Source organism: Vitis vinifera, chromosome 5, assembly GCF_030704535.1.
Source record: "Vitis vinifera cultivar Pinot Noir 40024 chromosome 5, ASM3070453v1".
Classification (NCBI taxonomy): domain Eukaryota; kingdom Viridiplantae; phylum Streptophyta; class Magnoliopsida; order Vitales; family Vitaceae; genus Vitis; species Vitis vinifera.
In genome coordinates, this window is record NC_081809.1 from 11447917 (window position 1) to 11587755 (window position 139839).

General features: G+C 35.3%; 9 protein-coding genes and 1 long non-coding RNA gene across 14 annotated transcripts in view; 7 read left to right on the forward strand and 3 right to left on the reverse strand.

Annotated features, from left to right (window-relative positions):
• The window catches only part of LOC100251139 (uncharacterized), a 12418-nt gene extending 6448 nt beyond the window's left edge, over positions 1 to 5970 (forward strand). Inside the window, exons 2-4 of one of the 3 annotated variants that reach the window (XM_002285571.5) lie at positions 4734 to 4838; positions 4946 to 5002; positions 5472 to 5970. In XM_002285571.5, the coding sequence (XP_002285607.1) occupies positions 4734 to 4838; positions 4946 to 5002; positions 5472 to 5813 (504 nt within the window). In that variant the 3' untranslated portion in view covers positions 5814 to 5970. The remainder of the gene's footprint in view (positions 1 to 4733; positions 4839 to 4945; positions 5003 to 5471) is intronic. The other 2 variants (XM_059736954.1, XM_010651909.3) reach the window with 2 other exon arrangements.
• Positions 5971 to 14507: 8537 nt separating this feature from the next.
• On the forward strand, positions 14508 to 20400 carry LOC100244356 (chaperonin CPN60). The gene is made up of 18 exons (XM_002285572.5): positions 14508 to 14750; positions 14855 to 14879; positions 14967 to 15098; positions 15903 to 16062; positions 16307 to 16482; positions 16613 to 16708; positions 17392 to 17496; positions 17660 to 17746; positions 17832 to 17921; positions 18038 to 18118; positions 18205 to 18273; positions 18483 to 18560; positions 18744 to 18839; positions 18985 to 19084; positions 19165 to 19268; positions 19633 to 19738; positions 19862 to 19940; positions 20036 to 20400. The coding sequence occupies exons 1-18, from the start codon at positions 14713 to 14715 to the stop codon at positions 20139 to 20141; spliced, it is 1728 nt and encodes a 575-aa protein (XP_002285608.1). The 5' UTR covers positions 14508 to 14712; the 3' UTR covers positions 20142 to 20400.
• A 1479-nt stretch (positions 20401 to 21879) lies between these two features.
• On the reverse strand, positions 21880 to 29451 carry LOC100266689 (PHD finger protein ING1). 2 transcript variants are annotated; one of them, XM_002285574.4, is made up of 6 exons: positions 29191 to 29451; positions 28039 to 28226; positions 26553 to 26616; positions 26298 to 26397; positions 22355 to 22511; positions 21880 to 22236 (listed from the first exon to the last, which is right to left on the reverse strand). In XM_002285574.4, exons 1-6 carry the CDS (start codon positions 29276 to 29278, stop codon positions 22126 to 22128), a joined length of 708 nt encoding a protein of 235 aa, XP_002285610.1. In that variant the 5' UTR covers positions 29279 to 29451; the 3' UTR covers positions 21880 to 22125. The 2 variants fall into 2 exon arrangements, with proteins under 2 accessions (XP_002285610.1, XP_059592938.1); XM_059736955.1 differs by having other exon boundaries at positions 21880 to 22511; positions 29191 to 29409.
• Positions 29452 to 30864: 1413 nt separating this feature from the next.
• Positions 30865 to 46045, reverse strand: LOC104879324 (pentatricopeptide repeat-containing protein At2g13600). 2 transcript variants are annotated; one of them, XM_010651910.3, is made up of 3 exons: positions 43059 to 46045; positions 42832 to 42965; positions 30865 to 31203 (listed from the first exon to the last, which is right to left on the reverse strand). In XM_010651910.3, the coding sequence occupies exon 1, from the start codon at positions 45720 to 45722 to the stop codon at positions 43320 to 43322; it is 2403 nt and encodes an 800-aa protein (XP_010650212.1). In that variant the 5' UTR covers positions 45723 to 46045; the 3' UTR covers positions 30865 to 31203; positions 42832 to 42965; positions 43059 to 43319. The 2 variants fall into 2 exon arrangements, with proteins under 2 accessions (XP_010650212.1, XP_010650213.1); XM_010651911.3 differs by lacking the exon at positions 42832 to 42965.
• A 5739-nt stretch (positions 46046 to 51784) lies between these two features.
• Positions 51785 to 56671, forward strand: LOC100263163 (uncharacterized). The gene is made up of 13 exons (XM_010651912.3): positions 51785 to 51897; positions 52763 to 52995; positions 53675 to 53751; positions 53890 to 54049; positions 54288 to 54312; positions 54570 to 54659; positions 54840 to 55011; positions 55259 to 55332; positions 55432 to 55501; positions 55907 to 55978; positions 56047 to 56180; positions 56277 to 56350; positions 56444 to 56671. The coding sequence occupies exons 2-13, from the start codon at positions 52764 to 52766 to the stop codon at positions 56533 to 56535; spliced, it is 1272 nt and encodes a 423-aa protein (XP_010650214.1). The 5' UTR covers positions 51785 to 51897; position 52763; the 3' UTR covers positions 56536 to 56671.
• Positions 56672 to 57727: 1056 nt separating this feature from the next.
• Positions 57728 to 58477, forward strand: LOC100258026 (dirigent protein 16). The gene has a single exon (XM_002282925.4). It carries the CDS (start codon positions 57728 to 57730, stop codon positions 58475 to 58477), a length of 750 nt encoding a protein of 249 aa, XP_002282961.1.
• A 1344-nt stretch (positions 58478 to 59821) lies between these two features.
• On the forward strand, positions 59822 to 61131 carry LOC100261265 (dirigent protein 16-like). The gene has a single exon (XM_002285577.5). The coding sequence runs from the start codon at positions 60244 to 60246 to the stop codon at positions 61003 to 61005; it is 762 nt and encodes a 253-aa protein (XP_002285613.1). The 5' UTR covers positions 59822 to 60243; the 3' UTR covers positions 61006 to 61131.
• Positions 61132 to 63544: 2413 nt separating this feature from the next.
• Positions 63545 to 65968, reverse strand: LOC100252894 (hydroxyethylthiazole kinase). The gene is made up of 2 exons (XM_002282930.4): positions 65488 to 65968; positions 63545 to 64147 (listed from the first exon to the last, which is right to left on the reverse strand). The coding sequence occupies exons 1-2, from the start codon at positions 65953 to 65955 to the stop codon at positions 63755 to 63757; spliced, it is 861 nt and encodes a 286-aa protein (XP_002282966.2). The 5' UTR covers positions 65956 to 65968; the 3' UTR covers positions 63545 to 63754.
• A 41990-nt stretch (positions 65969 to 107958) lies between these two features.
• LOC100249525 (beta-glucuronosyltransferase GlcAT14A) lies at positions 107959 to 113784 on the forward strand. The gene is made up of 4 exons (XM_002282962.4): positions 107959 to 108867; positions 108949 to 109024; positions 109113 to 109228; positions 113019 to 113784. Exons 1-4 carry the CDS (start codon positions 108276 to 108278, stop codon positions 113531 to 113533), a joined length of 1299 nt encoding a protein of 432 aa, XP_002282998.1. The 5' UTR covers positions 107959 to 108275; the 3' UTR covers positions 113534 to 113784.
• Positions 113785 to 130542: 16758 nt separating this feature from the next.
• On the forward strand, positions 130543 to 131348 carry LOC109122630 (uncharacterized). The gene is made up of 2 exons (XR_002030066.2): positions 130543 to 130645; positions 130742 to 131348. It is a non-coding gene; the product is annotated as an uncharacterized LOC109122630 (long non-coding RNA).
• Positions 131349 to 139839: the final 8491 nt, after the last annotated feature.

Here is a 139839-nt window from a genome sequence, read left to right on the forward strand (position 1 = left end):
AAGTGCCACTGATTTCAGGCAACATAGAATTCCATGACCATTACATGATCACGGAATTCTCTTCATCCCACTGATTGAGCTTCAGATATTTGAGTCCTAGATCTGTATCGATTAGATGACTTAATTTGCCTTTTTCTTTTCAAAACAGTTCGCACTAGTTGAGACCATTAAAGATAGTTTCAGCCATTCAGCCAATATGCTGAGTTGATATTCTGTAACTCTTTGGTGGTTTGATAAGGCAAAGTTTCACCGAGGATGGCTACATGTGTGGCGGAAGTCTTAGACTTGATAGACATGGTGAAATCCCAAAAATTGTAGATGAAAATTGAAGAGGAGAACGAATGAAAGATCAAAAAATAAACAGAACACACAACAATGAAGGGTGGAAGAATCACATTGATAAAGGCTGAAAAACTTGAACAAAAATCAGCAATGAAAGTTGATGAAGAACGTCAAATGGGCTCTGCTACCATGTGAGAAAAAATGTTATCAAATTTTTATTTAATAAGCTGATACCATCCTGCTTTATATCCTATATTTAAAGAGAAATTAAAAGAAATAGATAAACTAAAAATCCCTATAAATCAGAACAATCCCTATAGATCAGGGATTATTCTTATCAGATTTAACAACCTAATCTAATTTATAACTATACACACAATTACAAATATATACAAAAAACCTCAAATAGGAAAATTCAGATTTCTAACAGGTAGCATGGGGCTCAACTGCTGGTAAAGTGTCAGGGTATGGATGAGGACATGAGGTTTATTGAAGCTCTGTCTTTGGGGGATTAAGGTATAATCACTTGTTTTAAGTGGCTCTTAGGTTTGGTCTGGGTTGCTGGTCTTTTCTTCTTTAACTACCAGAAGGAGAGGTTACTGATATTGATTGGGTTTTTTATGATATTCAAAATAATGGAGGGAGCCAAAAAAATAATTAGAAAGTTGTTTCATTCATGTGTGGTTTGAAACTACCAACAGTTCAATAGACTTACAAATAATTAAGTCAGGATGAGAAGGCCATGATTAATGTGCGAATGATGAACAAAATACTCTCAATTGTTAATGTTTTTTTGAGTTAGATATTTTTCATGAAGGAAGAAGTTGCCATACTAAAAGTCAAGAATTTCTTATCAATTTCATTTAAATGAACGGAGTATGCACTGGTTTTGCCTATAAGAAAATTGGACATTCATTTGTTGATTTGCTCAGGAATGAAAGCCTAACACTGACGTGCACACATTATCAAATCAATGATTTTAATGATTTTTATTTTTTCTATGTGCTATGGCATGTTTGAGCTTTATATGTTAACTGCGTTAGATTATTAGGAATGGAGATTGTTTCTTGTTTTAAAAGACAAATCCATATGGTGCAACAACAGGTTGTGTAGGCTCCACAATGGTGCTTGTACTTTTTTGTTTTCTCTGGATTTTCTAATACAACTTAAAGTTGTCTAGTAGCATATTAAGATTTATGGCAAAGAGAGTTTGGAGCCATGAAATAACGAAGGATATAATTTTATGCATTCAACAGTAATAGTCACTACATAAAGGTAGAGTGGATCAATAATAGAAGAAGAATAGGGAGAAGGGCCAGGGAGCACTACATATTAGTATGTTTGAGGTTTGGGCATGTTGGAAATGGTCCAAACAAAATAATTGTTATTAAGTAACATTTATAGTTATGAAAATTTCAGAGCCAGCTTCAAATATCAATAAGAATTTTGTCAAAATTTGCTTGATTCTAGAGGATTGAGGGAATTGTGTTTTGAAGAATTAGGTGATTGCATTTCTGCTAGGTTTGAGAACTTTTTCGAGAAATCACTATTATATTACTTTTATGGAAATTTCTACTGTTATTTGATTGCCAAATGCTTTTTGTTTCTTTTATTGAGTTATTCCTTTTTAAAATTTTAATTTTTCTTGAAGCTATTTTTGAACTAAGTTCCATACTCTACAGCACAAATTCTAATGGATAACTTTTGGCTATATTGGATCTTGGCATAGAAGTGACTGGAAGAGTACTGCATTAGCAAGGCAAGTATGTAATATTTTGCATCCTAAGAAAAGAGTATTGGGTAGTTTTTTGGCAATCAAGGTGGGGTGATAGGTAAGTTTTAGACTTCTTCAAAGAAGTTCTAAACTTTCTATTTTCTAAAATAATATTTTTATTCTAAAGTTTTTTATTTTGAACCCTTAGAATGAAGTCTTCTTTATTAAAAACTTTATTTATAAGAAGTTTCTATAAAGTTTTTAATCCTACAAAATAAGTTTTCTGATTTCTTTTATTTATTTATCTTTTTGTAAGATTTAGTAGTTTTAGAAAAGAAAAAAGAATCATAATTAGTTACTACATAGGTTTGGTTTATTTTTTCATAGTTCTATTTAAAATCTAGAGTTTTTTGAAGCCTATGAGGATTACTAATATTATTTCTTTCTTTCTTTATTTATATTTTCATTTTGTGTATCTTGCAATGCTTAGTAGTGACTTCATTGATTCTCAATGGTGAGATTCTATTGATCTTCTAGGTGAGACTCCTATAAGGTTTTAGTGAGACTATATGGTTTCTATCGTTTCTTTACTTTTTTTACTTTTTTTTAATCTTTCTTTCCGTATGTTTTATTTTACTTTTATCCTTGGCCATAATTTTATTCCTCATTCTTCTCCTTAGAACTTAAGAACTTGAAACCCTAATCCACCTATTTGATTGTAGACAACCATCCTAGGATTGTCCTACATCATGGTGTCATGGAGATTGTCAAGTTTATATATATTAAAAGTCCTAGATCTCCGCTTCTTTTCTTCTCTAGGAATAAGAATGCTAACATCTCACTTAGTTCACCATTATTATTCTTTCCCAAGTAGCTATTTACATATGTCAAGACAAATCATTTAAAGAGCATCTAAAGTGTATTCTAATATTTATAATGATAGCAGGCATACAAAAACCTCTAGTTTTGCAGCTTCAGGTGATTTTCTGTTTCAGGAAGTTTTGGATTAGGTACTGGGAGATCCTTCTTTCCTTGGGGGAAAATTTTCAAGAGTGTTCCATGTTTGAAGTAATGTATGTCCTTCATTATGTCTTGAGTTATGTTCTTGAATACTAAAAACGTAGGGTACATTATATTGTTGTTGCCTGTGTTTGTCATCTTTTATCAAAACAATGATTTTTGGGTTGGGAAGGAATCTCATATCATTTTGAATATCCTTTAGTTCCACAATGGTACTAGATCCTACTAGTGGAAGATTTAGGTGGAACAAATCCATTTGCATTGTATTAAGTTCATTAATTGTTCTTAGGCTCCCCTCGTCAAGATAGTCTTGTTGGTCAGGACTAACACTAGGAAGTGGGGTCCTAGTAAGTGGCACATAGTCCTGGGTTCGAATCTTGTTACTGATGATACCCTGAATTTACTCGATGCTGATTGTTGCAAGGCGGTCAGCACCCCAAGGCTTGGGTCCCCATGGAGAGTCTTAAGGGCTTGGCCATGGAAGGTTCCTCGGTTATTAAAAATAATAATAATAAATAAAATAAAAAAATCATTAAGTATATTGTACTCGAGTTAGAAAGTTCATCAAAATAAACTTCTCTTTAGAGATTCCAGTATTCAAGCCCAATTATATTCCATCCTCTAGGGGCAGTGCGGGAGGATAAGGAACAAGAATATATTCCTGAAAGCTTGAAAAGGATGTGAATTAAGCTAAATAAAGATGAGATGTGCTTCAAATTATGATGCAAACCAAAACAGAAAATAGGCATTGCAAATCTAGAATGGAAGAACCAGGAGCATTGGAGTTGGGTTGAAGTGTCTTAAGGATGATTTACAGAAGAGAGGTCATGGAAAAGACCTTGAAGAAACTGAACAAAATTTGCAGATGTAAGGATTGTTTCTGTTTTTTGTCTTATCCTTCTCATGGTGTTCCCCAGTTTCCTTTTATGGTTCTCGATCCTGCATTGTAGGTTTAATGAATTATCTTTGTTTTAACTTTTAAATGGATGTAATAACAAAAGGAACCGTCTCCTATGATTTGAATGTCTGATAGAAGTTTAGTAAATATGGAGCTCAGGGATTTCCTTGCTTTTTATATTTTTATTCACTTGTCCCTTGCTCATTTTCTCCTCGACAGGAACGTTATCTTTTACTGTCTGTGAAGGGGATATAATCAAGCTTTAAAGCACAAGACTGCTGTTATTATAAATTAAGATAAATCATTTCTTAATTCTTAATCAACCTTTTCCCCCCTGTATTGCAATTGTTATTTTGGAAAGTTGTCCTTTCTTGGAAAAGAAATCATTTCTTTACAAAATGAATTGATCTCAATGTCATCATCTACTATTATAAGGTCCAATGGAATTAAGCTTTTGGTTTATAGAATCACTTAAAGTTTTGCAAATTGACCGAAGATTGTCAATGTGAAAACTTGGTCCTCCCAGTTTATGCATTTGAGCATAATGAATTGTCTCTTCAACTGAGGGGAGCTTTTGTTGGATTTTATGGTCTTATGATTCAATTTGATTTTCATGTTCTCTCTTCAACTATTTAAGTTTTTTTCCTTTTTTTTTTCTTCTTTTTTTAACTATGAATTTTGTTGAAGATTTACGTGCTCCCCTACTAAGAAGATTGTCCGCGTATAATGTACTAGTTCTCTTGGTTTATGAAGATGTTAAGTTGTAACACTGGAATTTTGTTGAGGAGACTAAAGTAATTTGGTTTGCTTTCCCTTTAGTGTGAGGAACTGTGGTGTGGAAAAGCACATATACCTCGTGTGTCACAAGAACGGGGATTATCAAAGCTAGCTGCATATTCATTTTCTGTCATGGATGGAAAACGGGTTTGCTAACTAATCCATTCATCTCTCTCTCTCTCTCTCTCTCACACACACACACACACACACACTTCGTGCATTTTTCTAACACACCTGAACCTTTTGACGTCCAGAGCCGCATCACCAAGGACGATCTGTGTGATCACGTTTGGAACTTCCACTTTAACAGGGTATATACCTTTTATGTACATGTACTTTTTTAAAGTTGACCTGGCTGATCTTGTGGCTTAAGCTAGTCTGACCATGAACACAATGGCTTACCATCATACGTGTAGTGCAGTGGGATTCAACAGACTGATGCTCCTATGAGCTGGATGAGAAGTACTTTTTCTCTTTCAGTTGAACTTTTCTTTATAAGTAATAAAGAACATATATCAACATGCCAAAAGGGGGTTCTCTCTTTCAATAATTTGACTCTTATTACCACCTTAACATGTAGCCATTTAGCAGTCTTGATTTTTTTTGTATTTTCTTTTGCACCTGATATTTTGCTGATTAATATCTAACATTCCAACACTGAATAGCTCCAGAATCTCAAGTTTATGACTATGCTTGTGTAAGTCTTGTGGTTTGTTTAATACTAACCATCCCTTTTGTTGTGAAGTCAAATCAACCGAACTGACGTAATCTTGCCTTCAGGGGGCTCCAGACTATTGGCGAAATCTTGATCCTTACTGGAAGGGAACCGGCCCTCCCATGCGTCGATACTTCCATCCAGATGGGAGCCAAACTGCAGATCCTGGTGACCAGGTATGGGGTGGTCATGAATGCTGTTACTCTATCGTTACCAGTTTTGTTGGTGGAGGAAAGATCAGGGAACACTATGTGAGGATAAACCGATGGCCCCAAATGTCCGTGTTCAGGAAGCCAGACTGGAGCTGGGAAATGTCCAACCACCTGTATTGTTACTCTAGCATCCCTGATGCAGATAAGGAAGGTGGGACTGGACCACGGTTCCCAGTTTTGAGTATGTTTTTTTGAGATATGCATATAGCAACCAGCAAAGTTTGTTATATGGATGTGTAAATATGCTGTGGCTTTGAATAAGACGATGTACCTACTATGGACATAGTCGTTTGCCTAATATGTTTTGTACAGACCAAATAAACTAGGGTGATGTAAATTTCTCTTCTGCTGATCCTGTGCCTTGCTTGCAGAGTGCTCCACATTTTTCCACATATGGTCCCTTGTATGTTAATGGAACTTGAAGTACCTATCTTTCTCTCCGTTTTCCTGATCAGAAAAATAAACATTTTTTCTCAGTTTTACTCAAACTAGCTGTGGTTGTAGAATATTGGATTGGTCGACTTTTATTTCATCACCCTAATAACTGAAACTGTTTTGTGGGCATTTTAAATTCTTTAGTGTTGGGATATCATAGAGAAATGTTTTCTATGTTGGTAAATCCAAGAGTAATGTGAGGAAATTGTGATACCCCATGTTGGATAGGGAGGGAAGTTTTTTACGTTGTGTGATGAGCTTTTTTTCAATCACATAGAATCGTTGGTTTTAGAGCAGATATATTTATATTGGGGTATTTGTTTTAGGACATTGTGTTTGCTTAGAGAACAATACATATGTGGGACATTGTGTTTACTTAGAGAACAATACATATGTGGTGGGTTTATTCTAATTATATAAATACGTTTTAAAATTATGAAGATCTATTAAGTTTAAAGTGGATGATATCTAAGTGGAAAGGAGCCGCTCTTTTTAAGAAACTGCTTCTTAGAGAAACGATGTGTTAATCCCCTATTCCAGTTAGGTCGTTGATACGGTTATTAGTTAATGGTTACAGTTTCTATGTGGCCAAAATATACAGTAGATGGAAGTTTACTATATTTCATGGCCCTAAGCATCCTGCTCTGGGAGCCAACATGGTCAATATTGTAATTTGATTACTACAGTGAGGAAAAGGTACCATTAGAAGATGAAGTACTTGGGGAGGTTTGGATAGAAGAACGTGGAGTTGGTTAATGATTTTGTGAGGGAAAGAAAAATAATAAGCTTATGGAATGTAACAACAAAAATGGTGTTCTATTTAAGATTATAGACTTGAAAGAGAATATTTTGTGTTTGTTGAGAAATGAATTCATCAACCTTATCATTTCAATTCAACTCAATGTTTAACATTATCATTAAAAGTATGTTAAATTCAATTAAAAGTATAGTATATCCTTTGAAATTGAAAGGTCTTGAGTTTGAATCACAATAATTGCAAGTTAATATTATAATTATTAAAAGACTAAAATGTCTTCCTTATAAACCTCAAATAGGTATGAGGGGTATCACCTTGACTTGAACTTTATAAAACATTTTAAAACAATGAATAATATAATTAAAAATCTTTTGCCACAAAATTAGATTTATCATTAAAAATCACTTTCGTGATGAAAATTTTTATTTTTTAAATATGTAGTTTGCAACAAAATTATATTTTTTTTTCACAAAAAATATATCTTTTAGTGATAAGATGGTAAGATCCTGTACCAAATTTTTGTTTATTTCTATGACAATTTTTTTTTTTTGCATCATAAAATGTGATTGTTCAAAAACAATTCCAATTTTGTTATCAACACTTAATTTTTCATGACAAAACAGAAGATTTATAGATCATGACTTTTAGTGACGGGTTTATGTTTATGAACTTCAAAGTTCAAAATCTAAGACAAGGTGATATGGATGTAATATAATACTTCAATATTTTCAACAAATTGTGGCAAGAAATAGATATGTTTAATGATTATGTGTGGAGTTCTACTGAGGATGGTGAAAGATACAAGATAATGGTGGATAAATAACGAATATTTGATTTCCTTGTTGGACTTAACAAGGAGTTGGATGAGCTTGGAACAAAACCACTACCCTCAATTGGTGAGATTTTTGTAGAAGTGAGGAGAGAAGAGTGTCGTAAGCATGTCATGCTTGGAGAACAAAAACCACTGCCCACATCAAACAACTCAGCCCTAGTTGTTCATGGTTCAAACTCGGCAAACAAAGGAGATTCTCACAGCAATTAGAGAGGAAATCAGCTATGGTGCGATCATTGTCAACGTCCCCATCATACCCGCAACACTTGCTAGAAAATACATGGAAAACCAGCAAATTGGAAGGAAAAAGTCAACGAATCTTATTTGAAAGGTTATTATACTGCAACAGAATTGAGCCCTAAGCTAAACGATAGCAAGGTTAGTGTTTCTCTTACAAAGGAACAAATGGAACAACTCTACAAATTGTTGACACCGACATCATTGCCAAATAATTCGAGTACATCACTATTAGCTCAAAAATATACATTTTCATTTGCTTTGAATGGTGTTACACAAAGACAAGAATCGTGGATTATCGATTCGGGTGCAACAGATCACATGACAAGGTGTGCAAATTTGTTTTCAACTTATACACCAATCTAGGAAATTTTAAGGTTAAAATTGAAGATGGTTCCTTATCAATGATTGTAGGCATGGGTACAATCAAGATTGGCCCAAATTTGATTCTCCTTTTTGTATTACATGTTCCAAATTTGACTTGCAACCTATTGTCTATCAGTAAACTTACACAAGATCTTAAGTAAATTTACACAAGATCTTAATTGTGTTACAAAAATTCTCTCACTCTACATGTATCTTTCAAGACTTGACTACGAAGAGAATGATTGACAATACTTGGGAACATGGTGGACTATACTATCTTAAGAAAGAAGACTTCGTGAATAAACAAACTCAAATAGTTAATTGTAAAGCTTCTATTTGTCTAGAAAATAAGAAATAATGTTGTGGCATTATAGGCTAGGCCACCCGAGTTTTCCTTATTGAAAAATTTGTTTCCTTCCATGTTCAAGAAAAATGAGTCATTTCAATGTGAAGTTTTTCAATTAGCAAAACAACAACGTTCTTTTTTTCCTTCTCATCCATACAAACCTTTGAAATCTTTTGCCTTGATTCATAGCGATCTTTGAGGTCCTTCTAGAGTTCATAATGTCACCGAAAAAAAATGGCTTGTGATTTTATTGATGACCACACCAGGGTTTGTTGGGTTTACTTGCTAAAAGACAAATAAAAAATTGAACAAACAGTCAAAAAATTTCATCTAATGGTCTAAAACCAATTTAACTAAAAAATACAAGTTTTTCGTACCGATAATGGAGATGAATACTTTAATACAATTTTAGGAAAATATTTGTTACAAAATGGGATCATACACCAAAGTTCTTGTAGTCATAGTCTTTAACAAAATGGGATTGTTGAACGGAAAAATTCTCATATTCTTGAAGTAGCCCGCTCCATAATATTCACCACCAATGTACTTAAATCCATTTGGGGGGATGCAGTTCTTACGGTCTATTATTTGATCAACCGTATGCCTTCTCGAGTTTTGGAATTCCAAACACATTTAAAAAAAATCAATCTTGTTTCCCACATACACGAACCTTCACCTCTCTTCAACTGAAAATATTCGATTGTACCTCATTTATCCACATTCATGACCCTACCTGTAGCAAATTGGAACCTAGAGCACTTAAGTGTGTATTTCTCAGTTATTCTGCCACTCAAAAGGGATATTGATGTTATTGTCTAGAAAAATGAAAATATTGTCTCTATGGATGTTACATTTTTTTGAAAATCAGTCTTTTTACACCAAAAATTCCCTTCAAGGAAAGAAATTAGGTTAAGAAAATTTTTGGAATGTTATGCTGCCTTTTGTTCCACCTTCTGCATATTAGAGAATTCATTACAATAGATTTTCTTTCTATTTTTAAATTATTCTAATTAGTTGTAATTTCCCATTTTTGTGTTTTGGGCTAATTTAGGATTGTTTCCTATTTTTGTGTTTTAGGTTTGTATATATATATATATATATATATATATTCATTCTTAATCAATGAAAAAGTGAAGCCATTGTTTCTCAATAATCCTCTCTCCACTTCAACATAGTATCAAGAGCCTAATCTTCTTGGGCGTATTTTCTTCCTTTTTTTTTCTTCTCCTCAAGGGCTTCCGATGTATCCTTCTCTTCCACCAACGATCCTATCACTATCCAAAACTCCCAAGATTCTCAACATCCCCTCCTTACAATCAATCTCTCCAATATCACCAAATTGTCATCCACCAATTATCTCACATAGAGCCTTCAAATCCAATCTCTTCTTGAAGGTTATGATCTTCATCACTTCATTGATGGCGCTCATACTCCACCACCACCCACTGTCACCGTCACTAGTGTTGCATCCCCAAATTCGGCATACACAACCTGAAAGCGTCAGGATCGTCTCATCTTTAGCACTCTCCTTGGTGCTATCTCCATTTCACTACAACCGTTTATTGCTCGCACCACCACTTCCCTTGATGCATGGCAAACTTTAGCCAATACCTATGTCAAACCATCTCGTGGTCATATTAAACAATTGAAGGAACAATTACAGCGGTGTACCAAGGGCTCTCTAACTTATTGGACTTACGCTTTTGCCACTATTGTATATCTCATCAACTGTATGCCCACACCTACACTACATCTCTCATCTCCTTTTGACAAACTCTTTGAGTCTCCACCCAACTACACCAAACTTCGGGTGTTCGGTTGCTTATGTTATCCGTGGTTTCAACATAAACTTGACTCTTGTTCCACTCCTTGTGTTTTTCTTGGTTACTCTTCAACACAAAGTGTCTATATTGTCTATCTTGGTCGTCATCCAATTTCCTCAGTAGATCAACTTGTTGACACTCTTACTAAACCGCTTCCACGAAGCCACTTCCAAGAATTACAGGTCAAGATTGGCGTCTCCTCCGGAGCTCCATCTTGAGAGGGCATATTAGAGAATTCATTACAATAGATTTTCTTTCTATTTTTAAATTATTTTAATTAGTTGTAATTTTCTATTTTTGCGTTTTAGGCTAATTCTAGGATTGTTTCCTATTTTTGTGTTTTAGTTTGTATATATATATATTCATTCTTAATCAATGAAAAAGTGAAGTCCTTGTTTCTCAATAATACTCTCTCTACTTTAACACTGCAAGCATACTAGCATTCCTGCCTTTTGTTTCACCTTTCGCAGGTACACCAACATCACCAAATTGATAAAAAAACGCAGCCTTTTGTTCCATCTTCTACAGGTATACCTGCATCCCTGCCTTCTATTCCACCTTCTGCAGGTATACCAGCATCACCATAATCCTTAAATCAACTAGAAACTCCAAAAATTCCAAAGTTGTCGATACCACAACTTGAACCACCACTGAATTCACTATCTAGTCCATAAATTAGCTTACCTAAGTCTTCCAGTCCATCCATTAGTTTACTTGAGTCTTCCAATCCATCTTGGCCAATGATGACTATGTACAACAAACCCTTAATATCAACAACAAGGGGAGATTTGTAGCTACAACTTGAGTTACGTGTTTATTCAAGAATGAATATTTCAAAAGGAGTAGAGAATTCGATGAACCTTCAACATGGTCACTTGTCTAAATTGAATTTAGGTATACATTTATCCCCTATAAACCTTAATATTGATGAGCTTGATGTACCCATAGCATTGAGGAAAGGTGTGAGAACCTACACTCAACACCCAATGTCATATTTTGTCTCATATGATCATTTATCACCTTCTCTTTGAGCTCAAACAACTAATCTAGCAGGTGTTGATATTCCGAGAACAATACAAGAAGCTTGAAGGAACTAAAATGGAAAAAGGCAGTTGAGGACGAAATACATGCTCTTGAAAAAAATGAAACATGGGATTTGGTGAAAAAACCTAAAAAGAAAAATTCTAGTAGGTTGCAAGTGGGTGTTCACAATAAAATACAATTTAGATGGATCAATTGAACGGTACAAGGCAAGGCTAGTTGCAAAAGGATTCACTCAAACGTATGGGGTGGACTATCAAGAGACATTCGCCCTGCATTTTTATACTCAAATTTTTAAAAACAAATTATTAAAATGTTCCTATTTTTCTAAAAAATATTCCTTAGTGTGAGATGACTAGAAACTTAGGTTGTGTTTAGTTCCCAAAAAGTATTAAGGAAAAAAAAATACAAAGAAATTATGTTCACATGTTTAATTTTACTATGAAAAATATGAAAAAAAAAAAAGTCAAATATAATTGAAAATTAGTAAAAAAAAAAAAAAAACTTATATATTTTTAACTTATTTAATTTTTAAATAGAAGAGTAAAATAAATATAATGAGTTTAAAGTAGTATATAAAAATAATTTATTAACTTCAAATTTATTTTTTATTTTTATTTTTACTTTTCTTTCCCTCACATTCTCCCTCAAACTTTGATATACAAAACATAGTATTAGGGTTTTGGAATTGATATACAAAAAAATAAAACATTGAAAATTCATATATAATGTTACTATTATTATTCTAACTTTGTTCCTAAACTTTCAAAATCAAGATTGAACCAAGAAATCTTGAAAGTCTTTTCAAGAAGCAAAAACATAGGTCGAGGATTTGAGCCATCAAGTTTCAATACAGTTTGAAGGTGGTCCACTAAGGAGCAGGGTGTGTTCCATCGTGGTTATGAAGATGTATAAATGTTGATAGGTATAAATCTCATAAGATAATAACTTCCAAACGAGATAAAATTATATATTTTTCTTTCATATTTAATGGATTGGTCTAAAGATCTATAGACTTGTAATTTTTCATATCGATAAAGGTTGAAGGTAACTTCATAAGTGATTTTCTATCTTATATCTAGTGTGTTCGTGTGATTGATTGTTTATAAATTTGAATTGATATTGAATATTTATAAACATCAAAGGGGATAAATTACTTAAATTGAATTTATCCAAATTATGGTTTAAGGAAATCAAGCATAGAATTTAAAGTCAAGGGATAAAATTGTAGACTACATATTTATCTTCCTCTAGGTAGTTCCTTAGATCAAGAATGTGCTTGGGTATCCTTTTGATTCAATACAATTCCATTGCAATGTACAAATTAATATTATTACTTTATCCCAAACCATAGTAATATTATTTGGTCTAATAATTGAATTATTTATATTTTCTTGAAATCTCTCGCCTCTAATTTTAAATAGTTTGTTATTACTAAATATGTCTTTTCTAACCATGAGGTGGCATAGGAGAGTTACATCACATATGAAACTCAATAGAATTCCACTTCTACGATGGGTTTATAGGACTAGTAACTAAAAACCAAGAAATAACCAGGGATGAAATATGGTAAATGTAGACATATAAGTTTTTGAATTTTATGGATACATAAGAAATATGGGTAAAATATCGATGAATATGAAAATTTTGGTGGGTTGGAAATTATTTAAAATTTATGAAAATACTTGGAAAAATATAAAAAAAATGATAAAATAATCAAGAATATAAATGTTAAAGTTATTTTGTATTCTTAATTGACATAAGTATGGTTAAGGATAATATTTATAAATTTTTTTAGAAAAATTATCTTAAATTCATTTAATATATTTATATTCATTTATTTTAAAATTTTAAAACTACTTTTATTAAAACATGTTTTATTACATTTTAAATAAAAATTTAAAATGATTTATTTGAAATTTAATCTCTAAAATTTTATTACAAATTTGTGGTGACAACTTTTTGTTATTTATATTAATTTATTTAAATAATTAAAATAATATATTAATAATTTATCTTATCAAATTAATTTTAATTTATAAAATATTAGAACTTCATTAATTTTATTATTTTAAAATAAAAAAAATTAAATTAAATAAAATTAAAAGGATAAATATAAAAATTTTAAAATGAAGTGATGATAATTTTTTAATTTTTGAATAAATTTATATTTATAATATTTTAAAATAAAAACATTTAAAATTAAATAAAATTAAAAGAATAAATATAAAAAATATTTAAAAGTGAAGTGATAATAAATTTTTAATTTTTGAATGAATTTATATTTTCAATATTTTAAAATAAAAACATTTAAAATTAAAATGATAAATATAAAAAATTAAAAGCAAAGTGATAATAAATTTTTATAATAGGGTTAATGAGATAAATATGAAAAATAATTAAAAATAAAATAATAATATAAAATAAAAAGACAAAATAAATTTAAAAAGATAAATTAGAAAAAAATAATTATAAAAACGCCAATTTTTTCAAAAATGAAAAACTCAAAACTCAAAAAAAGTTACACCCCAATTTCCTCCACTCTATCAATCTAAATTAGCCTTAAATTTAAGAGTTATTTGATTAAAATGATCATTAAAAACCTAATTTAAAAAATCTAATCCTTCATCCATTTTTTTTTTTTTTTTTGTGTTTTGATAAAAATGTCCTTACTTTTTTCTTATAAAAATACTATTTTAAAAAAAATTATATGTAAATACGTGAAATAATTATAAATATTTATGTAAAAATAAGTTATTTTTGAAATAAAAACATGATAGAGGTTAAATTTATGAATATGTGGATTATTTTATTATTTTTAACCGATTAATTCTAAATTTAATTAATTAATCATTATAATAAAAAATTGTACAAAAATAAGGAAAAATAAAATTTTATCGTATTGTACCTCTAATAAATCAAATAAGTATTTTTTTTAAAAAGAAAATAATACAATAAAATAAAATCCCAAATAAAAATGGAAATAAGATTTTTCTCAAATTGATTTTTGACCTTTCACACAAAAATTTATGTGACCAAACAAGCCAAACTTTAAACCCGTAGAGCCTGAATTGTGTAAAACCCTAAACCCTAAAGACTCCTGCTCCTTCTAGACTCTTCCGTTCTCTCTAAAAGGTGTTGCTTCCCTCTCCTCACGTCGCAACCGAGTTCTCCTCTCTCTCTCTCTCTGAAACCCTCATTTTCTCTCTCTAAAACCCTTCATTTCGTGAAGTTACAGCTTCTGCAACTCCCCAGCCATGTACCGTTTCGCCACCAGTCTCGCTTCCAAGGCTCGGTATGCTCCATTCCCGTACATTTTGTGGCATTCTAACAATTGGGTTCTGCCCCTTTCACTAGATTCTGTTATCGTTGATCTCATCTTCCATGTTGTTCTTGCAGGATCGCTAGGAACAGCACCCATCAGGTGAGATCCGCAATACCAATTTGCGTAAGCATCTCTGTCTCTGATTCTCTCTTTATTAATACTTGTGTTTTGTTTGGTGTGGTTTAGATTGGTAGTAGGCTGAACTGGAGCAGAAACTATGCTGCTAAAGACATCAGATTCGGGGTTGAGGCTCGAGCCTTGATGCTTAAGGGCGTGGAAGAGCTCGCAGATGCTGTTAGAGTCACCATGGGCCCCAAGGTAAACTTCTTTTCTAACTATGCGATGCAGTTCCTTCAACCCATTGCGGATGCTATCGCTGATGTAGTAAAAAAAGGGGACTTTTGAACAAAAAATGTGTATTGTGAGTTTGATATCAAGTGACTTTTATGTTGTGCTTTGAACTGTATATAGTTTTATTTTGAGGGTTTGAGTTCTGTTTATTTTTATTTTTTATTTGATGGGGATTCTTCATAATGCTCCCTTGTAGATTATTTATGTTGAATATCGGCCTGATATGGATGATTTAAGCAGATATGGAAATGAAATGGTGGGGTTTAGCTAGTTTTGTTGCTTGGTCAAAAAATGGAATGAAACTCAGAGGAAGATACTCTGGATTGTAGGAACTTTTTAGGCTGTTGTGTGAATAGTTCAAATTGGAAGGTTATACCTCGGCAAATAAAAAATTGCTTTAGTACATGAGATTCATCAAATTTGGGATTCAGATCTTTGTCCTCATATTGATGAGGCACATAAATGTGAAAAATTGTTTAAATTGTAGCATATGCATGAAATGTGCTGCATTTCCTAATTGAATGCTGAAGGTATTTGTGTTCCCTGTCTTTTTTTGTGTTTGATTGAGTTATATATGCTGTCGATAGTTGTGTTTCTAGTTCTTCCAATTAGTTATTTTTGTGTCATCCCTTGAATGTTAACTAGTGGCAGTTGAGTGAATGGAATTCTGATTGATTCTTGGTGCATCTTATTTCAATTCTCTATTGAGGGTTGGGTTAATTGATGTGGTTTATACTTAAAAAAGGTTAATCAGCGTTTTGTTGTTTCCAGGGGCGTAACGTGGTACTAGAGCAAAGTTTTGGTGCCCCAAAAGTGACAAAAGATGGTGTAACTGTTGCAAAAAGCATTGAGTTCAAGGATCGAATCAAGAATGTTGGTGCAAGCCTTGTGAAACAGGTTGCAAATGCCACTAATGATGTAGCAGGAGATGGTAAGTTTTCATCTGTTGCAACTTTAGTGGTTCTATTAAAATGGTTTGAAGATTCTATTTTGATAATTGATGCATCTTCTGCAAATGATTTAATGGTTAAAACAGCTATTCCATCATTTGCACGCTAGAGCGTGGGTCAAAGAGAGAATGGTTTTATGACAATGCATACTTGTCTACGTTGTCTCTGTGGTTTATTTTGTTTCTGTTACACATAGATCTGATCCCTTATTTTTGATGATTTCAGGTACCACCTGTGCCACAGTCCTTACCCGAGCAATATTTACTGAAGGGTGCAAGTCGGTTGCTGCTGGAATGAATGCAATGGACCTAAGAAGGGGTATCTCGATGGCAGTAGATGCTGTAGTGACAAACTTGAAAAGCAGAGCTAAGATGATCAGCACATCTGAAGAAATAGCACAGGTTTGTTTACTAGGCTTAAGTTATTTTGGTAGATGCTTGCAGTTGATAGCCCTCTAGTGCCCAGGACTATTAATGGAAAAGGTATTAGTTTTTAAATTATCATGTAATTGATAGAAATTAACTTCTATAGGTTGGGACAATATCAGCAAATGGTGAGAGAGAAATTGGTGAATTGATCGCAAAGGCTATGGAGAAAGTTGGCAAAGAGGGAGTAATCACAATTTCAGTAAGTCACTCGTCGTTCTTGTGATGTTGCATACTCTTTTAGATTTGAAGTACATGAGTTCTTCATGGTGTGTGGCCCTGCTATGAGTCCTGATTCAGTCTTCTCATATCCTGATATTCTTGCAAATGATATGAAGGTGAATAGAACAGTTGAGTTGCAGATTGGAACACACAATATTCCTCAGCATGAAAAGGAATGTGAAGTCTATCAAAAAATAAGAGGAACTTGATGCTAAAGTTACTCAAAAGAACTTAATGCTCTCCTCCTTAATCATCTTTAGGGACCATGAAAGTTCTTCTGTCTTTAATACAAATTTCTTATGAATTACCTATAAAAGAACTATATTATGAAAAGATTGCTTAATGGGATGGAATTTTGATGCATGACAATATCTTAAACAAAGAAGCTGCAATCCTCAACCAGGCAGCCTGCTGCCTTTGCCTAGTTTTCTTATTTATATTGGATCCTCATTTGGTTTTTTTTAGCAACGCTCTAGGATTAGGCTTTTTCATTTTATAATGCTAAATTGTATATATCTGTTTCTCTTTCCCTATTGGGCATTTTGCTTCTTTTGTTAGCTGAATTTTCTTTTATTTTTTTTATTTTAATATTTATTCTTATATTTTGCTGAATTTTTTAAATTGCACTATATGTCTAACTCTTTCCATGGGGAATTGTTGCAGGATGGGAAGACATTGTATAATGAATTGGAAGTTGTTGAGGGGATGAAGCTGGATAGAGGTTACATATCCCCTTATTTTATAACAAACCAGAAAACCCAAAAATGTGTAAGTTTTTTTTTCCTTGTGACTCGTTTGATTGACATATGTCTGGATGCTGTTACTTCATAATTGAAGTAATATGAAAGAAGCTTATGTTTCAGTCACTAGCTGGTTTAAGTAACATCAACTTGTTCACTTAAAACTGAGTGTCCATATCTATATACTACAGGAACTAGAAAATCCTCTTGTTCTAATCCATGAGAAGAAAATCTCGAATATACATGCTGTTGTGAAAGTGCTAGAGATGGCATTAAAGGTAAGTGGGTCTTTGGTCAATCGGATTCAATTAGATCTTTACATGCATCAAGTTTAGTTGACTACATTGTTCTTGCCTTATTCAGACTCAGAGGCCTTTACTGATTGTTGCTGAAGATGTGGAAAGCGAAGCACTGGCCACTCTTATTCTAAATAAGCTTCGTGCTGGAATCAAGGTAGGTGTTGTTTCTTTAGATACAGATAATGTATTTTTATGTTAAATTATTTCTCTTTTAATTAAAGGATTTATATATAATTTGGATCTTATATGGATTGTGCATTATCTCTAAAGGTCTGTGCCATCAAAGCACCTGGGTTTGGAGAGAACAGGAAGGCCGCCCTGCAGGATCTGGCAACTCTCACAGGAGGGGAGGTAGGTTCACCATCCTATTTATGTTGTTTGTCCATGATAATTTGTCAGCTGATCTCTGAATTTTGTATCTGACTTCTGTGTTGTAGCTTATAACGGAAGAGCTTGGTTTGAACCTTGAGAAGGCAGAACTGGATATGCTTGGCACTTGCAAAAAGGTAAACTTTGCTACCATTTAAGATATGTATTTTGGTTTTGGACTATGATTTTTTCCACTGGAGTAATATTCATATTGATGTGTCTTAATTTCTATTTAATTGTTGATTTTCCGAATGAATATATGTTTTAACTCTAGGTTATAGAATGAACTGCACCCTTTGTATTATACAGGTCTTTTGCAGCATAACTAACTAGGTTCATGTTTTAGGTTACAATATCTAAGGACGATACTGTTATCCTTGATGGGGCTGGTGACAAGAAGGCCATTGAGGAACGGTGTGAGCAGGTCCATATTACTTTCTTCTCACATGTTATTTAGAATCTCCTGATTCTTTATTCTTTTTCTTTCTTTTCTTCTCTGGATGATTGATCTGTCGATTGGTTTTTCCTTCATTGCGAAGCAAATGCCAAATTTTATATATTTTTTTCATGTTGTAATTGGATTCATTTGGTTACATTGGGATGGCAGATTAGGTCAGCCATTGAATTGAGCACTTCTGATTATGACAAGGAAAAGTTGCAAGAAAGGTTGGCCAAGCTTTCTGGTGGTGTTGCTGTCTTGAAGGTCTGTATCAATTTACAAATCCCCAACATTACTGTCTAGGCTTGTTGAGGCTCTAAACTCAGGAGCTACTGTACTGGTACTCAGATTCATGGGGAATGTTATCTAGATATATATAAAAATGGTGGAAAATTGCTTCCCTTTGCAGATAGGAGGAGCTAGTGAAGCTGAAGTTAGTGAGAAGAAAGATAGGGTTACAGATGCTCTAAATGCTACTAAGGCAGCTGTAGAAGAAGGAATTGTACCAGGTAAGCTTTTTGGTTTGCATTTTCCCTTGGTTACTACTCAACCGGAGTTGGACAAATCTTCATAAAATTTATATTTGCAGGTGGTGGCGTGGCACTTCTTTATGCTTCCAAAGAGTTGGACAAACTGCCAACATCAAACTTTGATCAGAAGATTGGTGTTCAGATTATCCAGAATGCTCTGAAAGTTAGTATTCATTCATTTTCTAATATTTAAAAGACATTCCTCAGCTTGGATTAGTCTGTAAATAATTCTTGTGGAATCACACAAGAGTCATTCAGGATAGCATGATAAAGCACTCCATTTGGGGGGAGATTAGTCTGTTGGGTCTTGTTGATCTCTCATCAAACTTAAGTCTTGCCAGAATTTTTGATGTAACATTGTGGACTAACAATCTATCTCCCAGCGTGTGCATGCACATTCAGTGGTTCTTAGGGCTTGTCTGGAGCTTGAAAAGTTCTGGAACATTATGTTCAGTTTAATCAATGGATTTGGTTTTACTGCTCTCTTCTTATGTCCTGACAGCCTCCCATATTAATTTTATATGCAGACACCTGTGTTCACAATTGCTTCTAATGCTGGAGTTGAGGGGGCTGTTGTGGTTGGGAAGCTGTTGGAGCAGGATAACCCTGATCTTGGATATGATGCGGCCAAAGGTTTGTGCTACATTTGAATTATTTTCGTTTTTATATGCCCTTAGTTTCTTTCACCAAGTGGGTGTGGTATTATTATTATTTTTTTGCACTCAAAATGGTTTTGTTTATCCATTGCTCACTTAGGTGAATATGTTGATATGGTCAAAGCTGGAATTATTGATCCACTGAAAGTAATTAGAACAGCTTTGGTTGATGCTGCAAGGTAAGCCAAGGACCCCCTTTAGTTTTTGCCTCTTACAATTCAGTTATATCATTCATTCCTTAAATAAGAAGCCATATTTGCTGCCTTTGATGCAGTGTGTCATCGTTGATGACAACAACTGAAGCTGTTGTGGTTGAACTGCCAAAGGATGAGAAGGAAGTTCCTGCAATGGGAGGTGGCATGGGTGGCATGGACTACTAACGGGCCTCGCAGCTGGTAGACTGATCTACCTGACATAACATTATTTCCACCCAAAAAATTCACATCTGAAATGAGCATTATTAGGGTTTTGTCTTGAATGAATGAGCCTTTGTTTTTCCTGTCATAGGTAAGGCAACCATGTAATCATAGTGAGAGGTCAGTACTTAGGTTCTGATAATGGGGGTGAAACTGTCACTGATAGTGCTTGGAAGGATTTGAGACTTCAATTTTTCTCAAATAAAAAATTCTCTTCCGTGCATGATGGATGCTATGTTATTGTTTTCTACGCCATTTTATTAGACATTGAAACTTCGAGTATGCTCTGTTTCTGACGAAATTGTTACATTTGGTTAGCTGCTTTGAAAATGATGACAAATTTGATTAAACCAGGCTCTTTTAGCAGAACCCAAATCACATGAGGCTTCAAATGATTGAATACTTGAGCGCGATGCCCCACTACGCCACTACATTGTGAAACTTGGACTCAAGGATCAGCTACACAAAAGATGGCACAGGAGAGAACAGTTTGATGTACAAAATTTTCATCTTGTGGCACATATACTGTGTCTCTCACTTTTGTCAGTCAAAAGTTCGAGACCCTGCCCAAGAATAAATCAATCTAGAAACACCGGATCGCAAGCAAACGCTTATAGACAACCGGTCCGACTTTTAAGTTTTTTTCACAATGTTTTCATGATGGTCGAACTATGGTTACCATGATGGGATTAATATATAATTTAAATATTATTCAAATAAAAATATAAATAATTATAAAATTTTAAAATTATTTTTCATCTTTGATATTATTAAATTAAATCCTAGATAAGTATTTTAAATTATGTTAAATAAAATGTCTAATATTTAAATTTGAAATACCAAAAAATTATATACTTATAGCATATACCCTATTATTTTCTAGTTTAAAAAAATATTATATTATTTTACTTATATCTTTTACATATTTATTATTATAAATTTTTTGAAATCAATCACGTTATTTTGTAAGCATGATTCACATTGGTCACAGCCCATCCCTTGTACTCAAGAGGTTCACGGTTCAATTCCTTCACATGAATTTTTCAAAACAAAACTCAACTTCCGTCTCACATCGAAAGGAGATGAGGGCAACAAGAGCCCAGGGGTATTATTGTTTGGGCGGCCAATTCACAGCGGTCCAACCGTTGGTCTATCTGGTTCCAAAGCCTGGATCGAACTGGACCAGGCGCTGATCGATGGTCCCATCGGTCAAACTGGCCACGCCGGTTTGGTTTTCAAAGCATTAGTTTTTCTCACAATAACATCCGACCATAGTCTAAAATCTACTTCGAGACTAACAAGTGCACCCAGCCCGAAGCCGAAGGAAGAAAAATAAAAAATGCCAGCCCAAAATTGGCAGGCCAGTTCAACCACTCAACCGTCCAACTGCCGGTCCATCCGGTTCCAAAGCCTGGATCAAACAGGACCAAGCTCTGATCAATGGTCTGACTGGTCAAACTGACCAGGCCAATTTGGTTTTCAAAACAAAAGTTTTTCTTACCATTGGCTTTTCTCACAAGAACATCCAGCCTTTTGCTTGCTTCCAACTCAAAACAAGGCCACTACCAAAAATCTACTCTGAGACTTGACCGCATACTGTGCCTTACTCTATATAAAACCGCAAGCATGCAGTATTGAAGTATCACAGGAGGCTAAAAAGCAACTAACAAGTGTACCCAAGAAAGCCAAGAGTACAAACAAGTTCCTCCACAAAACAGATACGATACTTTCATGTCATTTCATTCTAGTGATAAAAGCCAGTTTCAAACAAGCGCCGGATATGGATATGGATATGGGTGTGATGTGAAGATAAATCTCCAGCATCCCATAGTTCATTCCCTCCCCACCAATCCAAAAGAAAGGTTCAAGAGAAAAGGAAGCTAGTATTACATCAAAGTCCACATCAAGGCTGTACAAGTACAACACATTGACAAACAAATGTCACTAGTCATTTGCCTTTCCGCCGCTTTTGCATTCCAATACAGTCTGAACAATACCATGCTCCTTTTGGCCGTTCTTTCACACCAACACAGCCAAAATGGAACCACTCTATCTTGCACTGGCAGAAAATGGAGCAGAGGTTTGATCAGATTGTAGGCCCAGAATGTAAGATTAAAATGAGAAAAGCACATGAATACAGATTGAGAATATAAAAACAAAAAAGCACTGGTGCATACATCAGGGTTATCACATGCAACCATCTCCCCATAGCTAACTTGGTCACAGATGCAATATGTTGGTTCATTTGGATCCACAGGTAAATCTAAATCCATACTGGTTGGGTTTGCTGCTGCTGTTACTGGTGCAGCAGCCGCTGCTGCGGCCAAGCGTGTTCTGCAAAAATTGGTCATTTTAAACAATCATATTTTCCCACAAAAGTAGCACAGTAAAATTTGGACTTTCAACAGCATGAGATCAGAGAACAATGTATGCATATCACAGATAGGGTCAAGTGGAGCAATCAGATTCTTCATTTCAACTAGTTCCCATCATTAAAGTGTCAGCAAATTTTCATCAGGACATAGTTTGGGAAGCCAAAAAACTTACACAGCCATATCTTTTTCTTATAAACCCATGCAGAAAAAGAGAATTGAGAATTACTTGCCATTGGATGATACAAAAATCAAGAATTATTTGGGAGAATATCGACATCTGAAGACCACAACAACATGAGATTGAGAAAAGCCATGCATGTAAAGAAACTATAAATGATGTCTTCTTACTTGGCAGTCCTTTCAAATAACTCCAGGATTTTGTAACTGACTCGTGAATTATTGTAATAATAGCCATACTAGTGGAAATTTGGGAATTGATTATCATACCGCAGACATTTTGATTTAGTTTGCTTTATTAAAAATAAAAATAAAAATACACACTAACACTAACACCGACAGAGGGTTGGCAGTTTTAGGAATGAATCAAGATTTTGTCTTTTTTTGTTTTTTTCCTTTTTGGCAAAACAAAAAAGTTTTATTGGGAATACAAACCCCAAATAAAGAATGCCAAGATATCCCTCATACAAAAAAGGGAAAAATCCAAGCCCTTAATAAAGCCCAAGAATAAGAAATTCAGAAAGGCATTCCTGGGGGAGTACAGGAGATCTCGATTAACATGGGGCATCAAAAAGAATTGACCTGTCTAATCCGATCAGGGACAGCAGGCCATTTGACAAAGAGATCCCGAAATATCGGAAGCTTGGTTGGATCAAGAAACCAGGTATTGGAAACAGGCTATAGAACTTACTCCTAGTAATTATTTCAAAGCACGTAATTGGTTGAAGATCACTAGGAGTTTCAAATAGGAAAACTTTGTTTGTTATTTAAAATTTTTGTTACTTATATCAGTTAGATAAAAAGGATCACTCCATTCCTATGGGCTTTCCAATCCAAATAAAATCAAGGTAAGACAGATGCCAATAAATCCCTAGATTCCATGGTGTCAAGTTGACATCATCGAATATAATGGAAACCCAGTAAGAGGCCAATAAATGAAGTTGCAGCCTCGACTCCAGAGAAGATCTGTCTCCCCAAAAAAACTGTGCATCCCTCTCTGCCCAAATCAACTACAGAGTCTCAAAAAACTAAAAATGCCAGAGTTCTGCTTCTAACTTTCTTGCTAAATCTCTAGAAGCTGATCATCATCATATCTCAATTTCATTGGCAGCAATCCACTGAATCAGCATGAAGAATAGGACAGCCAAAGCCATGAGCAAAGGGGCAAAAGGGCAATGGAAAAACACATGATCCACGAATTCTCCCTTCTAAGCAACGCATCTATGAGGACAGATAGGTGCACCATAGGATACTCTAATTTGAAGGAAATAGTTGGTACTTACCTCTATTGAAAGCCATTAGCCACACAAATGATTTGAATTTGGAAGGAGCCTTGGATCTTCAGATTTTTTGACTGGCAAACCCAGGTTGAATTATTTGTCTTGGAGAGAAAAGGAAAGGGTTAAAGAAATAAAAACTCGGGCTATACGAAAGGACAACTTATTTACATAGCAAGAAGATGGTGCTTTTCTTAAGCCTTGTTGTTAAGGGTGCTAAAACATGAGGCTTATTTTTAGCATCAAGGTTTAGTACTAAAAAGTACTAAAAAGTACTAAAAAGATGTTGCCACTTTTTTCAAGCATCATGGTAGTTCACAACTATATGATGACGCTTTATTTGAGTGTCACTAAATTGAATGATTTGTTCACATATAATGACACTCAAAAAGCACCGGTATTTATAAATAATGGCACTTATTTCGAGCATCGACACGCTAGCTAATGTCAACATTACCAAATTAGAAGATGACAATCAATCAGATGGCGCTTTGGAAAAGCATCATATACATCTATATATATATATATATATTTATCCTCGTGTTTAATAGGATATCCAAACATAATAATTAATGGGAAAATAAAGAAATATATTAATAGGGCTTTTCAAAAAGGCAGACCGGAGTACACTGGACATATATAAGGGCACAATATAGCAAAGAACAACAAGAGAGACAAAAAACCACTCCATCCCTTTGCTTGCAGTCTAACCAATCAACAAAGTCTACCATAGACACTGAGGCCTCTTTTAAACTCCAGAGAAATTACATATGAAAGAGGTTTTATGCTCTTGATATGAATGTTCCACACTGTCAAAAGACCCTTCAATTTCTCTCCTTCCAAATGATCCAAAACAAACACAAAGAAGTAACTTTCCATTCTTTCTTCCACTTCTTTCCAATGAAAGATCCATGCACTCCTATTAAAGAATTCAGCACCCATGCTATTCCAAACATGGAGAAGATCAGCTTCTCTCCTTCAGCACCCATGATATGAATGTTCCACATTGTCAAACGAATTTCAATTTCTCTCTTTTCAAATGGTCCAAAACAAACACAAAGGAGTAACTTTCCATTCTTTTTCCTTATTCTTTCCAATGAAATAACCTAATGAATTCCTCAAAAAATTAGAAATAAAAAATATTATCCAACACTAATTCATTTGGAAGCTACTAACAGCTAATCACATATAAGACAAATAATTTCATGGATGCATCAGTTTCCACCTTATATTTTTCTTTATGCACTCAAGTGTTTGTGGAGATGCAACAATATGATTGCTCCAAGGAGATGTGGCAAAAATGGAACAGACATTGACCAACCTTGCTTCAATTATTGCCATCCAAAACCAAATTATCAGTATGACTGCTCTCAATTAACCCAAAGCCATAACCCAACCCTGAGAAAATGTTATAAAATCATTTTTGACCCAAATAACAAACAAAAACTCTAGCCTTTGTTCAACTTAAATCCTCTACTACAAGTAGCAGTTTCCTTATCAAACTCACAAATAGAATTCAAAAAATATATAATATATATATATTTCTTCCTTAAAAATAAATAAACCAATCCATCAATGACTAGGTTGGTATATATTTGATCCAATTAAGAAATGAAACCAACCTGGCAATCACAAATAATTAGGAAAACGGTAAATTTTTTCCCTAAAAACAATCAGCTTTGGATTCTAATTATCAAATTCTCTTATTTTGGATAAAAAAACATTGAGACAAACAGCACAGATAGACTGTAAGGTATCTAATGCTGTGGCTTAAATACTGGGCCATTTACAAAAAATGGATCTCATTCTTCTTGTCTTCACCTTTAATTGCTAAAAAATAATCTTTTAGTCAAGGTTAATGAACTAGACCTATTTGGCAAATGAGATTGTGAATCTCTACTACAATACTTAGCCCCCTAAAACCATTTCTTGCCCTAGCAATTTATGCCAGTAATTATGATATGGATGTTGCCTCATCCTAAACAGCCTGCATGTGTGCTGACTGTGTAATGTGTATGTGTACATATGTGTCTAGGCATGTGTGTGGGAGAACCATCCTTGCCCAACTGAATCTTCATATTCAATACAATTTTTAGTAAAAAAGAACATTGAGTACTGGACTTTATATCTTTAGATGTCAAATTCGATCTCATAAATTTCAATATGAAGTAACTTGGCATTCAACAGTTTAACTTGCAAAACAAGAAAGCACCAATTCACATCAAATTGTCAACAAATGGACATAAGTTTGCAGTGAACTTCAAAAAGGAAAATTTAGAAAAGATTGATACTTCTTACGCCCTCCTCTACTACTTTCACTACCCCTTCCAGATTTCGTTCCACTATCAGGAATTGGAGCAGGCAACCCTGTTCCAGCAATGCCATCTCTTTCTGTCATGAGTCAAATTACATCTGAAATTAGGGCAATTGACATGACCAAAGGGGAAATATTTTTGTGGCTACTGAAACATCAACGCTGCCAAACTGTATTCTGATACTCTGTGTCACTTACAATCAAGATGATGGAAAATAAATAGATTGAGTACCTCTCCGAATATCTTCATCAAATTTTCTCAGATATTGATCAAGTTGCTGAATGTGTGTATCTACCTGTTCCATGGTTATAAACAAACAACGTCACTAAAAGAACTTAACAATGATAAGGTCCAATAAATTCCTCATAATCCAGAAAATAGTCACTGCTCCTTTATTACATGCCTCAACAAACTTTGGGGATACTGTGGATGGAAATTGGAGTAGTCCATTTAGCTCCACCCAAATGTAAGTCAATAATTAGGTCTGGAGAACAGGAGATGTCCTCAAATCACTAACTATATTTTTGTAAAAAAAATAACATTTTAATCATTTGTTGAAATCATAAAATGCCTTTCAATAATAAGTAATTTTTACAATAAATTAAAAGGCCAGAAAGTGGCAAACCCTAGAACATGGAGGGTTTAAATGCTATGTAGAACACAAAGAACCGATTTGATTTCTATGACATGCCTGATTCCTTAGTTATAAGATGATAAAAATATCAAATTATTGAATAGTTAAAAAAATTGATTTCTTCAATCATTTTCTAGGTATCACATTATCGGACGTACAAAAATGGAGGCTTGAAAAGCATTATCTTATAATGAGCAGAACAACTTTTCTTCAAACACAAAATAAGGTTCAAATAATAAAATTCAGAGTGATGGATGATCAATAGTGAAACATAAATTTTAATTTCCTAGACATGGCAAGAAAGAGAAAACTTAATTCACACTTTCCCTTCCCCCAAAAAAACCACAGACCCAGAAAGGGAAAAAGGATGGTTACAGACTAAATGAAACGGTTGGACTGGCAGAACATCCAGAACATCCACAGAATTATAAAAAGTAAAGTTAAGGAACTTGGTGCAGTATCATCACTTAGGAAAGTCCCATCCACTAACATTTTTTTTGAATAAATTTTTCATGATAACTTGTTAGAGATAGCAAGAGAGAGAGAGAGAGGGTTTGGAGAAGAATGCAACCAGAAATAGAAAATTAGAAACTACAATACACTCCCCCTTCCCCATCAACACAGACACTCTCCCATTCATCTTGAAAAAGAAAAACCTTCCCCCATCAATACAGACACCCTCACATTCATGTAGAAAAAGAAAAATAATAAAAGAGTTACAGGCTAAATGAAAGAACTGGAATGGCAGAACATCACAGAACCACCATGGAATCATGGAAAATTTTGAGGAATTTGGTGGCACTATCATCACTTAAAGCTCTATGGAAGTCCTATCTATGAGCATTCTTGGATTATCAATATGATAACTTGTTCCAGAGAGAGAGAGAGAGAGATGGTATAATTTGTGCAAACATGTAATTCAGAAGTAGAAACAGCATCTGTCCATCAACAATGAATGTGGAAAGAGAAAGATCATAAAGCAGCTCCTGATCCAAATAACTGAATTATAATGTTTGAACCCAAACAATGCAACAAGGGCAGTCATATAATGAAAAGGGAAATATGGAGGGCCATGTTTCCTACCAAATCATATGCTTGAACAGCCAAAGCAACCTTCTCATCAGCAATCCTGATTGAATGTTTTTGCTCATCCAGTGCCTCATCTGAGAATCTGATGAGTGAAGGATCTGGCGTAATATTACCAGACTTGACTCCCTGCTTAATATCCTCTATCTCTTGCTCACAACGCTGCTCATTTTGCCGTTGGATTTCTGTTTGTATACAAAAGCAAAAACAATGTACTTCAAAAGCCCCATAACTGGAAAAGCAAAACCCTAGCTCAAAAAATATACATATTCATTAATCAACAGTTAAAGCTGAACATTTGAATAACCAAACAGCTTCAAAAGACAGAAATATCATTTCATGCATGACAAAAAATTCACCACCATTATCTCCTCTTTGAGTCTTTCATATTCACTTATCACAAGTTGAGACTAACATCATATCAGAGTTTCACATGCTACAGAAAAAAAGGCCTACTCAACTAATATTCAAGATAATAAACTCCCTTTATACTTCTGTTAGTTTTAAAGTTTTAGATGAGAACAGTTCTTCCCTATGATAAATTATGAAAATTCAGATACTTGAAAAATTATAAGATTGCTAATCCTGCACAGAACACCCACATGAAACAAAATTGTATTGGATCCATTTTTGAGTTATAACATCCACATTCAACCTGACTTCCAACCCTACTCCCCACTGCCAATGCTTTCACGCTTCTCTGTCATGCACTTATAATTTCATCCTCGGCTCAAATTTTAACCTAATCTCCAGCTTTGACTCTGCCCCATCAATTCAGGCCAGAAACACTACAATTGAACTATGAGATTAGTCTTGTATTAGTTCCAAAACGAACTCGGTAGCACTTCCCTAATAAAATAACAATCAACATAGAGATTCCATGCTCAAGAATTCAACACTATATGGGTTATGACTGATTTTAACTTTTCGCCCCCCAAAACAGAAACCCTAGTCACAATTGTCCACACCCAAGTCCAGAACCAAGCCTAACCCAGAAAAGCAAACCAATTACTCCTCCTCGAAATTAAAAAAACTATATTTTCTGCTTCTGGAATCAGGGAAGTCAGGAGAAGATAACTGAAGAACGAGAAAGCAAAAAAAAATAAAACAAAGACAAAACATGGGCATCGCTGCAATAAAATCTCATACCCTGTAAGCTTTTATCTAAATCACGCAACAAAGCATACTTTCTTTGTAAAACATTGGGCAGTGATTCCAGATCTGAGTAATTGAACATGATTTCCAGATATTGAAACCCTAAAAGAACAAAGGCCAAGGGATTGAGTCTCTGATCAGGGATAGTCCCTGTAAAAGCTACTAATTTTGTTTCACACCCTTCTTTATTTACCAGTTGGTCCCTTCAGGTTTAATATATTGCTTCGAAGGAGGAAGGACCTTATTGGCTTGTGTTGACTGTTGAGTCTATCGCCAGAAAAGAAATATATTTTTATTTGAAATACAGAGTAATTTATTTTCCTTATTTGGTATTTACAAAATTCACCCATAAATATTGCTTTAATTATAAGAAGAAACATAAACTTAAATATCAATACACTCTGTTAACGAATCCAATGCACAAAACCTTCGATTGACAATTCTGGATAAAATTAATTTAAAATTTATTTTAAATCATCAATAAATAAGATCGAGTAATAATACAAGTTATGAAATAGTAAAAAAGATCTTGAAGGTAATTATAATAAATAAAGATAAAAGGATAAAATAAAAATATGGATTGAAAAATAAGTAAATTATTTTTATTTATTATTTAAAGTTGTTTTTTTATTTAAGTTATATTATTAAATTATTTTATTAAATATATACTTTAATAATTAAAGAAAATTATAGATTCATTAGTTAATAAGAAATGCTAGATTTTTTCTTATTATTTTTATGTTTTTTATATTTTAACAAAACAATATATAATATAATTATAAACAAATAATATACGATTCAACTTTACACATATTACTCGGACATTAAATTATGTCAACTCTAATATTTTCGGATTGATATTTTTCTAAACAAAACACAACTCTAACTTACTCAAATCTTACCTATGTTGAACACTAAATTGAGGGGTTAGAACTATTGAAAATTATGGTCCTAAATGCAACACATTATCCTCCTTAATACGTCTCTTTAACATTTTGTTAAAGTTAATGGATGTTAGAGACTGATTATTAAAAAGTTCCGAGAGAGTTTTAGATATTAGGATAAAATAAGGATAATGTTTTTCTATATCAGACTTTCATATAAAGGATAAAGTTTAATTTAGAAAATGTTTTTGGTTTTTATACCACTTAAAATTTTTATATTTTAAGTATTAGAAAGACTAAAAACACTTTTTAAAATTATTGTTAAATGTATTCTAAGAGTCCGTTTGATAATGATTTTAAAAAATATTTCCAACATTTTTAATACTTAAATTTTTTTTTATTATTCAAGTATTAAAAAAATGATAAAAACGCTTTTTAAAATCACTATAAAACGCACTCTAAATATGTTTATATACCAACCTAAAATCCAAAGCCTAAAATCTAGATCAACTTATGTGTAGCCTTCGTCAAAGTCTTGTACTTATTCTTGGGACGGATAGCTCTGATTAGAGTCGGAAAATTCCAAACCAGTGTATCTTTCAAACAAAATTGTAAATCAAAAGCACCAAAAATAATATTTAGGTAGGAAGCTCTCCGGCATATCATATTGTGATCTTGTCAAATAGACCATAATGCAACTCCCTTGAAAATGAAGTATAGTTCCTCCTGAACCACTACACATAAAACTAATGGACACTCCAAAACTTGCCATTGACAACATCGCTACAAAATTTGTTGGTTCAAACAGGGAGACCAACACCAATTGATTAAGATAGGGATATTATCCACAAAATTCTTAACATAAAACCCCAGGATTATGATCTCTGTTGACCCTTTTCAACATATATAAGCTTGAATTCTTGTGTTTCATATTAAATTTTCTGTTTTCAGAAGCAGAAAATAAGGGGTATATCCGAATGCATACTTAGTTATGATCTTGAAATTAACTCTCTTGCATCGAGGCGCAGTGCCAGATCCAATCGCTGTTAATTGTAGTAGCAGTAGGAGTAACTGGTCTGATTCAGAGTCTCAAACCAACTTTGAGCATGCATGAGCTGGTGTACTGCATGATAAATAACGATGTTAGATGATGGGAAATACGAAATTGTATGCATGCACGCTTGATAGAAATTAATTCCACCACATACCAAATTATATGCCTGAATAACCCTGACTACCTTCTTATCAGCAATTTTGGAAGCAAGCCTAGTGCCATAAATCACTATTTTCACTAACAAAAAACCTCATTCTTGATTCGCATATGAGATATTCCATCATTAATTACATTCTTAAGATTTAAAAAAATTAAAAAAAAAATGATAATCATAACTGCAGTAGTTAAATTGTTCTAAAAGCACAAGGAAATTTTCCAAACAATGTAGAAATTAGCAGCAAAGGAAAGCCTCGTGGTCAAGAATGTCTTAAATCTTAATACATAAAACCTTTAGGCTTATTTCCAGATTTAATCATGTAAAGACTTAACAACTAACACTTTATGCAGCATACAGATACAAATCTTAAGACTGCAACTAGCAATAGCATAGCGATACCATAATTACATTATCTTCCACCAAATTCAGATGCCTCGTTTTATCTTTATATATCTGACCAAAGTGTGGCACTGTTATGGTTACTATGCTCTTCTATCATAGCCCTAGACTAAGGCCATCCAGGTGAGTCCACCATTTGCAAGCACCATGAATTTTGAGGCTCAAAGATGCAACGATCAAAATAAAGCATCAGATAAAGCAGCAAGGAATCAAGTATGTGCAAGGCCATGAAGTGTTAAATGCCTGTTCGTGTGTGTGTGTGTGTAAGCACCTAGGGGCAAAGTTATCCTGGGGCTTTAGGGCAAGGAGCAACCAAGGTGTGCACCTAGTGAAGTGGGGTGAAATCTAGTTTGCATGTTCAATTTTATAAATCATTCTCATCTATAATACATTTAATGTTATCAAATATGACTCAAACTTTAAAGCAAGCAACAAAAAGAATCAAAATTCCAGGCATTGAAAAGAAGCATCCAATAAAAAATGATGCAATTGTTAAAAAAGAAAAAAAGCTTCAATCCATAGTTTGAAATTTCAAGAATAATTATATATCTATATCTATATATATATATATATATATATATATGAGTCGCACCTATAAAAAAAGGCATGTGACTTGGCAGGCAACACGCTGTAGTTAGGGAGTCGCTGTATCTTGGGCCTAGGTGTGCCCTTAACAACATCCATGATTCAGCCTCATTACAATTCTTCATTTTCAATGAGACTTCAAGTCCAGGTGTTGTGATTACATACAATCAAGTAGATGATCTTTCATAAATCTGGAGTTAAACGTCAGACAAGAGAAGATTGGGGTGGGAAACGGAAATTTGCATCATGAATGTCTGTGCAGATCTGAACTGTTCTAGGGTTCCAAGGGTTCAAAATTTATATACAAACATAAAGCACACAAGTTATGCATTGAAAATATCAAGAGAGAGAGAGGCAAGAAAACAAGTATAAATTGGAAATTCTAAAAATAAAAGGCAGATGATTTGTTGGATTTCGGCTAAGAGGTAAAAAAGATCATTGTCCTTAAAGTAGTTCTACGCTTATCTAAGAATATATTTTAATGCAGACAGCAGTGGGCGTTCTATCTTTAAGATTGTATTGCTAGCAGAGGTGCATGCCTTCGCAAAGCAGAGATGACAGGTTTATATGTTCTGTTGCTTCGAGGAGTTGAGAAGAGTGGTAAAAGAGATGAGCAGAACCACTCTCAAGTGGAAATAGAAGAGAGCTCACAAGGCCTCAAAGAAGGAGAAAAGAGGAGAGAAGCTCTGAGATGGGATTCTGACGGGCCTAGACTGTAGCTATATTTATAGGCTCTCCAAGTTGGGATCAAATAGGCAAAAGGAGTGATGGAAGGTACAATTGCTACAATCAATTAGTTGATTGATTGACTCTCTGGAAAGGGAAAAAATAAAATAAAGTTGTAAAATGTGGCTCCAATCATGCACGTATACATGGTGTAACCTCCCTTAGGGTAATGATCCCGGACATGCGCTTGGTTAAATGGTTTCTGGATTAAGGGCCTTGGAATTGTAAACAATGCTCACATTGTAGTAGGACAAATCATACCTCTGATAAATGTTGGGATAAGTTTGGTCACCTACATGGGTTAATTAGATTGTCTCCTTTTTGACGATGGAGTTGATGTTCCTACTCTTGTTCAACTTGCATGTGGCAGTAGGGAGTCTATGCCTTATCTTTAGATGATTATAACAAACTTGTGCAACAATCCTCATAAAGTTCTTTGCAATCTAATATCAGTGCCCCTACTACTACCTTAGCACATTTGGATACACTTGCTATTCTTCTTCCCCTTGGATTATAGATTCTGGAGCTTCTTGTCATGTGACTGAAGAGTCCTAATAATATCACTTAACTAAGACTTCTAATATATCCTCGGTCCTTCTAGCTGATAGATCTTCTTCTTCTATCCTTGATCAAGGGATGGTATATCACATTCCCTCATCTCCTTTTAAACTTAATTCTATTCTATATGTACCTAAATTTCCTATTAATTTATTATCTGTTAGTTAGCTTACTAAACAACTTAATTGTGATGCTATCTTTTTTCCTACTCATTATTTTTTTTAGGATCTCCACACGAAGACAATGATTGGTGGAGAACTTAGGTGAGATAGGCTTTATTATCTCAGTAGTGAGTCTAAATTCTAGTCTCATGATGTCAAATGCTATTGCTTTCTCTTCGTCTATTATTCCTCTCCAATAGCCTTATAGATTGGGTTAGGCCTTTTTTGAGCAATCACATTCCTTAGGATTGTCTCCAAAGTTGTCCAATAAGCTTGAGTGTGAGTTGTGTGAACTTGGCAAACATCATAGGTTATCTTTTCCATCTAGGGTTTGAAAATGACTTATTTCAGTCTAAGTTTGTTCATTTTCCTGTTGTTATTGATATTTCTTTATCTAAGACATACAAATTATCACAAGTGTATGAATGGAAAAGACTGGCTACAGACATTGAGGTAGATCAAATTCTATCTCTACCTCCTTTGAATTCTTCAATGGATGATCCTATACTATCACCTATTTTTGTTCTCTCAATTCTCGATGAGTCAAACCTTCCTAATGCACTCAGGAAATGTAAACACAATTGTACTCACTATCCTCTTACTCATTATGTAGCTTTTGATAACCTTTCCTCCACTTTTCAGTGTTCTACTCATGCCTTCTCTTCGATTTCCATCCCAAGTCTTATCTCAAGCCCTAAATCATACTATGTGGAAAAAGGTCATGGAAGAGAGATGCATGTTCTCCTAAATAGAGGCACTTGGGAACTCCTTGATTTGCCTCAAGGAAAGGATGTTGTAGGCCATTGCTGGGTTTTTACTATTAAGTATCATCCAAATGGGACTATAAAAGCAATTGAAAGATCAATTCATTATTAAGGGGTATACTCAAACTTATGGTGTGGACTATTTTAAAACTTTCTCTCTTGTTGCTCGTCTTAATTTAGTACGTATTTTAATTTCCTTAACTGTTAATTTTAGTTGGCATTTACATCAGTTAGATATGAAGAATGCATTCTTGTATGGTGATTTTAGTGAGGAAGTCTATCAACCACCTAGGTTTGTTACTCAGGGGGAGTCAACAGTTAGAGTTTGCAAACTAAATAAGGCTTAAAGACTAAAGCATTCTACTCAAGCTTGGTTTGATAAATTGAGTTTTATTCTTCTATCATTTAGTTTTAGAAGATGTAATTATGAACACTCAGTATTTGTTCTCAATAGGGAAACTCTCATAGTAGTGTTCATTATATATATGGATGATACTATTGTTTCTAAGAGCGATGTTACAGATATTGAAAAAGTGAAAAATTACTTGAAAAATACCTTTAAGATAAAGGATCTTGAGTTATTGTGTTACTTCTTAGGCATTGAAGTTGCACATAGTAGATGTGAGACTGTTTTGTCCTAAGAGGAAGCATGTATTGGATTTGCTTAATGAAACTAGCATGTTAGGAGTAAAGCCAATTAACACTCCCATGGAGCAAAATGTAAATCTTAATGGAGATGATAGCCTTGTGTTTTTATATGAAAGAAGATATTGGAATCTAGTGGGCAAGCTATTTATTTGACAATTACCAGACCCAGCATTACTTTTCTAGTTAGTACAGTGAGTCAGTTCATAGAAGCACCCAAGCAAATTCATTGAGAAGCAATGTGTAGAATCTTAAGGTAACACTCCTATGGAGCAAAATGTAAAGCTTAATGCAGATGATAACCCTGTGTTTTCAGATAAAAGATATCAGAGTCTAGTGGGCAAGCTCATTTATTTGACAATCACCCTACCTAACATTACTTTTCCAGTTAGTACAGTGAGTCAGTTCATGGAAGCACCCAAGCAAATTCATTGAGAAGCAATAAAATCCTAAGACATCTTAAAAGTACTATAGGTATGGGAGTACTCTATAGAAGAAGGTCCAACTCTAACCTTAATGATGTAAGCCTTTCAGATGTGGACTGGACAGGATCCTCAATTCATAAGAGGTCCACTAGTGGGTATCATACCTTTGTTTGTGGTAATCTAGTTACTTGGAGTGGTAAAAAGCAGAATGTAGTAGCTAAATCCGTTGTTGAAGTAGAATACAAGGCCATGACACATACAATGTGTGAGTGAATGAGGATTCAAAACTTGTTACAAGAACTTGGATATTCTCTTGAAAAGTCTATGACTATGTACTATGATAATCAAGTTGCTATTCACATTGTTAGTAAATGATGTTTTCATGAAAGACCAAACATATTGAGTGGACTGTCATTTTATTAGAAAAATTGTGATGAGCAAGAAAATGATAACTCCTTACATCAAGTTTGAAGATCAGTTAGGTGACATGTTTAGTAAAGCTTTATGGAGAAATCTTTTTTTTTTTTCTGTGTTCCAAGTCGGGTCTTGGTAATGCGTCTAGTATAGACACACACACACACATCTTAAGGATGGACTCTTAGATATAAGTATTAGATACAACATTTCATAGTAAATAATTAACTTGTTATTACCTATATGAGCATACTTCATGAGATCTCTATTCATGTATTTTAGGTTATCATCATTCTTTGCTTTTGCATTAGGCATAAGCCTCATCCCTCTTGATTTTTCTTCTACTAATTTTCTACTTAGTGGTTTAGTAAGAGGATTGACCAAATTTAATTAAGACAGAACAAAACCCTAGATATGATCCATGTCTCAAGCAATTGCCTCACAATGTTGTGCCTTCAGCATATATGCCTATTCTTTTTATTAAATATCTTACTCTTAGCCTTAGCTATTGCAACCAAGCTATCATAGTGCATAAACACCAATAGTGTTGATATCTTCTATAACATGATATATGCCAAAAGGTTTCTAAGTCATTTAGCCTCAGAACTTGTCTTCTCTAAAGTAATAAATTTGGTCTTTAGTGGACCAAGCAATGCAAATTTGCTTGGAAAACTTCAAAGAAATTGCTCCTCCTTCAAGGGTAAAGACTTGCCCATTTGTTGATTTCATCTCATTTGCATCACAAATATAGTTAGCATCATTGTAACCTTTAAGCACATTTGAAATCCACTATAGCATAAACCACAGTCAATGGTACCTCTCAAGTACTTAAGTACTCTATAAATAGTATTTTAATGTTCATGGTCAAGAGTTTAGGTGTACTAATTCAATCTACCCACTACATAGACAATGTCAGATCTGGTACAGTTAGTTAAGTACATCAGGCTACTAGTTATTTGACCATACTCTAGTTGGACAATACTATGTTCTCTACTTTTCTTCAGCTATGAGCTGGAATCATAAGAAGTTAACATAAACTTATGGTTAAAGTGTTCAAACTTCCTTGGGATTTTCTCAACATATTGTTCTTAAGAAAGTTTAAGCTCATCAAGTGTTCCAGTTATCTTAATTCCTAGAATCACCTCTGCCTCTCCTATGTCCTTCATGCCAAAGTTAGACCCTAGGAATCTCTTGGTCTTGCAAATGACCTCTAAGCTATTTCCAAGAATCAACATATCATTGACATACAACTAGACAATAACACATGCATTATCCCCTAGTTTACAATAAAGACATTTATTAGCATCATGAATGAAAAATCCATTGGATACAAACATGATCAAACTTGTTTTGCCACTATTTAGGCACTTGTTTTAATCCAAATAAGGATTTAACTATCATATACACCTTTTGCTTCTCTTTAGGAACCACATGACTCTTTGCTTGATCCATATGGATTTCCTCTTTCAATTCCCATTCAAGAACCCAATCTTGACATCCATCTATTATATCACCACATTATGAAAGGAAGCTAGAGTCAATAATACTATAATGGAGAAAACCCTACTCAAAGGAGCAAAAGTGTCAAAATAGTCTACATCTATCCTTTGTATATATTCTTTGGCAACCAACTATGCCCATTTCCATGGACCCATTTTTTTTTAATTTCCATTTAAAGATCCATTTACAACCTATTATCTTTGTTTCAGGAGGTAGATCCACTACTTCCCAAGTATGGTTAAACATGATTAATTTGATTTCACTTTTTATACCCTCTTTCCAGAAGGGTGCATTAAGAGAAGACATCTCTTCTTTATAAGCCTTTAGGTCATTATCTATTAGGAAAATTTAGAAATCATCTCCAAGGTTTGTTACTTTTTATCTCATTTATTTCTTAATTCAATCTCAGAATGTTCATTAGATTCATAGAGAATTAATTTATGAATTTGATCTTCTCCATTAGTTTTCATAGGAAAAAGAGCCCTAAAGAAATTAGCATTCTTTATTTCTATTATAGTATTTACTTCTGATAGGTTGTTGTCAGATTTAATGACTAAGAATCTATATGCTACATTATTTTCAGCATAACCTATAAACATCACTATATACTTAAAAAAATTTAGTGGATTAAATTACCACTAATTTGGTCTTCAAAATAAATAAATGGATATCCTATTATGGATAAGTTCCCTAAAAAAAATGAAATTAATCTCCAATTATAAAAAGGATAATAATAATAATAAGAAGAAAAGTATTATTATTATTATTATTATTATTATTATTATCTTGTTGGTGAAATCTAATCTCCAATTATAAAAAGGATAATGATAATAATAAGAAAATTATTATTATTATTATTATTATTATTATTATTATCATCTTGGTGAAACCTTCAAAAGAAGAAAAGTTGCTACAATCAATGAACTAAATCCCTTGAATTAAGCAACTAAAATTCGGGAATCCAAAATTTGAATTCCCTACCTTCACCTATAAGTAGAGGTGATTTCTTTCAAGAAAAAAGAAAAAAATGGGAGAAAATAAGAAATCAGAAAAATCCAGAAAGGAAAATCCTAAAGAAAAAATCCAAAGGCAACTTTATATGGGAAAAGAGGCTTCACAACAAAATAAAAAGTTTCATCAAATCTCCATGCAAGTTCGGTAAACGACAAAAGGACTACACACGTGTTCTTCGCTATTCAACAAGTTCATTCAGGAAAAAGCCACTTATGGCCCTTGATTGATCTTCAAAATCAAGAAAACGTCATTATCGTTCTTCAAGTTGTGATCAAAGCGAAATAATCAGAGGGAAAATATTCTTTTGGAAAGAATATTATTTTTGAGATTGTACCCACAATATTTTTGTTTTAATAAATATTTTATTCACATTATTTTTTGCTATTGTTTTGCTAATTTCGCAACACTTTTACGAAATTTGTGCGTACAATCACATCAACGGTTTTAGGACCTAATTTTCATCTCTTAGGTTGAGCTAAGAGAACCTTTGCAAAGCACCCCCACATGTTGAGGTATGCTGGGTGCATGGCCTTTCCATAGCTTATATGGCGTTTTACCAATTTTCTTATAGGGCATCCTACTTTGAATGTGAGACATAGAGAAAATAGTTTTCCCCCATAAGTTTAAGGTTTTTCTTGAACTTACAAACATGATATTCATTGTCCTTTAAGGTCCTACTCTTCCTTTCTACCACTCTATTAGATTCTGCGGATTATAATGGAGTAATCTCATGAATGATCCTATGTTTTTCAACAAAAGGTCTTAAAAGGGTTAGACTCATATTCTCCTCTCCCTATTGGTTTTGAGTTTGTCAATCTTCTTACTTAGTAGGTTTTCTACTTCCATTTTATATTTTATGAAAGCCCCTCCGGTTTCACCTTTGTTTCTCAAGAGGTATACTCTTCTATACCTTGAGTAGTCATCTATAAAAGTTATGAAAAGAATCTTTCACCACCTATAGTCATTGTATTTTTAAGATTTCTTAAGTCGCTATGAATTAGACTTCAATATTTCTAATTCTCTTTCAATAATTTTATATGTTTTTTTCAGTGATTTTATACCCCACATTTCCCAAGGTTTTTGAGAGATATTTTAGGAATTAATCTAGTGTCAATCATTTTCTTCATTTATGAAAAAAAAGTTAATATATCCTAGTCTAATGTGTCACACTCCAGAGGAATCAACTTAGCAACCAGTAGTAGAAGCATTATCATCAATAACAAGTTCCGAAAAATTCAACATAAAGAGGCCATGATTATAGTATCCCTTCCTAACAAATACATCACTCTTGGTGAATGATCTTATCTAACTTGAACATGATCTTTACCCTTACTTTCCCAAGTAGAGAAACCAATTCCAAATTTCAATGAATGTTAGACATGTGAAGGACATCATTAAAGGCAAGTACTTTGCCTAAGGTTGGCTTGAGAAGAACCTTCCCTTTACCAATCACAAGTGAAGGTTATAAGCCACCCATGCATACCTGTTCCTCGCCTTCCCCTATTGTAGTATAAGAGGAAAATACACATCTATTTCCACAAATGTGCCTAGTAGCACTAGAGTCTACCACTTAGTCCTTCACATTGGTGACTATGTGCACCTCAGTGGAGACTATAACAACTATCACCTTTGTCTATACCAGATTAGCCTTAAGGATGAACTCCTCGCTCATCTTTCTATGGCGGCATTGTGTAGTGTGGTGCATAAGCTTCCCACAAATGCAACAGCTTCATTCTTCGTTATTGTGGGGTTTTGGACCTTGTTTACTGAGTTAGGCTTGGACTTCTATTTTTTTTTTTTTTGATAAGCGAGAGCAGAAAATATATTAAAGAAGGCCGAAAGGCCGCACCGCATACAGGAGGTATACAAAGCAGCCACACGGCCAAAAAAAAACAGAAACAAGAACACCTCACCAGCCCTTAGGGGACCGCTACCCACTCCAAGAAGCCTAGAAGTGAAGAGGACTCCTCTCCCCTATACAACTTAGCCCAACTCCACAGACTACAAACAAAAGAATTCTTAAGAGTCTGAATAGTCAAGAGACCCCCTCTAAAAGCTAACCTATTTCTTTCCTTCCACACCGTCCAAAAAATACATAACGGAATGGTCTTCCATATCTTCTTCCTTTTTTTACCCACAAAAGGGCCCCGCCAACAGAACAACGCCTCTTTGACCTTCTCTGGAAACACCCACTGAACCCCAAATAAGGCAAAGGCGATTTCCCAAAGGGTTCTAACCACTGTACAGTGTAAAAGAATGTGATTTACATTTTCCTCTTCACAACCACATAAAAAACAACAATTTGGAAGCTGCCACCCACGCATTTGCAGCCTATCCAACGTGAGGATTTTTTCCCAAGTAGCCTCCCACGCAAAAAAGGCCACTTTGGTTGGGACCTTATCCACCCAAATATTTTTTCCCTGAAAAACAAGAGGATTAGGGGCTGCCAGCAGATTGTAAGCCACCCGAATCCGAAACCTGGCAGAATCCCCTCCTTTCCAAAGCACTGAGTCCTCCTCTGGGGTTACCCTGATGTCCCTTAGCAAAAAGAGCAAGTCTTCTATTAACACCAGCTCCCAATTAGTAGAATCTCTAGCCAATCTGAGATTCCAACTTCCTTGGCCAAGCCTTAAGTCCCATACATCATTCACCAAATCATTACTGCACACTGCCAAGGCAAAAATTTGGGGAAACGCTTGGGACAGCGCTTCGTTGCCGCACCAATGATCAGTCCAGAACATGATCTTAGTCCCCCTCCCCACCTTGAACTTCATGTTATTCCAGCACCAGCTCATCTCCTTCAAAATCTCCTTCCAAACTCCTACTCCAAAGGGCCCCTGAGGTTCCTTAGATTTCCAACCACAGCCCTCCATCCCATGCTTCACCCCGATCACCTTCTTCCACAAGACATCTTTCTCAACGGCAAATCTCCAAATCCACTTGCCCAATAAAGCCTTGTTCAGTAACCCCATCCTCCTAATACCAAGACCCCCCTTCTCCTTTTGAGTACACACCACCTTCCAATTAATTAAATGGATTTTGCTTGGACTTCTATTTTTGAACCTATTGTTTTTGTTCAGCTTATCCAATATTTCTTTAGCATGCTTGAGAGGGGTTAAATAATTCATTTGACAAGTACTCAAAATTGCATGGCGAACTTTCTTGCTACCATTTTCCTATGCAAGCAAATTTTCAGAATTATCTTCTAGTTTGGCATAAGTCAAAATATGTCCTAGGTTCACAACATTTATGGTTAAAAGAACTCTTTCTTGTCATCTTTTGAAAAAAGTCCCATTAAAGGGGAGGGGCGCAAGAACACAAGTATAGACTATAAATTTCTAAAAATAAAAGGCATATAACTTATCGGATTTCAGCTAAGGTGTGATAGGTTACTGTCCTTAAAGTAGTTCTACCCTCCTCGGAGAATGTATCCCAATGCAATAGAGCAGTAGTTGGTGTTCTACCTGTAGGATTCAACAACCAAAATTGCTTGAGGTGCACTCCTTATTCCTCTAAGGAATCAAGAAGAGTGGTAAAAGAGATAAGTAGAACCACTCTTGATTGTAAGTAGAAGAGAGCTCACAAGGTCTCATAGAAGCAGAGAAGAAGAGAGAAGAGAAGTTCTAAGATGAGGATACTGAGAAACCTAGACTACAACTGTATTTATAGACTCTTGATGCTAAGTCAAATAGGTAGAAAGACTGATGAAAGGCGTGATTGCTACAACCAATTAGTTTATTGATTTCAATTGAATGGATAATTGATTGATTCAATCAAGGAGGAAATCACTATCTGGTTGATTGAATCAAAATGACAATCAAGGCTCAAATATGGTTAGCAAATATGGTACAGTTTGACTGTTTGGAAAGGAAAAAATAAAGTTATAATCACAAGGCATCATAAAAGGAGAGAAGAGGAGAGGAGAGAAGCTCTAAGATGGGGATATTGAGACGGTTAGACTGCAACTGTATTTATAGATCTCTGGGCTAGCTCAAATAGGCAGGAGTGATGGATGGCACAATTGCTACAATCAATTAGCAAATTGATTTCAATCAAATGGTTGAAATCAAATGGCTAATTGATTAATCCAATCAAGGAGGAAATCACTATATGATTCATTTCAATCAAAATGACATTCACTTAAATCTAGTGAGCAAATATTGTAAAATTTGAGGAGAGTTGCAGGTGTAAAGGTGTTGATACAAGGGTAAATAACATGATTTTCCCCATTTATATTTGTAATAATTCTGAATTCATCACAGAAATAACATAACACACATTGGTAAAATGCATGCATAACCATGCCTATTGTATTACTGTCCGAGATTCTAAGTACGATCTTTCAGTACCTCAATATAGTTTGGCAGCAACCAACTACTGTGGAAGGATGAAATCAAAATCATAGCATGGTTGAGAGTTAAATCAGCTTTGTTGTACACATGCATGATGTCGTGTCCTATAATTCAATTCAATAGGTTCCATCCTGAACATCAGCAATATTAGAACCCTAATCAATTAGAAGAATCAAAAACTGTAAACAGGGCAAGGGAATGGGATAAATGAATGGAAAGAATACCTGACAACATCACTAGTGGAGACAATCTCATACCAGACCCACTTAACAGCCATCTCCAATTCTCCAGAGGTGCACCGTGCTTCATGAATTTCCAATGATAAGGATTATATTCAGTTAACTGTTCGCAGAGATCACTGCACCCATTACTTTAGACTGAGAAAGCATGGTGAAACCATGTAGTTCTCTGCATATTTTTTTCCATATTTTGTCTACCTGAAACAGCATGATTTCATCTGTCCACTTGTATGTGCTATCAATCCATCACATTTCTACCACACTGAGACCTGGTTTCTTCATCAGCCTCCGGTCTTCAAACTCTCTCCTCAACTTTGCTTTTTCATCCCATCTCTTGCCTGAGGCATATAAATTTGATAGCAACGTCCGATACCCACAATTATCAGGTGCTAATTTTAGTAGTTTTTCTCCAGCAAGCAAACCAAGCTCCATGTTCATGTTCATCCTACATGCACTCAGAAGAGCTCCCCAAACAGCATCACAATCCCACAAAGCATCACCATCAGAATTCTGATGGAGCCCATTTTCTATTAATTGATATGCTTCTTCCAACCTCCCTGCTCTTGCATGCATGTCAATAATACAAGTCCAATGCTCCAAACCTGGCTGGATTTTGTACTTTCTCATCATCATATCAAAGTACCAGCAACCCTCTTCAATCAAGCCAGAATGACTACAAGATGAGAGTAAAGAAGTAAATGTGATGGAATTAGGCCTGTAGCCATCTTCTTCCATATGAGACACAAGCTCGCATGCTTCTCTCCCTTGACCATTCATTCCACATCCAGCAATCATTATATTCCAGGAGCTTTGGTCCCTCAAATTACCCATCTGCATAAACAAGCTTCTTGCCTTTTCTATAAAACCAGTTTTTGCATATGCATCAATTAGAGAATTCATGACCAGTGTTTCAGAGTCAAGTCCTAGCTTAGCTATGAAACCATGGGCAATTTCAGCACCACAACTGGTCAAAATAGCTGCAGAGGCCTGAATGGATGAGATCATTGTGACTGAATCTGGTTTGTACTGATTTTCTGACTGCATCTGGCGGAAAACTCTCATGGCCATGGCAGAGTCACCAATTTTGACATACCCAAAAAGCATTGTGTTCCATGTGACAACATTCTTGAGAGACATTTCATTGAAAAGGAGTTGTGAACTTTTCACACAACCAAATCTCATATACATGTCTATTATTGCGTTTCCCACAGTAAGGTGCGGAGAAAAACCTTTAGAAAGGCAATAGCAATGGACCATAGTCCCTTCCTTTAGTGATCCGATTTCACCACAGGATTGAAATAACATGACCATTGTGATTGCATCTGGAAACACCTTGCTTTGAAGCATTTCAAGGAACAGGAGCATGCTTTTGTCAGCATGGTGATTCAGATTATTCCCTGCAATCATTGCATTCCATGTAGCAGTGTTTGGTTTTTTAATGCCAGAGAACAAGGATTTGGCTGCCTTTATATCTAGACACTTCCCATATGCATCCACCATTGCTGTTCCTAGAACAACATCTCCATCCATGTCAAGGCCTTTCTTTACAATGAATGTGTGGATTGATCGGATTCTTCTTATATCTGCTAAGCTTGCATAAGCAGGAACCACATTGGCAAATGTGACTGCATCAGGTTTCAGATTTGACTCTGAAATCATTCTTTCATAGAGTAATGTTGCCTTCTGATCATAACCATTGTGTGAATAACCTGCAATCAATGAGTTCCATGAAACCAAACTCCTGTCAAATAATTCCTCTTCAAATATGGTCTGAGCACACTCAACTCTATCACACTTCGCATACATATTGACCATAGCTGTTCCAAGACGGAGGTCAGAAATTAATCCTGTGCAAATCAAGTGCCCATGAATACTTTTTCCTAGATCAAGGTTCCCAATTTGTCCACAAGCCAACAATAAACCTAAAAATGTAATTCGGTTTGGAAACAAATCTTCAGCACTTTTCATGGATAAGAAAAGGTTGAATGCTTCAGCCCAATTACCATTCCGTGCATATGCTGTAATCAACGAATTCCAAGACACTATATCTCTTTTTGGCATGTCACAGAAAACACGTCTCCCAGAATCTATCTTTCCAATCTTAATATACATTGAAATCAAGGAATTCAAAATTGATACATTCCTATCAAACCCATTTTCAATTAGAAACTCATGAACCAACGTTCCCTTTTTCAGGTTTCCCAATTCACCACAAGCCATAATTACATAAAATGCAGAATCCAAAGAAGGTAACAAACCCACATCTAGCATCTGCTCAAAGAGAACCAACACCTCATCATAAAACCCATTTGACCCAAAACCGGAAACTAAAGAATTAAACAAATCTTCATCTTTAATGGGCATTTCTTCAAACACACCGTAAGCATCCCAAATATACCCAAACTTCATATACATGCGGATTAAACTATTTCCGACACCCACCCAATTCCCGAATCCGCACTTCATTAAATACCCATGAATTAGAAACCCAAAATTTGGATGAGGGAGATAAGCACATGACTTGATGAGCGGAGGGAAGACGAGTATGTCTGGTTTCAGCCACGAGGGTGAAAGGAGAAGCTTCTTGAAGAGGAAAACGGATTGCAAGAATCGACGATTTCCTGCAAAAGTCTTGATAAGGGAATACATGGATTTGTGGTATTGACGGTAAGCAATTCAAAGGAGAAACGCTTGCAACTCTTGAAGCATGTGACAGTGGATATGGCGGAGGAGAGGAATCGATAGAGGGACCAATTGAAGCGAGTGTGAGAAGCAATTTTGGGCAGGGAAAATAAAGGAAATTGTGTTTTTTGTAGTTGATTTTGCAGATTTGGCATTGGCGGGAAATGGAAGTTATATTTCAACTTTCAGTTGTTTACGGTTGGATGATTTTAGCATCAGCTGTTGGCTTCAAGAAGAGAACTACATTTGGCTCCTTCTTTTCAATAATAACTTGGAGAGAAATCCTTGTTCCAAAGAGATAAAAATGTATTTATTAGCAAATTGTGATGCAAAATTGCTAATAAGATTTAGAGTGAATTTGATAATGATTTTAAAAGGTATTTTTATAACATTTGAATATTTTTATTATTTAAATATTAAAAATGTTAAAAACATGTCTTATAATCACCGTCTTATTAGGAAAAAAATCTACTCTCTAATTTTTAATTTTCATTTATAGTAGATTTATGCTATGGAACCATTTATATATAGTTGAGGGCTTTTTTCTTTTTCCTTTTTTTAAAAATAACATAATTAAAAAATATATATTTTTTAAAATACCACAATTTCAAAAATATTTTCAAATTTATGACACTTTGTAATGATAAAGACACATATAAATTTTAATGTATTTTGTTAAAGTCATGATTTGAAGATATGATTTTAGTGCATTCTACTAAAGTGGTAATTTGAAGATAGAGTTTTTAATTAAAATTATATCTTCAAAATAAGATTCAATATAAAATATTGAAGTCCTCATTAAAATAAAATAATAATAATAACCTATGAAATATATTTATTTTTAATTTTCAATATTTCTTTTCTAATCTTTATTTAATTAATCAAATTTGTATAAAATTAGAAAATGAGTCAAGACAATGACTTTATGTAAATAACTAAGGTGGTGTTTGTTTTTTGGCTGAATAAAAAAAACCAAAATAATTGGTTTTTTCTATTCAGCTAAAAGTAACCTATTGATACCATCCAACATAACTAAACTGAACCTATTGATAATAAGTTTACTTTAGTTATATTGGATGATGTTAACAGGTTACTTTTAGCTGAATAGAAAAAGCCAAAATATTTAGTTTTTTCTATTCAATCAAAAAACAAACACCACCTAAGTTTATTTATTTTCAAAATTTTTATTTATTTTTAATTTTTTTTTTATATTTACTTATTTTCAATTGCTTTTTTCATATTCTTCCAAAATAAACCTCTACAAAGGAACCAATTGGAACCTTCATGCTATTTTTTACACTTTGTATATAAAATAATAATTAAAAAACATTTAAAAAAAAACCAAAAAAAAAAAAGATAGAAAAACAATAAAATTTTTAAAAAAATGAAAAAATGAATTAATTTACATAAAAAAAAATCACAAGAAAAAATAGAAAAAATGAAAAGAAATAAAATAAAGTCATGTCTTGAACACACAATTTCATGATAATACGCTAAAATTACGCCTTCAGAACACAAGTTGTGATGTGACACTTTTGGTGAAGCTTATTGGCAGAGAGTGTTGTAATTTTATTAATATTTTTTTAAACTACCATTTTTTTTACAAATAATTATTTTTTAAAAATTTACCATAAATTTATCAAACATCCTATTGTCATCCTATTGTTGAGGGACAGAACAATCAACTGCTAGGGGTTTGAGGATCATATCTAAGCTGTCAAAAGTCATTTTTATTTTTCTTTTCAAAAGTCATTTCTTATTTGTAAGAGAAGTTGGCCAAACAAAAAACAAGAGAATCTATAAATGCCCCACCCAAAATCTCTTCATCCATTCCTCATCACATTTTGGGAATTTGCTCCCACCAAAACCTATAAAACAAGAGGTGTCACGAATGGTGTTTAGTGTTATAGGGTCCAACTTTCAAACATACTCGGATGGTTCAAAACTGTACATCCAGATGCTTTTATTTTTTGTATCTGACCTTCCATTCCGAACATTTCCTCATTATCCAGACCTTTCCACTGTGTCTAACCTTCCATGTCCAGAAACTCTCTTTGCATCTACCAAAACTCTCTTTATAAATATGCTTGCAACACAACACACTCGCCTTCCTCTCCTTCTTCCTCCATTTTGTCTCTTCATATCTATCCATAACCTTAAGAAAGGCCTCAAAGAAAGTTGTATTTTTAAAGTAGTGGATAAACAAATAATTATCTCTAATAGTGTTAGAAGTAAAGAGCCATGGTTTTTACAATTTTTTTTTTTCCATTTTTGAAGCCTAATTAAGAAGGAGCTAATGATGGTTGTCTAATTTTTCAGGGCTAGACTCTCTTTGAAGCATCCAACACTAAAGTTTCAAATGCCTTTAAAGGTATCTAGCATTAAAGATGTAGACACCTTAAGAGCTATTTGGCACTAAAGTTCCAAATACCTAGAGAGTTTTCCGATATTGTTAATTTTAATTTATTCTTTTTAAGTTAATGATAATTTAATATAACTTAATTTTTATATAAGATGATGAATCAATACTAGAAGTTCTAGTGGTAATTATATCAATTGGTTTTGTTAATAGTAAAGAAATAATTTCATGAATACTAATTTTATTATTTACAATATTTTGCAGTACATTAGTAAACTAATTTTTCCCCATTCACAATTTTTTTTTGTAGGTGTTGATGAAACCTTGAGCCCCAATGTCTTTGAGTAATTGATACAGGAGTCCATATATACCTTACATATACAGGTTTCCTAGTTAAATTTTTGACAATAATGTCACACAAGATGTTGTAAAATTAGATGATGTATGATATACTTGATTATTAATGTTATATGATTGTTTACTATATATTTAATGTCTATGTTAGTCATTGAAAATTAAATTTTCATACTTTGATATTAACACATAACATATATATATATATATATATATATATATATAAAGGTTTTCAAATAGTACATATGATATTAGTACAAATAAATATAGTGATAAGCACATCTCCTCCTATAAATCTATTATTATTTCAATAGAAAGTTTTATTTGAGATTCAATTTTTTTGTGCTCATTTTATGCTTTAAATTATATTTACAAAATTTATCTTTTGTTTTATGAACTGTTTGATGTCTTGAGTTGAAATGGTATCAAAGTTAAGTTCTGCTTAAGAACTGAGTGATGTTACAATTTTGAACAGTTTGTAATTACTAATTTAGTTATAAATTAGTTCAAATTGAATTTTATGTGAACGATTTAATCAATCTAGATAGCGGTGTTCAAAGGATAGAAGGAGCGTAAGTCCGATATTGATTTTGCTTGTAGTGGTCTTCGTTCAGAAATATATTTGAATTAATCAATGATAAGATTGTGATTATTTTATGTGACAATGAGTAATATTACAAAGGAACTAAGTAAAGTTAGTTCATCTAGATCTCTTAAGATAAAAATTTCTGCATCTCATAATTCTGCATATAATTTAGATAGTGCATATAATTTAACCAGTTACTCATGAGTTAGACATATTTGCAAAATTAGACAGTAACTCATCTATATTAGACAGTTCTGCAAATACCATAGATTCATTAGCTGCATCATATAGACAACATGATCAAAACTTAGAGTCATCATCTCATCACTTAAAGTTTAATAATTCAAAATTAAACATAAAAATGATTCAAATTGAAAATCAATTGAAAAGAAGAAAAATGAGGAAACTTCCTGAAAGCTTCATGAATGAGGAGCATATAAATAAAAAGGGGGTCCTCCCCTTCATAAAAATCCTTCATTGTATTCTACAACTAAAGAAATCAAAACTTGTTTATTCATGAAGATTTGGAGCATCTTCAATATGCATACAATTTTATTGTGTATTGGATTTAAAGGGTATACAATCCTTTCATATTACATATGTATTTCTTAAATTTGAAACATATCACAATATATTTTTATAATTAAATTATATTGTATTTAACTTCTTATAAAGAATTTTTTTAAATACTTTAAAAAGTAAATCATTATAGATTTTCTTTGACTTGATTTTTTATTTTTATTTTATTCTTAATAAAACTGATTATTAATTTTGAGTGTATTGAATTGTTTCTAAATAAACTTTAAAATGAAAAAAAAAATGTTTTTGTTTGAATTTTAAAATTTATTTTATTAAATAAATTTTAGAATTAAAATTATTTATCAATTTTTAATTTTAAGCCTTTTTATTTTTTTTCATAACAATATGGAACTAAATGTGGGTGGGCAAGCCCTTAAAATGCCAAAAGTTGGGCTTAGTGAACATCTTTTCTTGAAGGAAATGGTGTTAAGACCTTTTTACCAGGACCCATGCCCTTGAAAATGGGAATGCAAGTTGGCTTGATAGCTCAGAGGTCTCAAGTTTTGCCATTCCCTCCTCCACATTTGATGATCCCATGGATGTGTTATCATTTCAAAAACCAAGTAAGAGAGACTAGCAGAAGTAAAAGAGAAGGAAGAGATATTTTTATCAACCAAACTTGTGGAAGGAGGTGAGAGACTTCCATACCCTCCCCCTGCATTCTTTCCAACTTTCACCAAATCCATTTCCCCACCATTTCAAGTTACATTCCCCTACTGACTCACTCTAGAAGACAACCTAAACCCAATGATACAATACCTAACCACACATGAGAATATATTATATTGTGAAAGTGAGCTGGGAAGGACAAAGTTATGTGAAAACAAATTAATTAAACTTCTATCTTCTATCACCCTATGAATTATTTTCTTTTTGGGTGCATACATCTTTGAAATATTCAGCACTTCATAATCCTAATGGATAGTTCTTTCGTGGCTTTAGGCTTCAAGGGTTACTTGTGGGCAAAAGCTATTCAAATAGTCTTTGAGCACAGCCTCACTTCCAACCGCCACTACAGCACCTACAAACGCCTAGTAGATTGGATGCCCACACAGAGTCTGAAAACCAGGAGGGCTCTAGGCCTTGGTCTAGGCCTTGGTCAAGGCCTTGGGCCCTACCTGCATTGTCTTCCTCTGTTTGTCATACATTATTCAGAATCAAAGCATCTCTAATCTCCTAGACCTTTCTCAATATTGTAGCTTCATTCCTCCTCTTCAGACAAATCAATGATCATTACCATCTCTATCATATCTCTGTTTTTGTGATTTAAATAATCCAGGAACTTATTTGTTGACCCAATATCAAGTTCTGCTTTCCCAATATTGTCTTGAACTTCAAAAAAAAAAAAAAAAAAAAAGAAATGAATCTGTTGATCTCTTACTTAGATTTACTAAATGAAAACTTCTGCATTCAGAATTTGAACATTTGGTATGAGTTTCTCTGGATTGGAAACCATTAACTCAAGCCAAACTTCACTTAAAAAATCATTTAGCCTTGTCCTGTTGCAAAAAATGTCAAAAACAAAGATAAATTCTCAGATATGGAAAATGGTATTTATTATAATATTTGTTAGACACCTAAAAAATATATTGTAATAAATGTGGAGTATTGTATCCTGTTTGTAATTGTTCAGAGATTTTGGGTGTCAAGCACTGATATTATATGTAAAAGACTAGCCCAGGGCTCCATGGTGTGGGATGGAGCGTCATGACATCATAGAAAAGGACATGAGAGAAATGGTTTGGATATTAAGGCTATGTTTGGTTGCCGGAAAATTGGAGGGAAAATGCGAGGGAAAGAAAATACAAAGGAAAAGTAGAAGGAAAGAAAAAATGAAGGAAAATAAAAAAATAGATTAAAAGTTGATAAATTATTTTTTTTGTTACTTTAAACTCATTTTATTTATTTTAACTCATCAATATAAAGATTAAATAATTTAAAAATACATAAGCTTTTAATTAGTTTTAATTATATTTAATTTTCTTTGATATTTTTCATAGGACAACCAAACATGAGAAAATCATTTTCCTTAGCATTTTTTTTCTTTCCTTTGTACTTTCCGGGAACCAAACATAGCCTAAGGCTTTGGGGCTAGGTGGTAATATAATTATGAAACACTGCCAGTTGTTAAATGCCCTTTTAAAACTGGCTGCTTCAATAGTAATTATCTTGTTGTAAGGAGTGAAAACAGAGCTTCATTCATTTCTTTAGGCCGGGGAGTCTGGAGACTAAATACCATCTCTATTCTAAACCAGTAATCAAAGGTTAGCATTCCCATTCCTGCCTTTTACTGGTTGTTTTCCCTTCTATTTATGTTTTCTTTAGGGTTCGTGGTGGTGGTTGTGGCAGTGATACTTAGTGTTTTTTCCTCTCCATTTTCATATATTGGAAACATGCCTACTTTGAGCATGATTATCTGTTGAAGGGTGCTTATTTGTTTTTTTTTTTTTTTTTTTAAATTAATTTTAGTTCAAGCATTTTCCTTATGGTCTTTACAAATTCACATTCATAGGTGGACAAAATTGATGGATGAGTTATGCAGGAACTTCTTAGATTTAAGGGGAAGATTACATTTTGTTCTACCTTTTCGAAGTACATGGAAGGGCTTTTTCTTATCTGAATTGCCTTTGAGAATGTAGTTTAATAGAAGAAAAACAATTATGTTTTTCTTGCAACTTGAGCTTAATGTGACTTTGAAATCTCAATCTTATGTGGATAAAATTCCATTTTAGTTGGGGGGCAGGTGTAGAAAATTTAGGTTTATCAGGAGATCTAGATTTGACTACACATTGTTCTAGCACAATGAAGCTTTTTAAAGAAAATGATTTTTTGAGCTGCAGTTCCCATGGTGTAAAAGTAACTAGTTAATCACTTTTAATTGCATGAAGTTGATGTACTTCAACCATTTTCAATATCATCTTCAAAAATTTCTTCCATGGAGAAAATTACATTTTACTTGATGCATGATTGAGGCTGTACTGTCAGTTTTACTGAGAAATGCTCATACTTTTCCAGCCCATTGAAGTTGCTCTATGTAAAGATTACAACTACTTGGGCATGCAGCCTCTATTGTGAAGAAAAATCTGAAAATTTTAGTTAATCTTTTAACTTTATTGTGATTGAATGCAGAATGAGCGCCTCTGCTGAAGTTGTCGAGGCCAAGGTTGGGGAAAACAATGTAATCAGTTTAGAGATGGTTGAAGAACTACCTACGGCATTAGAACAGAAGAGTGTTGAATGCTCAGTAGAAAGGAAAAAGTCTTTGCAGGCTCGATATTCATATGGCATTATCTTCTTGTTGACAAATCTTAGTGCTTGGTTCATCCGCGACTATGGACAAAAGGTCTTCCCTCAGCTTCAGTGTAAGTCAATGTTCTTCCTCCAAATTTTGAGTAAAATTTCATTGTAGGACTGGATCATCTTGCCATCTGATGAAGTTTTCAATTCTCAGAAAGCTTGAAGAATCCTCTGTAAGAAATTTTTTTTAATAAGAAGTTTATTTTCAGATATGAATAGTGAGTCATAAGTACAGCCTCTCACTACTTATCTATACTACCCTGAATTATCAATCTCTCATGGCAAATCAAACTACAAGACCCTGAATTTGTGAGAGTCTGAACCATGGTCTTTGATTATGAAGCTATCTCATTTCTGATAAGGCCAGGATGTTCTGCCAATAGCTTTGGTGCAATTCTCAGAAGGTTGAAACTATGCCTGAGGTTCAATGAAAATGCCCCAAAATGCAGCATTTGAAGCTTGTTATCGGTATTTTGTGTCAGCATTTTTATTTAATAGGCTCTATTTAACAATAACTAACAATTACATAATGGCATAACTGCTTCTTATCCAATTTCTGTACCAGATACATTTGTTTGGCACTTTTGGTCCTATGCTTTTTGTGCATTGTCTAATGTTTCTTCCAACTTGTAGCAGCTGAGCAGATACCTCTTATGACACTTGAACTCTACAAAGCTGAGACTTGAAAGGAATATCCCATGATGCTGTTTGGTGTTTCCTTATGATTAATAATTTCTCTTGCAGATCTAGAATCTTGTGGAATCGAGGGACGTGATTGTTTTCATACTATGGGAGTTCTTCGTGTGAGTTTAGGTTGCTTTGTATCCTTTGTTTAACATGACGACAATAATTCAGATATGATGCTTATGAACTGTATCATCACTGCTCTGATATGGTATACACTTGGTTTCCATTACTACTTTTTCCTTTGAGATTTAACATCCTTAACAATAATTCAGATATTTTTCCTTTTAATGTTCCTCACAACATTTAAAACAAGCAAATTAGATGAAGCTAGCAGTGAGTGGCATTCCAGATGGTGGAAATTGAAGTTTATCCTACTGATTGTATCATTGACAGTTCCATTCTTTTTCCCCTCGGATTTTATTCATTTCTATGGTATGTTCAACTTGAGTCCCAATTAAGAAGCCTGAAAATGCAAGCCTGGTTCATGCTTATATATTCCTTTACATAACAATCAAGAAAAGAGGAAGCACTCAAGTCAAAAATTTGAAGAACAGGCGTGTCCCCATTGAAGTTCTATGAGAAATGCTTTCTTTTACTGTTGAGTTTCACTTTTCCCTTCCAAATTTCCATCTTGGGACTGATAATTAACAAGTTTATACTCTTCTTGCAGGTGAACTTGCTCGTGTCGGTGCAGGGTAATATTCCAACCCTTGGCTTAAAGTTTCTATATAAAGCAATATAAGACGTGAACCTTTATTCCTCTTTACGAAGAACAAATTGTTTCAATTTGTCTATCAAAGGCTTGAATCTCCATTCTAGTATGTTGTGAACATGCAGACCCTATAGCTATAAGTTATAATTTCTAGTGAAGAAAAGAGGGGAGATTGCTATAATTATGTTTTCACCAATGTCTGCCATGACTAATACTCATCCTGTGCCTTATATGGTGTAGGATATTTCTTGTTCTCCAGCTCATTAGTGTGATCCAGTTTATCACATGGTGGAATAATTACTGGATGCCTGATGAGAAAAGGAAACCAAGGTACAAATTCATGGACTAACTACAAATATGCTAGGAAGGGCATGTGCTAGCAGAAGCATAAAACTTTATTCCAATGAGTTTAATTGATTTTTTGAAGTATAGTCACAATTGCATTGGCTTGTTTCCTTGAAACTGATTGTTGTGAATTTGCTGATATATCGGCTCTTTCATATTCTGCAGCTGCTTCCTGGGGTTATTCATGTCAACACTTTTTTATATTGCTTCTATGTGTGGAATCGTGTTGATGTACTCCCTGTATGCCCCAAGAACCTCCTGCAGTCTCAACATATTTTTCATCACTTGGACTGCAATTTTGCTTGTGGTAATGATGGCTATGTCTTTGCATTCTAAGGTAAGCTTTTTTAAGAACTTCTTTCCAGTTGGTATGTTTTTTTTTCCTCACATTCATATGGATGCTCTTGTTAATTATGGCCCATCAAGCGATGTTTGTATTCTGAATTCCCAGGAAGACATGATTTTAGTTTATTTGGAAATGATTTTTTTTTTTTCCTTCTCTTTTTATCATGTTTCACCAGGTTCCTATCAACATAATAGTCATTGTAGTCTCTGATATGTGATTATTTGGATGCTTAGAACAGGTCAATAGAGGTCTCTTATCTTCAGGGATCATGGCTTCTTATATTGTTTTCCTCTGTTGGTCTGCTATCAGAAGGTTAGAAATCTCTCCCAAACATTCTAAGTCACTGGCTTGGACTCATTTCGAGTATTATGCCATTTCACTTAGCTGCCAAAGACTTTAAAAATTTTCCAGTGAGCCTGCCACTGAAAACTGCAACGCACAAAAGCAAGAGAAGAGTAATGCTGATTGGATAACTGTACTGGTAAGCTTAATAATCTGCTTATTTTCCCGTCTACTTCCATTGATGCAATCCTTCAAAGTAAGTAATAGAAAAGCATGACTGTGAGAATCCATAGTCATGCTGATTCACTTACCATCTGTCCTGTTGAAGTGACTGGTATTTGTCATCCTCCAAATGTGGACTTAGATACCTTCATTTCCAGTTGCTGACTGATGCTATTGTAACTTGTTCAACTATAGTCAAAACAGGTTACAAAAGCATCAGTCCTTGGCATTCAGAATAGTTCTTGGTGTTTAAAGCTAGACAATGATTCATAGAAATTATCAAGATACAGTAACATTAAGCATAAATCTTTTTGTTTCCTTGTATGGGTGTTTTTCTTGATCACTTCACTAAAAGTTTGCTCTCCCATCCTCCTGCTTCCAGAGCTTCCTCATTGCAATATGTGCAATTGTGATGGCAACCTTTTCCACAGGCATTGATTCACAATCATTCCAGGTGACTACATTTTTCTGTTAATCCCTGTTCATTTGGCAAGAAGTAATGAGTCCTTCTATGCTGTCCAGTTCCGCAAAGATGAAGTTCAAGAGGAGGATGATATCCCTTATAAGTATGGATTTTTCCACATGATATTCTCCCTGGGGGCTATGTACTTTGCTATGTTGTTCATCAGCTGGAACCTAGATAGCTCAGCCAGGAAGTAAGCAGCTGTAGATTACTCATGTTCTTATTCCATCCAAATCCCTTCTTTCAGCATTTTTCGTATATATTTGACTCTTGCATTTAAAACAAGCAGATGGAGCATTGACATCGGTTGGGCAAGTACGTGGGTGAAAATTGTGAATGAGTGGTTAGCAGCCACGATTTACCGTATGTTTAACATCTTCTAAGCTAATCACATTCATTTATAAGCTAATTGTGAGATGATTACTGACTGAAACACACCCCACTCCCACCATGCAGTTTGGAAATTGATTTTCCCAGTGGTAAGGCAGACCAAAGTCATGGATCATGAAGACACTACACAGCAGATACACAACTCAGCTTTGCCATGATTCCATTTAATCCATTGCCTGTATTGTTAGTATTCTTTCTTCATTTGATATTGAGAGGTTGGAAGTTCTTGTTTAGGCTTCATACCACTGTAAAGGACAAACAAGAATTTCAATTCAATGACCAGCGGATCAAGAATAAAATGCCTACTTTGAGAATCATTATTCAGAGTTTAGATACCATATTTTGCTCTCTCTCTCTCTCTCTCCCAAGAGCACAAAAGGTGACTGTTAAGAAATGGAATGTTGATTTTCAGCATGATTTATGAATTGGCCTATTAAATGGACCAAAACTTAGGTGCTTTGGCTCTGCATGAAGTATGATGGTAGGAGTTGGGTAAGTATAGAAGCCCCTCCTAATGTTAAAAAGAAAAAGAAAAAATGACCTTCACAACTAAGCTCCTTGATTAATTTACAATTGACTAACATCATCAGTATTCAACCGCTGATATGACCCATTTAAATGTTACATCAGACTGCAACATTTCAAAAGTTTATCCTAAAAAAGATTTGGAATTTAACTATCATTAAGCCAGGCCTATGTCAAAATAAAGCCCTGTGAAAAGAAAAAATTTACTGATAGTCAATGAAACAAGAATTTAAACTATGTTAGCCATATAGAAGATGCAGGACAGGAAAATATAGAAGGGAGTAGCTATAAGCTTGGGGCTTGCAGGAATGGTATAACATACACGCAATTTTCCTAGTTAAATTGTAATCAGATGGTGTTCCTTAGCCATCCATCCGGTAAGCAAAATTTTTCGTTTGTTTTCTGAAGTGTGGTTTGGTTGTACTTGTAGCTGCCACACTTGTGAGTAAATCTCACCATCTCCCGCTCCCTTCACCAAATCAACATAAACTTCCAAATATTGAATGATTGTGATCATATCATCAGGTAATTGGAGTTAATATTATATAATCTCTGGTAGCACCCATTGTACATTGGATTGCACCCACCCACCCAATCCACTGCAAATGTCCTTCAATAAAGAGATTGCCACTGGATACTTATTATAATAATGATACCTAAAAGGCTAAAGTCAAATAATGTTGCTCAGCACCTTGTCTAGCAACAACTCCATCAAAGTCTGATAATCTCCCATTTATTTAAAGAGAAAGGTCTGTTGCTCATTTGCATAGTCAGCTCAAGCACCTTCACTTAACCAACAAGCCCTTTCGCTACTCACATTTCAAGATGTTGAAGCCACTGTCGACATCCATTTTCTTCACACTGCTTGTTGCTATTGGGCACATTGCAACTACCGTGGCTGCAGTTGAGGTTGCAGCAGAGGGTGGAGAGCATGTGATTGAGTTATACATGCACGACATTCTTGGTGGAAGTAGCCCAACAGCTAGGCCGGTCACTGGCTTGCTAGGGAACATCTATAGTGGTCAAGTGCCCTTCGCTAGGCCAGTTGGGTTCCTTCCCCCAAAAGGTGGGGTTGCTATCCCCAATGCCAATGGCGCTCTTCCAACCGTGAACACCAATGGCATCCCTCTAGGAACTGGCTTAGCAGGCACAAACTTTGTTGGAAATCCTAATCGTAATAATGGTAGACCTGCAACCCAACTAGGACCCGATGGGCTGGGACTAGGCTTTGGAACGATCACTGTCATTGATGATGTGTTGACCTCCGGGCCTGATTTGGGGTCCCAGCAAATGGGGAAAGCTCAAGGAGTCTATGTGGCAAGCTCCGTAGACGGGACAACTCAGATGATGACATTTACTGCAATGATCGAAGGAGGGGAATACGGGGATAGCATCAACTTTTTTGGTGTGTACAAGATTGGGAGCACCATGTCACGTTTGTCTGTGACGGGTGGGACAGGCAAGTTTAAGAATGCTTGTGGGTTTGCAGAGATAAGGCCACTCATACCATCCGGACAACATGTCACAGATGGTGTGGAAACACTGCTGAGGATTACCGCCCATCTAAGCTACTGAGAATGGTATCAGTATAGTGGTTTAAGAGGAAATGTGCATTTGTTTTTATGTGAAAATGAGTGTGGGCATGGATTGAAGTTTCTGTGTCTGTGTTAGCAGTGAGTCCAGCAATGTTTTCAAAAATTTATTGATACTTGAGTTGTAATCCCCTGATAGAAATGTTCTTTATGCGATCTGTTTGAATTTGGTAATGGCATATAGACAACTATCTCTTGTTGGATGAATCCTTTAACCATAGAGCTATGTGTTACACCTTGTACACTATTGAGCAATCAATACCAGACATGGACAATTGAGATCTTCAGTGATGACCTTTTATTCATTCTCCCATTCTGAACTATAAAAGTGATTCTACAGTTGCTAATATGCAACAAGGAGATTAACTTGGACTTTTTACACAAACAAAGATTCAGAATGTCATATATACAGACCCTGAAATGAAAAAAAAAAAAAAAAAAACTGTGAATGGATGCCATTGCCTAGAACCTTTCCAAAATGTACAGACAATAGCAGAAAAGCCTAATTTATAGATAATGGCATAAAATAAATAAAAAATAAAAAACTAAGATAAGAAACCTTCTTACCTCGATCCAAGCAGAGCTGCGATAAGTTATCACTCTGGTAATGAGCTTAACAAACGCTTACCGCTTCATCTGAAGTTTACAACCCGCTTTCAAAACTGTATGTTTCCATTCATACCTTGATAACTGGGTTTTCCAAAACCTGCCAGTCCTACATAAATCCACCTTTTTCCTTGTTTTTTTTTTTCCTTGCTGGTGTACCCATGTTCTGAAAGTTTTGCTGTGTTAAGTATGCATTTAACTTCTAGAAAGAATCATCTGAAACCGATTCCTTGGAGCTAGACAAGCAAAGATTTTCACTGGTCTAATGTTTTTGAACTTTAACTTTCTTCTTGATTCACACTTCTAGACAACACAAGTTCGACCTGATTTGAAGCTTAAGCAGGATGTGGTAAAAATTGGAAAGGAAGGTAACTAAAATATCTAAGCTTATATCAAGATGGGTGAGGGGAGAGACTAGACAGGGAAAGAAAGTAGGAACTGGGAAAAACTAGAAGTTGTAGTAGCCCTAATAGTTAAGTGCTAGTTGGATGCTAAGTCATATCTAAAGCGCTATTTGGATTGATATTTTAGAAATCAAAATCTCTTTTAAACCTAAATAAGAGCTCTTGACTGTATTTTTGTAACTAATGAAAAGAATTTCTATCTTTAAAAAGAATTTAATATGAAAAAACAATGTTGTTTTATCAGGAATGTCCCATTTTACCCTGAAGTTGTTACAAAGTTAATGAAAATTTGATAATGCTAAAATTGTCCCTTTGATATATAGTTAAAAAAGATCAAACCTAACCAAAACAGGGAGCCAGAAATGTGTATAGACCTATTCAAGAAAATCTTTATAAGTTTGAATTAACAGCTAAGGTTCTTGAGTTTTCAGTATCACAAACCAAAACAAATGATAGATAAAATTGGTTCAGGAACCCATCATGCATTAGATTTCATCCATTCAACACATGACATGTGTGGCTAATAAAAAGACCCAAAACATATTGGTTTAGCTTCCCACAACTAATATACACACTCCAACAACTGCACCAGCGTTTGTGTTTCACAACTACTCCATCTTAACCAAATGACCTCCTGTCTATTTAAAGAGCAAGGTCTACAGCACAACCACATATTCTGGTTAACCTTCAACTAGAAGTTCTTAGAGACCCAAAGCCCCTCACACACACAAATTGCAAGATGTTCAAGCAATCATCACTGGACGTCTCCATCACCATGCTAATTGCTAGCATATGGATGGCAACAATTGTGTCAGCAGTGGATCTTGCAACCACAGGTGGGGAAGCGCCAGTCCTTGAGTTATACATGCATGACATTCTTGGAGGCAATAACCCTACAGCTAGGCCGATTACCGGCTTGCTAGGGAACATCTACAGTGGTCAAGTACCCTTTGCTAGGCCAGTGGGGTTCAATCCTCCAAAAGATGGGGTCGCCATCCCCAATGCCAATGGTGCCATTCCACTTGTTAATGGCAACAACGGTATCCCATTAGGAACAGGATTAGCAGGTAGTGCTTTTGGAGGAAAACCAAATGACCCAAACCAGAATGGTAAAACGGCAACCCAATTAGGACCTGATGGGTTGGGTCTAGGTTTTGGAACGATCACTGTCATTGATGATGTGTTGACCTCTGGTCCAGAGCTAGGGTCACAGTCTATAGGGAAAGCCCAGGGAGTTTATGTGGCAAGCTCTGCAGATGGTACCACACAAATGATGGCATTCACAGCTATGATGGAAGGAGGAGAATATGGTGATAACCTCAACTTCTTTGGAGTGTACAAGATTGGAAGCGCTATGTCACGTTTGTCTGTGACCGGTGGAACAGGAAAGTTTAAGAATGCTCGTGGTTTTGGTGAGGTGCGGCCACTCATACCATCTGGACAACATGTCACAGATGGTGCAGAGACATTGTTGAGGATCACTGTCCATCTAAGCTACTAAGGATGGTACTGTGAATGAAAATTTGATGTGGGTGTGGTTGTGGGAAAATGAATGTGTGTATGGTTTGTTATTTTCCTGTTAATGTGGCATCTATGAGTAAGGAATATGTTTTAAGTTTTATCAGTCCACTAGGTTCTAACTTCCACAAGTGCCCAACCCCCCTCTCTTCCCACACAAAAACATGGTAAAATCGAACATGGACTCCTGCTTCATCAATACCAGTTTCACATTTCACAGTTCCCATATTTCACAATTGCAACCAATTACAAGCAGCCACATCAGTACAAAAAAAAAAAAAAAAAGGATCATTCAAGATCAAAAGAAAGTAGCCAACTTGTAAGCAATTTTATTCAGCACATCCCTTGTATCAAGAACTTTAAATTTGAAACTTGTACAGTACTACAATGTACTTAAATTTTCTACATTTTAATTCTAGGTTGAATTGTGATGTTTGATAAATGAAGGCTTCAATGGACTTTTGAATTTGATAAAGCACATATTTATTTATCCATTAGGTAAGACAATTATGCAGAATATAATACTTAACGACGGCCGTAACTCTGTTGTAACTTGTAAACTGAATATAGGAAAGATATTCTCACAGGCATCAGACACCAATGATGAAGACTGTCTCAAAAAAAGGTCCCCAACACAGAAAGAACCGCACAAATTAGTGTGGTACCTAAAAACCAATCCAAGTCTAGTTACCCCATGTTGCACTCAAATAAGGGCTCCTCCTTCCTCATATTCAAGCATGTGTGGAAACAGTAAGCCACTCCATAGAGTCTTTGGAGGATTCCAGTAATTTTACTTGTTTAGCAATAGCTACCAGCCCATCTAAGACTTGGAGAGAGACGTTATCACCAACATCAAGAGGTGAACATTCGTGCCTGCTTTAAGAAGTCTACTCTGCAATTGATTTATGATTCATAAGTTGGTTTTTACCAGAACTTTGTCACCCATGTTCCAACTAAAAGTTTTGGCTATCTAATTTAGAGAATTCCATAAAGCAAGGCATCACCAAACTGGCTTAGAACCAATAGTTCATTATCTAATAGATCTTTATGTACTAATACCCCATCCGAGGGTTATCACTATTTATCAAATCCGTTCCTATCTAACACAAGGCTATTGCTCCAATGACAAAGACATTGTTGAGAAAAAGATGGCTTTTCCCTGATGAAATGAAAATAGGATACATGTAACAGGAGAGAGCTTTCCCCCTTAATCGGAAAGATATCTGGCCATGAAATAGGGATTAAGTGGAAGAGAATTGACTGTGTGATAAAGTCATCGAAACATGCATGCAAAGAAGAGAATTGTACAAGTAATGTGATTTAGAACTTAACCATCCACTTAATTCATGGCAGAGTGACCAAAGTTAAACAAAATTTGAAGTTCAGCCTTAAACTGCTTTTCAGTATCTCAGCTTGAACATCAGCAGATCAGAAAATGAATGAGAAGGATATCACCTATATTATTGAAGATGGGGACTAAAAGTAAAGAATCACTTCCAGAGAGCTCTTGAATCCTCCCCCCACCACCAAAAAAAAAAAAAAAAAAAATTAAAGAAAGAAAGAAAGAAGGAATCTTACAAGGTAAGCATAAGGCAACAAATTTACCTATTGTTTTGACAGACGCAGGTTGGGAGCCTGTGTTCATGAGATGTGGCTAGGAAGAATATTATCACAAGGAGCGTTTGTGGAAAGGCTAGGCAAAATATGATTAGACATATAACATTTAGGGAAAACCTAGAAGTAGAAAATGAATTTCAACTAATATTCCAGTAGAGCCAGAATAGCTCACCCAGATTGGTTTAAGCAGTTTCTATTTGCAACAGTATTTACAATTTCATGTCAATATAATCCATGACTGTCAAGTCCAACATGGACTAGACAACCTTGGTCACCAGGGGATGCAAACCACAAAAAAGATTGCAGACAAGTCCACATGCTTCAGGGGTGGGATCTTTATTGCTTTCTCACAATTCTAAGATTAAATTTCGGGGCAACAAAATATCACACCCAGAAAACAATTGCAAAAATATCCATCCATCCATCATTAACAAATTTTATCTTTCTTGACAGAAAAGATAGCACCTGAACTGTGAAGTTTACCAAAATTACCACCATAATCATAAGTACTGTAAAACATCATTAAGAACATTTTTTTCTTAAATTTTTCTTTCCCCTCAAAATCTGTTTGTCTACAGCATAATGGACCAGACCTGGCTGCTAGAGAGTCAATTGTGTTGCAAAACTTGAAAAAGTTCAGATTTCAAGCTCAAGTATAATATAGTCCAAGAATAGTATAAAGAATCACTCTACCAAAACTCATGGCCTGAAAACCAATAAGCATATCTTACTTTCTGAATTTTCATACTGCAGTTATTTCCCTGTGATCATTGAATAATGTTGGCTAATAAAATAACTCAAGTCAGGTCTCTGAACAAGCTGTTGAGAGTCCTGAGGACCAAGTTTCTATTTTACAAAAAGGAAAAAGAAAAAATCCAACAACAAAATAAAAATCAGATGCAACATAAGGAAAAACACCCTAATGGTTTAAATTGTTTATTTGTAAATAGGAGAGACCATGGGATCATTATGATTTGTAAAAAGAACAATAAAGTACACATAGTGTATAACATGCTGATCAATTTGTCAGTTATCACATTGCTCAACGTATGAGCACTATACATGGCTAAAACAAGTCCATGGTAATCGACGTACCACACAGAGCTCCCCACGTTTTATGACAAGCTGGTGATGTTGATACGAGAAAGTACAGCTGGTTGATCAAGCCCGTACAGTGAATCTATCAAGTGCATCCTCAATGAAGCTGGACCTTTAGCCATTTCCATACCCATCTCACCGGCAACACCAAAGACAGATAATGCCAAAACTGTAGCTTCCAAAGCATGTAATGGGTCAACTGCAACAAAAGCAGCAATGAGAGCAGTGACAGAACATCCCGTCGCTGTGATCCGTTGCATCATGGCCACCCCATTACGAGCACCAACAACTTGCTGTCCATCTGTAACAATGTCAACTGCTCCAGATACTGCAACTATGGCACCACTTGCTTTAGCCAAGGACTTTGCATATTCCATTGCATCTACTGATTCATGAATGCTATCTACACCCTTGAAAATAAAACTAATTCACTTACTCTTGCCCATGAAAAGAATAAAGACCAATTTAAAAAGTTTGAAATAAATACAAGATGCCACATCTAAGACTCATAAGTTGAACATTGTGATTGGTTCATGCTTGAAGAAAGAGAAAGGATCTAACCCAATTTTAAATACTTAAAAGATGGAACTAAGGGATTTCTTTTTAAAAAAAAAGACATAGTTTTAAAAAAATTATTAAAAAAGAGTTGTTTGAAAAGTAAATACAAAAACATGACACTTTTGGCCACATTGGATACTACTTGTTCAGTTTTTATACCAAACTCGTCTTTGAAAAAATCGAGTTCACTTTTTACACTGAAAGTTTTATACCAAACTCGTCTTTTACTTTTTTTTACATTAAACTCCTTTTTTCAAAAGACAAGTCTCATGTGGAATCCAATTTGGTACATACTACAGTAGTTTTAGAATATTTTTATAGAAAGTTTTTTTTAATTACTCTAATTGAGCAAAAAAAAAAACTGGGAACCATATGGACACTGCATAATCAAGATTTTACGAATAAATAATTAATTAAATAATAGAAAGGTAATTTAGGAAGAGAATTATTATTATTAGACAAAACGATAGAGCACAGCCATAAAAGTTAAGCATATACTACAGAAGCAAAGATATAGTCCTCAATATCAAGGCTCTTTTGGTAGTAGAAACAACATGATTTTTCAGAAAAATGTTTCAAAAATTAAAATAGGAACATGTCCCTTTGGGACAGTTTTCAATTTTAACAGTGCTTATATTTTTATGAGAAAATCAATATTTCAGTGTATTATGAACCTGGCCCATTTCATGGAAAATTTTTCAACACCACTTCCAGGAAAGTGTTATAACAAACACGGTACGGCATTTTCATTTTTCAGTTTCTGAAAACAAAAATCAGTTCTTATTTGTGTTATCAAACATGTGTGTTTCTATGATCTAATTTTGTTCAGACCAATCTTAAAATGGTCCAAATTTCCCACTAAAACTATCACAATCTGAATCTGAATCCTTCGATGTCTTTCTAGTTTATATCATGTTAGAGTGTATCCAAATGCAACAAATAGATGAAGAAAACACAAGGCCTCATCATACTGAGAAAACAGATGATAATCTCACTGAAACTGCTATGATTTAAGCACCCAACTCATTTCAGAATTCTTAAACAAAAAATAATTTTAAATACTTCAATTCACACATCACAAAATATCTGAAAATTCTTAAAATAATAAAATAATAATAAAAATAATTTGATGAAGAAAAAAATCATCAAATGAAAACAACAACCAGCAAGCACAGGTGTTTGAAACCATTACTTGAGTGGCCCCTAAGGAGGCCTTGGAAAGGGCAATAATCTCGGAACCATTTCCTCTGATAACAGTTGGCCTAAGTCCAACCAGCTCCAGACAAGCCTTCAACCGGAAACCGGTCGCGCCGGCGGCTACCGGGTCCAGCACCCAGGGCCTTCCAGACTGAGTTGCGAACTCGGCGGCAGACTTCATAGCCGGAAGCCAGGCGTCGGAGAGTGTGCCGACGTTGATGAGGAGGGCGTGGGCCTGAGGAGTGAAGTCGGGGATTTCTTGGAGGGAGTGGAGCATCGCGGGAGAAGCGCCGGCGGCCAAGAGAGTGTTGGCCATCAGATCCATGGAGACGAAGTTGGTGATGCATTGGATGAGAGGTGACTGCCGCCGTACGGCGGAGAGGGCCCTCCAGGCCTTCTGCGCCCATTCGTTTTGGGCTTCTTCTTTGGGTCTGTCCTCTTCTGCCATGTTCTCTCTGCTCATTTCCTGGTTACTCGGATTATTTTATATTTTACACCATTTTATATATATATATATATATATACACGTTTAAGCGAGCAGTAAAAATTAAGTTGAAAGATGCTATTTTTTATTAATTTCTAAAATATCATTAACCCATAGGCACATAATGAGTATAAATTTCAAAATTTTTTTTTTCTATCCTTAATGAAGAATTACTCATTTATAACCTTTTGTTTTTTTTTTTTTAAAGATATTGAATCTTTTTACTCTTATTATAAGGATAAAATTTTTTCATATAAAATTTAATAGATAATCAATGAATGAAATTTAATTCTTTTTATTATTTTCATATAAAAAATAGTATTAAATAAGGTTTTCAATTTTTATTTTTAAAAATAGTTCTCATTTTTTAATTAAATATTTTTTCAAAAAGAAAATATAAAAAATATAAATCATATTATCCTTTTTTTAGAAAGTATTTTTTCAAATAGTTTTTGAATGAATTTTTCTTTATTTATAATTTAAAATAGAAAATAATGCTGATTTTCAATTATTTATATAAAAAAAAAGTTTTAAAAAACAATGAAAAACCATATGGTTGAAATAAAATTATTATTGTTGCATGAATAGTGGTGCAATAAAGATAAAAAAAACTTATGTGAAAGGTCATTGGGTATTTTGGTCTTTTGGTATTTTATATCATTTCCATCAATTATGTAAGTTATATAAATCAAACCTTAATTTTCGGGCACCCAAAACACAATTGTCTCTTTTTTTTTTTAGGTTTATTGGATTAAAAGGGGTGGAATCATGCACATTTTGTAAATTTAACCCTAAAACTAAAAAGATTACTTTTCAAGATTAAAATTAGGGGGTTAGAATTTCAAATATGGGATATTTACATCCCTTTTGGTCAATTAATAATTTTTTTAATAAATACTTATAAAAAAAGAATTATTTGATTAAAAGGGCTATGGAAAACCCAATTTTAGGAATTTAATCCTTCTTCGCTTTTTGGCATTCTTTCAACAAAATACCTTCACTACTTTTCTTTGTAAAAATAATTTAAAAAAAAACTATATATAAATACTTAAAATGGTAAAAAGTATTTATGTTAAAAATGAGTCATTTTTTAAGTAAAAATATAGAAAGGGTTAAATTCACAAATTTGATTATTATTTTATTTCTTTTAACCAATTAAATCTCAAAAACACTAGTTATAAAAATAAGGGTTGTTTGGTTACAAAGGTTAAAATAATATCCATGTTCGCAAAATTAAACCATGACCTTTGTAGGACAAAAATACCACTTTATTTTTCTCCAAACATAATTTTTCTTTTGCTTCATTCTCTCTTGAACAAGAATGGAAACTAAGAAAACTTCTCACCTCTTATTCTGAAACCTAAAAACTTCTCATATCTCATTCTCTTTCTAGGAAACCATCCACTATTTAAATTTCCATTTTTTTTTTTGTGTGAAGTTATCTCATGCCCTATCTCCAAGTATGAAGCAAAAAATGAGTTCATTGAATAATGATAAGCGAAAAAGGCTTAAAATGATGGTTAGAATGCAACAATCTCAATTGCCAATGGAAAAGAATGAAGAGGACAGTGAATCAACTAAGCATGTTAATGTAGTATAGTCTTCATTTTATAAATTTTTGGACTTTTTAAAGATATTATACTATGGCGTTTGATTAGAATTAGATTTATTACTTGATGTTTTTAAAATTTTGGAAATTATTGAAGTGTTTTCAAAATAATAAAATGTATATTTATAATTTTTTTTTTTTTAGTTTTCTCTATTATCAATCATGTATTTGAAATAAATTAGATACATAACATTTCAATGTAGTGACATTTGATTAGGGATAGGTTTCAAAGAATTTATGAAAATTTAGGGATTTTTAGAATTTTTAAGGATTTTCTACAATGGTGTTTGAGTGGGATTAGGTTTATTACTTAATATTTTTAAAATTTTGGGAACTATTGAAGATACATTATAATTTTTTTTAGTTGTCTCTATTATTGTTGGTCATGTATTTGGAATGAATTAGATATATAACATTCAATGTAATGCATTTGATCACAGATAAGTTTAAAAAAATTTATGAAAATTTAGGGCATGTTTGGTTGTTGTTTTTGAAAACTGTTATGGAAAACAGTTTTTGAGAATAGTTTTTGGTGTTTAAAAAAAAAAAAAATTGTGTTTGGGAACTAAATTCTAAAAAACAGTTTTTGTTCTAAAAAAAAACATTTTTGGTTGAGTTAATAAAAAAGTTTTTTTTAGAATAAGTAAAACAAAAAAACATGTTTGAAAGTTGTTTTTTTAATTAATAAAGTATTTTCTTCCATTGACTTGATATTATAAATATATATATATATATATATATAATTTTTATATGCACAATTCATTTAAATTAAAAAAAAATATTCTATTTTGAAATTTTTACACTAGTTATAATTTTCTTAAACAAAGGATGCCTTTATAATCATGTGTAAGTATATTAATTTCAATAATTTAAGGAAGAAGAAAGGGCTTGCAAGTGGAAGTGTGGTGCTCACCTTCATCGAAACACAAAAAGCAGCTAAGAAAACATAAAAAGAAGGAAAAGAAAACACGAAGAACAATCTATTTTTTAAACAGTGAAAAAAATAATGAAAACATCTTTTTATTGTTCTAAAAAAAGTGGTTTTTGAGAACACAAAAAACATAGAAAATAAAAACACACCCCCTTCCCCAAACATGTTTTTAGTGTTTTTTGTTTTCAAGAACATAAAATAGTTTTTGAAAACAACAACCAAACAGGCCCTTAGGGATTTTTAGAATTTTTAGGGATGTTATGCAATAGTGTTTGAATAGGATTAGGTTTATGTGAAACCAAGGTTTGGTTAATCTTGATTTTGATGATAACAAAACAAGGTTTAGAACTAATAATCATATTTCAAGTGTGATTAGACAAGACGACTTCCAAAGTGGCAATCCAAAGACAAATCAAGCCAAGGAGAATTCATGAAGAAGAAGACCACCTCAAAGAGAAGAGTTTTTCAAGACTAAAGCTTCTTAAAATCTCTTTGAAAGGTTGTTGGTGCATTAGGACTTTCATGCATTTCATTTTTTATTTATGCACCAAAATCATCCAAGAGTAATATTGTTTTAAATATCTTAAGAATTGGATGATTTCATGTTTTTAACTAAAACCTTGTGTTAAATTATTTTCAAACTTGTGTTAAAAGGTTTTAAGTTGAAAAAGGTTGAGTGTTGAGCCAAAAAAAGGTTCAATCGGTCGACCGGTTGTACTCGTCCGGTCGAGGACCGGTTGAGGGAGGGTAAAAAGTTTCTCTCTCCTAGTGACCTTCTCTTCCCGGTCAAGGTTGAACCTCAACCAGTTGAGGTCCGGTTAAGGCCCAACGGTCACTTTTCCTAACGACTAGTCAACCAGTCGACTCCTAGCTCGACCGGTCGAACCCCCAATGGCTAGTTTGACATTTTTCTTCTATAAAAAGGCTTCAATCTTCATTGTTTCATGAGCTTAACCTTCCTAAATCATTCTTGAATATATTTGAGCCTTGGAAGAGTGTTTTTGAGTGCACCATTGTTTCATAACTTGCATATCTTTAGTGCACCATTCAATCATAGTTTTTCTTGTATCTTTGAGCCTAAAGTTCTATTACTAGGATTTTGTGAGATCAATCTTTGTATATCTTTGAGAGGAATTTTCTCAAGTGAGGGGTATCACTTGAGAGGTTATTCAAGAATAGGATAACTTTTGAGAATTGTAAAGGGTGCTTGGAGCCAAAAGTCCAAGAGGGTGAATTGGAACCATAATCCAATTGTAAAGATATTGGAAGCTTGGTTGAAGCTTCAAGATAGTGGAACCCTCACTCGGTTAGGAGGTTGAGGAGAGTGGACGTAGGCAAGGAAGTGCCGAACTATTATAAACTCTCGTGTTTGCACTCTCTCTTCCCTAACTCTTTTAAATTATATGCAATTGTGTTTATTTTGTTTATTATATATTTGCATATAATTGTCTCTTATTTTTACATAGTTTAAATTTGTGAAAAAGAGACCATCACCCTATTTACCCCCCCTTCCCCCTCCCCCTCCCCCTCCTCCTCCTAGGGTGATTACCATAAGTTGGATTAGCCTCAAATTCCTAACAGTTTATTACTTGATGTTTTCTAAAATTTGGGAATTATGAAAATGTGTTTAGAATAATAAATTGATGCTAGGTTAATCCATTATTGAATAATTTTTACAATTTTGTATTAAATCTTTATAATTTCATTTTGTTTAATTTATAAATTGTTACTCCATTAGCATGTTTTATAATTAAAATTCCTTAAGAAAAACACTATTGAGCAAAGGCTACATGTCTATTACATCTTGCTATAATAGAGAATATTAAAAAAAAGCTCAAAATGATTGTGACACCTCGAACATGGAGGTCAAGGGCACCACAATAATTTCACATATCAAAATGAAACAAAAACTATTTAAAAAAAATGTATATTTGAACAATAAATTTCATGATTCTCTCAAACACTTAAACAAGAATTCTAAAAAAAAAAAAAAAATTTAAGTTGTTTCTAATTGAAACACTCCTATCTTAATCCTTCCTCACTGATATCACTCTATCCTAATAAGTGGAATAATAAAGAAGGATGAATCCTACAATTCAGTAAAGAAAAATAATTTAATTAGGAGGATCAAGTAAAATACAAAATTTAAATAATGGGAGATATCACATCTTTTATTTAATTCAATAATTTAATTCACTTTTTTGAAAATTCAACAATTTCAATTAAATATAAAACCAAATAATACACTTTACATAATTAATTCATATTCAAAAGAATTTCACAAACAAACATTTTTAGTCTGATCCACTGACATTGTGCCCAAATACTAGGACCTATGCTAGGTGGCTAACCTCAAAATGTTCCTCTTACTGGTGGACAGAACAATTTTCAACAATGGTATACCAAAGGCCAATAACACCCTTATTGGCTAAGATTAGACCTTCATTACCCCCACTAAGGGTAATGAAAACAACTTATCCCCTATTGACCAACATAACTGATAATCAGAGTTTCTAAATCATTTTAATTAATTGGAAAGGTAAAATTCACTTGCATAAAAATCAAATGAATCATATGATAATTCCAATTTATTTTATAAATTAAGGAACAAATCAAAAAATATTTCAGAAAAATATTACTTGATCCACTTTATGGAATTTAAACATTTTGATACCTTAAAAAAAATGATAACAGATATAGAATTAATATGTTGAACCTTAAGGAAGGCACTCAAATTCCTAAAAAAGTTAATCCACACCTTGAAATCGTAGAACCAAACAAATACTAAAACTTTTTTCTTTCTAACTATTTGAATCAAAATTCTCCTAAGACATCTCTCTCTCTCTCTCTCTCTCTTTATCTTTCTCTCTCTCTCTCTCTTTTCTCTATTTTAACTTTTCAATTTTTGATAATACAGAAGCAAAAATAGCATTTTTAACATTCAAGAATCTAGATTAAAAGGCTATTGAAAACTTTACTTAGATTTGGATGTTCTCATATCAAATACGTGATGTTTAAAAAATTTTGAAGGTCTTATACACCCATTATCTTATACCCGATGACTTTAACCATGATCTTGACACTCTAAAAGGTGAGCAATGGAAAAAATGATTTTTTTTTTACTTTTTTTCGCTCTCTAAAAGTAAAAGACGACTCTCTAAAAAGTGATTATAAAACCTTAACCCCTAAGGTTATAGGGTTCCCCTACTAGGCTTAAGTGACTTAAGTCTACATGGGCTTGAGTTACTTAATCTTGTCCAAATTGAGTTCTAATTGATTAATTAACCATATAGGGTCATCTAATTAATCAATTAGCCTAATTTAGAGACCTTGTTGACTATTTTCTATGCAACCTTACGTAATTATCAAAATACCTTTATGCACAAGAGTGAATTTAGAACCAATCCTACCTTTATAAATCATGTCATTATGGTATGTAAGCTTAGAGCGATGACGATTAGGACCCATACGAGTATTGACTTCCTTATAATCTAATTATGAAGTTTATTCAACTTCTCACTACAAAGAATCAACTACACTCTAACACCTTATGTAAATAATAACGAGACGAAGTTTAGGTCTATAACTTACTATCCATTGTATGCAAACTCCTAATGAACTGGGATTCGTAAGTTAACAAAGTAGTACTATCACCTATCAAAATTACTTTTTCAATCACTGAGTTACAAATCCTACTTATTATGTGATCAATTGATATACTTTAACTTCAAGGAGTATATGTTAAATTTTTACTAAAGAAAATGTTATGACCATGGTCTTCTAAATCACATGTCCTTTAGATCATCCAAGTGACACATTATTTCAATCTCATGAGATATCATGATGTCTCTATTAAGAATACATGTTACCACCAACCTTTATCAATAGTGACCCAATTCATAGAGGTGTGTGACTACCTTAAAGTCTCACCTATAGGTCAAAGCCTCCTATTGACTTTGGTACAGACTTAATATTCTTTTAAGGTTGAGAATACATACAAATAGTAACTTGGTGAATCATGAAAATTGATAGCTTTACGTTATAATTCACCATAGGTCTCATCCAATGTGCATCACATGTACTAGTGCACTCACTGTGGGAAAACCATCTCGATGATTATGAGGCAGTGCACTACAATTTTAGATGGATTGCTCAAATCCATGAATCAATTGTGAACTACTCATTATTTTGCAAGGAACCCATGACTTGGATCTTCTATACAACTCCTAATGCACCCAAGTCATGTGCAATGCAGTAATGTGGGCATATATACTTAAATAACCAATTAATACATATGAGATAATAAATAGGAAACCAAGAAACATAAATAAAGAAATTTATAAATGAATCTCAATCTATTATATCGTGTCATACTTTCTAGGGCTCAATCCCAACAATAACCAACATTGGTTTCAATCCATAAGGTTGTGTTTCATTACCATTGCACCCAATATTAGTTCGATGTTAATTTCATAGCTAGCATTGGATTTGATGTTGGAATGCATTGTCATGTTGAAAAATTGTTTATAGACACTACCTATTTAATTGATGTCAGTTTCTATATTATTGGTTTTAGCTACAAAGTAATTAAAGATCGATAACAATTTCTTTTCTTGTATCATTATCGTTTTACTTTTAAATTCATCATTGATTTAGGATCCAATATCATGTTGTATCTATTAGTTTGCTTGAGAGTTTTGTCATTGATTTGAGGCTAGTGTGACATCAAAATTTTCGACTTGTAGTGTCGATTGGGATCTTTGCACTCCCACCCCCTTCTTTTGCTATTGTGAGCTATCTTATGGTCTCTTTGTCTTGCCATTCATAATTCCAAACCATTTTTAGGCTTATTTTATGAGAAATTAGGTGGAATTAGCCCAATCTCGGTCCTATCTTAGGTTCATCCATACATTTTACAAGTTTCCTATGAGTTAGCAATCATTGTCATGTTTAATGTATCTTTTGTTGCTGTATGTATTGTTTTATTGTTGTATTTATTGATCAATTAGTAAGGTTATGGACTTATATTTTTCACATGCGTCTCGATTTGATGGCAATATGTAGAGCCTCCATTTTGTCCTACTAGCACATGTCCTATTACATGTTTGTTTGGTATTTTACAATAATTCCCTCATGGCTCATTAGACACCACCTTGGAGACTTTGGTTGAGGGATTTATCTAATCCCATTGTGACTCTTGGCAGCCCTAATTTAGACTTAGGCTCACTTAGGCATCCTAGACCCATTTAGGTGCACTTGGCCCATTAGGCACCACCTTAGGCCTACTTAGGCACCCTAGGCCCATTTAGATACACTTGGCCCACCTAGGCATACTTGGCCTATCTAGGCATACCTTGGCCCATCTAGACATACCTTGGCCCATCGAGACACACTTGGCCCATCTAGGCACACTTGGCCCATCTAAGTACACTTGGCCCACATAAGCATATCTAGCCCATCTTAGCCACATCTGGTCCATCTAAGCTCACCTGAGGCCACTTAGGTCACCTTTTAAGTAATTTTTGCATAGGTTGCATGGCATGCATGATTGCATGACTCATATTTTTGCATGGCTTGCACGACATTTTTTTATTTATGATTATTTACTTATTTATGATTTTTTTTTCTTTTTTTTATTATTTTAATTTATTTTATCATTTTCTAAAATACCTATTTTATTCATTTATTTAATCTAATAATTTTATGCTTTTGTAAGGAAATTTATCAATGAAAAGGAAAAGGTGGTTGATTGAATCTTACCATTAAGGACTCTTCTCAAGCTTGGAAAAATACCATACAACATTTAGCCTGTGCTTAGAGATTTAATTCAATTATGAAAGGGGCTGCAAGACAGAGAGTATGACTTACCAAAGGAAATGTCAATGGGTAAAGGAAGTTTGAAAGATTAAAAAAAAAAAATAAAAAATAAAAAACAAAGCCAAACAAAAAGACTAATTAGAGAATTAATCATTTACCAAAAGGAAGAAAATTTGAAGAATGAGAAGACCATTTTTTTAAGGAAAATTCAATATGAATATGGAATGAATGGGGTTGCATTTATGAGGAAGATTCAATATGAAAAAAAAGGGTCGCACTTATGTGGAAGATTGAATATGAATTTGGAATGAATGAGATATCGTTTATGAGGAAGATTCATATGAATTGGAATGAATGGAGCTGCATCTATGAGGAAAATTCAACATGCATATGAACGAATGGGGCTACGTTTAAGAAGAAAAATTCAGCATGAATATGGAGGAATGGAGGTTGTGTCTAAAAAAAAAAAATTCAATATGCACTTCCATGTAAAGGAAAGAGCATGCTTTGAAAGAGGGAGAGAAAAGAAAGGTGCAATTGCACTAAAAGGAATTAGGAGGAAGAGCAAGAGCATTCTGCAATGTGAGGATTGAGAGAAAAAGAAAAAAAAAGGTGCAACCGTATCATTGAGGGATCTCCAGAGGGGGAACGACAAGAAGGCTAGAAAGAATAAGGGAAGAAATGTTTGCCTTTCGGTGAGAGGGGGGACAATTTGCAGAAGACAACAGGAAGAGGAGGTGCACCCACACCTTAAAAAAGAAAAGGTGCAACTGTACCATTGGAGAGCAAAGAGGATGAAGCCTTTGAAGAGATGAGGGAGGCACGATTTGCGGACATTAAGAGGGTGGAAATAAATTTTCAACACGTGGAGAGGGATTTGAAAGTTTAATTTTCTGGGAGAGGGGGCATGATTTGCAGTTGAAAGACGGGAAACGGAGGTGCAAGCGCACCTTAGAGAAGAAAATGTGCAGCGCACCTTAGAGAAATGGAGGTGCAGTGCACCTTAGAGATGAAAAGGTGTATCCGCACCTTAGAGAAGAAAACGTGCGCCATTCTAGAACTTGGAGGTGGAAGATCCAACATTCTGGAAGAGGAAGAATCTACATGAAGGAAAGAAAATTTTGAGCACGTGAAGTGGGGTTCAAGTTCGGCCACACTAGAGAAAAAGCTTTGGTGAAGCACGACTGCATTTGAAGGGCAACCACACCATTGAGCGTGATAGAGGAGAGGTCGATTGAGAGATTTTGAGAGATGGAGGAGAGGAAGGTCAGTCCATTTTTCTTTGAAAGTCAATCTAGGTTTTGAAAGAAGACCAGTCCGTGTTTCTTTGAGGCTCAATCCAGGTTATTGAAAGAAGCCTGTGGAAAGAAGATCTTGAAGCATGTTTTTTGAAGGGTGGTTCAGTCCATGATAGTGTGGATCTTGAAGCCATGATCTAAGAAAATCCTAGAGGTCTTTGGAAGGTAAGCTTCGGGGTTTTGGGTTTCCTATTAATCATCTTGATTTTCTTCTTATTGATTATAATTTTTTATGGTCTATGTTGGTTTAAAGTTTTATTTAAGTCTTTAGTTTTTTATTCTTGATGATCCATGATATGATACAATTTTCTTGAAATCTTTTATCATTAGAACTTTATTATCTATGCTAGCTTAAAGTTTTCTTGAAGTCTTTAGTTTTGATTCTTAATAATTCGTGACTTTATATAATTTTCTAGAAATCATTAGTTTATAATTTTTTATTATCTATACTAGTTTAAAGTTTTCTTGAAGTATTTAATTTTTTATTCTTGATGATCATTTAAAAGATAGAATTTTTTTAGATACTTATTTCTCTTAGTTCTTAGCAATAGATTGAAAGTTAAACTTTTTAAAATGTGGACTTGTAATTCTTGATGATAGATTGAAAGTTGGATTTTTATTTATTTAATGTTAGTTTATGATTCTTAATGACAGTTTAAAAGGAAGAAATTTTTTTAGATACTTGTTTTCCATAGTTCTTAGTAATAGAGTGAAAGTTGACTTTTTAAAATGTTAGCTTGTAATTTTTTATAACAGATTGAAAGTTGGATTTTTATTTATTTATTTATTTATTTAATGTTAGTTTATGATTCTTAATGATAGTTTAAAAGATAGAAATTTTTTTTAGACACTTGTTTTCCATAGTTCTTAGTAATAGATTGAAAGTTAGACTTTTTAAAATATTAGCTTGTAATTCTTAATAATAGATTGAAAGTTGGATTTTTTTTATTATTTATTTATTTAATGTTAGTTTGTGATTCTTGAGGATAGTTTAAAAGATAGAAACTTTTTTAAGATACTTGTTTTTCATAGTTCTTAGTAATAGATTGAAAGTTAGACTTTTTAAAATGTTAGCTTCTAATTCTTGATGATAGATTAAAAGTTGGATTTTTTTATTCTTTATTTATTTATTTATATAATGTTAGTTTGTGATTCTTGAGGATAGTTTAAAATATAGAAACCTTTTTAGATACTTCTTTTTCATAGTTTTTTTTTGTGATAGATTGGAAAGTAGAATATTTTTAAATGTTAGCTTGCAATTCTTAGTGGAAAATTGAAAGTTAGATTTGTTAAAATGTTAGTTTACTTGATCTAAAAATCTTTGGTTGGTTGCTATGATGATTTTATTTTTAATTTAATTGTTAGAGGTCATCGAAAAATAATGATGATTGGTCCTCGTCTCACAACTTTAGTTTGCTCCGTTGTAAAAAAATTTTACTTGATGATTTTGTTTTATTTTGTTTTGCCTGGTATTTTGTCTCACACATTTTGTTGTTTTTCAAATTAATCTCTTTTATTTTAAAATAAAATACTTTTCTCAAAATGTTCCTCATAAAAATCTATTTTAAGAATTCATTTAGAATCCTTAGAATCAAAATCTCATTTTCTTTAATAATATGCAACCATGTTTTGATCGGTTCGCATCTTTCTCAGTTTTCAATAAAAACTATGATTTTGAGCAAGACATGAATCCAAGCTTGTGGTCCCAAATAAATGGGATAATTCTAGGTTAGATTTGTGTATATCAATTAGGGAATTGGTGAAGTCCCTACATAAAAATATAAAAATAAATAAATCATTTTTTCAAAACTCATCTTTGTTGCCACCTTTGCTACTTGTTGTAATCATTTATATATATATATATATATTAGAAATTATATATAAGATGTATGTGATAATTGATGATTTCGTATATTTTGATCATTTTTGCTATGCTAATTAGATAACAAGCATGCTGAGATTTCTCTATTTTATTATTTATTATCTAACCCTTCATGTCTCGCAGAAGCACGCTACAAGTTATCTATGCTATCTAGGTACACCCCCTATCACCTACCTTCTAAATTCTATGAATAAGCTTGTCACTGTGAACCGCGCCTATGTTTGATAGTGTTTAGGTGTCTTGATATATTGTTTCATTGTTCGATTATTTATGATAAAGCGCACATTGGGTGATATACTATTTGGACTAACTTTGATGTCTTGTGATAGCGCTTAAGAAGCAATCCAGGTACACATCTTAAATCTTCTTTATGATTGTGATTGGTTTTCTTGTTAGGCATGCTATTTTTTTTTTTTAAATCACTCAGTTTACTTAGTATCTATAACTAACTAATTAATAGCCACATTCCCTTAACTTAGTCAGTAAAGACCTTTATAGGGCTTAGAGGACCCTACATTTTAGAGGTACTTTCCCAATAGGTAACCCGATCCCTAGACCTAGACTCGGGTATTTCAAAGACACGCTTTTCCAAAAATTATGGAGTCACTTCTTTAGGGTTTTCTTTCTTGTTTTATTTTCCCTTTAAAATAAAAATAAAATAAGTGGCAACTCCGACTTTTCCAAAATAATTTTTTCACTAAATAAAAGCGAGTCTCGCCGATTGAGTGGGGACACATGTGAAAAGTGCGAGTCCACAAATTGGTGACTCTGTTGGGGATGTTGAGGATCAAGCTTGAACACTAATTGAGGAAAATGTGGCATTTAATTGGTCGATTAGAGGGTACCTCAATTTTTTTTAGGCATTGTGATTAAGTTTGTTTGCTTGATTTGCTTGTTATCTTAACATGTTTGATTGCCTTAAATGATCACTTGATTGCTTGCTCACTTCAGCATGACTCACTCTCACATATGTTAGATAGGACTTTGTTTGTATGACACCTATCTGCTTGGTATGATTGTTTGTTGCATGACAACCCTTCCACTTGCCTGATGTATGATTGTTTGTCTATGTTTACCTTCTCACTTTAGATCTTAGGTTTTTCGAATGCACCCACATCCTTCACTATGTACTTTAGATTGTCCTTGAGTGTTGAGATATGAAAGAGCCTTCACCGTTAAGAAACCCCCTGGGACTGCGAGGAAGTGCATGTGTGGAGGTGATGAGCAACTTGTATGGAAGCACCCCGTCTCCTTGGAGGCGTGTAGAGGGTTGCGTACCATCGGATGGTACGATCGCTTTTGCTAGGGATCCTTTAACCCACCTATTTTATCTTATAGAGCCACCTCAACCTTGCAAGTTAGCCTAGACCTAATTAGGACTTCATTCCTACACGTGGGTGCATATGTGGACCTTTAGAGCTGCCTTGGTCACAATTAGGTTTAGTTACCCTCTCCATAGTCTCATTTTGGTGTGATCAGATACGAGTATCAGTTTGAGTATACTTGGGTTATATGCTTGAATACCTTTTAGTTGGTTCCTACAAAGCTACCCTTGTACAACGTCTCATCCAGTGTTTTCGTGTTTATAGGAGTATTTTCATGCCCAATCTAGATTCGCCTTCATGGACTAGAGTTAGAGGTAGGTTGACCAGAGCATCAGATCAGCTAGACCATAGATTATATCAAAGAGACACGGACTCACAAGTAGTTAGTGTTGACTAGTTTGTCGTGACCATGGCTTCGAATTAGGAGGCTATAGCCAGCTTCGACCAGATGATAGATGGGCAGCAGACCCAACAGATCCCTTCTCAGGATGGCGCACAGTATGACTGATTCGCGTGAAACTCCAGTTGGGTCATTTAATAAAAAACATTTATAAAACCTATGACCTCATACTAGCGTAGCAAAGCTACTATAGTATAGTGGCTCTAGGGTCGAACTCTGGGATGGGTTTTCATTCTACCAGTGATATACTCAAGATTAGAAATTGAATTTAATGATTTCCTTTATCAAAAACTTAAAGTTAAAAAGAAAATAAAATTTGTTTTGAAAGTGTTTGAAACTAAACTAACATAAACTAAGTGAAAATGGAATAAAGAAAGTCTCCCGGAGCTAAGGGTTGCTAGGATCAAGTTCAAAATGCAAAGTGGAAAATTCTAGATTTTTCTCCTCGCATTGGGGATTTAACCTATAGTTATTTCCCGAACCGGTATAGGTTTAACAATGAAGATTTAATCCATAAAAAGTCAATAGAAATGGTAGTCAAGGTCCATTGATGGCTTTAGACACTATGGGTCTTCACCTTGAACCACTTTCCAATGGCTCGTACATGATAACTAATGGACTGATATGGATCTAGCAATAAGCATCCACAAAGACCTGAAGCTTACCATGTATTAGCCATTCAAAGTGATTCTAAGGGATTTAAAGCAAAACTTTGGATTTAGAAGCCATTTATGAACTCCAACTACCTAAATTTAATGCACGGGAGCTTTCCACCTTTGTATCTGGACTTTTCACCTAGCTTCCTTCACTGCAAGAAACCAAAAGTTTAGCCTCCCATCCTCCGGGAAAACTTTCTCAGAGGTTGTTTGGCTTCCAAGAAAAAGAAAATAGCAAAGAGAAAAGAGAAACGAGAGAACTCTGTATATTTTCTAAGTGTCAAAACGTAACACCTCTCATATCTTCCAATAGGTGATTTCCACCCCTTATATAGTCTTTACAAAAGCAAAAGCTTGTGTGTAGACCCCCATTTTGGGGCTCAGTTTCATGTACTTTCATGCAGCTTGTCTTACCAGGTGTCACAACCCCAAGAGGCCACATGGCGTCTTTTAATTGGCTGCCATGGAATCAGATAGTGCTTTTTGATGAGCAATCAAGAGGCGACACCTGTGGGAGGATACGCAGAAGAGGTACGTTTCTGTTATGGGGGAGCGTCTCCTGCAGGTGGTGGGGCTTCCAGAGAGAGGTGGTCCGGAGTGCTGCCGTGGGAGATATTTTGAAAAGAAGGTGGCCAGCTGCAAGAAAGGGTCTGGGCTGTCGTTGGATTTTTTTTTTTTTGAGAGAGAGGGAGATGCTTTTCCATTAGAGAGGGGGCTGCAGAGATTTTTTTTTGGAAGGGAACAGGAGGAGCTTTTGTTTGGGGATTTTGGGTAGAGAGATTTTGAGAAGGAGAGGGGAGATTCCATTGTTTTTTGAAGTTGGAGGGGGCGCCTCTTCTGCCATTTCAGGAGAGGGCAGAAATTGGATCATCAACATCTTGAAGAACTCAGATTTCCCATCTCTGCCCAAAGAGGAATGCTATTCCATGATAATGGTGATTCTAAACTGAAGTAAGGAAAGTTTGGTCAATGCAAAGGTGAATGATGGGGAAGGTTTCTGGATCACTATGTTACAAACGAAGGCTTTTGGTAAAGCAGTAAGAGGAACCAGAGAAAAAGGGCCTCCAGGTTTTTCCCGGGAGTAAGTTTTCCACTATGTTCTTGTTTCTTTCTTTTTACTGTTCATATATTGTTATTGAGATGCATTGTTATTGATCTTTGGATGGGTTATGCTCTGTTCTTCATAGTTGACTGCTCCTCTTTTGCTTCTGTTTATGACTGGAAATTGATTTAACTTTGTTTTATCTCCTCTGTGGCATTTTAATGAGGAAAGACCTTTTAATTCACTCATCCGCAAGCCCACTTACTAAGAGGTGAAGTATAGTTCTTAATGCTTCATCCTATTTGCTTCCTCCATTGCTCTGTTTTTCCTTTTTTTATTTTTTATTTTATTTTATTTTTTTTTCTCTCTGCTTTTGGTATTTGGACTTTCTTGGGTATGGAGCCGTAATGGGGAGTGAACTGTGAGAAGAGAGGGCTGTGAGTTAGCTTACTGCTCCAGATCCGTGATCCAGTGGACGAGATGTATACATGTGTTGTATTAGTTGATGTTTTGGCTCCCATACTTGAGGTTCCTCCCGTGAACGAAGGTCCCAGAAATGGAGTTTGACTTCTTGTAATTGCTAAAATAGTTGGAGCTATGCATTGGTTCAAATGAAGCAGGAGTTTGTTAACCAGACTGTGTTCATGGATGCTCTGTTTTGGACCTCAGTGAGAATGAAATTGGTTTGATTCTATCCTTGTGGATCTAAAGGCGATTAAAAGGATCCAAGGTGGTGAGCAGGGCACACTTGAGGCTGGTTTTGTTCTTGTCTCAGCTGGCGTCCGCGCTATTGATGATGTAATTCCAGGTTCTATGTTAACTCACAAGGCAGAAGAGGGAGGCAGAGATCTTTTCTGAGGGGAAGCTTGAAGAAAGAAATCTGAGGCGACGGAGCAGAGAGAGGAAGCTGAGGGAAGACCTCTAGTGCATTTTCAGGGGGGTTTCTGGGAAAGTTTAATTTGGTTCAATAGCATCAGCTGTGGAAAGAAGCCAAGGATTTTGAGGGATTATTTCCAGTTGTCAATGTGGATGATGACCATTCTCAGAGTCATTTCTGAGTTGGATGGATACGGCTGTATCGAATGTGGACTCAAGATTCTGGAGTGCAGTATGGCAATCTCATTGTTGGCTTCTAGAGTTGAGAAATTCAGACCCATGGTCTTCATGGCAGGACATTTGGTTTCAATGTCGGACTGGTGCAGTCCCTTGCATTGGTATATGCAGGCGCATGTATTTATGGAGTCCGGTGGTTGTTGTCGGAAATTGTTCCTGGAGAGGATAAAGGTCAGTGATGCCTCCTAAAGTGGTGTCCACTCAAGTTATTGAAGTTCCTGTGCCTTTTAAAATGCAGATACTCAAGTAATGCCTATGATGTCCATCAACCTCCCTGAAATTCCATAAGAAGCATTGGTGGAGATCTCGTTTTGATTATGCAGTTTAAAGTGGTGGTCCTTGAGATTTCTAGTCAACTGTTAGAATCCGATGTTTGTGGGAGAGAAGAGAAGGGTTTAGCTATGCATCTTCCAACTACAGCTTATTTATATGCTTCACTAACAGCTGAGATTACCCCCCATTCTTCCGAGGTTAAAATGGCCAGTTCGGAGTGGCTTTTGTGGGTCATTCGAAGAGAAAATTGGAATTTCTAAGATCGGAAATGGCTGCTGCTGTAAGGTAACTTATTGCAAGGATGAGGAGTTTGGAATGGTTGTGAGAGGAGAAGACTCCTAAACTGATGGTGCAGCTCGATCCAAGTTTTATGGATGCTAAATGCATTCAGATTTTGTTTTGATGGTAAGACTTGCCAAGCCGAACAGGGGAATATATTGAAAGATCAGACGAAACTTTGGCTAACCAAATCGCAGAATATCCAAATGGCTATGATATATGGACTAAAGAGAGTCCTGTGAAATGGAAATCAGGGCATCATGTTGAGAATCTTGGACCACAATTCAATTCTGATGGTCTCACCTCCCTGCGCAAACTAAGCATGGTTCCGTTTCATCCTGCATTGGGTTGATTTCAGATTGAGAGAGGGGTGAAAATGGCATTAGCGGACTTTTTTATGGTCCTCATTATTTTTCCACATCTCACCGTCTACCCACCCTATCCTCCAATATCTCATATAATGGTCACCTCTGTTATGTCCTATACCCATCAACTATGCCTCATACCACCATGCACCATGTCATTCCTCACCCTACATGATCCTTGTCTCCATTCCCATGTAAATATTCCACTAATCATCTCCCCATTCTCCATACTTTCCACTTACAATACCCATGCCTCATGCCACCCTGCACATGACCATACTTCATCCTGCCACCTTTTCTCTCACTACACCACGGGTATGCCCACTTACCCTCTCATTCCAACATCTTTTCTACTCCACTCCTACTAACCCATTCCTTTGTCATGACGTCAATGCCCATTCACCAACTGTCTTACATCCATAGCCATCAAACCTCTCTCAAGTCCACCCCACACCACTTCATGCCCACCACTTGAAGTACACCTATCACCATACCCACGGGCATGGGACTCATACATACCCATTGTCAACAGTCCACTCCCCCACCATATTTATTCACCTTTCTCTCTAAGCCTATTTACACTCATTATCACCTCCTCTCACCACCTTGCTATTATGCCCCATGTCTACACCTTGCACACCCATCAAACTCTTCAAACCTATATTAAAAAATCACCAATCCACGTGCATGGGACTCATGCAAACCCTTCTCTCATCTTATCCATCTTCATTCTTCCCACAGCACCTGCCCATGGCCACTCATCACCTTTTCTCTTTCATCACCACCCTCACACGCCCGTTCTCTCTCATTAACTTTCATACCCATTTCCTCTATTTCTCTCATGCCCATAGCTGATTCCACTCATCATTCTCCTCCTAAACCCACTAAATCCATCAGTCTCATCACCCTTCGCGCTCCCTATATCCACCGCCAATTGACCATTCCGTTCTCATACCCATAACTTCTCATTCATTATCTTTCCGTTCACCTCACCAAAGGAATATTGCTTCTTTATCTCTCATGCCTTTCTCTCTCTCACTCTCATGCGCCTTCATCCCCCACGTGGCTCATCCAAAATTCAACATTTTAGAAGAATTCGCTTAGGATACCATTCCCCTCGTCCTTGGGTCTCTTCCGAAGCTTGATGCGTGCTAATCCAGTTTTGATGAAACTGATTGTTGATTCAGTATTCACTCAGTAATAGGAGTGGCAGCCGCGACCTGGAATCCTTTCATTCATGCACACCTGATAGAGTCATACTCCCATGCGCACTCTGCGGCTCAATATATGCAGTCCTAGGAAAACTGATTTTGGAGCAGTGGACCACCCAATAGTGAAGATCTCATCATAGATCCATCCCAGAATCTCCGTGTGTGGGTTATATCTGAAGATTGCTCTTCTCTGTGCTCTACATGGTGAGAAGTGCCAAGCTTCCTTTGATCCTATCAGCAACAGAGTTCAGATTTTCAGGGGTTTCATCAGGTTTGAATGGACCAAATGCACCAGAAATGCTTGGGATACAGATGAATTCTCTTCATGTGAAAGTCTCTATGTTGTTGCTGATTGTGGCCAGCATGTCCCTCGAGAGTTACGAACATCACTCGTGCTTGCGTCTGAATGCTGAATCCTGTTAAAAACGTATTGAATCCAGCATGAAGTGGGTAAACCGTGGTATTGCATAAATCAGACAACGGATCAGGTTTATTCCTTTATGTCAGTATGCATAGTCACTCCCAATGACTACTCAGTAGCTACACGCGGAAGAGTGAGTAGGGTCCCACAATGCTATTTGCCAGACCAAATGACTATTCTAACACCTCATCCCATCACATGGGCTGCTTTGACCTTGGAATTTTTGTGGAAATGAACCAACGTTCTAGGAAGTGTCTTGCGGAGAAGATGCAGCTGAGATACCAGTGAAGACTGATGGTTGTTGGCGTGTAAAACCTGAGAATGAATATGGGATTCTAGCATAGTGATGCCAGGCTGATGACTGCAAGAAAGGTTCAAAGACCCTGATTATCAAGTTATCTTTATAGCAAGTATAACCTCATGATGCCATTATCTGGTCAATCCATAAAGTTTTTGCTACATGGAGGTTTGGGGTACTAAGTGAGTTGAAGATCAAGTCTACATGGCCGAGATGTTGATGCCAGAGAAGGTTCCAGCGATGTTAGCAGCAGATCGAGTAATTCATATGTTCATGTTTGGGGAAGGGTATTAGAGACATATGGGAAATTGCAAGAGATCATCTTCAGAGGCAGAGATAGAATAATGTGCAGTCAGTGTTCAAGGTGCCCCAAGTTTGCATTTCTAGTCTGCATGGCTTGCTTAGTCATCCCTATGCCACGTGTCATCCTCCCTAATTCCTTCCTTTTGACTTTAAAAATAAATTTCTTAAATCCCATTTTCAAATAGCTTTAACTTTTCAAATTTTCCCATTAGCATTTTTCTTAGGTTCCAAAAATCCCTTTTTTTAATAAAATGAATTGCCATTTTCTCTTTGGCAAGCCTTTTCATCTTTTCCATACTTCTCTCGATTTTAAAATGTTTTGAAATAAGCGTGGATCAAATCCCGTAATTCTAAATAATAGATATTCATGGGATTAATTCATACAAGAATGAATTGGGCTTTGGTGGGGGCCCTACATCAAATAATCTCCTTTAAAATAAAAATGAATTTGAATGAGATGTCATGCATGCTATTGGTGTTTTCTTTATCTGGTTTGATGATAGGAGTGATATACCTTATGCTCATTACTATGCACTAATCCCATTTTGTGATAGCGCGTTGCCGTTTGCTGATCAGGTACGCATCTACTTTCACTTTCGGTTATCCTCTATTGCATATTCTGATACTCATATGTGCATGATTGATTTGAGTATTTCCTTGATTTTCTCATTGATTGTCATGTCAGCTTCATTCTATTAGTAGAGACCCGACTTTAGGGACTTAGAGGGGTGCTACGGTCTTTACCGTACCTTCCCGATAAGTAACCTGACCCCCGAACCCAATCCGGTTTTTCGTAGATCACCTTTTCCAAAATAAGGAGTCACACTTAGGGTTTTTCTTTCTTATTTTGTTTACCCTTTAAAAAAATAAAACAAAAATAAGTGGCGACTCCAAGTCATTTTCAAATAATCAATAAAAATCAATTTTTCAAATAAAATTCGAGTCTCGCCATCGAGTGGGAAACGCATTCGAGCGATCGAAAATGCGGGGTCCACATTGTGATTGGTTAGTTACAAGGATAAGAAAGGAATTTACATCAAAAAATACATAAGAAAATATCTAAAGTGGAGTCGGCAAAAACAGAGCAAAATTCGCACCACGCATGGGCTGTGCGAATTTTGAAGGTGTTGTGCGAATTTCGCACAACACAAGGTGTCGTGCGAAATTTTCACACAACCTGGAGCAGTTGTCTTCCGAAGGCCATATCTTCCTCATTTCATCTCCAAATCGTACACGGTTTGAAGCGTTGGATTTTTGACTTCCTGATCTTTGAAATGGTATATAGCATGTAGAAAATGTACTTCGAGAAGTGCTCCAAAAGTGCGAAAGAAGACTGCAACTACTGTCATCTTTACTTCTCTTCACTTTGCTTGCTTTTCCTCTTTGCTTCTCTTTGGTTCTCTCCTTTACTTGGCTTGTCTTAATGATCCAAAAGGCTGTCAAAACACTAAAACTAGCCACAAATATGATTAGAAGTCATTGCTAGGTCCTTAACATGCCAATTGGAATAAAGATGGAGAATTACTACACAAAAGTGCTTAAAAGATATTGAATTAAAGGTATAAAATAGCACTCTTTGGGTAGTAATCAATGACCTTGCGGTACCACCACCACCTCACTCAATCAATCGGTTCCACACCCTGCACTGTATGTTTTGCATAGTCAGACTGGTGCTACCCTACTTGCTGTCGTAGCACCCATTTTGGCCTTAAAGGATGCACACATTAGTATGGATGGACTCGAGCAAAGGATGAGACAAATGAGGATTTCAGATGGGGCTATCAGTTGGGATGATTTTGATGGAGCACCAATGGCCAGTTTATCAGCCCAGTTCAGGATGCTAGAGATTGAGATGTATAGGGGCATAGATTGCCCTAAGATTCATTTGAGGCTATACAATACTGTGATGAGGGCCCACGGGTTAGATGAGGCCCAATTGATTATGCTTTTCCCCATGTCCTTGAGTGGTGCAGCACAACGTTGGTTTGCTTCCTTAGATGCTTCATGTCGTAGGACTTGAGATGATTTGGCCCAAGAGTTTTTGAGACAGTTTGCGTTTAACATTGTCATCGATGTCTCGAGGAGTGAACTAAAGGCCTTGAGATAGGGATTAGAAGAGTCGGTGACTTCATTTATCTCCCGATGGAGGGAGAAGATTGCACAAATTGTTGATCATTCTTCAAAACAGGATCAAATTAGTATGATTTTGAGGAGCTTACAACCCAGATTTGCCAAACACTTGATGGGATTTCCTCATACGGATTTTGGATCCTTGGTGCAAGCTTTGTATGGTATAAAAAAGAACATTGCTAGAGAATTGTGGCTCGAGTCTTCCTCTTTTGATTCAAAGGGAAAGAAGCCCTTAGGAAAATAGAGAACAAGAGATGTGGGTACTATCAGTTCAGCAGGATTGAGATCTTCTAGGCGCTATCAGATAGTTGGGTAGACTTTAGGAGCCTATTACCCACAACGTTATGTTCAGTATAGACCGCTTAGGTCCATGACTCCTACATACGTACACTCGACCCTAAAGCCTATTTTTGTTGTACAGGTCTCAAAGAGACCTCTTACCTTATACCCTCGGCCCCAAGCCCCACAAATTACTATTTTTCTTGTATAGAGGCCGACACGACAGTTTTCCCAACTAGGTATGCCTTTGATCTGAGCTTTCTAGAAGCTCATGGAGGGTGGCTTATTGACTCAGTTAGCTCCCAGGCCTGTACCCCAGCCCGTGCCACCTCGCTTTAGGATGGATCTACATTGTTCCTACTATCAGGGTCCAGGGCATGACACAGACCATTGCGCTGCTCTGAGACATGCTATACAGGACTTAATAGACTAGGGTTTGGTTAACTTGGGGCAACCAAGTGTAACCACGAACCCTTTACCGACTCACTCTATGCATGCAATGCCACCACCCCCGGACGGTATCCATCACATAGATTTTGTAGAGGATGACAGTGTACACATGATGAGTTGGGATGATGGACTACCAAAGCTGATTGTTTTGGATGATGGTTATGAGGTTGACATAGTGGGTTCTTAGACTTCTACACCATTCAGTTTGATCTCAGATTAGGTACCATTTGAGTTGACTCATACCGCTCCGTTGACTACGGCATGTCAAAGCCCATTTGTTCCATTTATCCTATGGCTAGAGGATAACGATTCAGAGGGGAGAGATATAGATTATGACTTATGGTGGGAGAGTAGCTCAACCCTCACCTCTAGTAGCTAGGCCACTAGATGGTACAACCTCTTATGAAGAGGTCAGGAGAGAGGATGATGAGCTGTTGAGGTAGTTACAGAGTACACAGGTGATTACTACTCAAAACATGTTATTTTGTAGCTTGTAATTAGGTCTTTTAAACACCCTTGAGTAGTAATTATTACCTTTTAACTCAATTGGCATGTTAGGGACCTTTGCAATCGTTTCTAATCAAATTGTGTTAAGTTTTGTTGTTTTTGATAGCTTTTTGCTCACCAAAGGAATTTAAGAATGAGGAGAGCTATATATAGTTCATGGCAAAGCTTTTGGAAGCTCAAATTCATGAAGAAACCAAGCTTCAGAACCTCATAGTCCTTTGCCTTAGTCGTTCAAAGTATGCAAGGAAAGAGCAATGGAGAGAGGAAAACAGAGTGAAGAAAACAGAGGACAACAGCTGCAGTCTTCCTTCACACTTTTGGAGCACTTCCCGAAGTCCATTTTCTACATTTTATATACCATTTCAAAGCTCAGGAAGTAAAAAATCCAACGCTTCAAACCGTGTACGATTTGGAGCTAAAATGAGGAAGATATGTCATTCGGAAGACAACTGCATCAAGCTGAGGGACAATTTCGCACCTTGCGAAATTGGAACTTCAACGTGCGAAATTTAAAGTGGATGGCAGCTGTGCAATCGCGGTGAAGCCCAACATGCGAAAGTGATTTTGCAACTTGCAAACTTGGATCTCAACGTGCGAAAGTGGATTCTAAGTTGCGAAATCAACTTGCGAAATTTTCGCAAGTCACCATGCAACGTGCGAAATTGGGATATTTGTGCACCGACTCTTTTTCTTCTTATATTTTGTGTCTAAATCTCCATTTTCTCCTTGTATTCAACCACTCATGTAATTCCTTAGCTAGAAAGTATTCAAGAAAGGGTAAATTACCTTCCTATATAAACTCCCTTGTAAACACTTAAAAAACTCTCGCTGGGGAGCTTGTTCCAGGAGACCAACTTTTGTATAGTTTTGGAAGGAGAAATACAGAGCTCTCTTTGCTTTCCTTTTCTCTCTTCTATTTTCTTTTTCTTGGAAGCCAAACAGCCTCTAAGGATGTTTTCCCAGAGGATGAGAAGCTAAACCTTTGGTTTCTTGGAGTGAAGGAAGCTAGGTGAAAAGTCCAGATGCAAATGTGGAAAACTCTCGTGCATTAAATACAGGTAGTTGGAGTTCATAAATGGCTTTTAAATCTAAAGTTTTGCTTTAAATCCCTTAAAATCACTTTGAATGGCCAATACATGATAAGTTTTTAGGTCTCTGTGGATACTTATTGCTAGATCCACATAAGACCATTAGTTATCATGTACGAGCCATTGGAAAGTGGCTCAAGGTGAAGACCCCTAGTGTCTAAAGCCATTAATGGAACTTGACTACCATTTCTATTTGACTTTCTATGGATTAAATCTTAATTGTTAAACCTATACCGGTTCGGGAAACAACCATCCTTTATGTTGTTGTCCTCAATACGAGAAGAAAAATCCGGAATTTCCCACTTTGCATTCTGAACTTGATCCTAGCAACCTTTAGCTCCGGGAGACTTTTTTTTTTTTTTTTACCTAGTTCTATGTTAGTTTAGTTTCAAACACCACTTTCAAAACAGATTTTATTTTCTTTTAAACTTTAAGTTTTTGACAAAGGAAATCATCAGACTCAATTTCTAATCTTGAGTCTATCACTGGTAGAGTGCAAACCCATCCCAGAGTTCGACCCTAGAGCTGCTATACTATAGTAGCTTTGCTACGCTAGTATAAGGTCATAGGATTTATAAATATTTTTTTATTAAAATACCTAACTGGGCACGAATCAACAGGCCAACATATCTATTTGGAGTTTGTTAGCATATTCTAATACTCATAGAGATGCATTAATTCGAGCTTTAAGCCAGATCCGTGTTGAAACCACCACTACCTTAAAGGGGTTGATTCATATGATGGCGGTTGATAGGGTCACATGTATTGTGTTTTCAGATGATGACTTGCCACCTGAGGGTTCAGAACATACACGCCATTTATATATCAAAGTTGGTTATTCAGGCCACAGATTTCCATCCGCCGTGTTGGAAAATAGCTCAGCCTTGAACGTCTACCCTTTAGCTACTTCTATTGCCCTTGGTTATGCGCCTTTAGACTTTGGTCCTTCTACATAGACGGTCAGAGCATATGATAGTACTAAGAGGGAGGTCATGGGTACTTTGATGATAGAGTTGTTGATTGGTCCGACTACATTCCCTACATTATTCCAGGTTTTGAGGATTCCCACGTCCTTTAACCTGTTACTAGGCCAACCTTGGATTCATAGGGCTGGGGCTATTCCATCTTCCCTTCATCAAAAGGTGAAGTTTATACATGACAAGCAGATCATCACGATATAGTCTCTTAGAGATATGTTTGCCTCTTCAGAGCTGATGCTTAAGATCGGTCATAATGAGGATGATATATTTCTGACTGGATTTACGTTTGATGAGGTGTAGACCCTTGAGGTTAAGGAATTCAATAGGGATTTCATAGCTATGTCATTTGATCACCATAGCAGTATGGTGGTGCTTGACATGATGAAGGGTATGTATTTTTTTTTCAGGCATGGGGTTGAGATGACATCAGCATGGACCCATGGAGTTTGTAGCTACTATCAATCATGATACACCATTTGGGCTTAGGTTTGTTTCTACAAAGGCTGATTATAGGTATATGGCGCGACTACGCAAGGAGAGGGTGAGAGCCCGTCTGACTTGCATACCATTCGATTATCATGTTCGTTCTTATAAGATGGGCTTGGAAGACTACTTCGTTAGAGGATTAGAGGTTCAAACTCATATGGGGGATTTTGGCACTGTGATTAACATAGATGGAGTGGATGAGCTTCAGCATCAGTTTCACCATTTACAATTAGGAGATAAGACTTTCGGTGCACCAATTTCGGTGATGATTGCTCATTCGTCTCCAGATCAAGCCAGTTTCTTATCTTTGTGCTTTCCAGAGAAGACTACTGATTATGGAGTGGTCATTGAGCCTACTGAGGTGACTGATGGGGTTGTTCCTCATGATGAGTATCGAGATGAGATGGATATGATGAGTATGAGTCAGATTTCTAAGATGGTTCAGCTTGAGCCTGCTTCACCATTCGATTTGTTTAGGGTGTCTGCTATCGAGGTTACTGAGGAGATACAAACAGTTCTTACTCCAGAGCTTATGGAGGATGTTACAGTTGGTGATGAATTGTGTGAGGACACTTTTAGCTCTATTGAAGGAGCATCCAAATCTATGGACCTAACTCTTTCATTTGACATTTTATCGGGATTCATTTCCTGTTCTAACGATGTTTATGATTCTGCATCTATGGATTTGAGTATTTTCCTATCTTTTGTGATAGTATTTATATATCTGCACCCACTCCACAAATATTTGATATAGATGATGAGATTGCGTAACCCGATTTAGATAAAGACTCTTTTTATCATGACTCAGATCCCATAGATGAGAAAGATTCACCTGATACAGGGGATATTGAGATTGTTGATTTTGGCACAAAGGATCAGCCTAGAGAGCCGAAGATTGGGTCACCCCTGTCTACAGATGAGAGGGGTAGACTTATTCATTTATTCAGGTCATACTTGGATTTTTTTTGCATGGTCTTATGAGGACATGCCTGGTCTTGATCCCTTTATAGTCTAACACCACTTGCCTATCATACCGCATGCCAGATTGGTTAAGTAGAAATTGAGGCGATTGCATCCACGTTAGAGTCTATAGATGAAATAGGAGATTTAAAAACAACTCAATGTTGGATTTATATCAGTGGTTGAGTATCCAAAGTGGTTGGCTTATGTCGTCCTTGTTCCAAAAAGGATGACAAAGTTAGAGTTTTTGTTGACTTCAAAGACCTTAATAAAGCCAGCCCCAAGGATGACTTTCCTTTCCCACATATTGATTTGTTGGTCGATAGCACCGCAGACCATTTGATGTTGTCTTTCATGGATGGGTTTTCAGGGTATAATAAGATTTTGATGGCTCTAGAGGGTATGGAGAAGACAACCTTTATTACTAAGTGGGGTACCTACTGTTACAGAGTCATGTCATTTGGGTTGAAGAATGCAGGAGCCACTTATCAGAGGACTGCTACTACTTTGTTTCATGACATGATGCATAGGGATGTGGAAGTTTATGTGGATGATATGATTGTGAAATCCCAAGGCAAAGCAGATCACCTAACGGCTCTAGAGAAATTCTTCGAGAGGATTCGAAAATTCATATTGAGGCTGAATCCCAAGAAATGCACCTTTGGAGTGACTTCTAGGAAATTATTGGGGCATATGGTCAGTGAATGGGGCATAGAGGTTAACCCAGATAAGATCAAAGTCATACTTAACATGCCTGTGCAAAGGATTGAGAAAGAGATCAGGGGTTTTCTAAGCAGGTTATAGTACATCAGTCGTTTCATAGTCAGATTGACAGACACATGTGAGCCCATCTTTCATCTTTTGAGGAAGAACCAGACAACAGTTTGGAATGAGGGTTGCCAGATTGCATTTGAGAAGATCAAGGGGTACTTGCTTTCACTTCCTGTTTTAGTGCCTCCTATGCCAAGATGTCCACTTCTTCTATATTTGTTAGTTTCAGACATGGTATTGGGATGTATGCTAGCTCAGGTTGATGGCTCAGGGAAGGAGCGAGCTATTTACTATTTGAGTAAGAGGATGTTGGAGTATGAGATGAGATATGTTATGATTGAGCGCATTTGCTTAGCATTAGTTTGGGCCACCAGGAGATTGAGGTATTACATGACAGAGTATTCAGTGATCTTGATTTCTTGCCTAAATCCGTTGAGGTATTTGTTTGACAGACCCGCATCGACTGGTAGACTGATGAGATGACTTGTACTTTTGATAGAGTTTGATATTCAGTGTGTTTCTCAGAAGACTATTAAGGGAAGCATTGTCGCCGATCACTTAGCCTCATTACCGATATTTGAGGGTAAACCAGTTGATGATGATTTTCCAAATGATGAGTTCATCACTATGACTAGCTTATCAAGTTGGCACATGTACTTCGATGTGCAGCCAACCACTCTGGGTTTGGAATAGGGGTTTTTTTAATATCCCGCTAGGGTAATCATATTCCGAGGTTAGTTCATTTGGCGTTTTCAGATCGACATCCCGCCATGAACAAACATAGTTGAGTATGAAGCTTGTATCCTTGGTCTAGAGACTACATTAGAGCTTGGCATTAGACAAATGGAGGTATTCGGTGACTCAAATTTGGTACTTAGAAAGATTCATGGTGATTAGAGGACTAAGGACGTAAAGCTTAGGCCGTATCATGCTTATTTAGAGTTACTAGTTGGAAGATTTGATGACTTGAGATACACTCATTTACCTAGAGCGCAAAACCAATTTGTTGATGCCTTAGCTACTTTAGCTTCTTCTGTGAACTTTTTTACTGATGTGGTTATACGTCCATTGCTGATTGAGTCGAGATTTGTACCCGCTTAGTGTTGTTTGATTGGAGAGATAGAGGTCTAGGATGATCTACCTTTGTATCATGACGTTTATCGGTTTCTTAGATCTGGCACATACCTAGAGGCCACCCAACCAAGGATTAGAGGGCACTGAGGCAGTTGTCCACTAGATTTGTGATTTGTGGAGAGGCTCTTTATAGGTGATCAACCGACATTATGCTTTTATTGTGTTTAGATTGGGTCTCTGTGGATCGAGTGATGAGAGAGGTTCATGCGGGAGTTTGTGGTCCACACATGGGAGAACACATGCTAGCCTGTAAGATTATGAGGACAGGTTACTTCTAGTTAACTATGGAGACAGATTGTTGTCAATTTGTCCAGAAATGCCCAGAGTGTCAGATTCATGGTGATCTCATTCATGCACCGCCATCAGAGTTACACGTTTTGACCTCGCCATGACCATTTTTAGTATGGGATATTAATATTATTAAGAAGATTTCGCCAAAATCTTCCAATGGGCATGAGTTTATCTTAGTTGCCATAGATTATTTCACTAAGTGGGTGGAAGCTGCATCATATACGAGGTTGACATCTACTAGAGTCGCCAGTTTCATCAGGTCACACATCATCTGTCGTTATGGGGTTCCACATGAGTTGATTTCAGACAGAGAGGTACACTTTCAAGCTAAGGTTGACACTTTGTTGCAGAAGTATGACATCCGACATCATAGATCTTCTACATACAGGCCACAGACTAATGGGGCAGTAAAGGCTGCAAATAAGAACATTAAGAGGATTTTGAGAAAGATGGTTGAGACCTCTCGAGATTGGTCAAAGAAACTCCCTTTTGCATTGTGGGTATACTGTACCTTTTTTCGCACCTTTACAGGAACTACATCTTACTCTCTAGTGTATGGTATGAAGACTATTTTGCTAGTCGAGACAAATATGGGTTCATTGAGAGTAACTCTCGAGTAGCATATTTTTGAGACATTGTGGGCTCAGGCTCTATTTGATCAACTTAACCTTTTAGGTGAGAAGAGACTGAGAGCAATGGATCATGTTCAGGCTTATCAGAGAAAGATGACTCATGCTTTCAGGAAACGGGTTAAGACTAGACCGTTACAAAATGGGGATTTGGTTATGAGGATTCTCAGAGGATTAGTTGGAGACCTCAGAGGGAAGTTCCGACCAATTTAGAGTGGGCCTTATGTTATTCGAGAGTTGACTCTAGAAGGGGCTGCATGGTTGACCGACTTAGATGGAAACCAATTTTTCAGAACCTACCAATGTGGATCAACTAAAGAAGTATTACGTTTGAGATTATGGTCGTAAGATGGGTGACCATCATTCTAGTTAGCTTTACACCTTAACGCCTTCATTGATATATTAGACCATTGCTAGCCCATTGAGCCTCATGTGGTATGCTATAGCCTTTCATTTTCTATAGCCTTGCTTATCATTTCTAGACCCGGGTTGGGGCCCTTTGATGTATAGTTATGCTTTGCTAGGAAAGTCTCATGAGCTTTGGACTTATAGGCTTATCTTTCTCATCCTTGCTATTATCACCTCACCACTCTATCTGTTACATTCCATTATTTTCACATTTTCATCTCAATTCTAGCTTTTGTCATTGGTTGCTACATTTCATATTTCTTTCACTTGGAATGATGATTCTTCACATACTGATGCATAAAGGGCAGTCATATCAATCTCTTCATCCTATCATTTGGCATTGATTAAGAGATTTTAGTTTGAGAGGTTGTCTCATGGGATGGGGTTCATGTATTCATTAGTGATTTGAGAAAGTTTATTCATTCCTTGTAGTTTCTCATTGGAGTATGATTTATTGATGACCAGGGTATGTGCATACGCAAAAAAAAAAAAAAAAAAGACAGTGATATGTTTGTACTTAATATCCCACTCCATTGAGTGTGTGTTGCTATTTGAGCATTGTTTATTGAGTTTATCATTGAGGGTTTGTGCGAATTTTCCATGAGGACATTTCCACTCCTTGAGCTACTTTCATTATGCTGTTGGAGGGATGAGAGTTTTTTTGTGAGATTCTTGAGTTTTGTGAGATCCTTTGTTCCTTGGATCAAAGTTGTTGTACTTTATAGGTATGAGAGTTGAGTAACCTTTCACTAAGATCCCTAAATCAGTGTTTTCTTTACTACTCCATTATGGGTGATATGATTTTCCTTTGCTGCATTGATATGCGTTGCTCATCATTCCACTTTACCTTATCATTTCTTTCATTTGATTTCTGACCATTTCTTTCCTACTATTCATTCATTTTTTTATCCCATCCCAACACCTATACACCTTACCGATTCGACACCTTTTTTCATGATCCACGAATGGCTTGACCGTTGACTCTTCTTAATTTCACTTGCTCATGAGATTTTTCTATGCATTATACTATACACGAGGGTATGGATTTGATCATTGGGTATTTGAGCCTAGTTTTCCTTCATTTCTTTCATCCTATCACCTTGGCCTACATTACGTCCCTCGTTTTAAGACCACCCTAAGGTCGTGAGATCAGACGTTATCTTTAATAGTTTTCCTTTGGATGGGCTTTTGTAGATTGGTTGAAGTATAGTCGTTACTATGTTTTTTCTTATAGGAAATACTTTTGGAAGCATTTGGTTTCTCTCTCTTGCTTGGCATGTCGATGTTTGATGGATTTTTGAGTTTGAAGACAGTCTATTGATGCTATCAAATTCATCATTTTGTTGTACGTCATATATCCACACTAGGGCATATTTCCCCTTTACTCTGAGATCCTTAATCGTGGTTGGGTTGTGTGGATATCCTTGATCTTGATTATTGAGATGTTTGATTGATGTTAACAAGTGGTTAATTAACGTTGATAGATGTTTGGTCAGCGATGTCATATTCTTTGTTGTGTACCATATATCCATATTGGGCCATATTCCCGCTCTCATCGATGAGGTTTGACTAGGTAGTAGTACGAGGATGAATGATAGGTGTTGGTCATTTACCTCATGACTTTGACATCAGATCTTGTATTGGGGCATATTTTCCCCATCTTCTTTAAGTATTCTTGGGATTGAGGTGGCTGCCAACTTGATTTCAGATTGAGCATTAGTTTGGGACTTTCGATGATTTATGATATTAGGACCTTCCTCCACGGTCTTGTTGAGATAGAGATGGATCGCATCAGGTTTCACTAGAGGAGCATTGATGGGTTCTTCGGTTGGGTGTTTATGTGATAGTTTGTTTCCATCATATTTACATTGTACATCGGGTTATCCAGATGAGCAGTATCTTGTGTACTTTGAGATTTATTTTTAGATGAGTTGTGATGTACACACTTCGAGATTCAGTCTATGAAATTTTCTGATATATCATCTCTCACGACCCAAAGTCGTTTTTCTCTTTATGACCTAGATTCATTTCTTTTCCATTTAGAGCCCAAAGCTCACGACCTAGAGTCATTTTTCTTATTTATGACCGAGAGTCATTTTTTCCATTTAGAGCCCAGAGCTCACGACCCAGATTCGTTTTTCTCATTTATGACCTAGAGTCATTTCTTTTCCATTTAGAGCCCAGAGCTCACGACCCAGAGTCGTTTTTCTCATTTAGGACCCATAGTAATTTCTTTTCCATTTAGAGCCCAAAGCTCACGACCAAGAGTCATTTTTCTCATTCATGACCCAAATTCATTTCTTTTCCATTTAGAGCCTCTCACGACTTGGAGTCATTTTTCTCATTTATGACCCGGAGTAATTTCTTTTCTATTTAGAGCACGACCTAGAGTCATTTATCTCATTTATGACCCATAGTCATTTTTTCCATTTAGAGCCTTAAGCTCACGACCCAGAGTTGTTTTTCTCATTTATGACCCAAAGTCATTTCTTTTTCCATTTAGAGCCCAAAGCTTACGACCCAAAGTCGTTTTTCTCATTTATAACCCAAAGTCATTTTTTCCATTTAGAGCCTAGAACTCACGTCCCAGAGTCATTTTTCTCATTTATGAATTAGAGTCATTTCTTTTCTATTTAGAGCTCAGAGCTCAGAGCTCACGACCTAGAGTTGTTTTTTCTCATTTATGACCCATAGTCATTTCTTTTCCATTTAGAACCCAGAGCTCACGACCCAAAGTCATTTTTTCTCATTTATGACCTAGAGTCATTTCTTTTCCATTTAGAGCCTAGAGTCATTTATTTTCCATTTAAAGCCTAGAGCTCACGACCCATATTTATTTTTCTCATTTATGACTCAAAGTCATTTCTTTTCCATTTAGAGCCTAGAGCTCACGACCCAGAGTCGTTTTTCTCATTTATGACCCAGAGTCATTTCTTTTCCATTTAATGCTCGGAGCTCATGACCTAGAGTGTTTTTTTTTTTTCTCATTTATGGCCCAGAGTCGTTTCTTTTCCATTTAGAGCCCTGAACTCATGACTCAAAGTCATTCTTCTCATTCATGACCCAGAGTCATTCTTTTCATTCATGACCCAAAGTCATTCTTTTCATTTAAAGCCCTAGGTTCACGTCCCAGAGTCGTTCACGTCATCTATGACCCATGATCATTTTTTTTTTCATGTAGAGCCTTGAACTCGCGACAGAGAGAGTTGTTCCATTTTTGTGATTGTGACCTCATGTTCCGAACTTACCCTCATCATGTGTTAAGAAAAAATCTCTGGTCCTTTTCTTTTAATTCTTCGGTATAGTTCACTTCGTTCCACTCATTATTCGTATTTTTACTTGCATTCCCTACACTCATGATATCTATCAAAGATGGACATATTTGTAGACCCTCCATTTTGTCATACTAGCACATGTCCTATTACGTGTTAGTTTGGTACTTTACAATAATTCCCTGGTGGCTCATTAAACACCACCTTGGAGACTTTGGTAGGGGTTTATCTAACCCCATTGTGACTCTTGGCAGCCTTAATTTAGACTTAGGCTCACTTAGGCACCTTAGACCCATTTAGGTACACTTAACCCATTAGGCACCACCTTAGGCTCACTTAGGCACCTTAGGCCCATTTAGATACACTTGGCCTACCTAGGCACACTTGGCCCACCTAGGCATACTTGGCCTATCTAGGCATACCTTAGCCCATCTAGACATACTTTGGCTTGTCAGGACACACCTGACCCATCTAGGCACACTTGGCCCATCAAAGTATACCTTGGCCCATCTAAGCACACTTGGTCCACATAAAGCACATCTAGCCCATCTTAACCACACTTGGTCCACCTAAGCTCACCTGAGCCCACCTAGGTCACCTTTTAAGTAATTTTTGCATAGGTTGCATGGCATGCATGATTGCATGGCTCACATTTTTGCATGGCTTGCACTGAACTTTTTTTTATTTATGATTATTTACTTATTTATGATTTTTTTATCATTTTCTAAAATACCTCTTTTATTCATTTATTTAATCTAATAATTTTATGCTTTTGTAAGGAAATTTATCAATGAAAAGGAAAGGGTGGCCGATTGAATCTTACCATTAAGGACTCTTCTCATGCTTGGAAAAATACCATGCAACATTTAGCCCGTGCTTAGAGATTTAATTCAATTATGCAAGGGGCTGCAAGAGAGAGAGTAAGACTTACCAAAGGAAAGGTCAATGAGGAAGGGAAGTTTGAAAGATTAAAAAAAATAAATAGATAAAAAAACAAAACAAAACAAAAAGACTAATTAGAGAATAAATCTTTTACCAAATGAAAGAAAATTTGAAGAAAAAGAAGACCATTTTTTTTTAAGGAAAATTCAATATGAATATGGAATGAATGGGGTTGCATTTATGAGAAAGGTTCAATATGAAATAAAGGGGGTCACACTTATGTGGAAGATTGAATATGAATTTGGAATGAATGGGAATGTGTTTATGAGGAAGATTCATATGAATTGGAATGAATGGAGTTGCATCTATGAGGAAAATTCAACATGCATATGGATGAAATGGGGCTACGTTTAAGAAGGAAAATTCAACATGAATATGGAGGAATGGAGGTAGTGTCTAAAAAAAAAAAAATCAACATGCACTTCCATGTAAAGGAAGGAGCACCCTTTAAAAAGGGGAGAGAGAAGAAAGGTGCATCCGCACTAGGGGAATTGAGTGGAAGAGCAAGACCATTCTGCAGTGTGAGAATTGAGAGAAAAGGGAAAAAAAAAAAGTGCAGCCGCACCATTAAGGGATCTCTAGAAGGAGAACGGAAAAAATGCTAGAAAGAAAAAAACAAGAAATGTTTGGCTTTCGATGAGATGGAGGACGATTTGCAGCAGAAAACAAGAAGTGGAGGTGCAACCACACCTTAAAAAAGAAAAGGTGCAACCGCACCATTAGAGAGTAAGGAGGACGGAGCCTTTGAAGAGATGAGGGGGGCACGATTTTCCGGATCATTGAGAGGGTGGAAAGAAATTTTCAGCACATGGAGAGGGCTTTGAAAGTTTAATTTTTTGGGAGAAGAGGCACAATTTGCAGGTGAAAGATGGGAAGTGGAGGTTCAGCCGCACCTTAGAGAAGAAAAGGTACAACGCACCTTAGAGAAGAAACGGAACATCCGCACCTTAGAGAAGAAAAAGTGCAGTTGCACCATTTTTGAACTTGGAAGGGGATGATCCAACATTCTGAAAGATGAAGCATCCGCATGAAGGAAAGAAAATTTTGAGCACATGAAATGCGGTTCAAGTTCGACCACACCGGAAAAAAAGCTTTGGCGAAGCACAACTGCATCTGAGGGGCAGCCACACCATTGAGCTTGATAGAGGAGGGGATGATTGAGAGATTTTGAGAGATGGAGGAGAGAAAGGTCAATCCGTTTTTCTTTGAAAGAAAACCAGTCCGTGTTTCTTTGAGGGTCAATCCAGGTTATTGAAAGAAGCCTGTGGAGAGGAGATCTTGAAGCACGTTTTCTGAAGGGTGGTTCGGTCCATGATAACGTTCATCTTGAAGCCATGATCTAAGAAAATCCTAGAGGTCTTTGGAAGGTAAGCTTTAGGATTTTGGGTTTCTTATTAATCATCTTGATTTTCTTCTTGTTGATTATAATTTTTTATACTCTATGCTAGTTTAAAGTTTTATTTAAGTCTTTAGTTTTTTTATTCTTAATGATCCATGATATGATACAATTTTCTTGAAATCTTTAGTTTTGATTCTTAATAATCTATGATGTTATATAATTTTCTAGAAATCATTAGTTTGTAATTTTTTATTATCTATACTAGTTTAAAGTTTTCTTAAAGTCTTTAATTTTTTATTCTTGATGATCATTTAAAAGATAGAATTTTTTTAGATACTTATTTCTCTTAGTTCTTAGTAATAGATTGAAAGTTAGAAATTTTAAAATGTTAACTTGTAATTCTTGATGATAGATTGAAAGTTGGATTTTTTATTTTTTATTTATTTATTTATTTAATGTTAGTTTGTGATTCTTAATGATTGTTTAAAAGATAGAAATTTTTTTAGATACTTGTTTTCCATAGTTCTTAGCAATAGAGTGAAAGTTAGAATTTTTAAAATGTTAGCTTGTAATTTTTTATGACAGATTGAAAGTTGGATTTTTTATTTATTTATTTATTTAATGTTAGTTTATGATTCTTAATGATAGTTTAAAAGATAGAAATTTTTGTTAGACACTTGGTTTCCATAGTTCTTTGTAATAGATTGAAAGTTAGATTTTTTAAAATGTTAGCTTGTAATTCTTGATAATAGATTGAAAGTTGGATTTTTTTATTTTTTATTTATTTATTTATCTAATGTTAGTTTGTGATTCTTGAGGATAGTTTAAAAGATAGAAACTTTTTTAAGATACTTGTTTTCCATAGTTCTTAGTAATAGATTGAAAGTTAGACTTTTTAAAATGTTAGCTTCTAATTCTTGATGATAGATTAAAAGTTGGATTTTTTATTTATTCTTTATTTATTTATTTATATAATGTTAGTTTGTGATTCTTGAGGATAGTTTAAAAGATAGAAACCTTTTTAGATACTTCTTTTTCATAGTTTTTTTGGTGATAGATTTGAAAGTAGAATATTTTTAAATGTTAGCTTGTAATTCTTGGTGGTAAATTGAAAGTTAGATTTGTTAAAATGTTAGTTTGCTTGATCTAAAAATCTCTGGTTGGTTGCTATGATGATTTTATTTTTAATTTAATTTTCAGAGGTCATCAGAAAATAATGATGATTGGTCCTCGTCTCACAACTTTAGTTTGCTCCGTTGTAAAAAAAATTTTACTTGATGATTTTGTTTTATTTTGTTTTGCCTTGTATTTTGTCTCAGACATTTTGATGTTTTTCAAATTAATCTCTTTTATTTTAAAATAAAATACTTTTCTCAAAATGTTCCTCATAAAAATCTATTTTAAAAATTCATTTAGAGTCCTTAGAATCAAAATCTCATTTTCTTTAATAATATGCAACCATGTTTTGATCGGTTCGCATCTTTCTCAATTTTCAATAAAAACTACGATTTTGAGCAAGACATGAATCCAAGCTTGTGGTCCCAAATAAATGGGATAATTCTTGGTTAGATTTGTGTATATCAATTAGGGAATTGGTGAAATCCCTACATAAAAAATAAAAATAAATAAATAAATCATTCTTTCAAAACTCATCTTTGTTGCCACCTTTGCTACTTGTTGTAATCATATCTATATATATTTTTTAGAAATTATATACAAGATGTATGTGATAATGGATGATTTCATATATTTTGATCATTTTTGTTATGCTAATTAGATAACAAGCATGCTGAGATTTCTGTATTTTATTATTTATTATCTAACCCTTCATGTCTTGCTGAAGCATGCTACAAGTTATCTATGTTATCTAGGTACACCCCCTATCACCTACTTTCTAAATTCTATGAATATGCTTGTCACTGTGAATTGCGCCTATGTTTGATAGTGTTTGGGTGTCTTGATATATTGTTTCATTGTTTGATTATTTCTAATAAAGAGCACGTTGGATGATATACTATTTGAACTAACTTTGATGTCTTGTGATAGCGCTTAAGAAGCCATCCAGGTACACATCCTAAATCTTCTTTATGATTGTGATTGGTTTTCTTGTTAGGCATGTTTTTTTTTTTTTTTTAATCACTTAGTCTACCTAGGTATCTATAATTAACCAATTAATAGCCACATTCCCTCAACTTAGTCAGTATAAACTTTTATAGGGCTTAGAGGGGTGCTACCTTTTAAAGGTACCTTCCCAATAGTAACATGACCCTTTGACCTAGACTCGGGTTTTTCAAAGACATGCTTTTCCAAAAACTATGGAGTCACTTTCTTAAAGTTTTCTTTCTTATTTTATTTTCCCTTTAAAATAAAAATAAAATAAAATAAGAAGCGACTCCGACTTTTCCAAAATAAAATTTTCACTAAATAAAAGTGAGTCTTGTTGATTGAGTGGGAACGCACGTGAAAAGTGCAGGTCCACACAATATTAATTTTTGGTGTGAAAAAATGAATTTTGTTTTAAAAGTTGGAGTCGCCCCTTATTTTATTATTTTTTAAGTAGGAAAATAAAAATACGTAAAAAAAAAAAAAAAAAAAAAACCCTAAGAGTGACTTCTTATTCAGAAAAAGACAATTATACAAATCGAGAATGAATTCGGGGGTCAGGTTATTTATTGAAAATGTGTAATGATAAACCATAGCACCCCCTCTAGATCCAGATACCTACCGTCTCTAATAAGCAAGTGGAAGAAACTTTTGCATGAATTAACTAATTAATGGATATGATCTTAATAAGAAGAAAGAGATAAAGTTTCTTTAATTGCATGATTTTATTTATATTAACAAGATCTAATTAACAATTTTTAAATTTTTATTTTTATTTACATGAATAAAATTAGAAAAAAAATTACAAAATATTACCAAATTGATTCATAACATGAATTTTATTTTAACATATAAAGGATCCTATAATAAAATAAATAATAAATAAAGTAATAATAAGATCAAATATAACGACAATAAGAATGATAAGATTTTTATCTACACATTCTTAATGCACAATAAATAAATAAAATGATTTTGTACATATCTTAGAGTTCATAAAACACATCTTCACATGACAATGGTAATAAATTTGATTCAAATTATTTACAAAATTAATTTATGAAAATAAATCATTTTCTTTAATAATTCCATTATAAAAAGAATGTAATATATCCAAAATCTAATCTTAATCTTCATGAGTTTACAAAATTAATTCACAAAATAATTTCTTGATTAATATTGACATAAGAAATTTGATTCAAAATTAATAAAAAAAAATGGTTTTCCTTCTTTATGAATATCAATAGGAAAAAACAATTGAATTCATGTAATCTCATAAAATTAATTTAAAAGAAATAAATTTTTAAAATTTTATTAATGTAAATATACAAAGCAACTCAATTCATATAGTCCCAAAAAATTAATTTTTAAAAAATGACCTTTCTATACAATGATAAATAGATAAATAAAATAAAATAAATAAACTATTTGAACTTTATGATTCTAGAGAATATTACCTAAAATCAGACCCAATATCCTCTCTCTCTCTTTCAAAATAGAGGATTTTACCTCAAAAAAAAAAACATGATTCTTACCTAAAAAAATTCTAATTTTCTATTTAAAAAATTCTGATTTTCCTTTTAAAAAAATTATGAATTCCCATTTTTTTTAAAAAAAATGTAATTCTCTCTCAAAAAAAAAAAATCTGATTTTCCATTTTTTTAAAATTCTGATTTTCTCTCAAAAATTATGATTTTCCATTTTTTTTTAAAAAAAAATCTGATTTTCTCTCCAGAAAAAAAATAAAAATTCTAATTTCACCCTAAAAAAATGCTGATTTTCTTCTCTTTCCATTCCTATCTTTTTTCTTAAACATAAATAAAGTAAAATAAAATAATAAAAATACATATAAAAGTGTATGCAAAGAGAAAGGACATAAAGTTTCTAATCTAATGGGTTTAAAAATCTATAAATAAAAATTGGGCTTCAAACTTCGAGTGAAAAATACCCTAGAATTAAATTTTGGGATCTACAAAATGTCAAAGTTTCTTCACTTCATATGGTGGATATCGGATTTGCTTGGGGATTAGTGGGGCTGACCTTTGAACCATACCTAGTCCATTGATCTATTTTTACATTATTGAAGTCAATTAAGGTTTTCATTTTTATTTTATTTTCCTTTTAGAAAAATAGTAAGTGGTAGCTAAAAAACAAATAAAAACCAATTTTCAATAATAAAACATTTTTCTCTAACATAAAAAGAGTCTTCTTCTCATCAACTAAGGATGCATGTGAAAAATTATGGTCCTTATAAGACACAATAATAATTTGATATTTTATTTAAAAATATAAAAAAATAAATAAAATGAATATTATTATATAGAATAATACCTAGAGTGAAAACCTAAAGTCCAATAAAGTATTTACCATAAGGGGTGAATGAGTGTATTTAAAAATTATAATATAAGGAATAAAATTCATTAAACTAATTTTAAGCCCACAAGATATTAGAAATAATCAATATAAGCAAAATACTCAAACAAACAAGTATATACGAGGCATAAGAATTTTTATATGGACAACCCTCATACTAACTGTAAAGATAAAAATCTATAAGATTTAAGTTTTCTAATCTAAATTCAATGTTCGAAATTAAGTTATACAAATTTACTTGATTACTTACTTACTCTCCAACAATCTCCTTTAGTCCCCTTGAAGGGATGTAGGTGTTCAAACATTCAATATTTCGAATCCTTCAATAAAAGATTAGGAATTGGTGTGGCAAGGTAGACTAACTCCCATGAAATGTATTCTCCCTTAAAAGGGTTTTAACAATTTTTATATAGGCATAAAAGCCCTAGGAGATTCGGTATCTCAAAGTTTTCAAAATTTGGGTGAAAAAATTTGAAAATATTTTGCTATATTTTGACAGATTTTACACAAGCACTCGAGAACATGTAACTACCAAAGCGCTACAAACACTTGAGCGTTGGTTAAGCACTTAATCCCAATGTTTGGGCTCTGTTACACTACTCGAATGGTTCCTATAGTTTTTAAATATTTAATAAATCATTTTTAATTTCAAAAAAATATGTTGGTCCTTTTTATACCCTTTTAATTATATAACTTATTATAAGTTAAACTTTTCAAAACTTATGACTTTTTAGTTGTACCAACAAAAACTTTGAATTTTCAATATAAAAAAGTAAATTACTATAAAAAGTTTCCCAAGTCAAAAAATAAATTAAAATAAAATTGCTAACATATAAAAAAATACTCAATATCCTAGAGACTTACGTAAATTGAATTTCAAATTGAAAGACTTATCATAAACCTAATCCAGATATTAAAAATTATTACTTAAACCGGTGTACAGGTCAAGTTGGGTTTGGATTAGGTGGACCAACCTGCCCATTTGGACCCCTGAACCTAATTAATGGCCTTTTCCACGTTATCACTTTGTTACATCACCCTTTGTAGACCTTGCATGTGGATGGTCCGTCCTTTCTTCCGATGGTCCCCACCGTTGAAGGTTATGGCTCGCTTTGGCTACTTTTGGGTCCGGACTCTTTCATCCAAATGTCGCAGAGAAAAGTGACGGGAGTTGAGCCGGGCTATTTTAATTTGGACCGGCAATGCGTACCAAAACCTTTATTTATTTATTTTTTCCTAGTGTTTAAGGGTTTAAGAACATGACAAAATTGACCTTGATAAACTCGACCTTCGAACTCTAACAAATAAATAAATAAATAAATAAAATAAATAAAAAATAAATAAACTCAAACTTAAGAGAAAGGATTTGTGCCTGAGTCTCTTCTTTTTGGATCTTATGTTGCCATCAGACAAACAGTCCTGTTGTTTCTTGGTGTGGTCGTTGGTTTTTGTTTCCATTCTGTAAATACTAAATAGAGAGACCCGGCTTGGAATCTCCCCTAAAAAGGATGAAGACAACCTTGACCATCCTCCTATTCGGCTAAACCATACATTTCTTATAGCTTTCATTTACCTGGGAGATATACTCCCTTGTGGCTTGAGCTTCAGGAAAATGACCCTCCCGATGGCTACTGTTTTGAGAGCCAAACGGGGACCAAATACATTGCAGAATTACTCACAAAAATTAAATGTCTAAATTTGTTAGGAATATTCATTTGCTTTATCATTTAATAGACTACTACATCCGATGATTGTTATCCTCCTAAATGTTAGTAGATAAATAATTAATGAACATATAATGTGATGCCTTGTTACCACCATCATCTTAATGCTTATGATGTTTTAGCTCAAAAATTCATTAAAGTTATGTTTGGTTCTCATAAGATTTGAGGAAAAATGTAAGAGAAAGAAAATATAAAGAAAAAATAGAAGAAAAAGAAAAAATAAATTAAAAGTCGATAAATTTTTTTTTTTGTTATTTCAAACTCATTTTATTTATTTTAACTCATCAATATAAAGATTAAATAATTTAAAAATATATAAGTTTTTAATTAGTTTTAATTATATTTTATTTTCGTTTATATTTTTCATAGGACAATCAAATATAAAAAAATCATTTTTTTTATATATTTTTTTCTTTCCTTACTATTTTCCGAGAATCAAACATAACCTAAAGGTTCATTAAAAGTACGTTTGATATTAATTCCAGAAAACATTTTTAGTATTTCTAATACTTGAATTATATAAATTTTTAAATATTAAAAATGATAAAAATACTTCCTATAATCACAATCAAATGGATTCTAAATGATCCCAACAAATTAACAATGGTGATCTTGTTTAATTGGTATGGCAGGAGACAAGTTTGGAAGTAAGTTGTAAAAATTAAAAAAAAGTATATATTTTAATCCAGTAATCATTTGGGCATAAGTTAAAACCACCTCTCTGAGTTTTGTAGTTAAAAGGTAAAAGAAAAGAAAAAAGTAGTAGGTGTCTTGGAGTAAAAGGAAAGAATTATTAGTAAGGAACAAAAATTGCAGTCATGGGTGAGACCCACAGTAGATGGACATGAACCCACCACCTATACACCTGTCTCTCATGGCTCATCTGAAAAAAGGGGGGTTAAAGAGGCTTCGCTATCAACCTCAATCACACAAAAAAGGGGGGTTAAAAGAGGGTCGGCCATCAGCCTCGATCACACTGAATAGTGAATACAGAGGAGAGGTAACCCCCAACAGAACTGTTTCCATTAAACTTGAATCTGGAAAGAGAAAACCCAAACCCAAACCCATATTTGAATTCCCGTGACATCTCACTGTCAGAGAGAGAGAGAGAGAGAGAGAGAGAGAGAGAGAGGGTTGGAAAAATACAAATACTCCGCAAGAAGAATGGGAGAGAGTGGTTAGCGTATCAACCGACGGCATCACTCCCACAATGCAAAACTCCCACCAACCCCCCTTCCCCATCTCCGGCACTACCGCTGCCGCCCTCACCAAGGACAATAGGAGCTTCTACCTCATCATTGCCACCTCCTTTGTCTCTCTTTTATTCATTCTTTCTCTCTCCGCTACCTCTCCTCCTGCGCCCTCCGCCCCCGCCACCGACCCATATCTTTTTCCCACCTCCCACCACCGCCATCCCATCTTCCTCAACCCCAACCCATCTGATTCCACTCCCACTCCTCCCTCACTTGCCTACTTCATCTCCGGCTCCGCCGGCGACTCCCACAAGATCCTCCGCCTCCTCTTCGCCGCCTACCACCCCCGAAATCACTACCTCCTCCACCTCGACCTCACCGCTCCTCAGTCTGATCGTGACCGCCTCGCCCTCGCTGTACAATCGGTCCCTGTTTTCCGAGCTGCCCGGAATGTTAATGTGATGGGCAAGGCGGATTTCGCCTACGGGAAAGGGTCTTCTTCGATTTCTTCGACTCTTCATGGGGCCTCCATTCTTCTACGGTTGTCGTCGTCTTGGGATTGGTTTATTAATCTCTCCGCTTCTGATTACCCGCTTGTTACCCAGGATGGTACATGGTCTGATCCTGTTTGTAGTTTTGATGAATGGATTTTGTGTTGGTTTTCTGATCTGGGTTTTGTTGGATTTGCAGATCTTCTCCACATTTTATCATTTGTACCTAGAGACCTCAATTTTGTGAATCACACCAGTTACATTGGCTGGAGAGAGTATGCAAATTGGTCTTTTGGATTGAGAGTATCTTTGCTTTTTCTTTGGTTACTGTAATTTGATGGATGTATGTGCTTGGTGTTGTAGATCTCGGAAATTGAAGCCGATTATCGTTGATCCAGGGCTCTATCTTACACAGAAAACTGAGATATTTTATGCCACTCAGAAGCGGGGACTGCCTAATTCTTTTCAGTTGTTCACAGGTGAGTTCTAGCGTTCTTCTATGTCATGGGCTTTATGACCATAATTTCTTATGTGAATATCAATTGCCCATGAGCTGCTTTGAGTTCTAAAGGCATACATTACAGTCTAAAGTCATGGAAGCAATTATGAGACGAATGAATGACAACTACTAGGCAAAGAATTTTGGGTGCATATGAAAATTATATCTTGGTATTTGGCATAAATTTCCTAGTTTACTATTTATCATAATTTTGGAAGTATAGTTTAGGGACTGGAAATTTTATAATCTACTTTTACTTATTGACCCCAAGATATGACATTGGCACTGAGATGTTGTAATGGTGTGAGATGGGCCTTCAAAAAGGGATTTTTCAGAATGAAATGTGGAACTTCTTGCAGTGGCTTATGGGTTGTAGAGTTATATAATTAGGTCAGATTTTAGCAGTCCTTTTGCTTGTTTCTGATAAGAGCCATCCATAAATAGATCATACTATTCACTGGTTTGGTTAACTAATTAATTATTCTAAAATTTTATAATATTTGGAGCAGGGGACTCTTGAGTGCACTCATTGTCCTAAAACAATTAGTCTTGAGTATCCATTTTTGGCTTTGCATCCCAGTGACTGGCAGTAGCCAAAGATAAAATTCTAAATTGAAGCAGCTTGTTTAGTGAGGTGTGGAAGTTTCAGACAAAAGCCTTGCAGGGAACAAAAGAGGGAATCTGCCTTTGGAACACTACAAGGGTCCTAAGGAGATGACGTGATAACAAAAGTGAGGTATCCATTGATTATGGTGCATGCTTAGGATGTGGTTGTTGATGGTTTTCTAAAGAATTAGTGATGCTGGGGCTGGGGTGATGGTAAGGTAAGGTGGTCACAATGATGAAAAGGTCAAATGGCTGTAGTGTAGGGTTGACTAATAATCACCCTGATGAGGTTGAGAGTGGGTGAAGGAGGTGATGGTAGGTTACCATTCAGGTAGGTATTGATGTGATGGGATAGCAGAATCCAAATGGAAATGGAGTAATGACATTGATTAGTTGGTTCATTTTATAGGGAAAATTTGTTGGTGATGCTGGGGCTGAGTTAAAGTGAGTTGTTACTTGTTAGAGAGTAACTGGTAGTTGGTGGTGCTGGCTTGGGAATGGGTTACAGCTTAGGTGGAACACAAAGTCGAAAGAGTCCAAGAGTCCATGAGTCCAATATTTGGTGGAATGCCTTTGTCACTTGCAGCTTAAGGAGCATTTGAGGACTGGTGGTTCCAGTTTAGATCCATTCACTATTTGGGTATTCAGAGTTAGTATTGGCTGGTTGTGTGAAGAAGGTGATGGTAATTCATCATGTATGTATTGGTGGTGATGTGATAGTAAAATCTAAGTGGGAGTGGAGTAATGATAATTGATGGTATGTTTAGGTGGTTTGATTGACAGGGAAAAGTTGATGGTGATGGTGAATTAGGTATTAGCTGTTAAAAGAGTTGGTAAGTTGGTGGTGACCGAGGTGTTGGCTAAAAATGGGGGAGCCATGGTGAACAATGTCAAAAGTGAGCATGAGTTCGATTTAGATGAAACATTTTCTTCTGTGGGAGTTTCAGGAGGACCTAAGAACTGATGGTTCCAGTTTAGAGGCATTGGGTGTTTGGAGTTAGCAGTGACAAGTATAACAACCTGTGCATAGAATGGAAAGGAAAAGATATGGAGAAATCAAATGGGAGTCACACCACCCAAATGAGATCTCACCATTTCAGTAGAAAAATTCAATGTGGGATCCACCATTTGATGCCTTGATGAGTTTCATGTAATTGGTCAACTTTGTGGAAGATGATCCAAATTAAATAATTTTGATTTGAAAATTGCTATTTTTGTCAGGTCTTTGAATGGTAATGAATGTTATAAGGAGAAAAATATAAAAGAAGAATATGTAAAATCTGGTGGTCCAAAATTATTTATAGTCTTTGGTAAAACTTGATACTTAAAGTGACTTTAGCACAATTGGTCCTCTCTCATCTTACCATGAATGACAATGTTCTTTCTACTAGTCTGAACAACCATCCCACTCGATGTTATGCTCTTCATTCAAAATTGCCGTTGCACCATACCACTCTTTGATTGGTACTGATAATCTTAAAAGGGATGGGGATAAGCTTGTTTCTCTGCTGGCTCAAGCTGTTGCCAGTCAAGCACTGGATGGGGAAAGGTCACTCAAGATTGGCAATGGTTGGTTGGGATCCAACAATCTCTTCAAGAGCCAAATTTCTGCTACTAGAATTTAGAAGAAAGAAGCAAGGCTCTGTTTAACATTGATAAGAGGGACAATTCTTAATTTTAGCATCTTAGTCAATGTTGGGGCTTAGAATTTAAAAGTTTTAAATGAGAAACCAAGTTCCAGGTTTTTGACAACTAAAATTTCTTATTTTACACTTTTGAAATCTACTGTTATAAATAAGAGAAGAAGCACATGGTAAGTTCCGTGGACACTTCAAAGCATGCAAAGTACTTATGGTGGACATGGGCATGGACATGCCATGACATGGATCTTGTTCCATGATATGTATCCCAATATTATCCCAATTTGTACCCAGCTCATGTGTTCAACAAAGAAAAAGAACAAATTCCTAGTTCATTGTAGGATGTTCTATTTTATAAAGGAAATTCCATTTGGCCTAGGTTATAGAATGTGAAAATAAGTATTGGTTTGTTTAGGTGTATCCTCATGTGTTAAGGTTTGGGGGTTAAGCAAGTGTGACTCCTAAGACACAGCACCGGACAATTTGTATGCAGTTCCTTGTAACAGAGAGAATATATGTTCTGTTGCTTGATGAGGTTGAAATGATTCAGACTGTTTGAGAGGGAAAAAGGAATATTATAATCTGAATTGCATGAGTGGTGATCTAGAAGCATCAGGTTGAACCAGAGGTTATTCATATGACAATCATCTGAACCAAGAAGCCTACAGTTGGAATCTGCAAATAACCTGAGTCACAGTTATGTGTATTTAAATAGTGCTTTCACCGCTAACTTGTCTTTGAAAGGAAGCAGATAGAACTTTTCTTTTGAGTTGCTTGCCTTATTTTTAAGGAAAGGAGCAGTCTTGATTTTTTCGTAACCCGAGTTTCTGGGGCTTCTATGAAAAAACAAGAGACTATACATTTAGGAAAAGAAATAATGCATATTTTGTATGTAATCTGGTTTTGCCACTTATTTCCCTCTTCTCTTTATTATTGAAGTCACAGGGATTTAAACTTGTCTTTAGCTCACTACTGTGTGATGTCTGTAAGAAATTTTTTACTTTCTTTTTGCAAGGTTTAGTAGATACATGTTAAGAGACACGGCTTTAGGTAGGGTGCAACTTCATGTGTTAGCTCGAAAAAAAGTAATGGCTAGATCAACCTTTCTTATTCCCCCAATTTTGGTGTAGTCCAAAGCTTAATCATCCATCAGTTATTGGAAAAACTATTAAAGGAAAATGCTCAAAAAATAAAAAATAGATGCCTTTGTCAAGTAACTTTCCTTTCCCTTGTGGTTTCCAAAAGCCAAATAGAAGGGATTGACTATGCCTATTCATGATATTTAGTAAGCATGGTGACTTCTATGAGTGAAAGTAACATATTTGTTCCAACTATGGAAAGTATTTACTGCCAGATATCTTTTGGATCCTTCTCCATGTAGCTGATAAAACACTATATTCGATTGTGAGAAATGTTACTGCCAGATATATTATCAACTTAATGAATTTTTCCCCCCGAGTTTTCTCATCAAACATTCAAATGGGAGGAGTGACAAACTTACATCTATATCTTTTTATGGTACAGGTTCATCTTCAGCTATTTTGAATCGTGCTTTTATTGAGTTCTGCATTGTGGGCACTGACAACCTGCCAAGGACTCTACTGATGTACTTAGCTAACACGCCTTCATCCCTACCCAATTATTTCCCAACCATTCTTTGTAATTCCCGGCAATTCAACAAGACTATTGTAAACCATAATTTACAGTATGCATCCTTTGACAAGCCTGCCAAAGAGGAGCCCCGCAGACTTGGTTCCAAAGACTTTGATGACATGATTCAGAGTGGAGCAGCCTTTGCCACACAGTTCCGATTGAATGATGTTGCCCTTGACCGCATTGACCAAGAGATTCTTGGACGTAGTCCTGGAAAAATTTTGCCTGGGGGATGGTGTTTAGGTGAGGCTGGGAATGACACATGTTCAGTTTGGGGAGATGCAGATGTTTTGAGGCCTGGCCCAGGGGCAAAAAGACTTGAAAAACGTATTGCTGAGCTGCTCTCAGATGGAACATTTCAGGCTCATCAATGTATTGTTGAGTGATTGAGCACTTCAACCCCCACATAGGAGAAAGAAAGGAAAAGGAACCAGCATTTAGAAATTTTGTAATAGATCCACTTCAATTTTCCCATTCTTTTAGGGTTGAATATTGTAGCACACTGCAATTGAAATTGTTGTAAATTGAATTTAAAAAAGAAAAAAAAGGCATGTATTAGAGCTAGCCAGAGCGCATTTTGAGATGGTATTGTGTAAACGATCCTTGTTAATCTGTTGAGGATGATTGTTTTTGTTTCCCTCTTCTTTGCTTTGCGGTGTTCCTTTAGTTTCTTACGGTTCAAAGACATGCATTTTTGGATGGACCAACAAAGCCTGTATGTTTTCAGCAGCTCGTGTTTTTGTTTTTCGTTTTTCTCTTGTTTAAGCTTCCACTAAAACAAAGCCTTCCAGCATATCTCAGCATCCCTTTTAAGCCTAGCCTTGGACGTTTACAATTATTTTGGCCCTGTTGAGGATTGATTTTAGGTTTCTCAAAATTATGGCGGTTTCGTCATATTTTCTAAAACTATTTTTAAGTTAAAGAATAAAAAATATTTTTTAAAAATAAGTTTTAAAAATATATGGTTTAACGTGACCATATTTTCCTTTTATTTTTCAAAACGGATGAAAACAACTCCTATTTGTTCTTTAAAAATTAGAGAACAATGATTTATAAAAAAGGTTTTTTATTTTTAAATATAAAAAACTATTTTTAAATCATATGACCAAACAAACTATTACTTTTACAATAGTTTTTCAAAATTGCTTGATAAATAAATAAATAAAATGTAATTCTGGTTTTGGGAAGCAAGGAAAGGTATTATGCGTAGGATCTTTTATTTTAAATTACATATTGTATCTTTTAAATGATTTTGTTAGGTTTTATATATATATTCCTATTTCATCCTATGTACAATCTTGTCTCTTGGTATTTATTTTTTATATTTATACTTGTCATTCTAAAATCTAAAAAAAAAACATTTTCATAAGTATGCTTATTTGAATTGAGTTAAAATTAAAATGAAAATTATGAGAATTAGTTCTAAGTAATATGATAATTTAATTAATTAAAAATTAATTTTTGTACAAAAATTATTTAAATTGCTAATAGTTTATAGTAATTTAATAATCTAATTTACCAAAAACTTCACAACATGTAAATTGTAATTGCAAGCTCATGATTTGCGTAGTTTTGTTGATTAAATGAAACAAAGAAGTGTTCACAAATTTTGAAAAATTTATTTAGATATCTTACTAGATTAAAGTTTGGTTAATCTCGGTTTTGACGAGTATAAAATGAGGTTTAAAGTTAATGATTTTATTCTAAATCTGATCAGGCAACAAATTTTCAAAACATGCAATCAAGAAGTAGAAACCTTCAAAGAGATAATGTTCAAAGTTAATTTTGCTAGAATATCTTTGTATAATTTGTATTGTATTATATTTTTATTGAATGCTTAAAATCATTGAAGTAATTAAATCAATTTTATTCTTTTAGAAATCGGATGAAGAATTGTTCTAAATAAAAACCATATGTGATTTGTGTTACTTATAGTTTAAGTGGTTTTCAAAATGATAAGGAGTTTATTTAAGTAGGTTTCCCTAAAGATTTTGTACTAAAGATACAAAAACTATAAAACTTGTGAATTTAAAAGCTAATTAATTAAGAAAATCACCTGGGGGAAGGAGGACAGAGAAATCAAACACGAGATTTATAGTGGTTTGACACTCATTGCCTACATTCACTCTCCTCAAGCTCCAATCGAGTGAGGGTTTCACTAAATCAAAGCTTCAATCGAGCCTCAAAGTCCTTATAATTGGACTTCTGACTCCAATGTGCACTACAACTTCTTCAAGTATTAGCTCAACTTAAAGCACTTCACCGAATGAGAGTTTAATGATAACTCAAACCTAGCACAATGAAAGTACAAATACAAGGAAATTTAGGATGGATTAATGGGTGTACTAGAAATGATTTGCAAGTGATGGTTTAATGCACCAAAAGAAGAAAGAGAGATTTGATGGTGAGAAATAGGTGGTTGAAGAGTTAAATACAAGTATTCTCTATGCAATAATTGAATGTAGAGTTCTCAATTTATAGATTTCTACCACCGGGCACAAAAAAGGACTCTAATTGGCATTTCTCGATTAAGCTTCGACTTGATCGATTGACTAGTCGTTACACATTAAATGCATGACAGATGACCATTAGGGCTTGATCGGACCTTGATTGAGAAGAGGTATCCCTCGATCATGAAAGGGTTCCATTTAATTGAGAAAACAACTTTTTTGGAAAAGAGAGAAAGTTGGTACACCCCTTGATTGATCCTTGACCGAGAAATGGTAACTGGTTTGATTGCTTCGATTAGGCCTACCCTTGATCAATTGGTCATTTTTCAACTAAAAACCTATCTTTTTTAAATTCTTTTTTTTCTAATACTTAGACCAGGTCTTTAGGTACCTTAGTAGATCAAGTTTAAATAATTTTGCCTAAGGTTCAAGTAAGAATACTCGGAGCAAGATAAGGAATGATCAATCTTAAAAAAGAATGAACCCAAAGAAAGAGATGTGACTCAAGATTGAACAAGACTTAATTAGGCAGACGCGACTTGAAGCTAAACAAAAGTCAACTTAATTGACAAGACAATGATCAATCAATATAGGTGTGGTCCTAAAAACTGAACTGATATGGAAATGAACGATCAATATAAGTGTGGTTCCGAAACTTAAGCTAAACTGAGCTGATAGGAAGATGACCGATAGATATAGGTACGGTTCTAAAACTCAAACTGAACTAACAAAATGAATGATTGATCGATATAGGTGCAGTCCCAAAAACTAAAATCTAACATAAGATGATAGAAAGATGACCGATCGATATGAGTGTGGCCCTAGGAACTCAAACTTAACTCAAACTGACATGACAATGATTGATCGATATAGGTACAGTCCCGAAAACTAAACCTCATACTGACAAGATAAATGACTGATCGATATAGGTGCGGCCTCGAAAAACTCAAACTAAGTTGATAAGATGAATAACCAATCGATATAGGTGCGATCCCAACTCAAATTGAACACAAACTGATAGGAAAATGACCAATTGATATAGGTACGGTCCCAAAAACTGAACTGATATGGAAATGACCGATCAATATAAGTGCGGTCCCGAAAACTGAATTGACAACATGAATGGCCAATTGATATAGATGTGGTCCTAAAAATTGAATTGATAAGATGAATGACCGATCGATACAGGTGCGGTCCCGAAAAACCTCAAACTAACATGGACAATGATCAATTGATATAAGTGCGGTCCTTAAAACTCAAACTAAACTTACAAGCTAAATGATCGGTTGATATAGGTGCGAGCCCAACTTGAAGTGAACACAAACTAACAGGAAGATGGTTGATCGATATAGGTGCAACCCCGAAAATTGAACTGACAAGATGAATGACCGATCGATATAAGTACAGTCCCAACTCAAATTGAACACAAATTGACAGGAAGATGGTTGATCGATATAGGTGCGACCTCAAAAACTGAACTGATAAGATGAATGATCGATCGATATAGATACGGTCCCAACTCGAACTGAATAAAACTAATAGGAAGATGACATATTGATATAGGTGCGGCTACAAAAACCCAAACTCAAACTGACAAGACAATGACCGATCAATATAGGTGCAATCCCAACTTGAATTGAACACAAACTGATAGGAAGATGGCCGATTGATATAGGTGCGACCTCGAAAACTAAACTGAACACAAGGTGAATGACTGATTGATATAGGTGCAACCCCAAACTCTAACTGAACCGACAAGATTAATGACTGATCAATATAGGTACGATCCCAACTCGAACCGAACACAAAATGATAGGAAGATGACTGATTGATATAGGTGCGGTCCCAAAAACCAAACTCAAATTGACAAGACGATGACCGATCGATATAGGTGCGATCTCGAAAACTGAACTGAACATAAGGTGAATGAAAGATCGATATAGGTGCGGTCCCGAAAAACTCGTACTGAACTAACATGATGATGATCTGATCAAGTGGCTTTGCTAAGATAACAATGCAAACAAACTCGGCAGGAGGGGATATGCCCCAGTATGACAACTCATAAAGATCGAAAACTAGGTCAAAAGATAACGAAGCCTATGAAAGGTCTGATGATCCTAAGGAATGAGGGTATGCCCTAGTAGGCAACTCACATGGGTCAACAATTAGATCAAAAGGTGAATGAAAGTCTACTGTAAGGTATGGTGCTCTCGGAGAATGGGGTATGCCCCAACATGTAACGGTGAACAAACTAAGATACAAAATGTCTCAAAACTACTATGCTCTGAAATATTCTCATCCATCATGTAATGAAGACATCCAATCTCAAATAGGTAATGCCAAACAGGACCATGTATCATGATACCATGCTGACAAAACAAAACTAACCGATGAATAAAAACAATGATGACTAGTGCTCAAAATGAAAAGAGCAAGAAAATCAACACTCAACATGCCAACTGTCAAAATGAAAGCATCATCACTAATAAATCAACAATTTGTTAGGCCCTGCCATCATGGAAGATGTTGAACCTAAAGTCTAAAAGATATATGAAAGTGCAATCAAAGAAATCGAGGACTAATCTACACCTTCTCTGAATTAAGAGAGAGGTGTGAGGTCATGTGTCATGGTGAGATGTGTGGGATAAAAGAAGGTAATGATCAAGCTTTGGTAAGATAGAAGACATGAAAGTATCAAAAGTGAAATGTCTGAGTATGAAATGGAAGATATGTAGGTATCCGAGATCATCCAAGTATGCCGAGAAGATTAAACCCAAGGTGTCAATAGCTCCACAATCAATCGAAAGCAGCAATCATAAATAGAAAGTCAAGTCTCGATGTCAAAACATTCGACTAGATGGCTATGTCCTAGTATGCAATGAGGACAACGTGAAACAATCCAATGATCTCTATATCACTCATCAAATGCTCCAATGTAAAGAATCAATCTAATCTCCCTCCAAAAGATGGATGTGCCTCAGTGTAAAGGATCTAATAGGGTGGTTATGCTCCAATGAAAAATACTCTCCATCCCCGCTATGCCCCAATATAAAGTAATGTATCTGAGTAAATAATTGCTATGGAAGATCATGCCTAGTGTACGTCAACAAATCAATCAATCCCTACTTATGGTGCCAAAAATGGAAACATCTCAACATAATTCATATGAATCAGAATCCTCATGCTCTATGAATGTGAATGAAGTGGCTATGCCCCAGTATAAACCATCTAAAGTGTTTATGTCCAAGATAAATCAAAGTTCATCGCCAATGAGAGGGCTATGTCTCAACATGTGTCATCATAATAAGGTCAATCTCATTCCTCAATGCTAAAAATAAAAAATACCAATATAATCTCAACAAACCCTAATACCCCATGCTCCACAAAACAAATAGAGTGGATGTGTCCACCATACACAATCTCTGAAGCAATCGTGTCTCAAAATAAACCGTCATCTCAAAAATCAACCATTAATGAGAGTAGTGTGTCCTAATGTAGAATATCAAGTAGAGTGACTTATGTCCAATAAAAGTGCTATCTGGAAAAACCCCAGTGTAGGGTCATCCCACAACTCCCAATCCATCACAATCTAAGTGAAGAAGCAAACTAACTATTCCCCAATGTAAGGCATCACCCTAAAAAATTTGTTATCGATGAGCAGGGTATGCCCTAGTGTAGATCACATCACTTCCGAAAATCCATCACTGATAAGAGGGGTATGCCCCAGTGTAAATCATATCATAGCTCCTCATCCATCATGCTCTAAGAAATAATCTCCAACCAATCTCAAGCATTGCCCATGTGTGAGCCGTCAAGCACAATGTGTGAAGTCATGGCCTCAAGGTGGTCTTGAGACACGGGACGTAATGTAGGCTAAGGTCTTAGGGTGAAAGAAAAGAAAGGAAACTAGGCTTAATTGCCCTAATGATATAATCCCCATACCCTTCATGCATGAGATGCAATGCGTAGCAAACATCATGAGTCGCGGAACTAAGGATCCCCACATGAAAAATGATAATAAATGAATGACATATCAAATAAGCAAAAGTAAAGTGTGGATGTTGAACCCAAGTCAAACATCAAGTAGGATGAGAAAAGAAAGAAATCAGATGAGGTAAAGTGAAATGGAGTAATATAACAAAGATAAAAGAGAGCAACGAGATAGAAAAGTGAGTGATGATCAACTTGCATCAAAGCATGGAGATAAGTCACATAAAAATGAATGTAATGACGAATAGGGCAAGGATCCAAAAATCCTAAAGAAAGGTCGCTCGCCTCTCTCACAAAAATCGAATGGGCGATTCATACTCTCACCCAAAATATATGCTAAGATAGAATCTCATAAATAAGCTCCCATACGAACTCTCTCTAAGACATAAACCCAATGAAACAAACCAAAACATCCATACACGTGCTCAATGGAGAATCATAAAATGAAGAATGCACTATCTTTTATCTCTTAGGTTTTTGTTTTGTTTTTTTGTTTTTTTGTTTTGTTTTTATTTTTATTTTTTGCGCATACTCTGATCAATAATGGATGACCTCCCATGAAAATACATACCCAAATAATCGAACCCTCTCCACATACGAATGTAACATGAATCCCCACTAACAAGATAACCTCTCAAACTAAGATCTCTGAACCACTGCCCATGAGGTGAATGGGGGAAAAGAATGTGACAATCCTTCATGTAATGATGTGTAAAAAACCACCACTCAAGGTGAAACAAGGATAATGTCGAGTAAGAATTGATGAGAGAAAAGACAGAAAACGAATATAAAAAATAGTGATATGTGATTTCGGAAAAAGTGATGAGATGATGTCAAAGTGGAAAATATCACAATGAAGAGTGAGGGATGAGGCCTGAATATATATGTCAGGTCTAGAACTCATGACGTATCTAATCAAAGCATGCAAACACTATAAGGTCCCCAACCCGGTGTAATAGGAGGTGATGAAAGAAAAGGCTATGGTGCTCGTGTGAGGCTCAAAGGGCTAGCAATGGATAACTCTATATGTAAGGGTGATGGGGTAAATGGGCTCATGAAATGATGGCCACCCATCCTTTGACCACTACCTCGAACATCATACTCTCAAAATCTCACATGGTCAATACTAAAAACTAGCATATATCAAACATAGACATGTCAACTCCTCTGAAATCGTGTGAAAGCTCTTACTCTAAATGCTCTATGATAATAATCAATGTCATCTGAAAATCAACTCACTCTATCATGACATGTCACTCACCATCATCTCATAAAATCGGTCTCTCTAATCATACCAAAACCCCTAAATCATGTGCAATGGCACAGATCGGGATGCTCTATGACAATCCCTCTGCCTTAGCAACATCATCAAGCAGTCATACCATTCTCTCATCTTGATCCATCTATCATCATGCAAAGCTCACCTCAAGTCTAATAATCTCGGACTCTACTTGGTCAGATTAAGCAAATGATGGAAAAAATAAGCAATGGTATTGTAGTATACAAAGGCAAATAAGGATGGTAAGGTCGTATAATGGTACCAAAGGGTGGTGATATGTCAAGCTCAAAATGGGTAGGTCACCAAGTCTTTAAAAGTCAGGATATGGATATAGATATGGTACTGCTCTAATCAAAAGGTGAAATGGGTCATAGTCTCAAACTTCTTAAGTCATATCTCTGGTCCTAGACTAATAAGCTCAATATTCTCTATGATAAGTCAGGCTAAAGTTATCATGATGTATAAGTGAAAAGATGACTCATATCGAAAACATAAAACATATCAAGGCAAGATATGTAAAGCATGCTCAATAGAAAGAGAATAACACATACTCAAAATAAAAAGATCATATCATTAAATGAACCATTGAGTACATCATGTGTGAAGCGATAAAGAACTACAAATGACTAGACTCTCAACATGAACTATAAACAAAAACTTTGAACCAAACTAGACTCAACAAAACAAAAATAACCCTAATGAACTAAAAATTAGACTCGACAAAATGAAAACGAATCTGATGATGACCATAATCAAAATGAAAAATGCACTGAGCTAAGCTGCTGCAAAGTGATGTACCCATGTCAACTGAACCAAGTCCTCAACCCGAAATATCCCAAAATACCATATGACCATCAATATCATCAACATCCAAATCAATCTACTGAAGACTAGGAGGAGGGGGAACTGCATGTGAAGAATGCATAGGCAGGGGATTGGTGGTCACACTTGACCTGGACAAGTTGACCAACCCTGAATCAATCAAGTCCTGTATCGCATGATGGAGTGCCGCACAATGCTTGGTATCATGCCCCTGAATATGATGATATAAGCAATGCTCATGTAAGCAGAAATGATGAGGAATAGGATGCGGCAAAGGGTGTGGTGCCAAAGGAACAATCACACCAATGTCTCTGAGCTTCTCAAAAGCTCTAGTCAAAGTCATGCCCAATGGAGTGAACTGTCTCGCAGGACTCTATGTATATGGTCTAGGCGTTGGGGGAATAGTGGCTCTCAGATGTGGTGGTCGTGGCTACATGCTAGTCTGAGCAATGTAAGGCTGTTAAACATAAATCGCCTGATACTGATGCTGTGGATGAGATAAATGAGCTTTGACTGTAGGAGGTTTGTAAGATGAGTGATATGCGGGCCTCTGATGCTGATAGCTAATAGTATCAACCTCTCCAGACCTATTAGATGATCCAACCGACTTCTTCCCCTTATTGTCAAGGAAAGGAGTAGTATCTGTCCATAATCCTCGAGCAATGACCTTCTCAACACTGAAAGTTACATGAACTAGACTCTTAAGATCTTGAAATGGAATGCCCACAAGGAGTCTAGAAAACCTTAGCTGTAGGTTCTGAAGAACCATATCAATCTGATCTTACTCCTTAGGCCGGTTTATCTACCAGCCATATTTGCCCTTCAACGACTGACAAAGTAAGAAATAGACTCGTCTAGCCTCTGTTTGGTGGCCTCCAACTCTCGTCTAGATACATCAATGTCGACATAAAAAGCAAGCTGAGTTAGAAACTCATGAGCCACGTCCTCCCAAGTGCGAAGTCTTGAAGGCTCAACTAAGAAAAACCATCTCTAAGCTGTCCCACTAAGTGACATGGGGAAAGGGGCCACCAATTGTGCATCATCTATCTTGTGTACTCTCATGACTGTGTTGTATAGTCTCAAGTGGATCTTAGGATAACCAATCCCACTATAACGCTCAATGTCTGGCATACGAAACTTGGCGGGTGATTACTACCAAAAAGTGCTATTTTGTAGACCTAATTATAATGGTTTTAAGCACCTTTGAGTAGTAATCATATTCATTTAACCCAATTAATTCATTAAGGTCCTTAGTAATTGGTTTTAACCATTTTGTGGCAAGTTTACATGTTTTTATCAGCTTATGAATCAATTCAAGCATGCCAAATAATGGAGGAGCTACTTGGACAAGTTATGGCAAAGCTTTTGGAAGCTCAAATTCATGAAGAACCAAGCTTTGGAGCTTCATAGCCCTTTGCCAAAGTCGTTCAAAGTATGCAAGGAAAGAACAATGGAGAAGAGGAAAACAGAGGACAGCAGCTGTAGTCTTCTTTCGCACTTTTGGAGCACTTTCCGAAGTTCATTTTTTATATACTATATACCATTTCAAAGCTCTGGAAGTCAAGAATCCAACGCTTCAAACCGTGCATGATTTGGAGTTGAAATGAGGAAGATATGGCCTTCGGAAGCCAACTGCTCCAGGTTATGCGAAAATTTCGCATAACACAAGGTGTTATGCGAAATTCGCATAACACCTTCAAAATTCGCATAACCCATGCGTGTTGCGAATTTTCCTCTGCTTTTGCCGACTCCACTTTAGATATTTTCCTTTGTATTTTGTGATGTAATTTCCTTTATTATCCTTGTAACTAACCAATCACAAGCTTTTGCTTTTGTAAAGACTATATAAGGGGTGGAAATCACCTCTTGGATCATATAGAATATAGGTTACGTTTTACACTTAGAAAATATACAGAGCTTTCTCGTCTCTCTTTTCTCTTTACTATTTTATTTTTTTGGAAGCCAAACAGTCTCTGAGGGCTTTTCCTCAGAGGATGATTGGCTAAAACTTTTAGTTTCTCAAAGTATGGATGTTATGTGATGGCTTGGATGCAATCCCATGGAAATTTCTCGCACCCGAAAGGTAAGGTAGTCATTTTTCATTAAAGGTTCATTAATGCAAATTTTGGTTTTTATTTCCTTTAGACAACTTCCAACGGCCAATACTTGATAAGCTTTTGGATTTCTATCCATTAGTTATCTCCTACGAGCTATTGGAAGGTGAGGTTTTCAATTCCAAGTTTTTCATTAATCCGTTAGAACCAATTTCAATGGCCATTGAAAGGTGAGTTTATCACCTGGAATAACTTTGAGTTGCCAATATTTGGTAAGCTTTTGGCTTTAGACCATTAGTTATCTCTTACGAGCCATTCAAAGGAAGTCTAAGGCGAATAACCATTGATGAAATTCACTACCATCTGTTTTGCCATTTTAAAGGATTAAAACTTGATTTGATAAATCCATACCGGTTCGGGAAGCAAGCATCACCATAGTTGCAACCCCAACGCGAGGAGCCTATCCTGAGATTTCCAATTTGCATAAGAGCCAGAGCATAGCTATCCTATCTTTGAGAAACTTGTTTTTACACCCTTTCATTTTAGTCTTTAATGTTAGCTTAGATTAGTTTAAATCTTTCTAAAACATTTACATCTTCTTTTAAAGCTAACATCCATAAGAAAATCACCTATTTTCCTAATTTAAATATCACTAGTGTTTGCGAAAACCCTTCCCAGTGAACGATCCTAGAACCACTATGCTATAGTAGCTTGGCTACTTTAGTAATAGTATCTAAGGTATAAATTTTGTTGATACGCCTTTAAATCTAAGCTACCATGAGTCGCATCAGCGGGCAAGCTAACCGCCGATACGCCATCCCTATCATCCCAAGTCAAACCTCCATCCTATAATCTGATTTGTCTCATCTTGGACTCAAGCCTCTTAATCGTAGCCTCCTGGTCGGCTAATCTAGTATCATTAGTAGAAGTAACACTAGGAGACGACACTACAACAGCAGGTGGTGGAGCAATCTCACAATGATTTGATAGATGGAATGGAATGCCATGTAGAGTCCCAGGTGGAAGCTATCTGAGATGCATGGGGAATTGTCTCGTCAGTGCTAATGCCGACTGGATGATGATCTTGGTGAGAGCTCTCTATCCGATCCAAGTGTCTATTGAATTCTGCCATGAACTCCTGAATAGAAGCAAGTGTGGAAGCTAGCTCGTCGAACATCTCAACTAAACTATTTGAACTTTGATGTAAATCTGCTCTGAAAATCGACCTTTAACTCTCCTCCAAGAATGTGACTCCAAACTCTACCAACTCCTAAGCTGACTCCCTACAATGCAAACAAAATGGATGAAGGACACAAGATAGAACCCTAAAAGACAACCATACAACATGAAAACACATGGTCCTGGGGTGACAATCCAAAATCTAGATGTATGATGAGAACTCTAGAGTCATAAAAGTGTCTATTGTGAGATGGCTACAAATGTGAAAGAGGTGTTGGTTAATATCAATAAGGTACTTTTAGTTAAATAGAAAAAGTAAAATATTTTGGCTTTTTCTATTCAACCAAAAAACAAACACCACCTTAGAGTCACCACTTATTTTTATTTTTATTTTATTTTTAAAGGAAAAAAAATAAGAAAGAAAAATCCTAAATGTGACTCCTTATTTGGAAAAACAGGTTTGTGAAAAATAGAGTCGAGTATGGGGATTAGGTTACTTATTGGGAAAGTACGGTAAAAAGACCAAAAACACCCTGCTAAGTCCCTAAAAACGAGTCTCTAGTAAATAAGGTGAGGCAAACATGACAATCAACTAGGAAATCAATGGATACCCACAATGACCATAGGTTAAAAGCAAGTCATGATAATAAATAAATAAACAAAGTGAAAGTGAGAGTAGCCTTGGCAGCAGGTAATAAAGCGCTATCAAGGAAAAAAGGTTAGCTCAAGTATAAAATTATCACATGCATATCAACGAGCAAGACAAAAATAAAGCAATATTCATTAAGTATAACAGTTGACAATTAGAAGAGAAAACTCATATGTAGGGTTCCCACCAAAACCCAATTTATCTTGCATGAATTAGTCTCACAAATTCTATTATTTTGGAATTATGAAAAATTCATTCTTGCTTGTTTAAAATCAAGAAAAACGAAAATTTATTTTAAAATCAAAGAAGATTTGAGAAAAGTGTTTACCTGAAAGGAAAGATAGCAAGTTTACTTAAAAATTGGATTCTTAACAACTTAAAACCCTAATGAAGGATGGAAAGTGGTAGGATTAAAAAATATTTGAAAACTGGAGTGGAATTAAAACTATTTGAAAGAAAACTAGAGTTTTGAAATTTATTTGAAAATTGAAGTCTTGAAAAATAAATTTAAAAATTAGAATTTTGAAAAATTATCTGAAATGGGAATTCTGAAAATTAAATTTGAAAATTAAAATTTTGAAAAATTATTTGAAAATGAGGGTTTTGAAAATTAAATTTGAGAATAGTAAATTTTGAAAATTATTTGAAAATTGAAGTTTTAAAAATTAAATTTGGAAATTGGAATTTTGGAAAATTATTTGAAGATAGAAGTTTTGAAAATTGAATATTTGGAAAATTAAACTTTGATATCAAAATATGAAGAATTAAAAGAAAGATGAAATGTGGTGATGGGATTGCCTGCTAAAAGTCGCCATGCATGGCCACACAGGAGTGGAATGGGTCTCATGGCCTGAGTTTGCCTCGGATCAACATGACTGGGGTCATATCTCATTGCAGCTTTCTTCTTCCTGAATGTGTAATTAACGTACTTCACTGAAATTGGTTAAAATGGTCCCTTCAAGGTTTTCCCAATCACACGCCAACTTGCTCCCCGAACATGTCTCATTAGTACTTTTCCCATCAAATTCCTCTCTTCAATATCTTCTCAATGTTTTCTACCATAATGGTGTGTATCTCACCAATTTCACATTTGACATGATTGAGAGTATCTGCACTCGGATTACTAGAGAAGAATTCCATTTGTTGATGTAAAACCCTTGAAGATTCATCATTCAATGCATATGCAGGAGCATAGTGGGCCACTTTTCCATGGTTCTTCATGAACCTCATCTTAATATCTTCAAGGTATGAAAATGGGATTCGCCTTCCGAAGGTGTTGTTGGCCATGCAAAGGAACGCGAGTCCATCGGTTATGAGTATGTGAAATTGGTAGTGATCCTATGAGAAATAGAGTTTGGAATCGGCCTCGGCAGGTAGCTTCTTAAGAATCCAGCGAGCGACGACACCAGTGTTGCTGGAGACAGCACTGAACTCAAGAAGCACCATGGTCCATCTGGCCACCAGTGCATGGAGAATGACCATGATCGAAGCGGCCTATGCACTGATGTCTTCATCCTTGGCGGCAACGACATCTTCATTTTCGAACATTAACACCGCACCATCTTCGCTATCACAATTGGAACTCGAATTTGAATCTGAATCCGAAGACGTGGATGACGTTCTTGATCCCTCTGCATCCTCCTGAAATGCTCCAATTCCCAACGAACCAATCTCTTTTCGATCTCATTAATCTTCTTGGGCTTTTTGCAAGCGTGGGCGCTGTCACTGAACTCTTGGTTATCATCATCGAGATTTGAGGTCAAGGATTCGTTATTCTTTTTCTTGGTGCTACAGTGGGGTTTCTACGGAGGGTGAGCACGTTTTGGATGCCATTGGACTTGATGGTGACGAGAGCATAATCGATTTTCTCCACAGGTATGTTGGTGCAAGTGAGATGCATCCTTGTCTCCATGAAGATCACATTCTGCATCTTGTTGGCGAATATTTCGGCACGATCGTATTGCCATACTCCGGTGCAAGAGTAGGTGCTTCCAAGATTGATTCCGATGGCATGGAGAAGGGTATCAGAAATATGTTTTTCCAAGGTGTTGAGTTTTGGATGAGTCACATGAAGGTTGCATGCACATGAGAAATAATGGGAATGGACTCGCGGGTGATGAATGGTGGGGATGGCCGGTTGGGCAAGTGTGTGAGGGAGAATTTGTTTGAAATCTAGGTGCGAGGAGCATGAAAAATGAGGATATGAATGGTGTAGGAATGGGATGGGAATTACTAGTGGGATAGGTGGTGGAAGGTAGTGAGAGAAGTGGGTTTAATGGGTATTGAAAGGTGGAGGTATGGACATGGTGATGAAATCGGTTGCTGGTAGTGTAGAGAGAAGCGCTCAAGATTGAAACAATATCTCCGAACCTGAAAACAACTCCGATGAGGTACGTGAGAAAGAAAATTGTTGCTTAGATTGGGTTGTCTTTCTCTATTTTCTATATTTCACTTTTGGCACGACCTAGATGTCCACTAGTTGTAGCTAAATGCTAGAAAATGATGGGTGGAGGTGCAAAGCTCGGGTGAGAGAGTGGCAATGATGGAAAGAGAAATGGGTTGATGGGAAATGGTAGCTTTGTTGTTGCCATGTAAAATAGGAAGAGAGCCAAAATGGAGTTCAAATGGGTTTCAAATGGAAACCTTGCAAGCATTTCATATAGGATCTGAAAATAGGGTCAAGGAAATAGATTAGAAATCAAGCATAAAAATGCATGTAAATAAACTCAAATCCAACAAGAATATGCAAAAGTTTCTAATGCTCATATTCAGGCACCAAAATAGAATCCTAGCATGCACAAAGAAAATAATGGAACCATGTGAAAATAAAGAATAGGCAGGTTATAGAAAACACACATGTGCTACTCCCTTCTTGTAGCTCTCTCTTACAGTTCTGTTCACTCCTTCTCCGCTCCTAACCCCTCTCTCAAGTTGTTACACGTTTTTCTTCAAAAAAAAAAAAAAAAAACCATTCTGAAAAACCTTCTCCCTCATGCTTTGTTTTCGCTCTCAAAATCTCTTTTTTTCAGTTCCCTTCCCTCTCCGTTTTCTGTAACTCCCCCGTAAAAAACCGTCATCTGTTCCCTTTTCAGTCCAATTTCCACCCACTTTTCTGCTCACCCCACTACTGCTCTGTTCCTTGCTTAGAGATGTCTCATTCATTAATCACCATCATGGTAAAGTGGTGGTGTCCTTGGCCATGTGTCCATGCATGCAACTCTTAGCACTTGAAGAAGTCGGCCTCCCACTCTTCCAAGATGCCCCCAGCTTTCCTGGGGTGATATGAAAAATAGTGCTCCAAAAATAACCAAAAAAAAAAAAAAACTAGAGCAAAATGAGGGTCTACAAAGTTTTATAGAAAATGAGATTGATTATTACAAGGATAAAAATAAATAAAAATAAAAATAAATTATATTTTGAGATACATTTCATCGTTGAGAAGGGTTTTTCAATCTTAAGTTTTCATATTAAAACAATTTAAGTTGTTAATGGTCTTTTGTGTATCAATTTATATATATATTGTGTATGCTTGACCAAGATTTGATCAAAGTGACTCAATTGGTTACTGGTCACTCAACCAATCGGTTACTATGCATTAGTTGAGGTTGTCAAAAGATTGTTTTTACTAATTGAAGTTGAAACCTCAATTGAATGAGCTTTTGGATCCTAATGATTACTTCCACTAGAATCACTACCAAACATACTCTAATTATAATTACTTATTGAATATGTATATTATTATTATTATTATTTGTTTTATCATTTCTTAGAGTTTTTTCAATACTTTTACAATTTTTTATTATTGATTTTATTTTTATAAATTCCTATCCAAATATTTACCGAATGTTTTTGCAATTTTTGATATTTTTATCCTATTGATTCTTAAATATTTGCATGACAAGTTAAAATTGATTCTTATTCAACTTAAACCAAACAAATAATGAGGATATGAGCAATGGTGTAATTTCGATATTTTAATCTTATAAAATTATACGTTATTACAACCTAAAAATTGTTAATCATATTTTATTTTACTTTTATTAATAAAGTGTGATATTCTTGTATTACATAAATAAGTTAATAGCATATATTATTAGGAATGAGGTGTGTGCTTTGTGCCTAACGATATAAGTTTGATATAAATATAAATGAGTTTATGATGGGTTTTATTTTTATTTTTTATTTTTCATTTTTTTTAAGTGGTGACAAGTTTTGGCCAGATTCATGTATGATTTTATTTTAATTATTTTTTTTTCATTTTTCTACTTTTAATTATTTGTAAATTGTATTTATTTATAATAAAATTGAAAATTTTTAAATATATACATTGATAATGCTGAGCCATCTTCAACTTGCCTTCTTACAATTTCTATTTATCATTGATAATGTTGAAATAGCGATGTTATAAATTATTAGAATCTTAGGTGTCAACCAAGATTACCTCCCTCTTAGGTGTAGAACGTGAATCTCTCCTTGTAATTACCATTTACCTTACTTAGCCTAGCCATTTACCTTATTTAGCTTAGCTAATTTTGTACATATACAGTTGTAATGTTTCTTACCAAGATACAAAATAATATACTCATTCACTAAATTTAACATGGTATCAGAGCTGCACGGTTGAAGCAATTCTAAAAACTTACCATGACTGAAAAACAACCTGCTCTTGATGCCACCAAGGCTCTCACAGATGCCTTCTCGCCATACTTCCTACACTCTTCCGACCAACCCAACCACTCCTTCATTGACACACCCTTGAATGGTGATAATTACACTACCTGGCGGCATGCCACCTTGTAGACCCCCTCCCGGGGAGGAGGAGTTTTTGGCCATTTTATTTTTTGCTATCATGATGACTTTTCTGACCACCCCGGGATTTCAGCTGAAAGAGGCGGCCAGATTGGACGGGGAAAAACAGAGGAGGGGAGAAAGAGGAAAAGGGGGGGGGGGGCGTCGGAAAAGGATTTTTTTTTTGGGTCCGAAGCTGTGGAAAAAACACGGGCCTGCAGGCTGGGAAGAGAGTAGAAATGGGCGTCTCAAGCTGAGTTGAGGAGGAGTTTGAAGCTTTGGTCCAGGTAAGATTTCTGCATATTTTACATACCTCATTTCAGTTTGCTTTACTCTATTTCTTGTTAATTTCGGTTCCTGCTTGGTGCTTATTATATGGATAGCGAGACATATGATGCGTTAGAGAGTGTGTGTATTGGATTGAGATCAATTAAAGGGGTGGAAAAGATGTCTAATTATATGATCAGTAGTGGGTTTGGTCCAGATGAGTATTTGGGGAACAAGTTCTTGTTGATGCAAATAAAATACGGGATGAGGATTGATGCACATGAACTGTTTGATGAAATGCCAATAAAGAACGTTTTATAGTTTTTAACACCCCTGCACATGATTCTCCCATTCATATTATATTTGCTTCAAATCTCGGAAGCGACCGCCACTAGCGACGTTGAGCCGGAGCTCCTCGCCGGTGGCGACGAGGAGATCGCCAAGCTGCAAGCTTGCATGGGGAGGTGCCTGTAGCTGCTATTGGTCTTGGAGGTTTGGGCCACCATGCTAGTGGATTTGGGCCTGAGATGAAGCCCCAAACCCAAATATGATGGTGAAAAGGCTTGGGTCCTTTTGCTAATGGATGTGGGTTTGGGATGAAGCTCAAATCCAAGCTTGATGATGGAAGGCCCCCATGATTTGTCTATCCACTTTAAGATTGGCCCATACTCATTTCAAGCTGGCCCATCTGGTTGTTTCCACTATATAGTTCACTTTCTCTAAATCACCCATATCTCAATAAACTCTCCAATTTCTAATTCCCAAGCCCAACTTACAAAAATTCAATCTTCAAATGACACCTCAAAATTCAGATTTTTAACGTTTAATTCCAATTTCCGAATTCTCATATTCCCATTAATTTATTTGATCATTAGTATTTCATTTATTTATTTCAAAGCTCCATTCTAAATCAAATTCTTCTAAAACTTCTGAATTAAATTCCAAAAATTCCAATATTCACATTAATTTATTATTATTATTTTATTTATTTATTCTAAAATTCCATTTTAAACAATTCATTAAAATTTCCATTTCCGATTTTAATTTCTAATTCCAAAAGTTCCAATATTCACATTAATCTATTTAATTATTATTATTTTATTTATTTATTCTAAAATTCCATTTTAAGCAATTCATTCAAAACTTTCGACTTCCGAATTAAATTTCTATTTCTGAAAATTCCAATATTCACATCAATTTATTATTATTATTGTATTTATTTATTCTAAAATTCCATTTTAAACAATTCATTAAAATTTCCACTTCCGATTTTAATTTCTAATTCCAAAAGTTCCAATATTCACATTAATCTATTTAATTATTATTATTTTATTTATTTATTCTAAAATTTCACTAATCTTTTCTTTTATTATTCGTTCAAACGTTATTTTTGTTAATTAGTATCGTTATTCTATGTTTATTTATTCATTTATTTCAATCATTAAAATTCAATTCTTCAAAACCGGATTTCCAAGTTTAACCTTTATTTTAAAAAATCCCACTATTCACTATTCATCCGTCTAAATATCGTTTTGATTAATTAATAACATTATTCCATATTTACCTATTTATTTCTCTTAAAAATCTCAATCATTAAGGTCTAATTCTTCAAAATTCTGATTTCTAAATTTAGCTATTTGAAACTCCAATTGTCCAATCTCCGAACTTAATTTTCAGTTTCCCATGCTCCAATTCCCGTATTTATCCCACTACTTATTATTATCATTATCATTATCATCTTATTCGTTATTTCTATAAAGTCTGCCTTCAAATGGTTTTCGAGATTTCCAATTTTCATAAATCAACTTTCATAATTTCTACTTCTCAAATAACTTACGATTCTGATTTCTCTCAAAATTCAACTCCCAAAGTCCCAATTTTTTCAACTTAATCTTTCTTTAAGATCCCGAACCCTCAAATCGTTTTCACAATTCCAACCTCTTTCAAATTCAATTTCTAAAAATTCTCATTCTCACATTCAATCTCTAAAAGTCTGATCTTCAAATAAACTTTAAAACTCCAATTTTCTAGTGATCTTCGAGATTCCAATTTTTCAATTAAATTTCAAAAAATCCGATTTTATCTCAAATAGCTTAATTCCATTCTGGTCTTCAAAACAATCTTCTGCTCATCTGTTTTAAAAATGTTTTGAAATAAGCAAAGAATCAAATTTTGTAATTCTGAATAATGGAATTTACGGATTTGGTCCATGCAAAATAAATGGGTATTGGTGGGAGCCCGACATATGCGACTTTATAACTGATTGATTTAGTTGCCATGCATGATTGTTTCTATTATGCCCTATGACATGCTTGAAATTATTCTTTAATTGTGCACTAACCTCACTTTTTGATAAGCGCATTGTGGCTCGTCACCCAGGTACGTATCTATTCCCATTCCGGTATTTCCATATACATGTTTTGTTTCTCCTATGTGCATGATAGTTTCGGGTATTCATTGTTTTTCTCATCAATTGCCATGATTGCTTCATTTTATTAGTAAAGACCCGACTTTAGGGGCTTAGAGGGGTGCTACGGTCTTTATCGTACCTTCCCAATGAGTAACCTGACCCCCAAACCTGATCCGGTTTTTCGTAGATCACCTTTTCCAAATAAGAAGTCACACTTAGGGTTTTTCTTTCTTATTTTGTTTACCCTTTAAAAATAAAACAAAAATAAGTGGCGACTCCAAGTCATTCTTTTAATAAATAAAAATCAATTTTTCAAATTAAAATCGAGTTCGCCATTGAGTGGGAAATTCATGAGCCGAAATGCGGGGTCCACACACCTCTTGCACCCTCAATGCCAAGAACAAGTTGGGCTTTGTCATTGACTTTCTTTCCAAACCCAAAAAGGACATTGTTGTTGCCCTTTAGAGTCGATGTTGCAACATGGTTATGTCATGGCTCCCTCACTCCATTGACAAACAACTTGTTAGCAGCCTGGTTTATTGTTCTACCCCTGCTGACCTCTGGATCGAACTGGAAACAAGATTCTAACAAAGCAATCGAACACGGATTTTCCGCATCAAGCGGTATCTCACAACCTTAACCCAAGACAACCTCTCGGTCACCCAATATTATGGTTGACTGAAGACCCTCTTGGAGAAATTGGTTTTTCTTCAGTCTGTCAACCTGTGCACCTTCGTAGCCGCAACCAAATACTCATAAATCCAATCTGCCAATCAGGTATATCAATTCTTAATGGGTTTTAATGAAACTTACCATCAACTACGTTCACAGATCTTGGCCATCGACTCCCTGCCACCTCTAGCCCGTTGCTACTCTATCATACACTAAGAGGAGTCCCAACGCTTGGTGAGTGTCTCCATTTCCAAAACCGACGCCATGACTTTCCTTTCTCGAGCGCCCAGTCACAAATCCACCTCGCAACAATGATTGAAGAGAGTTTGGCCTCCAAGCTCGCCGATCTACTTCGATTGTAAGAAACCGGGACATACCTGCTACCGTTGCTTTATGGAGATCGGTTATCTCGAATGGTGGCCGACCAAACCCAAGGAACTGTTGACAAGCTCGACTCTAGTGGTGCATAATGTGACAGCTAGCTCGATGGTCCCTTCCATGAGCATCATCCCTGGGTTCTCACCCGAGCAATATGGCTATCTGCTCGAACTTCTGCAGCCCCCTATGCTTGCTTTCTCAGGTTTATCACCATGCCCACTTCGACAAATTACATCTCTCCCTTGGATAATAGATAGTGGGGCCACCCACCATATTACTACGTCCAATTTTTTTTCAACTTTACACCTTACTGCTCACCTTCTCTCTGTCAGTGTTCCTACAAGAAAAACAGTTAATGTCACCTCCACAGGTGATGTTAAATTGTCATCTTCCCTTACCTTACATAATGTCCTTTCTATTCCTAAGTTCAAATTTAATTTAATGTCTATTATTCAATTGACTAAATCATTAAATTGTATTGTTTTCTTTTATCCTAAGTTTTATTTTTTTAAGACCTAACCACGAAGACGCTGATTAGAATGAGTGAAGAGCGCGATGGTCTCTACTACTTCAAACTTGTTATAGCCACTTCTTTACAAACTTCAAGGTCCGTTTTTTTTTAGGTGTGGCATAGACGCCTTGGTCACCCCTCCATTCATAATGTTCCTAATTTTATTTCTCGCCCTAAAACCTTGGATAGTTGTGATAGTTGTGCTCGTGGGAAGCATACTCGTTTACCTTTTAAATTGGTTTTAAATAAAAGTTATATGCCTTTTGAACGATTATATTATGATATTTGGGGTAGATACCATACTGCTTCTTTATGTGGTGCACATTATTTTTTGACAATTGTGGATGAATATTCTAGGGTTACTTGGCTTTACCTAATGCGTTTCAAATCAGAAACCTTAGCTTGTCTTAATCTTTTGTCGCTATGGTTCAAACCTAATTTAATGCAAAAATTCTCCACATTCGCACAAATAATGGTCAAGAGTTCTTTGCACACTCCACACAAATTTTTTTTTCCGAACATGGCATTTTACATGAACGTACTTGTGTGGAGACACCTCAACAAAACGGTGTAGCTGAACGAAAACATCGACACATCCTCAATGTGGCTCGATGTCTTTATTTTCAAGCTCGTCTACCTTTAGAATTTTGGGGTGACTATGTGCTCATTGCTACTTATTTGATTAATCGGATCCCCTTCTCTTCACTTCAAAACCAAACTCCTTTTGAACGTCTTGTTAACCAAACCCCTCGATACAATCACTTACAAGTTTTTGGTTGTCTTTGTTATGCTCAAAAAATCACTTCGCATCGAGATAAATTCTAGCTACATGTTGATCCATGCATATTTTTGGGCTACCCTCCCAATCATCGTGATTACCGTCTTTATAATCTTAAACACAAAAACATTACCATCTCTTGTGATGTGACTTTTATTGAGCATATTTTTTCTTTCCAATCACATACACCACCTACTCATCCTTCACTCATCTTACCTCTCCCTATTTCAAATACAATCTCATCCTCTTACCCTCATATTACTTTTGAACCTGACCTACCACATTCCACATCACCACCACATCCCATCTGCCCTTATCGTACCATAAACAGACCCTCTCACTTACGTGATTACTTTTGTCCTACCTTACCCTCATCCACTACGGTCTCTACTCATTCTGACATGTCTTCCGGTATGACTCATCATTTATCTCATTTTGTTTCCTATTCTAAATTTTCACCTACTCATTACATTTTTTTTATCCATGTTATCACAATCAATTGACCCATCCAGTTATTCTCAAGCTGTCAAGCATTCACATTAGCATGATGCCATGCAAACTGAAATACAGATCCTTGAGGCTAATAACACATGGACTCTTACTTCTCTTTCCTCTAGAAAGAAACCTATTGGTTGCAAATGGGTGTTCAAAACCAAGCTTCGTGTAAATGGTTCGATCGAACACCATAAAGCTCGATTAGTTGCCAAGGGATACACTCAAGTTGAGGGCCTCGACTACCATGACATTTTCGCCCCCGTTGCCAAGCTTGTTACAGTTTGTTGTGTTTTTGCCATTGCTACAGCTCGTCACTAGCACCTTCATCAACTCGATGTCAATAATGCCTTCCTCCATGGTGACTTAGATGAGGAAGTCTACATGACCTTACCACTTGGATATGACTGAAAGGGGGAGCCCCGTGTGTGTCGCTTACTCAAGTCTCTATACGGACTTAAGCAAGCCTCACGCAACTGGTACTCCAAATTATCATATGTGCTCCTTTTGACTGGTTACTCTCAATCTAATGCTGATCATTCTCTATTTACATGGACTCAGGGTTCCTCCTTCACTGTAGTTTTGGTATATGTTGATGATCTTTTAATTGCAGGAAATGATTTTACTGTTATCACTGACCTCAAGACTTTTCTAGCTAACCTGTTCAAGCTTAAAGATTTGGGGACCCTCAAATACTTTCTTGGTCTTGAGATGGCACGTTCTCCTTCTGGGATCTTTCTCTCTCAACGCAAATATGCTCTAGACATCCTAGTCGACTCTGGTATGTTGGGATCTCGCCCAGCTTTTTTTTCCCATGGAACAACACCTGAAGCTCACTCCGGAAGATGGGGTCTTTCTCTCTGATGCTAACCCTTACCAAAGATTGGTAGGTCATCTCATTTATTTGACCATCACTTACCTGGACATATCTTTTTCTATTAACATATTAAGCCAGTTCATGCAAACTCCACGAGAATCGCATTATTAGGCTGCCTTACATGTGTTTCGCTATTTGAAGAGCTCACCAGGCCATGGACTATATTTTCCATCCATTTGTGACTTTCAGCTTTTTGCATACTCTGACTCTTATTAGGCCAGTTGTCCTACCACTTGCCGCTCTACTACAGGCTTCTTCATCACACTTGGGACCAACCCTCTTTCTTGGCAAACAAAGAAACAGACAGTTGTCTCTCGTTCTTCCGCATAGGCTAAATATTGTGCTATGGCCACCACTACATGTGAACTTGTTTGGCTCAAGACTCTGCTCTCTGATCTCATAGTATTACATCCCAAGTACATCATCCTTTATTGTGATAATCAAGTTGCACTCCACATAACACGCAATCTAGTCTTCCATGAGCATACAAAACATATAGAGATTGATTGTCATTATGTACGTGAAAAATTCTGCTCCAGCCTTCTTATGCCAATCCATATCTCCACGCAGTACCAGATCGTCAACATCTTCACTAAAGCCCTTGGGAAAGACCTATTTCATCATTTTGTTTGCAAGTTGAGCATTATGGACCTTCATGCTCCAACTTAAGGGGGAGCATTAGAGGTAATCTTAGGTGTCAACCAAGATTACCTCCCTCTTTGGTGTAGAACGTGAATCTCTCCTTGTAATTACCATTTACCTTACATAGCCTAGCCATTTACCTTATTTAGCTTAGCTAATTTTGTACATATACAATTGTGATGTTTCTTACCAAGATATAAAACAATATACTCATTCACTAAATTTAACATAAATAATATTGTAATTTCCCACTAGTAATATTTTAATGATATGGTTCCTTAAATAGTGAGAGCCTCTCATCATTGGTTTTCTAAAAATTCAATTCCACCCTCCATTTGCATGAAATTTCTATATAAAGCCATTAAGAGAGCTCATCTCTATTTGGTTAAGTCATGCAATATAGAAGGATTCCCCTCATGGAAGCATTTTTGAGATTATGTCACTCATTTCATTAAACAATGAGAAAAAAATGAATAAGACCAAGGTACGAAGACATAGGATCAATGAAACAAAACGATAAGACAAAAGATACAAAACAATGGAATCAAATATATAGATCAGTGAGACCAATTAATAAAGTTCTAATAACATCCTTGTGAGCAAAATTACAAATTTATAAAAAAGAATGGTTAATTTTGTCCGTGCTTTACTTATTTTGTAAGCACTTCTAATCCTTTTGGGAGTGAAATGACAACATTTGGGTGAGGGTTTACATTGAAATTTGGATCCTGAAAAATTAATTCATTTCTTCATTATCATGAACAAAATTTCAATTTTCTTGTAATATTCATAAATTTTAATTTTTAGATTATAGTACATGATCTTCAAAATAAATATATATTTTTTTTGGAAGAGAAGTGGTTCTTGATGTCTTCGAAATATATAAGCTAGATTTTATTAAATCTAGTTTGGTAGAATTTGGGCGGTGGGTCATGAAGCAATGGGAATATCCTATCCAAACCGGCAATTTGCTTTCCAATCTCAGGTGAGGGAGCCAGCTCCCAGGTCTATCGGGCATATTCGGGAGTCCAAACATCATGTGCTAGCGAGCCTTACGACCAAGTCTGGCACGACGAGGCTGCTGATTGTACCCCGACCTTCTATGATTCTATCTGTTAACTTGTAGTTCCTCCCAATAATCCAACACATCCACTACTCACAGATGTCTCCTTGTAGAAGTTTTTGGCCACTTCACCACGACATGGAATTGCTTGTCCAATGGGATTTTTGATAAAAGTGTGGTCATTATAAAAATTATTTTTAAAAATACAACAAATTGAAAAATATTTTCAATTCTACGGCAGTTTGCGTCCCAAAAACTGCCTCGAAATCCGGTGGCTACCCCCAACCCTCTTTTTGTCATTTAGACAAAGCCGAATTTTCTACATATTTAGTGGAATATTTGGCAAAGCTCCACATTGCCACCACTTTATTTATTGTATTTTAGGCAAAAGCCCATCCAAACAAGTCCAAGTTGTAGATGTCTTTATCTTGGATGAGTAATGCATTTAAAGGCCTCCTTGTTCTTATCACCATCCCATGTGATAATAATTTAAAGAAAAATCGAAAGAAAGAAAGAAAATCCCACCTACAAGGATTTGGACGGTGGCCCTCAAGTCAAGCATATGACATGGGCATCACTCCACTTTTTTCGACAAAAAAATTTATATTATTAAATGAAAATAACATAATACTTTTTCAAATTATAAAATTATTTAAAGTTAAATAGTTAAATTTCTTCCATTTTTAATATATTCATATTTAAATATTATACATATTTCATTTAATAAAATTTAAAATATTAATACTTTTATACTTATACATAATTTAATTAGATAATATAAAAAAAATATTATTTATTTTCAATTTATTTATATATACTTTAATTTTTTTATAATTATTTTAAATTTTTATAATATATAAATTATACTGTTCAACCATAACCTTCGATTTTAAAAAAACTCAGTCAAGACAAGCAACATATCCTGTACAATGACTGACACTGTTCCTAAAATGCCCTTCAATGGGGCTACATAAGGAATCACCAAGTGTGGAAAAAGCTAAGTAGTTTCTAGTTCTCAAAACTCTTATTTCTTTAGCCATTCCTTCCTTTCCTTCCTTTCCTTCCTCTATCAAAACCCAAACCTAAGACCATTTGAAGGGAATTCTTGAGTGCCTCTCAGGTCCTTTTTGTGTAACTGGGCATGGTTTTCAACAACAACGCCACTCAAAAGCATAGGTCTAGCCAACACTCCGATGACCAGACTTGCCCATTCAGAGTTATTATAAACAACCAAAGGATTAAAAAAAATATCAATAATTGGATTTTGTGGAAATATGGGATGGGGGCAGTGATGATTTGCCTGTAACTCAAGTAGTAGGATTGTTATTACTATCCACTATCTAGAGAGGCTAGTCACTCTCTTTTGAGTCCAACTATATTAAACACCACCT

Bases quoted from the DNA above. Each gene is read 5' to 3' on its own strand.
- LOC100244356 (XM_002285572.5), top strand. From the start codon at position 14,713: ATGTACCGTTTCGCCACCAGTCTCGCTTCCAAGGCTCG. The intron at 14,751-14,854 runs GTATGCTCCATT...TTGTTCTTGCAG, and splicing joins AGTCTCGCTTCCAAGGCTCG to GATCGCTAGGAACAGCACCC. The intron at 19,941-20,035 runs GTAAGCCAAGGA...CCTTTGATGCAG, and splicing joins GCTTTGGTTGATGCTGCAAG to TGTGTCATCGTTGATGACAA.
- LOC100266689 (XM_059736955.1), bottom strand. From the start codon at position 29,278: ATGTTCAATTACTCAGATCTGGAATCACTGCCCAATGTTTTACAAAGA. The intron at 26,617-28,038 runs GTAGGAAACATG...ACCATGGAACAG, and splicing joins CTGTTCAAGCATATGATTTG to GTAGATACACACATTCAGCA. The intron at 22,512-26,297 runs GTATCAATCTTT...CAATTTTTGCAG, and splicing joins AGTAGAGGAGGGCGTAAGAA to AACACGCTTGGCCGCAGCAG.
- LOC104879324 (XM_010651911.3), bottom strand. From the start codon at position 45,722: ATGTATTCCCTTATCAAGACTTTTGCAGGAAATCGTCGATTCTTGCAA.
- LOC100263163 (XM_010651912.3), top strand. From the start codon at position 52,764: ATGAGCGCCTCTGCTGAAGTTGTCGAGGCCAAGGTTGGGGAAAACAAT. The intron at 52,996-53,674 runs GTAAGTCAATGT...TTTCTCTTGCAG, and splicing joins GGTCTTCCCTCAGCTTCAGT to ATCTAGAATCTTGTGGAATC. The intron at 56,351-56,443 runs GTATGTTTAACA...CCCACCATGCAG, and splicing joins GTTAGCAGCCACGATTTACC to TTTGGAAATTGATTTTCCCA.
- LOC100258026 (XM_002282925.4), top strand. From the start codon at position 57,728: ATGTTGAAGCCACTGTCGACATCCATTTTCTTCACACTGCTTGTTGCT.
- LOC100261265 (XM_002285577.5), top strand. From the start codon at position 60,244: ATGTTCAAGCAATCATCACTGGACGTCTCCATCACCATGCTAATTGCT.
- LOC100252894 (XM_002282930.4), bottom strand. From the start codon at position 65,955: ATGAGCAGAGAGAACATGGCAGAAGAGGACAGACCCAAAGAAGAAGCC. The intron at 64,148-65,487 runs GTAATGGTTTCA...TTTATTTTCAAG, and splicing joins CCTCCTTAGGGGCCACTCAA to GGTGTAGATAGCATTCATGA.
- LOC100249525 (XM_002282962.4), top strand. From the start codon at position 108,276: ATGCAAAACTCCCACCAACCCCCCTTCCCCATCTCCGGCACTACCGCT. The intron at 109,025-109,112 runs GTATGCAAATTG...TTGGTGTTGTAG, and splicing joins AGTTACATTGGCTGGAGAGA to ATCTCGGAAATTGAAGCCGA. The intron at 109,229-113,018 runs GTGAGTTCTAGC...TTTATGGTACAG, and splicing joins TTCTTTTCAGTTGTTCACAG to GTTCATCTTCAGCTATTTTG.